General features: G+C 43.3%; 6 protein-coding genes, 1 long non-coding RNA gene and 1 other non-coding gene across 10 annotated transcripts; 3 read left to right on the top strand and 5 right to left on the bottom strand.

Annotated features, from left to right (window-relative positions):
- Positions 1–24,357: 24,357 nt before the first annotated feature.
- LOC115160542 (calponin homology domain-containing protein DDB_G0272472) lies at positions 24,358–47,603 on the bottom strand. Its single transcript, XM_029710708.1, has 14 exons — positions 47,509–47,603; positions 47,085–47,210; positions 46,684–46,776; positions 46,538–46,600; positions 46,282–46,440; positions 46,031–46,180; positions 45,759–45,917; positions 41,138–41,293; positions 40,895–41,019; positions 40,599–40,817; positions 38,630–39,131; positions 38,417–38,505; positions 29,546–29,611; positions 24,358–29,201 (listed from the first exon to the last, which is right to left on the bottom strand). Exons 1-14 carry the CDS (start codon positions 47,537–47,539, stop codon positions 25,065–25,067), a joined length of 6,075 nt encoding a protein of 2,024 aa, XP_029566568.1. The 5' UTR covers positions 47,540–47,603; the 3' UTR covers positions 24,358–25,064.
- Positions 47,604–50,342: 2,739 nt separating this feature from the next.
- On the top strand, positions 50,343–57,129 carry otc (ornithine transcarbamylase). Its single transcript, XM_029711984.1, has 11 exons — positions 50,343–50,400; positions 50,498–50,616; positions 50,842–50,980; positions 51,088–51,169; positions 51,731–51,818; positions 51,919–52,072; positions 53,859–53,981; positions 55,099–55,152; positions 55,285–55,434; positions 55,610–55,747; positions 56,757–57,129. Exons 2-11 carry the CDS (start codon positions 50,534–50,536, stop codon positions 56,814–56,816), a joined length of 1,071 nt encoding a protein of 356 aa, XP_029567844.1. The 5' UTR covers positions 50,343–50,400; positions 50,498–50,533; the 3' UTR covers positions 56,817–57,129.
- Positions 57,130–71,926: 14,797 nt separating this feature from the next.
- On the bottom strand, positions 71,927–72,088 carry LOC115161726 (U1 spliceosomal RNA). The gene has a single exon (XR_003869415.1). It is a non-coding gene; the product is annotated as a U1 spliceosomal RNA (small nuclear RNA).
- A 3,826-nt stretch (positions 72,089–75,914) lies between these two features.
- Positions 75,915–102,180, top strand: ankrd10b (ankyrin repeat domain 10b). 3 transcript variants are annotated; one of them, XM_029711981.1, is made up of 6 exons: positions 75,917–76,294; positions 78,890–79,042; positions 80,925–81,016; positions 96,971–97,239; positions 97,867–97,989; positions 101,342–102,180. In XM_029711981.1, the coding sequence occupies exons 1-6, from the start codon at positions 76,097–76,099 to the stop codon at positions 101,611–101,613; spliced, it is 1,107 nt and encodes a 368-aa protein (XP_029567841.1). In that variant the 5' UTR covers positions 75,917–76,096; the 3' UTR covers positions 101,614–102,180. The 3 variants fall into 3 exon arrangements, with proteins under 3 accessions (XP_029567843.1, XP_029567841.1, XP_029567842.1); XM_029711983.1 differs by lacking the exon at positions 97,867–97,989 and having other exon boundaries at positions 75,915–76,294; XM_029711982.1 differs by lacking the exon at positions 101,342–102,180 and having other exon boundaries at positions 75,920–76,294; positions 97,867–99,726.
- Positions 102,181–105,307: 3,127 nt separating this feature from the next.
- On the top strand, positions 105,308–112,398 carry LOC115161200 (ubiquitin-conjugating enzyme E2 A). The gene is made up of 6 exons (XM_029711980.1): positions 105,308–105,654; positions 106,310–106,390; positions 110,825–110,850; positions 111,093–111,182; positions 111,277–111,365; positions 111,590–112,398. Exons 1-6 carry the CDS (start codon positions 105,611–105,613, stop codon positions 111,716–111,718), a joined length of 459 nt encoding a protein of 152 aa, XP_029567840.1. The 5' UTR covers positions 105,308–105,610; the 3' UTR covers positions 111,719–112,398.
- Positions 112,399–113,038: 640 nt separating this feature from the next.
- On the bottom strand, positions 113,039–119,256 carry LOC115161199 (inhibitor of growth protein 1-like). Its single transcript, XM_029711979.1, has 4 exons — positions 118,954–119,256; positions 118,497–118,641; positions 117,805–117,953; positions 113,039–113,940 (listed from the first exon to the last, which is right to left on the bottom strand). The coding sequence occupies exons 2-4, from the start codon at positions 118,633–118,635 to the stop codon at positions 113,311–113,313; spliced, it is 918 nt and encodes a 305-aa protein (XP_029567839.1). The 5' UTR covers positions 118,636–118,641; positions 118,954–119,256; the 3' UTR covers positions 113,039–113,310.
- Positions 119,257–120,514: 1,258 nt separating this feature from the next.
- LOC115161197 (ATP-dependent (S)-NAD(P)H-hydrate dehydratase) lies at positions 120,515–127,883 on the bottom strand. The gene is made up of 11 exons (XM_029711977.1): positions 126,974–127,883; positions 122,646–123,098; positions 122,298–122,445; positions 122,084–122,129; positions 121,901–121,989; positions 121,699–121,807; positions 121,558–121,608; positions 121,361–121,465; positions 121,170–121,290; positions 120,950–121,070; positions 120,515–120,785 (listed from the first exon to the last, which is right to left on the bottom strand). Exons 1-11 carry the CDS (start codon positions 127,455–127,457, stop codon positions 120,635–120,637), a joined length of 1,878 nt encoding a protein of 625 aa, XP_029567837.1. The 5' UTR covers positions 127,458–127,883; the 3' UTR covers positions 120,515–120,634.
- On the bottom strand, positions 123,593–124,868 carry LOC115161198 (uncharacterized). Its single transcript, XR_003869208.1, has 2 exons — positions 124,481–124,868; positions 123,593–124,304 (listed from the first exon to the last, which is right to left on the bottom strand). It is a non-coding gene; the product is annotated as an uncharacterized LOC115161198 (long non-coding RNA).
- Positions 127,884–144,179: the final 16,296 nt, after the last annotated feature.

Raw genomic sequence — 144,179 nt, 5'->3', positions numbered from 1 at the left:
TGGCCCTAAATCGACAGTACACTATGGCTAAATATTTGACCATGGTTACTGATCAAAACCTTAGAAAAACCTTGACAAAGTACAGGCTCAGTGAGCACAGCCTTGCCATTGAGAAGGGTAGACACAGGAAAACCTGGCTCCCTGTAGAGGAAAGGCTGTGCAACCACTGCACAACAGCAGAACCTGAGACGGAGCTGCATTTCCTGACAAAATGTCAAAAATATAAAACAATTAGAGAGTGTCATTTCCCCAAATTTGAAACCCTTATTCAAGGTTTTAAAGACCTCTCTGATGAGGATAGGCTACCCATCCTGTTGGGGGAGGACGCAGAGAGCTGTGGGTTGGCAGCGCACTACATTGCTGCCTGCCATAAGTTGAGGGACAGTGTCTGACAGACCAATAAACCTGCACATGTCCTCAACTGTATGATTATTGTTATTGTTGAATGTATGGTTATATTGACTGTTGGTTATTGTTGTTACTGTTGTCCCGTTGACAATTTTTGATTCTCATTTTTATTTATTTTTATATTTATATTGTAAATATCCAAAGTAAGCTTTGGCAATATGTACATTGTTACGTCATGCCAATAAAGCGAATTGAATTGAATTGAGAGAGACAGAGAGAGAGAGAGAGAGAGAGAGAGAGAGAGAGAGAGAGAGAGAGAGAGCGAGAGAGAGACAGAGAGAGAGAGAGAGAGAGGGAGAGAGAGAGAGAGAGACAGAGAGAGAGAGAGAGAGAGAGAGAGAGAGAGAGAGAGAGAGAGAGAGAGAGAGAGAGAGAGAGAGAACAACAGGACCATAAGGAACACAAACGGAGGTTCCAATCAGATCAATAATGTAGAAACATGCCAGGAGGGGAACTGAATAGATAAAACAACAGAGGCTGTCTGTACTATCTGGGAACAAGGCAACAGTAAACACGGGCCAATTAGTAACAATTATTCAAACGTATGTTGGGTGGATTAATGAGAGAAAAAACATATATACTGTATATGCTTGTTCAATGTTTGGTGGGAGACAAACAGTCCCTGACTTTAGCTCAAACGGGACAGGAGACACCAAAAGTATGTGGACACGTGCTCGTCGAACATCTCATTGGGCATTAATATGGAGTTGGTCCCCCCTTTGCTGCTATAACAGCCTCCACTCTTCTGAGAAGGCTTTCCACTAGATGTTGGAACATTGCTGAGGGGACTTGCTTTCATTCAGCCACAAGAGCATTAGTGATGTCAGGCACTGATGTTGGGTGACTAGGCCTGGCTCGCAGTCAGCTTTCCAATTCATCCCAAAGGTGTTTTGATGGGGTTGAGGTAAGGGCTCTGTGCAGGCCACTCAAGTTCTTCCACACCGATCTCAACAAACCATTTACGTACGGACCTCGCTTTGTGCACAGGGGCATTGTCATTCTGAAACAGGAAAGGGCCTTCCCCAAACTGTTGCCACAAAGTTGGAAGCACTGAATCAACTAGAAAGTAATTGTATGCTGTAGCGTTAAGATTTCCCCTCACTGAAACTAAAGAAAACGTCCCCAGACCATTATACCTCCTCCACCAAACTTTACAGTTGGCACTATGCATTCGGGCAGGTAGCGTTCTCCTGGCATCCGCCAAACCCAGATTCTGGGACTGCCAGATGGTGAAGCGTGATTCATCACTACAGAGAGCGAGTTTCCACTGCTCCAGAGTCAAATGGTGGTGAGCTTTACACCACTCCAGCAGACGCTTGGCATTGCGCATGGTGATCTTAGGCTTGTGTGCGGCTGCTCGGCCATGGAAACCCATTTCATGAAGCTCCCAACGAACAGTTATTGTGCTGACGTTGCTTACAGGGGCAGGTTGGAACTCGGTAGTGATGCAACTGAGGACAGATGATTTTTACGCGCTACGTGCTTCAGCACTCTGCGGTCCCGTTCTGTAAGCTTGTGTGGCCTACCACTTTTCAGCTGAGTCGTTGTTGCTCCTAGCTGTTTCCACTTCACAATAACAGCACTTACAGTTGATCAGGGCTGCTCTAGCAGGGCAGAAATTTGATGAACTGACTTGTTGGAAAGGTGCCATCCTATGACGGTGCCACATTGAAAGTCACTGAGCTCTTCAGTACAGGCCATTCCACTACCAATGTTTGTCGATAGAGAGTGCATGGCTGTGTGCTCGATATTATACACCTGTCAGCAACGGGTGTCCACTAATTTTAAGGGGTGGCCACATACTTAGAATTTCAGTTGATTACCCCTTGGGCCAATAAGTGTAAATGTCATATTTCTATGGCAAGACGCATCATTCTGTCACGTCCTGACCAGTATAGGGGTTATTTGATATTGTAGTTTGGTCAGGACGTGGCAGAGGGTGTTTGTTTTATGTGGTTCAGGGTGTATTTTGTGTATGTGTTTAGGTAGAGGGGTATTTGATTTATTAGTCCGGGTTTGTTAGTCATTGTTCTATGTTAGTATATTTCCATGTTCTATCTAGTCTTTTGTATTTCTATGTTTAGTTAATTGGGGTTGGACCTTCAATTGGAGGCAGCTGGTTATTGTTGCCTCTGATTGAGGGTCCTATAATTAGGAGTTTGTTTTTCATGGGATTTTGTGGTAGATTGTTCTTGTTTAGCTGTTTTGCCTGACAAGACTGTCAAGTTGGTTTTGTTTTGTATCGGTTGTATGTGTTTTCCTTCTTCACCATAATAAAAGAAGATGAGTGTACATTTTCCCGCTGCGTCTTGGTCTCTACCCTACGACACCCGTGACACATTCAATCAAGTTTTGTTAAAATCGGGCCAGTGGTGTGATTAACGTATGTACTATCGTACATGCAAACGGACGGAAACAGATCCATAACCGCCGCCCCCAATCAGAAACACATAGACTGAAGACAGGGGAATGGTTCTACCATCTCTTTCTCTCTGCCTATGTGCACATCTTCCTCAACCAGTGGCGTGTATTCATGGATGCCAAGAGAAACCAGGCCTCCCCAGTAAAATTTACACACAAAAAACATACAAAATATGTGTTTCAGAAATATCTTTCAATTCGCAAGAGACTGAATGTATCTCAACGGAGAAAGCATCCAAGTGAACAAAATTGCGTCCCTCTGTCTCAGTATGTGTAGCGTATCTGATGCTGTCTGGTCAAAATGAGTATGGCATTGTTGCCGCCTGTAGCATTGAATGCAAGGGAAGCCAGCGAGCATTTCGCCTCCCTTGATAAAAAAGTAAAAAATAATAGTCAATCAACTTTGAGCTAAACTGAGTGAGCTCAGCTTTGAAAAAAAGTGTCAAGGAAAGTGCTTCACACCAATCACATCATATCAAAAGCCAAACGTGGAATTGGAATTGAAAAATGTAATTGTTGCATCATCTCATTGTGTCATTGTCCTCGGGTGGCTAGCTAGTTAGCTAAAATTGTCCCTTTCCTAAATTAGTCCTGGATGGAGATAGGGATTTGGACTGTGGTTTTACTTAATTCTCCGTACTGGCCAATGATTATAACGGCGATTCTGATCCAACCATAAATTCATACATTGTGCCTCTGGCCTGACAGGAAGGAAGTTCAACATGTAGCTAGTAGGCTAATGTTAACTAGCTGGGTCATCGTTACACACGCACACACACACACACACACACACACACACACACACACACACACACACACACACACACACACACACACACACACACACACACACACACACACACACACACACACACACACACACAGAAAATGGAAAGGCACATCATATTTAGCTTATGTTGATTGGACTAAATTGTTTTTGGTATCTTTTAGATGTATCTTTTAAGGTGATGATGTTGAAATGTTGAAGTTGAAATGGTGCTGGAATAGTGGAGGCAGATCCTGTTTTCTTTGTGACTTGCTACAACTCTCTGTGGTTCCAAATCAATAGTTGTCTAGAAGTCCGAAAATGTTGGAAACATTAACTTGTTTGACCTGCTGTAGGTCATGTAATTGTTTGTTCCATGCAATATGTTTTGTGGACTGCTCTGGTTTTGTTATGAAACAAATGTGTGGTTGAATTTATCATGCCACTGTGTCTTCTTATTGTCTCAGCGTTAGGCCTACAGAGTGCCTTCGGAAAGTATTCAGACCCCTTGACTTTTTACACATTTTGTTAGGTTACAGCCTTATTCTAAAATGTATTTTTTTAATTCCTCATCAATCTACACACAATACCCCATAATGAGAAAGCAAAAACAGGATTTTAGAAATGTTGACTAATTTATATATATTAAAAAAACATGGGTATGACACTACAAGCTTGGCACACCTCTATTTAGGGAGTTTCTCCCATTCTTCTCTGCAGATTCTCTCAAGCTCGGTCAGGTTGGATGGGGAGTGTTGCGCACAGCTATATAATAAGGTAATAAGGTATTTCTGTTTTTATTTTTAATACATTTGCAAAAATGTCTAAAACCTGTTTTTGCTTAGTCATTATGCGGTATTGTGTGTAGATTTCTGAGTATTTTTATTAATTTAATCCATTTTAGAATAAGGCTGTAACGTAACAAAATGTGGAAAAAGTCAAGGGGTCTGAATACTTTCTCGAAGGCACTGTATATCATGGTCACAAGGCATATGAACTAACAGGTTAAAGAGCAAACAATGCAATTATCACAACACAAAATCGAGGTTGTAATATGGATTTTCCCCCCTGGCTTGACTTCCCTGGTGATTTTACAAACACCGCTACTGTCCTCAATCAACCCCTCTCTCTATCTCCTTCTCTTTCTCTCTCTAACATCACATGCTCACCGACACCTTTCTTATTGCATCAATCACTCACTCTCTCACTGTCCTTCACTCTCTTTCTCTCTCTCTTTCATCATGCACAATGTGAAGAACCAATACTTCTGCTATTTCAGTAGTATTAAAGGCGTGCATAGTCAATCTAAATTGGCTGTACAGCATTTATGGTGATACGGCCTCTGCAGAAGTCAGGGCATTCACACTTCTTGCGCTTCACAGAGCTGTTGTGAAGGATGTTGTCGAGGAAGTGAGTTTGTGTTTATATAGGACCTCCCGCCCCCACCTACCGTCAACCAATCATGTCAATGCTGAGCTATATGGAGTCCTCCACATCGTTACAACATTTGGGAGACACACGGTGATGCGATACAGATATGTATTTGGCCTCTGAATGCCCCCAGAGGCAACACAATTGCGTTACACCATCCATATGGATCAAGCATCAAGCATAAATTGGCTTTCAGTAAATTGTCCGGCTTAGAGATTTCCCTGGGTTACATCACACTGTGTTATAACTAGTTATTGGGGGAAAATCGATACAGTTGCATATCACAATATTATTCTGTATGATATTATTTGATACTTTGACTCCAAGTATCGATTAGTATATATTTATATTTTGCTAGTTAGTGTTAGGTAGTGCTATTTGTCTCTCTTTATATAATGTTTTCATAACCTACATTACTCATCTCATATGTATATACTGTACTCTATACCATCTACTGCATCTTGCCATCCTGATGTAATGTATCACTAGCCACCTTAAACAATGCCGCTTTATATGTTTTCATATCCTACAATACTCATCTCATATGTATATACTGTACTCTATACCATCTACTGCATCTTGCCTATGCTGTTCGGCCATCACTCATTTATATATTTTTATGTACATATTCGTATTCATTCCTTTACACTTGTGTGTATAAGGTAGTTGTTGTGAAATTGTTAGGTTAGATTACTTGTTAGATATTACTGCATGGTCGGAACTAGAAGCACAAGCATTTCGCTACACTTGCATTAACACCTGCTAACCATGTGTATGTGACAAATAAATTTGATTTGTTGTGGTGTGTGTTTTGTCCTATATATATATATATTTTAAGCCCCCGTCCCGCAGGAGGCCTTTTGCCTTTTGCTAGGCCATCATTGTAAATAATAATTTGTTCTTAACTGACTTGCCTAGTTAAATAAAGGTTAAATACAAATAAAATAAATGTTTAGAACATCAAATCGCAATAAATCACAGTATTGAATCGCAATACATCTACAATCTTAAGAATCGCGATACATATTGTATCGGCACCTAAGAGAACCAACCATCAAACACTTCCCTTGCCAGTTGCCACCCACCTTCATATAATGCCCAGGAAGTAACATCAACACTCAGCCTGTCTGTCAGTATAGACACCTCAATGTACAGTACACTACCATAGGAAAGAGAGGCTGCCAAATAAAGACTAGAAAAACCCAAACCATCCCTCCTCCCCTTCTCAACCCCCTTTAACACACACATACACACACAAACAAACACACACAGATGCTGCCACATAAACAAAGAGTCTAACAACCCCTAAACCAACACCCTTGTTAAATCAACGCCCCATTAACACCACACACACACACACACACACACACACACACACACACACACACACACACACACACACACACACACACACACACACACACACACACATACCAGTGACATCAGTTTCAGCTATCTGAGTCAGTTTGACAAGCTGTGTTTACCCTGTCAGTGTAAATCTACAGTAATACCAGTGGCGCGTGTATGTACTTGTTCCAGCCTGTGGATCAGACAGAAGTGGTGAGCTGTGCCACCACTGAACAAGACATTTAAATCCCCAACACAACACCCTCACACACTCTCAAGAACACACACACAATCTCTCTCTCTATTTGACAAACCGCTATCTTTGGTGTGGGCATCCATTGCATATATACACCGTGACACACATACACATATACACTAGAGATGGGGGCAGAAATAGATATAGTTACATGCTGGGATGTTATTTTTGACCATATATCGTATCGTTTTGACAATATCACAATACTATTGTTGCGGTCATTTGCTGTACCTGCACCAAAAGTTCAGTATATCTTCTTTTCAGCACTTTTATTTCCATGACTGATCAAAACTCATTTTCTCATGGCCCTCCCTTGTCCCTCTGCAGCAGACAGATGCTCTCTTGTCCCTCTGCAACAGAGAGATGCTCTCTTGTCCCTCTGCAACAGACAGATGCTCTCTTGTCCCTCTGCAACAGACAGATGCTCTCTTGTCCCTCTGCAGCAGACAGATGCTCTCTTGTCCCTCTGCAGCAGACAGATGCTCTCTTGTCCCTCTGCAGCAGACAGATGCTCTCTTGTCCCTCTGCAGCAGACAGATGCTCTCTTGTCCCTCTGCAGCAGACAGATGCTCTCTTGTCCCTCTGCAACAGAGAGATGCTCTCTTGTCCCTCTACAGCAGACAGATGCTCTCTTGTCCCTCTGCAGCAGACAGATGCTCTCTTGTCCCTCTGCAGCAGACAGATGCTCTCTTGTCCCTCTGCAGCAGACAGATGCTCTCTTGTCCCTCTGCAGCAGACCGATGCTCTCTTGTCCCTCTGCAGCAGACAGATGCTCTCTTGTCCCTCTGCAGCAGACAGATGCTCTCTTGTCCCTCTGCAACAGACAGATGCTCTCTTGTCCCTCTGTAACAGACAGATGGTGAACAATATGTAGTGCTGAACGATTAGTACCTTTTGAGGTCGGTTCGGTTTCAGTTCGATTATTAAAAAATAATCACAGTTTTCATTTCGATTATTATATATTTTTTTACATTAAATGCATTATGAATCAATGACATTAAAAGTATTTTAGAGCTTTTTAATGGAAAATCCAAATCCCAAAATAGTGAACATTCAATTGACCAAACATTGAACATATTCCAATGTCTCTGTCTGGTCCACATTGGGTAGACATCAACAGAAAAATAGGAAATTACAATGAAATATTTAAATATTTCAGTTGTGTATATTGCTTAGTTTTTATTTGATGACTTTATTATTTTTCATTCCTTAAAGTTATCATCTAATCTATGCTCAGGCATTAGCAGCCAGACAACATTCTCTGTGCTTCCCACACTGTACTGTCTTAGTCAGAGCTTTTTGACACGCTGCAGAGCTGTCTGACAAAATCATTTTACTACTTCTTTAAATAAGATAAGGCACACTTTCACAAACTGTCTCTATCCCTCTCTCTCATTGTTGTGTTGTGTACATTCCTCTGTCATGCGGTCTGTGCGTATCTAACCTAATGTAAAAGTGTATCCATCTCCATCCTAGATAGAAAAAAACAGGTGCAATGGATTATGGTCATTGTAGTTAATTACCACGTGTCTGCGCCAAACAAGGTTCAATATTTGCTTAATGATGAAAACTACAACTCCATTTAGCCCAGCGTCATTGGCGCTCGAACACCGCCAATGATAGGCTATGATTTCTCTCTAGAGAAACGGTGTGTTGGGCACACAGAAAAAACTAAAAACTAAATGGAATTCAAGTAGTGGAGGCTCCTCAGACGAGGAAGGGGAGGACCATCCTTCTCAGGGAATTTCATAAAAATAAAAATTGTAAAACATTTAAAAAGTTATCCCTTTTACATAAAACTACACTAAATATATTGACTAAATAATTAACTAAAACACACTGTTTTGCAATGAAGGTCTATAGTATCCTCAACAGTACTCTGTGGGGTTGCACCAAGATGTAGCCGGAGGACAGCTAGCTTCTGTCCTCCTCTGGGTACATTGACTTCAATACAAAACCTAAGAGGCTAATGGTTCTCACCCCCTTCCATAGACTTACACAGTAATTATGACAACTTCCGGAGGACATCCTCCAACATACCAGAGCTCTTGTAGCATGAACTGACATGTTGTCCATTCAATCAAAGGGTCACATAATTAATCTAGTACTGAAAGCATAAGCTATAGCTAGCACTGCACTGCAGAAAATGTGGTGAACAGCTGTTTCAAAGAGAGAGAAAGACAATAGTTGAACTATTCTAAACAAATTAATTTATTCCTAAATAAAAAAGAGATGAAGAGAGAGATAGAGATTTTGTATTTTTTTCACTTCAGTTTCAAATGCAGATAACTAGTTTAGCCTACTCAAAAACCCTGCTCAAACTGAAGAATGCTATGTTAGCTAGCTGGCTATGACTATCCAACACAACACTATAACTTTTCCAAGTCAAGGTAAGCTTTTGGTTTTAGAAATATATTGCCACCGGGGCCCGCTTACTGACTGTACACTGTAAAGTTACTGTATGACCGTAGCGGGTTTACTAATGTCATAGTTCTATTAGCTATGTTGAATATGATGTCACTTTAGTTAATATGGTGACAACGATGTAGCCTGTGTGTAGCGGTTATGATATGGTTTGGCTTGGAAAGTTTTTTTGCCTGGTCACATACAGCTGATGTGTTGTGCATTGAAGTCCACAAGCGAAGGGAAAAGATGAGAGGAGGAGAGCGCATAACTGCGAGAATACAACGGAATACAACATGGCTGCTATGAATGTGAATTGTGTTTATGCGTGATCAAGGGTGTATTCATTCCGCCAATTCTGTTGAAAAACCTTTCTTAAAACCTGTTGGGGATAGGGGGCAGTATTTGCACGGCCGGATAAAAAACGTACCCGATTTAATCTGGTTACTACTCCTGCCCAGTAACTAGAATATGCATATAATTAGCAGATTTGGATAGAAAACACTCTAAAGTTTCTAAAACTGTTTGAATGGTGCCTGTGAGTATAACAGAACTCATATGGCAGGCAGAAACCTGAGAAGATTCCATGCAGGAAGTGGAAATCTGATTTGTGGAATCACCTTCAACACTTTGCTTATGAAACACACCGTGAGTTAGGATTCATTTAGCACTTCCTAAGGCTTCCACTAGATGTCAACAGTCTTTACAAAGTGGTTTGAGTCTTCTCCGGTAAAAACTGACCGAACGAGAGGCCTGGAAAGTTGGTCATAGGGGGAGGGCCATTACTACTCTTTAGGGCGCCCGTGGGTACCCTTTCGTTCCGAAACGTTTAGTAAGACAATGCAATCGTCCGCCTTGAATATTATTGAAGCTCTGATTGAAAAAGGCCCTAAAGAGTTATGTTATACAACGTTTGACATGTTTCAACGAACGTAAATATATATTTTTTTGACGACAAGTCCCGCGCGCCTCGTATATTATGAGTAGCCTTTGGAATGCGCTAACAAGAAGGAGCTATTGGGACATAAATTATTAACTTTTTCGAACAAAACTACATTTGTTGTGGACCTGGAATTCCTGGAAGTGCCTTCTGATGAAGATAATCAAAGGTAAGGGAATACAATAGTATATTTGATTTTAGATGGTTCCAAGATGGCGCTAACCTGTATCGCCTAGCCTATTTTTCTGAGCATAGCACCTAGTTTATTGGAAAGTGTGATTTCCCAGTAAAGTTATTTTTAAATCTGGCAATGCGGTTGCATTCAAGAGATGTTAATCTATAATTCTTTGAATGACAATATTAAATTTTAACAATGTTTTCGAATAGTAATTTTGTAAATTGTAGCCCTGATTCACCGGAAGCATTTGAGGGAAAATATTTTCTGAACGTCATGTGCCGATGTAAAATGCTGTTTTTATATATAAATATGAACTTTATTGAAAAAAAATGCATGTATTGTGTAACATGATGTCCGAGGAGTGTCATCTGATGAAGATTGTCAAAGGTTAGTGCGGCATTTAGCTGTGTTTTGGGTATTTGTGATGCATGCTAGTTGCTTTGAAAATGGCAGTGTGATTATTTTTGGCAGGGTACTCTCCTAACATAATCTAATGTTTTGCTTTTGCTGTAAAGCCTTTTTGAAATCGGACAACGTGGTTCGATTCAGGAGAGGTGTATCTATAAAATGGTGTAAAATAGTCATATGTTAGAGAAATTGAAGTTATAGCATTTATGAGGTATTTGTATTTCACGCGACGCGATTCCACTGGCTGTTGACTAGGGTGGGACGCAAACGTCCCAGGTTCCCAGACAGGTTAAAAGGGAACAAACAGAACAAAATGGGGATAAACATACCTGAATTTGTCCAATAGAAACTCTCGTTTGCAACTGTTGGACTAATGATTACACCTTAGATCAGCTAGATACAGGCAAAAGTGTGCAAGGTTGAGGTTATTTTACAATATAACTATTGTAAAATAGACTGTGCCCGTAACATGTATAAGCTGGAAGTAGAAGCCTAAGCATTGTTTTTCACTAGTTTACTCCAATTAGGGGAGGGGTGGTAGGGTAAGAAAGTAATAAAATGAAATATACTTAAAAAAAATTGCATATATGTATTTATATGTATGTATCTACAGTACCAGTCAAAAGTTTGGACACACCTACTCATTCAGGGTTTTTCTTTATTTGTACTATTTTCTACATTGTAGAATAATAGTGAAGACATCAAACCTATGAAATAACATGGAATCATGTAGTAACCAAAAAAGTGTTAAACAAATCAAAATATATTTTATATTTGAGATTCTTCAAAGTAGCCACCATTTTCCTTGATGACAGCTTTGCACCCTCTTGGCATTCTCTCAACCAGCTTACATTTACATTTAAGTCATTTAGCAGACGCTCTTATCCAGAGTGACTTACAAATTGGTGCATTCACCTTATGATATCCAGTGGAACAACCACTTTACATTAGTGCATCTAAATCTTTTAGGGGGGGGTGTTAAATGATTACTTTATCCTATCCCAGGTATTCCTTAAAGAGGTGGGGTTTCAGGTGTCTCCGGAAGGTGGTGATTGACTCCGCTGTCCTGGCGTCGTGAGGGAGCTTGTTCCACCATTGGGGTGCAGGAGCAGCGAACAGTTTTGACTGGGCTGAGCGGGAACTGTGCTTCCTCAGAGGTAGGGAGGCGAGCAGGCCAGAGGTGGATGAACGCAGTGCCCTTGTTTGGGTGTAGGGCCTGATCAGAGCCTGAATCAGCTCCGTAGGCAAGCACCATGGACTTGTAGCGGATGCGAGCTTCAACTGGAAGCCAGTGGAGAGAGCGGAGGAGCGGGGTGACGTGAGAGAACTTGGGAAGCTTGAACACCAGACGGGCTGCGGCGTTCTGGATGAGTTGTAGGGGTTTAATGGCACAGGCAGGGAGCCCAGCCAACAGCGAGTTGCAGTAATCCAGACGGGAGATGACAAGTGCCTGGACTAGGACCTGCGCCGCTTCCTGTGTGAGGCAGGGTCGTACTCTGCGAATGTTGTAGAGCATGAACCTACAGGATTGGGTCACCGCCTTGATGTTAGTGGAGAACGACAGGGTGTTGTCCAGGGTCACGCCAAGGTTCTTAGCACTCTGGGAGGAGGACACAAGGGAGTTGTCAACCGTGATGGTGAGATCATGGAACGGGCAGTCCTTCCCCGGGAGGAAGAGCAGCTCCGTCTTGCCGAGGTTCAGCTTGAGGTGGTGATCCGTCATCCACACTGATATGTCTGCCAGACATGCAGAGATGCGATTCGCCACCTGGTTATCAGAAGGGGGAAAGGAGAAGATTAATTGTGTGTCGTCTGCGTAGCAATGATAGGAGAGACCATGTGAGGATATGACAGAGCCAAGTGACTTGGTGTATAGTGAGAATAGGAGAGGGCCTAGAACAGAGCCCTGGGGGACACCAGTGGTGAGAGCACGTGGTGCGGAGACAGATTCTCGCCACGCCACCTGGTAGGAGCGACCTGTCAGGTAGGACGCAATCCAAGCGTGGGCCGCGCCGGAGATGCCCAGCTCGGAGAGGGTGGAGAGGAGGATCTGATGGTTCACAGTATCAAAGGCAGCAGATAGGTCTAGAAGGATGAGAGCAGAGGAGAGAGAGTTAGCTTTAGCAGTGCGGAGAGCCTCCGTGACACAGAGAAGAGCAGTCTCAGTTGAATGCCCAGTCTTGAAACCTGACTGATTAGGATCAAGAAGGTCATTCTGAGAGAGATAGCAGGAGAGCTGGCCAAGGACGGCACGTTCAAGAGTTTTGGAGAGAAAAGAAAGAAGGGATACTGGTCTGTAGTTGTTGACATCGGAGGGATCGAGTGTAGGTTTTTTCAGAAGGGGTGCAACTGTCGCTCTCTTGAAGACGGAAGGGACGTAGCCAGCGGTCAAGGATGAGTTGATGAGCGAGGTGAGGTAGGGGAGAAGTTCTCCGGAAATGGTCTGGAGAAGAGAGGAGGGGATAGGGTCAAGTGGGCAGGTTGTTGGGCGGCCGGCCGTCACAAGACGCGAGATTTCATCTGGAGAGAGAGGGGAGAAAGAGGTCAAAGCACAGAGTAGGGCAGTGTGAGCAGGACCAGCGGTGTCGTTTGACTTAGCAAACGAGGATCGGATGTCATCAACCTTCTTTTCAAAATGGTTGACGAAGTCATCCGCAGAGAGGGAGGAGGGGGGGGGGGAGGGGGAGGAGGATTCAGGAGGGAGGAGAAGGTAGCAAAGAGCTTCCTAGGGTTAGAGGCAGATGCTTGGAATTTAGAGTGGTAGAAAGTGGCTTTAGCAGCAGAGACAGAAGAGGAAAATGTAGAGAGGAGGGAGTGAAAGGATGCCAGGTCCGCAGGGAGGCGAGTTTTCCTCCATTTCCGCTCGGCTGCCCGGAGCCCTGTTCTGTGAGCTCGCAGTGAGTCGTCGAGCCACGGAGCAGGAGGGGAGGACCGAGCCGGCCTGGAGGATAGGGGACAGAGAAAATCAAAGGATGCAGAGAGGGAGGAGAGGAGGGTTGAGGAGGCAGAATCAGGAGATAGGTTGGAGAAGGTTTGAGCAGAGGGAAGAGATGATAGGATGGAAGAGGAGAGAGTAGCGGGAGAGAGAGAGCGAAGGTTGGGACGGCGCAATACCATCCGAGTAGGGGCAGAGTGAGAAGTGTTGGATGAGAGCGAGAGGGAAAAGGATACAAGGTAGTGGTCGGAGACTTGGAGGGGAGTTGCAATGAGATTAGTGGAAGAACAGCATCTAGTAAAGATGAGGTCAAGCGTATTGCCTGCCTTGTGAGTAGGGGGGGAAGGTGAGAGGGTGAGGTCAAAAGAGGAGAGGAGTGGAAAGAAGGAGGCAGAGAGGAATGAGTCAAAGGTAGACGTGGGGAGGTTAAAGTCACCCAGAACTGTGAGACGTGAGCCATCCTCAGGAAAGGAACTTATCAAGGCGTCAAGCTCATTGATGAACTCTCCAAGGGAACCTGGAGGGCGATAAATGATAAGGATGTTAAGCTTGAAAGGGCTGGTAACTGTGACAGCATGGAATTCAAATGAGGAGATAGACAGATGGGTCAGGGGAGAAAGAGAGAATGTCCACTTGGGAGAGATGAGGATTCCAGTGCCACCACCCCGCTGGCTCGATGCTCTAGGGGTATGCGGGAACACGTGGGCAGACGAGGAGAGAGCAGTAGGAGTAGCAGTGTTATCTGTGGTAATCCATGTTTCCGTCAGCGCCAGGAAGTCTAGGGACTGGAGGGTAGCATAGGCTGAGATGAACTCAGCCTTGTTGGCCGCAGACCGGCAGTTCCAGAGGCTGCCGGAGACCTGGAACTCCACGTGGGTCGTGCGCGCTGGGACCACCAGGTTAGCGTGGCAGCGGCCACGCAGTGTGAGGCGTTTGTATGGCCTGTGCAGAGGGGAGAGAACAGGGATAGACAGACACATAGTTGACAAGCTACAGAAGAGGCTATGCTAATGCAAAGGAGATTGGAATGACAAGTGGACTACATGTCTCGAATGTTCAGAAAGTTAAGCTTACGTTGCGAAAATCTTATTGACTAAAATGACGAAAATGCTAGCTAACTAACACTAACACTACACTAATCAAGTCGTTCCGTTGTAATGTAATAGTTTCTACAGTGCTGCTAGTCGGTAGAGGTTGGCTATTATACAAAAGCAACTTTGTAGCTAGCTAACATAACACTAATCAAGACGTTCCTTTGTAATGTATTTAGTTTCTACAATGCTGCTCGTTGGTAATAGTTGGCTAGGTATGGAACAATGGCGTCGCGGGGGACGGAAATAGCTGGCTAGCTAACCTCGATAATTACTAAACTACACAATTATCAAGCTATGACAAAGACAACTATGTAGCTAGCTAGCTAACACTGCACTAGTCAAATCGTTCCGTTGTAATGTATTAGTATCTACAGCGCTGCTAGTCGGTAACGGTTGGCTAGCTAGCAAACCCACTAGCTAGCAGTGGGTTTGATGACTAGGTGTGTTGACTAAGTCTGGAGTCTGGACAAGGCGTCGCGTCGCGGCTGGCTAGCTAACCTCGATAATTACTCTAAACTACACAATTATCTTAGATACAAAGACAGCAAAGACAACTATGTAGCTAGCTAACTAACACTAACACTACACTAATCAAGTCGTTCAGTTGTAATGTAATAGTTTCTACAGTGCTGCTAGTCGGTAGAGGTTAGCTAGCTAGCAGTATTGACTAGCTAGCAGCTAGCAGTGTTGACTACGTTAGGAGGACGAAAAAATAGCTAACCTCGATAATTACTCTAAACTACACAATTATCTTTGATAGCTAAGAAAAATTGCTCAGATCAAACATACCAAACCGTTGTAATGTAAAGAAGTGTAATATTACCTGTGGAGCGAAGCAAAGTGCGACTGCTCGCTCCGGACCGGAAGTCATCAAATGGTAGTGAATGCATTTCAATTAACAGGTGTGCCTTCTTAAAAGTACATTTGTGGAATCTCATTCCTTCTTAACCTGTTGGGGCTAGGGGGCAGTATTTGCACGGCCGGATAAAAAACGTACCCGATTTAATCTGGTTACTACTCCTGCCCAGTAACTAGAATATGCATATAATTATTGGCTTTGGATAGAAAACACCCTAAAGTTTCTAAAACTGTTTGAATGGTGTCTGTGAGTATAACAGAACTCATTTGGCAGGCCAAAACCTGAGAAGATTCTGCACAGGAAGTGGCCTGTCTGACCATTTCTTGCCCTCCTTGATCATCTCTAACAAAAACAGGGGATCTCTGGCATGACGTGACACTTCCTACGGCTCCCATAGGCTCTCAGAACCCGGGAAAAAGCTGAATGACATAATTCAAGGCCCAGGCTGAAACACACTAGCGCGTTTGGCAAGTGCTCTATCAGAGGGCCATCAGACTGAGGCTCGTGCATGAGGGGATAGCATGCTTTTACTTTCACTCTCTTTGTAATAAAAAACGATTTCCCGGTCGGAATATTATCGCTTTTTTACGAGAAAAATTGCATAAAAATTGATTTTAAACAGCGGTTGTCATGCTTCGAAGTACGGTAATGGAATATTTAGAATTTTTTTGTCACGAAATGCGTCGTGCTCGTAACCCTTATTTACCCTTTCGGATAGTGTCTTGAACGCACGAACAAAACGCCGCTATTTGGATATAACAATGGATTATTTGGGACCAAACCAACATTTGTTATTGAAGTAGAAGTCCTGGGAGTGCATTCTGACGAAGACAGCAAAGGTAATAACATTTTTCTTATAGTAAATCTGACTTTGGTCAGGGCTAAACTTGGGTGTCTAAATAGCTAGCCCTGTGATGCCGGGCTATCTACTTAGAATATTGCAAAATGTGCTTTCACCGAAAAGCTATTTTAAAATCGGACATATCGAGTGCATAGAGGAGTTCTGTATCTATAATTCTTAAAATAATTGTTATGTTTTTTGTGAACATTTATCGTGAGTAATTTAGTAAATTCACCGGAAGTGTTCGGTGGGAATGCTAGTCACATGCTAGTCACCTGCTAATGTAAAAAGCTGGTTTTTGATATAAATATGAACTTGATTGAACAGACATGCATGTATTGTATAACATAATGTCCTAAGATTGTCATCTGATGAAGATCATCAAAGGTTAGTGCTGCATTTAGCTGTGGTTTGGGTTTATGTGACATTATATGCTAGCTTGAAAAATGGGTGTCTGATTATTTCTGGCTGGGTACTCTGCTGACATAATCGAATGTTTTGCTTTCGTTGTAAAGCCTTTTTGAAATCGGACAGTGTGGTTAGATTAACGAGAGTCTTATCTTTAAAATGCTGTAAAATAGTCATATGTTTGAGAAATTGAAGTAATAGCATTTCTAAGGTATTAGAATAACGCGCCACGGGATTCAACTGGCTGTTGAGTAGGTGGGCCCAGAGGTTAACGCGTTTGAACCAATCAGTTGTGTTGTGACGTGACAAGGTAGGGGTGGTATACAGAAGATAGCCCTATTTGGTAAAAGACTAAGTCCATATTACAGCAATTACGGCAAGAACAGCTCAAATAAGCAAAGAGAAATGACAGTCCATCATTTTAAGAAATTAAGTTCAGTCAATACGGAAAATGTCAAGAACTTTTAAAGTTTCTTCAAGTGCAGTTGCAAAAACCATCAAGCCCTATGATGAATCTGACTCTCATGAGGACCACCACAGGAAAGGAAGTTACCTCTGCTGCAGAGGATAAAGTCATTAGAGTTACCAGCCTCAGAAATTGCACATCTCAACATCAACTGTTCAGAGGAGACTGCGTGAATCAGGCCTTCATGGTCGAATTGCTGCAAAGAAACCACTACTAAAGGACACCAATAATAAGAAGAGACTTGCTTGGGTCAAGAAATATGGGCACTAACCATTAGACCGGTGGACATTTGTCCTTTGGTCTGGAGTCCAAATTGGAGATTTTTGGTTCCAACCGTCATGTCTTTATGAGACGAGGTGTGGGTGAATGGATGATCTCTGCATGTGTATTTCCCACCGTAAAGCATGGAGGAGGAGTTGTTATGGTGTGGGGGTGCTATGCTGGTGACACTGTCTGTGATTTATTTAGAATTCAAGGCACACTGAAACCAGCATGGCTACCACAGCATTCTGCAGCGATACGCCATCCCATCTGGTTTGGGCTTAGTGGGACTATCATTTGTTTTTCAACAGGACAATGACCAAACACACCTCCAGGCTATGTAAGGGCTATTTTACCAAGAAGGAGAGTGATTGAGTGCTGCCTCACATGACCTGGCCTCCACAACCCCCTGATCTCAACCAAATTGAGATGGTTTGGGATGAGTCGGACCGCAGAGTGAAGGAAAATCAGCAAACAAGGGCTCAGCATATGTGGGAACTGCTTCAGGACTGTTGGAAAAGCATTCCAAGTGAAGCTGGTTGAGAGAATGCCAAGAGTGTGCAAAGCTGTCATCAAGACAAAGGGTGCCTATTTGAAGAATCTGAAATATAAAATATATTTTGATTTGTTTAACACTTTTTTGGTTACTACATGATTCCATATGTGTTATTTCATAGTTTTGATGTCTTCACTATTATTTTCCAAAGTAGAAAATAGTAAAAATAAAGAAAAACCCTTGAATGAGTAGGTGTTCTAAAACTTTTGACTGGTAGTGTATATGTATTTCCCCCCAAAAAAATATGGGGGATTGGAAGTGATTCAGACAATTACATTGATGGGAGCTACAATCTATCTGCAATTTTAAAGCTGATCTACCCCCTAAAAAAAGTGTGCAAGGCAGTATTACATTTGTCACTGTCTGTCCATGTGTCACTGTCTCTCACCTACATTTTTTATCTCACCTGTGTGCACCTACATTGTAATCTTTCATTCATACGCTAGGTTGTACCAACCTCATGATGGGTATAGGGCAAATGTGAGTATCATGTAGTAGCCTAAACCTATGGCTGTTACATTGAACTGGGTGAATGGAATATGAATGACAGTAATCCAACAGGCTGTAATAGAAATAAGGCCATGCTCATGGGAAAAACAATCGTCCTCCCTCATCTTAAACAGCACCGACCACCACAGAATTCAAGTAATTGAACTGACGTTGGTAATTAGTTGTTTAATAACACCAAAAAATAAAATAAGTTGGTTAATCGCTCAGCACTAACAATATGTTTGGAACATCTAATTGCAATAAAATCCCAGTATCGAATCGCAATACATATAGAATTGTGAGAATAGCAATACATATGGTATTGGCATATGTATCGTGATAATATCGTATCGCGAGGTCCCTGGCAATTCCCAGCCATTGTATACACCCATGCACACAAACTCTTATCTGGTCCCATCCTGTCTTTGAACTTATCTCAGCTTCTCATTACTCCCCAGTAAATGTTTCACCGCAGGCTACTGTCCCTGCCCTGTTTGCACTTGTCTATCTGAAAGATGTGTGTGTGTGTGTGTGTGTGTGTGTCTGTGCGCCCTGCACGCATGGTGTAACCTTCCTAAGATGAAAGAAGACTACATGGCATCACATCCATCAATCAGCATATAACAACAATAATGGGCTCCATCCCATCATGACGTAGGGTCAGTATTTAATCAGTGGTATGCTATGGACTGTTGACGGTTTGATTCCATCTGATACATGGTCCTCCTGTCACCCTCGTCTAGATGGCAGCCCCCCCATACCTCTCTGATTCAGAGGGGATGGGTTAAATGCGGAAGACATTTCATTTGAATGCATTCAGTTGTACAACTGACTAGGTATCCCCCTTTCCTTTCCTTTACCCTCCGGAGACCCTGCAGTCGTACTCTTATCAAACAAAAACACCTAGCACGTTTCAGAGACTGACTGCACATATCTGAAGGGTTCTGTGTGCAGCGAGCTATGAAACCTGAGGAGGGAGTCCGAGTAAATGTGCGGTTAGTCCGAACACAGGAGCCCTTGTGTGGCTTGTGACTGCCCCAACGTCCAGGAGCTATGGGCTCTGATTGTAGGGCACTGAAGCTCCAAAGATTGTCACACTGGCCTGGAATGTATTTGGGAAATGTTGACTGGAGAGGTGGAATTATCTAGGCTACTGGATCTAGGAACTTCAACGTGATTCGCTTCTGTAGGGTGACAGAAATCACAGACCGTTATAGGCTGACCACACCACATTGCAAAATAAATTTAGAAATCTATGTTATTCAATTATTGCACCCACACTGCTCGCGAGCGTCAACAAGCGTCTGCATTGCCAAGGGCTAAAACAGAAGTCCTTTCTATTTCTGACACAGATCATGCTGCAAGTCCTGCCTCTCCCATCTCCTCATTGGTTTATATACATGCCATCTCCTCATTGGTTATACCCGCGTGTGTGATTGAAAGATGAACTGTGTTGCCAGTCGGTGTAGTAATACTATGAAAGTTTTGATGCCAAGCACCATATAAGTTCAAATATGAAAAAGCCTGGAAGGAGGAGAGATGACTAGAAACGATTCGGTTGACCGTTTTATGTGTGGATTAATTGTCGGAGTAGAGGACCTTGTGCATTTCAGGCAAAATCACAACTCAAAGTTTATATCTGTCACGTCTTGACCAGTAAAGGGGTTATTTGTTATTATAGTTTGGTCAGGACGTGGCAGGGGGTATTTGTTTTATATGGTTTTGAGTGTGTGTTTATGTAGAGGGGCGTTTGATTAATGTATTCCGGGGTTTTTGGTTTAGTTCTATGTTGTATAGTTCTATGTCTGTTCTAGGGTATTTAAATCTATGTTTAGGTAATTGGGATTGGAGCCTTCAATTGGAGGCAGCTGGTTATCGTTGCCTCTGATTGAAGGTCCTATATTTAGGAGTATGTTTGTTATGGGTATTGTGGGAGGTTGTTCTTAGCACTGCTGTATTTAGCCTGCAAGACTGTTAGTTCGTTTGTTTCTTGTTTTGTTTATTTAAGTGTTCACTAATAAAGTTAAGATGAGCACTCGACCCGCTGCGCCTTGGTCCATTCACTATGACGATCGTGACAACATCCCAGGACAAATTTCCTAGCAACAGCAAGCTAGCTAAATAGGACAAATTAGCTAGCAAGTGCAAGCTAACTAGCTAAATTGCCATAAATGTTTAATGCTTTTCGACCTGTTCCCAAATTAATGTAATTGATTCAGAGTTTGTTTTGATATTTTAACCTGCGTGTCGTTTGGTGTAAGGGGACAAAATAAATGTATGCATGATGGCGCGCGGCACAGCCGGTTTGGGTTCCGTGTTACACCTCGATCATACCGATAGTGACACACAAAATATGACACATCATCTGGATATGTATGCAACAAAAGTTCAACATTCAACTTCTGCTAACATTTCTGTCAAGCCATCTACGCATACAATTTGAGCAAACGTTTGATAAATCGAACATAATCACCACACAAAGCGCAATGCAACTGCCTCTGCAAAGCAATGCTGCAAGGCAAACAGCGTTCCATTGAAAATGAATGTACTTCTGGTGTACCAAAATGCAACTGAAAAAGAAAAGGAGAACTGCATACTCTAGGAGCTCAGATGCAATAATTGAATAAGCTAATAACCAACATTTCGACAGACAAGCTGTCTTCATCAGGGTACCAAGACTCCTAGGCACGTTTTATTCACAGATCTCCTCGGTAAAATAATGGACATCGACTGTTCAACTCATTATGGGTATTGTAAAATGGTTACTTTGCATAGCAGAAAGACTTGAAGGATTTCGAATAATAAATGTTTATCTAACCTGAGGCACGAAGGTAAACTAAGTCACCGAGTAGAATGCTGCCTTTAGTGTTAATCTTAACCCCTCGCTTTCACCCCAGCCTCAGCTCCCTCCACGTAAACAGAAATGTGGCTCACCAAACAATAGCATTTGGATATAGCAGATAATTAATGCGCAATAAACTAACCAATTGCAACAACCGCTACCCAAGTCATTCAAATTCCAACGCATTCATGTATGTCTAAAAACTTTTCGTTTGTTTGAGAAATTAACGGACCTTGTCCGTTTGGACACTCGTGGGTTAACTAAATCCCTCTGGTCCACGGGATTGAACATATATGCCATTCCTTACCTTCATAGTCTAAACTGAAGCAGAACTGGACATACACGAACAGAGACACTACCAGCCAGGTGTCCATATTCACGCACGGGACACCCTTCAACATCTTTGGAAAGTATAAGAACACTTCCAACACTTCCAACGCATTCAAACTTTCCAAAGACCCGCCTACTGCTCCAGAAACGAGAGGATTTTCCTCCGTCCGAATGGATCCTAAAAGAATCTGGCCTGAGCCTCGGCATGCGGCCCGGGCGTCACAGCTGAGTGAAGCAACACTGAACAATAGCCCCTGCAACCCATTCAAACAAATAATTAGAAAATAAAACAAAGTGACTCAGAATAGCTTACGCATTTAGGTCTAGTTGCCAGTGTTGCTGGGGCAGTAGCCTACATTCCCCAAGTTGAAAGAAAACTAAAAGCCCAACCAAATAAAAGCATCTCAAACACCTAAGTGATACATCAATGCTGGACATACAGTACACACAAACACACATACACCCCACTACTGGGCACAGACATAATTTCAACATCCATTTGGTTAAGTTGTCAACTAACGTGAATTCAACGTACATTTTGCAAATCCAATCAGTTTCCCACGTTGATTCAACATCACATTGTTCTGTTGACATGACGTGGAAACAATGTTGATTCAGACAGTTTTTGCCCAGTGGGGTACGGCCTTGGCCCCCTGCCAGTTCTCTCTAGTGTTGGTAGGGGTGTCTCCACATAAAGGTGTTAAAGTGCTCCTTGTCTTCACAGGAAACAGAAGAGCGGAGTGTGAGCCAAATAGAGCTTCTGTGCCTCTATAATAACATTAACACCCAACCAGGCTGAACTAGGCTGTGAAGCGCCCAATCAGCTCACAGAAGGCCACACCAGGCCAAAGCACCCATGTTACTCATGAGTGTGTGTGTGTGTGCGTGCGTGAGCACGTGTTTGTTTCTTCTACATGCACTGCAGAAATTGATGTTTTAGATTCCAGCAGTGGATCACATCTTCTGCTGGCTCCAAGTGTCTTTCCAGACAATCATAGTACATTCATCCATAATTAGGGTATAATGACAGTATACTAACTCTACAGGTTAATCATACCCTATCACCCAGGAATAGAGACAGAACAATCCAATTTTACTGTCTATATGCAGTGCCTTCGGAAAGTATTCAGATCCTTTGACTTTTTCCACGTTGTTACATTACAGCCTTATTCTAAAATGGATTAAATAAAAACATTTCCTCAGCAATCTACACACAACACCCCATAACGACAAAGTGAAAATAGATTTGTAGAAATTTTTACAAATGTATTCAAAATAAAAAACAGATACCTTATTTACATAAGTATTCAGACCCTTTGCTATGAGACTCGAAATTGAGCTCAGGTGCATCCTGTTTCCATTGATCATCCTTGAGATGTTTCTACAATTGATTGGAGACTACCTGTGGTAAATTCAATTGATTGGACATGATTTGGAAAGGCACACACCTGTCTATATAAGTTCCCACAGTTGACAGTGCATGTCAGAGCAAAAACCAAACCATGAGGTCAAAGGAATTGTCCGTAGAGCTCCGAGACAGGATTGTGTTGAGGCACAGATCTGGGGAAGAATACCAAAAAAATTCTGCAGCATTGAAGGTCATCAAGAACACAGTGGCCTCCATCATTATAAAATGGTAGAAGTTTTTCCAGAAGGACAACCATCTCTGCAGCACTCCACCAATCAGGCCTTTACGGAAGAGTGGCCAGACAGAAGCCACTCCTCAGTAAAAGGCACATGACAGCCCGCTTGGAGATTGCCAAAAAGCACCTAAATACTCTCAGGCCATGAGAAACGAAATTCTCTGTTCTGATGAAACCAAGATTGAACTCTTTGGCCTGAATGCCAAGCGTCACATCTGGAGGAAACCTGGCACCATCCCTACGGTGAAGCATATTGGTGGCAGCATCATGCAGTGAGGATGTTTTTCAGTGGCAGGGACTGGGAGACTAGTCAGGATCGAGGCAAAGATGAACGGAGCAAAGTACAGAGAGATCCTTGATGAAAACCTGCTCCAGAGAGCTCAGGACCTCAGACTGGGGCAAAGGGTCCCCTTCAAACAGGACAATGACCCTAAGCCCACAGCCAAGACAACGCAAGAGGTGCTTCAACAAAGTACTGAGTAAAGGGTCTGAATACTTATGTAAATATGATATTTACATTTATTGATTTTTAATAAATTAGCAAACATTTCTAAAAACCTGTTTTTGCTTTGTCATTATGGGGTATTGTGTGCAGATTGATGAGGAAAACAACTTTTTCATCAATTTTAGAATAAGGCTGTAACCTAACAAAATAGGGAAAAGGTCAAGGGGTCTGAATACCTTCCGAAGTCACTGTATATTTATAAACTAGGTTTGAGCACTGAATGCTGATTGGCTGACAGCCGCGTTACAACAGACTGTATAGCACGGGTATGACAAAACATAACTATTTACTGCTCTAATTACATTGGTAACCAGTTTATAATAGCAATAAGGCACCTCTGGGGTTTGTGATATATGGCCAATATACCATGGCTGTTGTATCCAGGCATTCCGCGTTGCGTCGTCCCTAAGAACACCCCTTAGCCGTGATATATTGGCCATATATTTAAATATCTTACTATATATATTTTACTGTATTTTATTTATTTTAATACAGTATATATTTTCCTAGAATACATCACACAGTGGATTCTTTAAAGAATACATTTTTAATCCTAACTCATGAGTCCTGTGAAGTTATCTCAATTGCTCTTTATTTTATAAAAATATTTACATATTACAATTCAGTTCAGTATAGTGTATGAGTACACTCAGTGAATTACCTTACAGCACACATACTGTGTAAATGATATGCATAGGTATTGATGAAATAGAAATGATTTTTCACAGGGACAGGCCGTATGAGTGCCTGTATTTAAAATATGGAGGAATGTTGTGTGTAAAGATGTTTTGGCAATGGACTACACATGAGATGATATTTATTTAAGAAATAAATATATCTAAGAAATACTATTGACATCTGCTCAGCCCTGTTTGCGTCAGGCAGGCTAAATGACAAGATGTTACCTCTAATACCTCATGATCTATGCCAAAGGTCATATACTGTATCCCATTTTTCCAACAGTCAGGTCAAGGCATTCAATATTAGGTGCACAAGAACAAACTATGCATTCATGAGAATAAAAAGATACAGTTTGTGCAAAGAAAACTCTCAATAAATAAATGCATATAATTATTCTTTTTTGGGGGGGGTCACAACTGTGTATAAGTGACACAATAGAAAGTACAAGCACACATCCACACACAGAGGTTCTCAAACACCTGTACTGTGTTAGTCATGACTCAGGTTTCTCAGGTCCAGAATCCTTCCAGCCACTTAACAGGCAGGTTTGGGTTCTGACCCATAAAGGATTTGGAACCATTGAGGTCCAGAATGTTTCACTTCAGCTCCAGGTACTGGGGTAAGACATTATTCCAGAACTGTTGGGATTCTTGGGTACTTTTGGCCTGTTTTCCCCCTGTGGTCATCTGTTTGGTACGGGCTGCTGGTTTGGGTTTCTCCCTCGGGGGATCTTCCATCCCTTTCCTGCTGGGGGGAGCTGCTTTAGGTGGTACGCTTTCTGAGCCTTTCTTTTTCCCTTTTGCATATTTTATCTCTTCCTCCTCGTCTTCCTCCTCCTCTTCCTGTTCTTCCTCCTCATCTTCTTCCTCCTCTTCCTCTCCCTCCTCTTCTTCTTCACTTTCTTTCCCTTCCTCTCCCTCCTCCTCTTCTCCTTCTTTACTATCTTTATCTTCCTCTTCCTCCTCATCTTCTTCCTCCTCCTCTTCTCCTTCTTTACTATCTTTATCTTCCTCTTCCTCCTCATCTTCTTCCTCCTCTTCCTCCTCATCTTCTTCCTCCTCTTCCTCCTCCTCTTCTCCTTCTTTACTATCTTTCTCATCCTCTTCTTCCTCAACTTGTTCTTCTTTAATATATTTTTCTTCCTCCACTTCTTCTTCTCCTTCCTCTTCACCTTCTTCCTCTCCAGTTTCCTCCACCTCCATCTCCCCTTTCTGTTCCCCTGCAGCAGCTTCTTCTAATTCACCATCAATTTCTTTATTTTCATCTCCCTTCTCCTCCCCCTTTTCTCCAGCCTCCTCTCCCTCTGTGTCTTTTCCATCTACTTCCTGTCTATCTTTTTCTTCTTCCTTCTCTTGCTTCTCCCTTTCCTCTTCTTGTTTGTTCGCTTCCTCCACTCTCTCTTCATCCACTTCTATTTCCTCTTTCTCATCTTCCTGTTTTTCACCATCTTCCGCTCCTTCCTTCTCACCCTCATCTCCTTTCTCCTCTTCATTATTCTCTTCTCCTTCTTCCTGATCTTTACTTTCTTCCTCCTCTTCCCCTTCACCCTCTTCCTCCCCTTCTCCCTCCTCCCCTTCTCCTTTATCATCATCTTCTTCTTCCCCCTCATCTTCTTCTTCTCCCTCCTCTTCCTCATTTTTTTCATCTTCAAGTTCCTCCTCTCCACTAGCATCTTCCTCCTCTGCCTCATCATCCTCTCCTCCCTCCTCTTCCTCCTCACCCTCTTCGACTTCACCGTTCTCCTCTTCACCTTCATTTTCATCCTCTTCTTCCTCACCATCAACTGCTTCCTTTTCTTCTTCTCCTACATTGCCCTCACCTTCTCCACTTTCTGCACCATTTTCCTCATCGGCATCCTCTTCTTCTTCCTCCTCCTCATTTACACTTGCCTCCTCTTCTTCACTTCCACATCCTTCCTTACCCTCTCCCTCTCCTTCCTCATCTGTTCCACTCTCTCCCTCTCCTTCCTCCTCTCCTGACTCAGTAGCTTTACTTTCTTCACTCTCTGATTCTTCTGCTTGTTCATCTTCCTCCTCTTCTGCTGATCCCTCACTCTTGCTCTCAGCCTCACTTCCTGATTCATCACCACCCTCCTCCTTGTCCTCTTTGTTTTCATCCCCACTCTCTTCATCACTGGACTCTTCTTCACTCTTATCCTCCTCTTCCCCCTCTCCACTTGTCCCAGAACCACTCTCTCCCTCTTCTCCTTCCCCATCACTCTCTTCACTTTTCTCCTCTCCCTCCTCCTCTAGGCTTGCCTCAGAATCACTCTCTTTGCTCTCCTCCCCCTCTCCTGTCCCCTCAGAATCACTCTCTTTGCTCTCCTCCCCCTCTCCTGTCCCCTCAGAATCACTCTCTTTGCTCTCCTCCCCCTCTCCTGTCCCCTCAGAATCACTCTCTTTGCTCTCCTCCCCCTCTCCTGTCCCCTCAGAATCACTCTCTTTGCTCTCCTCCCCCTCTCCTGTCCCCTCAGAATCACTCTCTTTGCTCTCCTCCCCCTCTCCTGTCCCCTCAGAATCACTCTCTTTGCTCTCCTCCTCTCCTTCTCTGCTGGCCACAGAATCACTGTCTTCTGCTTCTCCCCCTTCGTTCTGTTCACTGCTCTCTTCCAGACCCTTACTACTCCTGTCATCCTCCCCCTCCTCTTCTTCCAGACCCTTACTACTCCTGTCATCATCCTCCTCTTCTTCCAGACCCTTACTACTCCTGTCATCCTCCTCCTCCTCTTCTTCCAGACCCTTACTACTCCTGTCATCCTCCTCCTCCTCTTCTTCCAGACCCTTACTACTTCTATCATCATCCTCCTCCTCTTCTTCCAGACCCTTACTACTCCTGTCATCCTCCTCCTCCTCTTCTTCCAGACCCTTACTACTTCTATCATCATCCTCCTCCTCTTCGTCCAGACCCTTACTACTCCTGTCATCCTCCTCCTCCTCTTCTTCCAGACCCTTACTACTTCTGTCATCCTCCTCTCCCTGTCTCTTTGTGAAATCTTCATGTTCATCATTCTCAGCCTCTGACTTTTGACCTCTACTAGTGTTTTCATCGTCATCAACCTCGGCCTGACCTCCTGACCTGTCACTAGCAGCCTCTGTGGTGTCTGGGTTCTTCTCAGAACTCCTGCTCCCTGCTTCCTGATCAGAATTCTCAAGAACACTGATGCGTATGGCGGTCCTGTTTCTTTGCGCTACTGCACTGGGATCTGATGTTGAAGAGGAGGAGGAGGAAGGCTGGGTGATGGCGCTCTGTTTGGTGAACCTCTCTACCCGGCTGGACCGCCGAGGAGGGATAGAGGTGGCTATGTCACTCTCTGACTGAAACCCCCCCACACTTGTCACCGCCTCACTCAAGACCCCCATGGCTACGCCTGCCACCCCCACGGCTGGAAGGAGAGAGGCTGCATCGCTGAGAAATCCTCCCCAGCCAGGCTCCCCCTCCTGGGATTCACCAATGGTATCTTCCCCTGGGACCGCCACTCTATCTTTGACCTGTGAGACAGCCAGTGGCTCTCTAAGCTCAGACTTCGCTGACTTCTTATCCCAAGTATTTTGAGGTAGTGCATCTGATAATGACAGTGATGCGGATGGTGATTTGGCCTTTGAGGTAGGTTCTACTAAGATTGGTTGGCTGGAAACCTCTGTTGGCCTGCTTTTCACTTTCACCGGGGTTCCATTCAACTCAGTCAATTTAGCTTTAACCTCTTCAGGTTTTGGCACATTTTTTGTTTTGGCGGGTGCACTTTTTGTTTCTGTGACTTTGCCTTTATTTTTAACTGCCATTTTGTTCCCCTCTGTTGTCCCTGACTCTTTGAGAGTAATAGACTCCCCAGTCTTTTGTTCATTCACCTCTTTTGCCTTCCTTTGTCCCTTTATTGGAGTGCTTTTACCTTCAGATGGTTTGTTCTTATCTACTACCTCCTTAGGAATCCTCTTTACATTCAAAGGAGTGCTTTCAGCCACAGTTTTAATTGGAATTGGCTCCTTTTCCACAGGTTTACCTTTAACTTTGACTGTAGAGGATTTGGCCTCTTGAATGTTACTTTTCACAGGGGTGGATTTGACCTCTAATTGTTTACCTTTAACTTTGACTGGAGCGGACTTGACCCCTTGAATGTTACTTTTCACAGGGGTGGATTTGACCTCTAATTGTTTACCTTTAACTGGAGCGGACTTGACCTCTTGAAGTGGTTTATTTTGAACTTCAATAGTTTTAGTATCTTCCTTTGCCTCCTTACTTCTGATCTTTACAGGGCCTTTACCTTTCATCTCTGTACCTTTATTCACCTCAGACAACTTGCTTTGATCATGCTTTGGAGTGCTGGGTTTAGACACAGATATCTGGACCTGACTGTGTTTAGGAGTGCTAGGTTTTGATTCAGATAACTTGCTTTGTTTCCTTGCAGGTGTACTTAGCTTAGACCCTGCTTTACCTGTGCTTTGAAGATTGCTCTCTAGTTTACTGGTTTTCACTTTAAGGCCAGCCTTTTCTGTTGTCAAAGTGATGTTCTCCTTGCCCCTGGCTGGGGTTTGGGGGGTCTGAGGGGTCTTTAGTGGTTTGTGACTCTTTGTGGGAATGGCCTCTGCCTTCAACGAACTCAAACTGGAACTTCTCTGGAGCTCAGTGGGAAGGGCTTTATGGGAAGGTAGCTCCTCATTCCTGTTGGTCAAGGTTTGTTCAAACTTCCTCTCTGCCTCCTTCACAGATCTCCAAAGAGCCCTACCCTTTTTATGTCCCTGGAGAGATGAGAAAGAGACAAGGAGACAGAGAGAAAAAGAGAGGAAGTGGCAGAGAGAGAGAGAAAGACAAATAAAAGAAAGAGAGAGGAGGGTAACGTTTTGCAAAGAGAGAATATTCAGAGAGTAGAGGAAGAAAGAGAGAGGAGGGTAACATTTTCCAAAGAGAGAATATTCAGAGGGTAAGGAAGAAAGAGAGAAGGATTTGAAACATGAAGAGAATACAGTAAAGTGTAAAGCAGAATAAAGGAGCCAAATGTACAGTGAAATAAAGGAGAAAGAAAGACAGACATGTAGATGCCAGTCCTTCTTTCCTGTCCCTCATAGTAAATACGCTAACATACCTTATCCTTCTGCTCTGCAGATGTAGTCCCAGTCTCATCGCCAGAATCTCCTCTCGATAGTGATGCCTGCCTCAAAAAGAGCGGGACACAAGTCTCACAACCAAACTCAACATCTAATTTAACTATGTTGAGATACGATAATAACCTACATACAAGCTCTTACATGAAACAACTATAAAGGGTTACAACACAAAAGCCAGAACCTTCCTTCCATCAGGAATGTAAACAAGTATGGGTAGTCAGCTTTCCTGCAGGCAAACATGAGCCTGTATAATAACTGCATAACAGAATAAAAAGCAGAAACTGGTAGGAAGAACTACGACGCGTGACGATGAAATCCATCTATTTTCCTCCCATCCCTGCTGGAAATAAATCATAATCCAAGTTAATGAGAGGGTATTGAGGTGTTATGCAAAAGCAGACCGATTCGCTCATTGCCACGGCAACCTTTATTAGAAGCCTTTCCATTCAGGCCATTAACACATCCACCTTCATCATCGGGTGCCAAACTCCTCACATATTATACTTCAGAGACTCTCTATGGAATGGATGAAACACGTATCCACGTACAGTATACACACAGGCTCATAGCACACAACACACTCTAGAGGTTCTGTGTATAGAATGACCTAAAGTGCATGGGAGACGCAGCACAACAAAAATAAATGCCTGGTCTTCCCAGCATCATGTGTTTTTCTAGCTGCTCTCTCTCCTCCATGTCGGTTGTTCACACTGCTGGGTTTCACTGTGTGCTGCAACAAGAGTGGGCCGATGAAGACCATGATGAAGATGTTGAAAACGTTGTGCATGTATCAGTAAAAGCAGTGTTAGGATGTGTGTAGCTAAATACTCTTCTCCTCCGAACACAGGAAACTCCCTCCCTCAGCAGGAGTCATGGAAAGATGAGCGTGAAGTGTGTCGACATCCTAGTCACGTCAACACTACGGATTAGCTATGAGCCAGGAGGAGCTGTGTGTGTGTGTTGATGAGGGACAGCGATTAACACTACGGATTAGCTATGAGCCAGGAGGAGCTGTGTGTGTGTGTGTGTGTGTGTGTGTGTGTGTGTGTGTGTGTGTGTATGTGTGTGTGTGTGTGTGTGTTGATGAGGGACAGCGATTAACACTACGGATTAGCTATGAGCCAGGAGGAGCTGTGTGTGTGTGTGTGTGTGTGTGTGTGTGTGTGTGTGTGTGTGTGTGTGTGTGTGTGTGTGTGTGTGTGTTGATGAGGGACAGCGATTAAGCTCAAACCCATTTGTTTACTGGCATCTCTAACACTGAAGCTGCAACAGGAGATTTATGACATGTTTTCTTGGAAAAGCAAATGAGCAGGAGACAGACGGAGAGACAGACGCAGAGACAGACGCAGAGACAGACGCAGAGACAGATGCAGAGACAGACGGAGAGACAGACAGAGAGACAGACGCAGAGACAGACAGAGAGACAGACGCAGAGACAGACGGAGAGAGACAGACGGAGAGAGACAGATGCAGACGCAGAGACAGACGCAGAGACAGACGGAGAGACAGACGGAGAGACAGACGGAGAGAGACAGATGCAGAGACAGACGCAGAGACAGACGCAGAGACAGACACAGAGACAGACAGACGGAGAGACAGATGGAGAGACAGATGGAGAGACAGATGGAGAGACAGATGGAGAGACAGACGCAGAGACTGACGGAGAGAGACAGATGGAGAGACAGATGGAGAGAGACGGAGAGACAGCCGGAGAGAGACAGACGGAGAGACAGACAGAGAGAGACAGACGGAGAGACAAACGGAGAAACAGACGGAGAGACAGACGGAGAGACAGACGGAGAGACAGACGGAGAGAGACAGACGGAGAGAGACAGACGGAGAGACAGATGGAGAGACAGATGGAGAGACAGACGCAGAGACAGACGCAGAGACAGACGGAGAGACAGAGACACAGACGGAGAGACAGACGGAGAGACAGACGACTGCGTGGTTGAGCCCGACTCCAACACCATCATTAAGTTTGCTGACGACACAACGGTGGTAGACCTGATCACTGACAACGATGAGACAGCCTATAGGGAGGAGGTCAGAGACCTGGCAGTGTGGTTACAGGACAACAACCTCTCCCTCAACGAGGCAAGACTGTATCACAACCGGCCGTGATTGGGAGTCCCATAGGGCGGCGCACAATTGGCCCAGCGTCGTCCGGGTTTGGCCTAGAGTAGGCTGTAATTGTAAATAAGAATTTGTTCTTAACTGACTTGCCTAGTTAAATAAAGGTTACACACACACACACACACACACACACACACACACACACACACACCACACTGACCAAAAAGGTATTTTGTTGGCATTTATCAAAACATAATCAAAACCTATTTCTTTCACTTACTTGCTGTGCTGTTTCATTGTTCATTTGTTCAGTCTTTTCATTCATCCAGGATTTCATCATACTGTCACGTTCGCTATCTTCAAACTCCCGATCATAAATAAACCAAGGTGCAGCGTGCATGGAATTCCACATCTTTTAATGAAGATGAAACTCACCAAACAACAAAACAGGAGAAAAATGAAACGTGACGTTCTGGGCTGGGCTGCTCACAGGCAGCTACACAAAAACAAGATCCCACAATCACAGGTGGGAAAAGGGCTGCCTGAGTATGGTTCCCAATCAGAGACAACGATAGACAGCTGCCTCTGATTAGGAACCATACTCGGCCAAAAACAAAGAAATAAACAACATAGAATGCCCACCCCACATCACACCCTGACCTAACCAAATAGAGAAATAAAACGTCTCTCTAAGTCAGGGCGTGACACATACATGTCAAGCAGTGAAGTTTCAGCTCTGTTTGGCTGTTGTCTTTTGTTTATTTTGTAAAGTGTTCTCTTTTTGCATTAAATTACAAAGATGTGCACTAACCACACTGCGCCTTGGTCTACTCCATTCAACAGCCGTTACAGTCAGAAGTTTACATGCACTAAGTTGACTGTGCCTTTAAACAGCTTGGAGAATTCCAGAAAATGATGTCATGGCTTTAGAAGCTTCTGATAGGCTAATTGACATCATTTGAGTCAAATGGAGGTGTACCTGTGGATGTATTTCAAGACCCACCTTCAAACTTAGTTCCTCTTTGCTTGACATCATGGGAAAATCTAAAGAAATCAGCCAAGACCTCAGAAAAAAAATTGTAGACCTCCACGAGTCTGGTTCATCCTTGGGAGCAATTTCCAAATGCCTGAAGGTACCACGTTCATCTGTACAAACAATAGTACGCAAGTATAAACACCATGGGACCACGCAGCCGTCATACCGCTCAGGAAGGAGACGCGTTCTGTCTCATAGAGATGAACGTACTTTGGTGCAAAAAGTGCAAATCAATCCCAGAACAACAGCAAAGAAACATGTGAATATGCTGGAGGAAACAGGTACAAAAGTATCTATATCCATAGTAAAACGAGTCCTATATTGACATAACCTGAAAGGCCACTCAGCAAGGAAGAAGCCACTGCTCCAAAACCACCATTAGAAAAGCCAGACTATGGTCTGCAACTGCACAAGGGGACAAAGATTGTACTTTTGTACAAAAATAGAACTGTTTGGCTTTAATGACCATCGTTATGTTTGGAGGAAAAAGGGGGAGGCTTGCAAGCTGAAGAACACCATCCCAACCGTGAAGCACGGGGGTGACAGCATCATGTTGTGGGGGTGCTTTGCTACAGGAGGGACTCGTGCACTTCACAAAATAGATGGCATCATGAGGGAGGGAAATTATGTGGATATATTGAAGCAACATCTCAAGACATCAGTCAGAAAGTTAAAGCTTGGTCGCAAATGGGTCTTCCAAATGGACAATGACCCCAAGCATACTTCCAACGTTGTGGCAAAATGGCATAAGGACAACAGGGTCAAGGTATTGGAGTGAACATCAAAAAGCCCTGACCTCAATCCCATAGAAAATGTGTGGACAGAACTGAAAAAGTGTGTGCGAGCAAGGAGGCCTACAAACCTGACTCCGTTACAAGAGCTCTGTCAGGAGGAATGGGCCAAAATTGTGGGAAGCTTGTGGAAAGCTACCCAAAACGTGTGACCCAAGTTAAACAATTTAAAAGCAATGCTACCAAATACTAATTGAGTGTATGTAAACTTCTGACCCACTGGGAAGGTGATGAAAGAAATAAAAGCTGAAATAAATCCTTCTCTCTACTATTAGTCTGACATTTCACATTCTTAAAATAAAGTGGTGATCCTAACTGACCTCAGACAGGGAATTTTTACTTGGATTAAATGTCAGGAATTGTGAAAAACTGAGTTTATATGTATTTGGCTAAGGTGTATGTAAACTTCCGACTTCAACTGTACCTACGTTATGTAGGTATGCACGTCAGCTTTGACATTGGTTTCGCACATTGGCGTTAAACTAGACATCGGGCAGATGTTGCCAAATACCGATGTTGCCATTTTTAGCTAATATCGGCCGATATGGATATATTCACCGATATATCGTGCATCCCTAATGGCAACTGCTCTACATCCAACCGTAAGGCGCAACAGAGGGTAGTGTGTACAGCCCAGTACATCACTGGGGCCAAGCTTCCTGCCATCCAGGACCTATATACTACGCGGCGTCAGAGGAAGGCCCAAAAAATTGTCAAAGACTCCAGTAACCCTAGTCATAGACTGTTCTCTCTGCCACCGCACGGCAAGTGGTACCGGAGAGCCAAGTCTAGGTCCAAAAGGCTCCTTAACAGCTTCTACCCCCAAGCCATAAGACTGCTGAACAATTAATCAAATGGCCACCTGGACTATTTACATTGACACACCCCACCCTTTGTTTAAACACTGCTGCTACTCGCTGTTTATTGTCTATGCAAAGTCACTTTACCCCTACCTACATGTACACATTACCTGGACTAACCTGTACCCCTGCACATTGACTCGGTACCGGTACCCCCTGTATATAGCCTCGTTATTTTTTTTTCAATATTTTTTTTTATATATGTATATATATATACTGCTCAAAAAAATAAAGGGAACACTTAAACAACACAATGTAACTCCAAGTCAATCACACTTCTGTGAAATCAAACTGTCCACTTAGGAAGCAACACTGATTGACAATACATTTCACATGCTGTTGTGCAAATGGAATAGACAACAGGTGGAAATTATAGGCAATTAGCAAGACACCCCCAATAAAGGAGTGGTTCTGCAGGTGGTGACCACAGACCACTTCTCAGTTCCTATGCTTCCTGGCTGATGTTTTGGTCACTTTTGAATGCTGGCGGTACTTTCACTCTAGTGGTAGCATGAGACGGAGTCCACAACCCATACAAGTGCCTCAGGTAGTGCAGCTCATCCAGGATGGCACATCAATGCGAGCTGTGGCAAGAAGGTTTGCTGTGTCTGTCAGCGTAGTGTCCAGAGCATGGAGGCGCTACCAGGAGACAGGCCAGTACATCAGGAGACATGAAGGAGGCCGTAGGAGGGCAACAACCCAGCAGCAGGACCGCTACCTCCGCCTTTGTGCAAGGAGGAGCAGGAGAAGCACTGCCAGAGCCCTGCAAAATGACCTCCAGCAGGCCACAAATGTGCATGTGTCTGCTCAAACGGTCAGAAACAGACTCCATGAGGGTGGTATGAGGGCCCGACGTCCACAGGTGGGGGTTGTGCTTACAGCCCAACACCGTGCAGGACGTTTGGCATTTGCCAGAGAACACCAAGATTGGCAAATTCGCCACTGGCGCCCTGTGCTCTTCACAGATGAAAGCAGGTTCACACTGAGCACGTGACAGACGTGACAGAGTCTGGAGACGCCGTGGAGAACGTTCTGCTGCCTGCAACATCCTCCAGCATGACCGGTTTGGCGGTGGGTCAGTCATGGTGTGGGGTGGCATTTCTTTGGGGGGCCGCACAGCCCTCCATGTGCTCGCCAGAGGTAGCCTGACTGCCATTAGGTACCGAGATGAGATCCTCAGACCCCTTGTGAGACCATATGCTGGTGCGGTTGGCCCTGGGTTCCTCCTAATGCAAGACAATGCTAGACCTCATGTGGCTGGAGTGTGTCAGCAGTTCCTGCAAGAGGAAGGCATTGATGCTATGGACTGGCCCGCCCGTTACCCAGACCTGAATCCAATTGAGCACATCTGGGACATCATGTCTCGCTCCATCCACCAACGCCACGTTGCACCACAGACTGTCCAGGAGTTGGCGGATGCTTTAGTCCAGGTCTGGGAGGAGATCCCTCAGGAGACCATCCGCCACCTCATCAGGAGCATGCCCAGGCGTTGTAGGGAGGTCATACAGGCACGTGGAGGCCACACACACTACTGAGCCTCATTTTGACTTGTTTTAAGGACATTACATCAAAGTTGGATCAGCCTGTAGTGTGGTTTTCCACTTTAATTTTGAGTGTGACTCCAAATCCAGACCTCCATGGGTTGATAAATTGGATTTCCATTGATTATTTTTGTGTGATTTTGTTGTCAGCACATTCAACTATGTAAAGAAAAAAGTATTTAATAAGATTATTTTATTCATTCAGATCTAGGATGTGTTATTTTAGTGTTCCTTTTATTTTTTGAGCAGTGTATATATATATATATAATTGTTTTTTCTTAACTATTTTTTTAACTGCATTATTGTTTAAGGTCTTGTAAGTAAGCATTTCACGGTAAGGTCATTTCACGGTAAGGCGCATGTGACAAGTAAAATGTGATTTGATTTGAATAAGCAGGAATCCGGAATACTCCAACCAAGATTTCTAGAAAACCTGATATTTTTGGGGAAGTTACTGTAACTTTACAACCTAGACCAAAGTAATGAGCCATTCTGATCCCAGGCCAAAGACATGGAGCCCACATACCTGACAATAGCAAGACAGCAAACCTAATACACAAACAGATCTATAACACATACAGTGCCTTCAGAAAGTACTCACACCCCTTGACTTTTTCCACATTTTGTTGCGTTACAGCTTGAATTTAAATAGATTAAGCTGAGATTTTGTGTCACTGGCCTACAGACAATATCATAGTGTCAGAATGGAATTATGTTTTTAGAAATGTTGACAAATTAATAAAAAGTCAATAACTATTCAACCCCTTTGAGGCAAGCCTAAATAAGTTCAGGATCAGAAATGTGCTTAACAAGTCACATAATATGTTGCATGGACTCTGTGTGCCATAACAGTATTTAACATGATCTTTGAATGACTACCTCATCTCTGTACCCCACACATACGATTATCTTTCACATCTACTCCCTCTCCACCGCTCGACATCGCCGGTTTACTAACCACCGGTCCTGGCAACCCATCATTACGCACACCTGCGCCTCATCATTAGGCACACCTGGACTTCATTACGTCCCCTTTATTTAGCCCTCTGTGTTCACCAGTCCTTAGGTGTTATTGATTGGCTCCTACGTTCAGTATGCTTCCCGTGTTTGTGCTTTTGTATCTGTTCTGTATTAAACTCACCTTCTGCACCTGCTCTCTGACTAACATATCTGTTAGGTCCCTCAGTCGAACACTGAATTTCAAACACAGCAAAGACCTGGGAGGTTTTTCCAATGTCTCGCTAAGAAGGGATCTGATTGGTAGATGATTATATATATATATATATATTTTTAAAGCAGACACTGAATATTCCTTTGAGCATGGTGACGTTATTAATTACACTTTGGATGGTGTATCAATACACCCAGTCACTACAAAGATACAGGCATCCTTCCTAACTCAGTTGCCGGAGAGGTAGGAAACCACTCATGGATTTCACCATGAGGCCAATGGTGACTTCAAAACAGTTACAGAGTTTAAAGGCTGTTTATTTTATTTAACTAGGCAAGTCAGTTAAGAACAAATTCTAATTTTCAATGACGGCCTAGGAACAGTGGGTTAACTGCCTTGTTCAGGGACAGAACGACAGATTTTTACCTTGTCAGGTCGGGGATTCAATCTTGCAACCTTCCGGTTACTAGTCCAACACTTTAACCACTAGGCTACCTTGTGATAGGACAAAACTGAGGATAAATCAAAAACATTGTAGTTAGTCTAAAATACTAACCTAAATGACAGTGTACAGAATAAAAAAATATTCCAAAACATGTATCTTGTTTGCAATAAGGCACTAAAGTAAAACCGCAAAAGTGGCAAAAACTTTATGTTCTGAATACAAAGCATTCTGTTTGGGGCAAATCCAACACAACACATCACTGAGTACCACTCTTCATATTTCCAAGCATGGTGGTGGCTGCATCATGTTATGGATATGCTTGTCATCGGCAAGGACTATGGAGTTTTTTTTTTATAAAAAGAAACGGAATAGAGCTAAGCACAGGCAGTGTCCTAGAGGAAAACCTGGTTCAGTCTGCTTTCCAACAGATACTGGGAGACATATTCACCTTTCAGCAGGACAATAACCTACGACACAAAGCCAAATCTACACTGCTTACCAAGACGACATTGAATGTTCCTGAGTGGCCTCGTTACAGTTTTGACTTAAATCGGCTTAAATCTATGGCAAGACTTAAAAATGGCTGTCTAGCAATAATCAACAACCAACTTGACAGAGCTTGAAGAATTTAAAAAATAATATTGTGCAAATATTGTACAATCCAGGTGAGTAAAGCTCTTTGAGACTTACCCAGAAAGATACAGCTGTAATCGCTGTCAAAGGTGATTCTAACATGTATTGACTCAGAGGTATAAATACTTATGTTTTCCCTTTGTCATTATGGGGTATTGTGTGTAGATGGGTGATAAAATATATATTTAATCCATTTTGAATTCAGGCTGAAACACAACAAACTGGAATAAGTCAAGGGGCATGAATGCGTTCTAAAGGCACATTATAATATTTTAGAATAAAGCCGCTGTACTCACCAAGTTTGACAACGTGTCCTTTTCATCCTCCATATTCTCAATGAGCATCAGGCTGTCAGGGGCTTCTGTCACTGTGTCCTCGTTCCTCTCTGTAAAAACACACAGAGAACACTGGGATAGGTCATAGAATATGGGTCGCAGTTATGCCTTCAGCTTGTGGCCATATAGTTTTGCGAAAAGGTAAGACAGCATTGTAGGATTCAACTACTGTACCTGTCTGTGGTGAGGTGGGACTCCGAGAAGGGCTTGGGTGCCCCTTAGACAGCGTTTTGGGGTATTGGTTGTAATCTGTGGGCTTTTTAAATGGGCTTTTAGGGGTCAGTGTGGGGTCTGGGATGAGTTTAGGCATGGATTTGAAGGACTGTGAGGGGCTAATGGGTTCTTTACATGTGGATTTTGGTGATTTTGACGGGGTGGGCTTCTTCTTCTTAGGGCTGGACTTTGAGGAGAGTGAAGGGCTGGGAGGGTCTGGGAATGTGAATTGGGGTGACCGTGATGGTGCTAAAGGGGGTTTACCTCTGGGTTTGAGTGACAGAGAGGGACTGGGGGCGTTGTTTGGGGAGGGATTGGAGGACAGTGAGGAGGTGGAGGGGTCTTTACATGGTGTTCTGGAGATGCAGATGTTCCTGGATACAGGAAGGGAGGTGTTGAAGAAACCAGACATCAGAGGAGGAAGGTTACGGAACATCTGGCCAAACTGATCTGGAGAACACTCCTGAAACAGACCATACAGATAAGTCAACTGAACAAAAATATAAACGCAACATGCAACAATTTCAACAATTTTACTGAGTTATAGTTCATATAAGGAAATCAGTCAATTTAAATAAATTCATTAGGCCCTAATCTATGGATCTGTGGGCATAGGCCCACCCACTTAGTAACCAGACCCACCCACTGGGGAGCCAGGCCCAGCCAATCAGAATTAGTTTTTCCCCACAAAAGTGCTTATTACAGACCAAAATAATCCTCCGTTTCATCAGCTGTCCGGGTGGCTGGTCTCAGACAATCCAGCAGGTGAAGAAGCTTGATGTGGAGGTCCTGGGCTGGCGTGGTTACATGTGGTCTGTGGTTGTGAGGCCGGTTGGACATACTGCCAAATTCTCTATAACGAGTTGGAGGCGGCTTATGGTAGAGAAATGAATGTTCAATTCTCTGGCAACAGCTCTGGTGGACATTCCTTTCTTCAGCATGCCAATTGCACGCTCCCTCAAAACTTGAGACATCTGCGGCATTGTGTCGTGTGACAAAACTGCACATTTTAGAGTGGCGTTTTATTGTCCCCAGCACAAGGTGCACCTGTGTAATGATCATGCTGTTTAATCAGCTTCTTGATATGCCACACCTGTCAGATGGATGGATTATCTTGGCAAAAGAGAATTGCTCACTAACAGGGATGTAAACACATTTGTGAACAAAATTGGAGAGAAACAAGCTTTATGTGAGTATGGAACATTTCTGGGATCTCTTATTTCAGCTCATGAAATATGGGACCAACACTTTACATGTTGCATTATTATTTTTGTTCAGTACTGAATAATGGCTGCATAAGGGCTCAGTTGCTCCCTCAGGCCATATTAGTACTAAAGTGAAGTGATTGAGACTGGTACACATAAAGTAGGCTACTGCACATGACCATTACCAGAGAGGAAGAGGTGAAGCGAGAGGCTCCACTCCAGTCAAAATCTGTCCATGTGAGAATACAGCTATAAGCAGACCAAGTGGGGATTTTTGGTATCAAAGGCTAAGAGAAAGTGTCAGATTTGGTCAACAAAAAATATGATTGTTAATTTGCCACGTGAGACTTATTTGATCGAATAGAAGTTTAGTAATGTTTAGATTGTTACTTAAATAAGTGGCCAAACGTGGCATCTCGGCAGCTTTGAGAAAAAATATTTTATATTGGAGTTGTGTCTGTTTGTTCACACACATATCTGCCCTTTGATTGGCGAGAATGTCCCTCCTGATCTCGCATCCACCCACCTGCCTTTACGCCTTCACGATAACGACTTCTATTGCTGGGCGCAGACCATCTCATCATTATATACAGTATCTCTGCAGAAATGTGACGCAACACTGCTCCCTAGTGAAGGCAACCAAACACCACAACTCTGTCACTCCTTGTAATCAACACTCCGGTTCTCCTTTCTGAAACGTTCTGATGCTGTGGCCCAGTGCTCACCCTCTCCCTGCGGCGGGCCCTAGCAGACAGGGTCCAGAGAGGAGGTGCGGTCGGTGGGTTGGACATCAGGAGGGAGGGGTCCATCAACAGCAGCTCAGTGTAGGTCTCCAGAGTCTCCAGAATGGTCTCTGTGACATCATCTTCCTCTATCACCACTTCCTCAACCTCTGGGCGTCTGGGAATAGCCAGCACCAGCATGTGAGAGCTGCCACCTGCCACCTGAACACACATGCACAGTATTAGCACATGAACAAACACAAACACACTCACACACAAACCCACACAGCTTGACTCACTGACTGGACACTGTATTTGAGGAAGCGTGGGCACAGTGTTGGTCTGAACTGGTTGGTGAAGTTCTCTTCCCCCAGTCCTAGTTTACCATGACGACCATCCCCAAAGGTGTACAGAATCCCACTGTCTGGAGGGTGAGACATGGGGTCTCAATGGAACATGCTCAGGTTTCAAATGTCTGAATGACAACTTCTATTCAACAGTGTATACTTAGTAGAATAGATTACTGTAGAATAGAAGCTTGCCTGTGATCACAGCGGTGTGGTTCTCTCCACAGGTGACGTGACTGACTCTGCCGTTCCGGAAGTGGACCAGTGCTTTGGGCAGAGGTGCTTCGAATAGGAAGGTCCCATGGCCCAGCTGACCATGCTGACCCCGCCCAAACGTGTACACATCCTCCTCTGGAACACGGAGAGGAAGCAAGAGAGAAAGAGAGAGAGAGATATACGCCTTCAATAGGGGGAAACACTGAAGCAATACAAACACACCCTAAGAACAAAAAATGAACAGCACATTAGAAATCAGCTGGATGGAATTGAGGAATCCATAGAATCAAACCACTTCTGGGAGAATTGGAATAAATGAAACAAATCTCATCAGAAGGAATTGGCTATGCAAAATGGGGATATGTGGAGAAATCGCTTTGCAAACCTCTACAGCAATATAGAAAAGAGCCCAGAACAAAAAGATATTCAAGAAAAATTACAAATCCTTGAATCAGCAGTCAAAGACTATCAGAATCCTGTGGATACCCCAATTACAGAAGAAGAATATTGGAAAAACTACGCACTCTCCAACCCAAAAAGGCCTGTGGTGCTGATGGTATTTTAAATGAAATGATCAAATATACAGACCACAAATTCAAATTGGCTATACTCAAACTCTTCAACATTATCCTCACTGCAGGTATTTTCCCCGATATTTGGAACCAGGGATTGATCACACCAATCCATAAAAATGGAGCCAAATTTGACCCAAATAATTACAGAGGAATTTGCGTTAACAGCAACTTCGGGAAAATTCTCTGCAGTATTATAAATAGCAGACTACACCATTTCCTTGATGAACACAACATCCTGAGCCGAAGCCAGATTGGATTTCTAAAAAATGATCGTACAACAGACCACATTTACACCAAACACACTCTAATTGACAAACAAGTAAACCAAAACAAAGGCAAAATCTACTCGTGTTTTGTAGATTTCAAGAAAGCATTTGATTCAATTTGGCACAAAGGTCTTTTTATAAACTAATAGAAAGTGGTATTGGAGGGAAAACATATGATGTTATTAAATCAATGTACACTAAAAACAAATGTGTGGTTAAAATTGGCAACAAGCAAACAGACTTCTTCTCTCAGGGACGTGGAGTGAAACAGGGCTGCCCAGTAAGTCCAACACCATTTAACATCTACATTAATGAACTGGCAAAAACATTAGAAGAATCAGAAGCACCTGGTATCACCATACACAACACTGAAATCAAGTGTCTGCTGTACACAGATGACCTGGTGCTGCTGTCTCCCACTAAAGAGGGTCTGCTGTAGACAGATGACCTGGTGCTGCTGTCTCCCACTAAAGAGGGTCTGCTGTACACAGATGACCTGGTGCTGCTGTCTCCCACTAAAGAGGGTCTGCTGTAGACAGATGACCTGGTGCTGCTGTCTCCCACTAAAGAGGGTCTGCTGTAGACAGATGACCTGGTGCTGCTGTCTCCCACTAAAGAGGGTCTGCTGTACACAGATGACCTGGTGCTGCTGTCTCCCACTAAAGAGGGTCTGCTGTAGACAGATGACCTGGTGCTGCTGTCTCCCACTAAAGAGGGTCTGCTGTAGACAGATGACCTGGTGCTGCTGTCTCCCACTAAAGAGGGTCTGCTGTAGACAGATGACCTGGTGCTGCTGTCTCCCACTAAAGAGGGTCTGCTGTAGACAGATGACCTGGTGCTGCTGTCTCCCACTAAAGAGGGTCTGCTGTAGACAGATGACCTGGTGCTGCTGTCTCCCACTAAAGAGGAGTTACAGCAGCACCTAGATCGTCTTCATAGGTTCTGTCAGACCTGGTCTCTGACCGTTAACCTAAAAAAACTTTTTTTTAATGATATTCCAAAAAAGGTCTGGAAATCAGGATGACAAAAATAAATTCTATTTGAACACAGTTCTATTAGAACACACCAAAAACTACACATATCTAGGACTAAATATCAGCAACACAGGTAGCTTTCACATGGCTGTGAATGAGCTGAGAGACAGAGCAAGAAGAGCATTCTATGCCATTAAAAGGAACATCAAAATCGAAATTCCAATTAGAATCTGGCTCAAAATATTCCAATCGGTTATAGAACCAATTGCTCTATATGGCAGTGAAGTATGGGGTCCACTCTCTAATAATGCATTCACCAAATGGGACAAACATCCAATTGAAATACTGCATGCAGAGTTTTGCACGACTGTATTGCAAGTGCAAAGAAAAACTCAAAATAATGCATGTAGAGCAGAATTGGGCCAATACCCCCTCCTCATTCAAATAGAAAAAAGAGCCATCAAATTTTACAACCATCTAAAAACAAGTGACCCAAAAACATTCCATCACACATCTCTACAATGTCAAGAGATAAAACCAGAGAAGAGTCCCCTCAGCCAGCTGGTTCTGAGGCTCAGTTTACAAACCCAAACCAACCCCATAGAGCCTCAGGACAGCACTCAGAAAATCTGGCCCAAACAAATCATCACAAAAGAAAATGAAAAATATATCACCTATTGGAAAGACACCCCAAAAAATCAAAGTAAACATCAATGCTATTTAGCTCTAAACAGACAGTACCTGGTGGCAGACTATCTGACCACTGTGACTGATAGAAAACTGAGGAAAACATTGACTAGGTACAGACTCAGTGAGCACAGTCTGGCTATAGAGACCGTTCATCACAGACAAACCTGGCTGCCCAGAGAGGACAGTCTGGCTATAGAGACTGGTCATCACAGACAAACCTGGCTGTCCAGAGAGGACAGTCTGGCTATAGAGACCGTTCATCACAGACAAACCTGGCTGCCCAGAGAGGACAGTCTGGCTATAGAGACTGGTCATCACAGACAAACCTGGCTGCCCAGAGAGGACAGTCTGGCTATAGAGACTGGTCATCACAGACAAACCTGGCTGCCCAGAGAGGACAGTCTGGCTATAGAGACCGTTCATCACAGACAAACCTGGCTGCCCAGAGAGGACAGTCTGGCTATAGAGACTGGTCATCACAGACAAACCTGGCTGTCCAGAGAGGACAGTCTGGCTATAGAGACCGTTCATCACAGACAAACCTGGCTGCCCAGAGAGGACAGGCTGTGCTCACTCTGCTCCAGGGGAGAGGTAGAGACAGAGCTGCATTTCCTATTACACTGTGACAAATACTCAGACCTAAGAGAATATTTCTTTCCCAAAATTATAATTCAATACAAAGAATTTGAAACTATAAAAGATTAAGAAAAAATCAAATATTTATTGGGTGAAAAGCCAAAATGTGCAGTTTTGGCAGCCAAATATGTGTCCCCCTGCAACAACCTGAGGAACGGCTAGTGAAAAGTGCAATGTAATGTTGATAATATTTCCCACCTTGTTTTGTTTTGTCTTTCATACCATGTGTCTTCTCAGTCATGTTGACACTGGTCTACTACCATCGCTTTAATGTATTGTTGTTCTGATTAATATTGTTGTTCTAGTTGTTGTTAATGGTAACCCCATGTCCACTACTACTATTATTATTGCTGGTGGTCCAACCATTTATTTATATATAAATATATATTTCTTTTTCTTCTATATGTATACTTTGACAATGTCAATGACCCAAATACTTATTTCCCTCATTAAAATGCAAATCAATTTATAACATTTTTGACATGCGTTTTTCTGGATTTTTTTGTTGTTATTCTGTCGCTCACTGTTCAAATAAACCTACCATTAAAATTAGAGACTGATCATTTCTTTGTCAGTGGGCAAACGTACAAAATCAGCAGGGGATCAAATACTTTTTTCCATCACTGTATAGAGGAAGCAAGAGAGAGAGAGATAGAGAGGTATAGATATAGATAGAGAGGTATGGAGAGATAGAGAGGTATAGAGGAAGAGAGAAAGAGAGATAGAGAGGTATAGAGGAAGAGAGAGAAAGAGAGATAGAGATGTATAGAGGAAGAGCGAGAAAGAGGGAGAGAGAGAGGTATAGAGGTATAGAGGAAGAGAGAGAAAGAGAGAGATAGAGAGGAAGAGAGGAAGAGAGAGAAAGAGAGAGATATAGAGGAATAGAGGAAGAGAGAGAAAGAGAGAGAGAGAGGTATAGAGGAAGAGAGAGAAAGAGAGCGATAGAGAGGAAGAGAGGAAGAGAGAGAAAGAGAGAGATAGAGAGGAAGAGAGAGAAAGAGAGAGAGAGAGGTATAGAGGAAGAGAGAGAGAGAGGTATAGAGGAAGAGAGAGATAGAGAGAGATAGAGAGGAAGAGAGAGAAAGAGAGAAATAGAGAGGTATAGAGGAAGAGAGAGAAAGAGAGAGATAGAGAGGAAGAGAGGAAGAGAGAGAAAGAGAGCGATAGAGAGGAAGAGAGGAAGAGAGAGAAAGAGAGAGATAGAGAGGAAGAGAGAGAAAGAGAGCGATAGAGAGGTATAGAGGAAGAGAGAGAAAGAGAGAGATAGAGAGGAAGAGAGAGAAAGAGGGAGATAGAGGGAGATAGATATGTATAGAGGAAGAGAGAGAAAGAGAGAGATAGAGAGGTATAGAGGAAGGGGAGACAGTCACAAACTGGAAACAGTAGACAGACTGTTTAATTGTATTAACAGTACTGTATCTATGAGTTAGTATTAATAGTATTTCCCAGAAGTATTTACTTGTGAGTGCCACTGTGTGCTCCCCTCCACAGGACACTTGGATGACCGGGTCCTGGATGCCTTCCACCTGCTGAGGGACTCTGTGATTGGCCAGCTGGTCAGGGAATAGACCCAGCCTTCCGTTCCGACTCTCCCCAAACGTGTAGAGGTCCCCGTCCACTGGAACAAGCCCAAACCAGCCACAATAACCCAGCCAAATTATTATATGACAACAGGTTAATGGTATGCATAAGGTTCAGCTCCTCAATGTAAATGAACCCTGTGTGTGTTACCTGTGACGAACGCTGAGTGGTGGTATCCACAGGACACCCAGGCCACTGACTGCCCCACCATCACCTCTCTAGGCTCTGAGGCGTAGCTCTCTGCCCCCAGACCGATCTGGCCAACCGAGTTATCACCCCACATGAACAGCCTGCCATCCTCTGCCAACACATATACAACACAGCACAGATACTGACAGAGAAGACTGACCAACAGACAGACACACACAGTAGACAGACAGTCTGTCTGTTATCATCGTTACCTGTCAGAGCAGCTGAGGTGTTGCAGCCAGCAGCGAGCATTTTGATTGGTGCGTGGTCAGAGAAGGGACGAATCAGGTGGAAGGTGTTTGTGTCATCACAGTGTCCCAGACCAAGCTGCCCCTCCTGGTTACTGCCAGCACCATAAACACGCCCACTCCCTGAGAAACATGGGTGAAAGCCTCATCAGTCATTGTAATGGCACATATTCATAACATGTTCTATAGTAATTTAGAGTAAATAACTTGGTTCTTTTACATGTGCACACAATTGTGTGGTCTCGTCCACATGCTGCAAACTTCACTTTTTCAGTCTTCAACACTAAAGAAAAAAAACGTGTTTTAACGTTACAAAACTTTGACAAAATGTGAGTGGAAGATAATCCTTGTACATGATGGACTGACCTTTCACAGCAGTGGGCTTGTTGACGTTGATGTTTAACCCCAGTCCTAGCTGACCGCAGGTATTACTTCCAAACATGAACAGCCTGCTATGGCCTACACATAGGAGAAGACTCAGTAGGCTCCACTTATTTTTCATAAACTGCTATTAAACATAATTATACTGTTTTTATGTATTTCTTTGTGTCTTTGAACAAGTAAATAATATACATGTCTTGAAGTAAAAGGCATTTTGTTCATAACACTGTTTGATTACAGGTCCATTAATAAACTGATAATGAACCATTGATAATGATTTACCAGCATTTTATTAACAACAAACGAGCTATGTATTGATCGTTTTATACACAGTGTCCCCAAGTCAGCCAATCATATGGGAGAGTGTACGTTACATTATTGATCACCTGTTACGACAGCAGTGTGATCCCCCCCACACGAGATTTCTTCTGGATGGTCATTCTTCAGCCAGAATTTACTGGGCACATTATCAGCAAACTTGCTCTTCCCAAAAGTGAAGATTGCTCCTGTTTCTGTTAGGGTAAAAAAAGACTTTAAGACAGAAGAGAAACTATGACATTTCATAGGAGTTTGGGGAAATATCAGGTGCTATAAGTTTGCACTACATGATTTCACTACTAGGCTTTACAGCAGTAGGTAAATCCTAATGCCAACCGGTTGTCACGTATTTAGGTCGCTGCAAGCCAGAAATAGCAACAGGTTAACTAATGGTCCCTACCATGAATTACTGTCTAGTGCTAGTATAGCAACTATTGAGCTATATAACAGCCATATGCTTCAAAAAAGCGATTCGGACACAGGTTTCCTAACCAGGTATATCATGTTCCGTCTGCCCGGTCATCTCTCCCCTGGTGTCGGCTCACCTCGCATGTGCCTGTCACATTCCTCTGCAGAAACAATCAGCGGATTTCAGAAGCTGAGCGCGGGTCTACGGCACGGGACGTGACCAGTGTGAGCAATAATAGCGGAATCGGCGGTTTGCCTTCAAAATAATGGTCTCTCATTGAAACTGATGGAAACTGATAAAAAATTGTGGAATCACGCAACAATTGTATTAAAGGAAAACTATATTTTGATATTTGTTTAATTAATCCATTGTTGTTATAGTCCCAAATGTTTTGCATGTCAGTAATCAAGTTTAGAAGATATGTAACTTTCAAAATACATATGATGAAAAATGCACCATACAGGCCAGATTTCTGTATTTTGTGAATGTTCTGGCCGTGGCTCCTCCTTTTCTTTTGCAGAGTACCCTCAGGTGGTTCAGGTGCTTCCTTCCCTCCTTCTCCAGGCACTCTATGTGGGCACTCCAGGACATGTTTTCTTAGAATGTGACCCCAAGGAACTCAGCTGGAGTGCCTTTCCATACAGTTTAAGGTGCACTTGCTTGGTTATTTTGGGGTGCCTGGAGAAGAGGACGCACTGTGTCTTCAGGGGATTGAGCTTGACCGTCCACAGATTTAACCCAGTTCTCCATCTCTGTTATGCTCTTCTGTAGCTTCTTTCCAGCATGGACAATGTTTTTGGAGGAGGCCCAATAACAGAGATCGACTGCGATCTGGGCCACTTGTCCGTCTCTTGGGTGGGGGAAATAAATATCACAGATGTATATTAAAAACAGTAGAGGACAGACGGCGGAGCCTTGGGGTTCTCCCGCCTCTGGAGAGAACCTGCATGATGTGGCTTCTCCCACCCTCACAGCTGTCTCCCGCTGATTTATAAAGCTGTTTAAAACAGTGACCATCTGAGTGGGGAGTTTCAGGTTCATATCCTATAGCTTATAGATGAGCCCATTGTGCCACTTCTTATCGAACGCCTTTTCACTGTCCAAGAAGACAGCCACCATCACCTCTTTTTTTGTCAGCCTCAGGATGTTGTCAGTAGTTGATCTCTTCTTGACAACGACAATCTTTGGGACTGGTAGGGACATCTCAGGGCTTCATCCCCTCTTCTATCCCTCTTCTCCATGTATCGGTCTGGTGAAGGTCAGGTTTGGCAAAGTACAAGGGGAAGGGGGTGGTGGAGTTCTCCTTGATTTATTTATCTCAACTTCATGTAAACAAACTTTAATGGATTTAAAGTGCAGTCAAACCAGATTTGATGTTGCTAAAATGTAAGCTTCTATCACAGTGCCTATCCTCTTCCTGTAACCCATAGGTGTGGTAGGAAATATAGTTGGCATGTAGGTTTCTCACTTATGTATGGCACAAATTGCAGTATGGGGGAGGGGAATGGGCAGGGTATATGGAAATGAAAACTGTATTATTTAGTATAGTTAAAAAAGTGTACTGTTTTTGCGGACATTACTGTAGTATTTACTTCAGTCTTTTTGGGGGGGCTAATAGTGTAGTATTTACTATAGTATTCTATAGTATACTACAACATTCTCTGGTACGTACTACACATGATCGAGTGATACTACAGTGTGTAGTATAGTATTTTACAGTATACTACAGTTTACTATAGAATTCCATAGTAAGTACAGTAGAATTCTATAGTAAACAGTAGTATGTTTTCATGTGAGCAGACACTCACAGAACACAACTGTGACGAGTTTTCACAAATATTAGCGTCGTACCGCTTATTGTGGGACAGTTGTGTTCTGTTGGTGTCACTGAGTAGGCTGATACCACATTTCATGGACCCAAGATCTATAAGTAATTCTGTACATTGCAATATCAAATCAAATCAAAGTTTATTTGTCACGTGCGCTGAATACAACAAGTGTAGACCTTACAGTGAAATGCTTACTTACAGACTCCAACCAATAGTGCAAAAAAGGTATTAGGTGAACAATAGGTAGGTAAAGAAATAAAACAACAGTAAAAAGACAGGCTATATACAGTAGTGAGGCTATAAAAGTAGCGAGGCTATAAAAGTAGTGAGGCTAAATACAGACACCGGTTAGTCAGGCTGATTGAGGTAGTATGTACATGTAGATATGGTTAAAGTGACTATGTATATATGATGAACAGAGAGTAGCAGTAGCATAAAAGAGGGTTTTGGGGTGTTGGGCGGGACACAATGCAGATAGCCCGGCTAGCCAATGTGCGGGAGCACTGGTTGGTCGGCCCAATTGAGGTAGTATGTACATGAATGTATAGTTAAAGTGACTGTGCATATATGATAAACAGAGAGTAGCAGCAGCGTAAAAAGAGGCGTTGGGGGGGGCACAATGCAAATAGTCTGGGTAGCCATTTGATTACCTGTTCAGGAGTCTTATGGCTTGGGGGTAAAAACTGTTGAGAAGCCTTTTTGTCCTAGACTTGGCACTCCGGTACCACTTACCATGCGGTAGTAGAGAGAACAGGCTATGACTGGGGTGGCTGGGGTCTTTGACAATATAAGTATGCTCCAAATGCAATTCTGAAGTCTATACATTCACAGTGCGACTTAACTCATTAATTTCTTTTGTTTAATTTATATAACGACATTCCAACCTTGTTTAGCATTACCTAGTCTAGTCCAATTGTGGCATGATTCCACTATTTTCATCAGTTTGCATCAATTTCAAGTCGGACTTTTATTTTGAAGGCAAACCGCAGATTCCATTATTGTTGCTCACGTTGTTGTTCACAACAAACACGTAGTGACGTGAGTGTGCATAAAGCCGTGAAGGAGGAGCGCCCTCACACCCGACAGTAATCAGCACCAATCCGGAGAAGAAGAAAAGTCAACCTACCAATCTACGTGCGATATTTGGTGAGACGAAACCCCACCCTCTCTACTCAGAGTGGATGCAGGCAACAACACATACACGCTGTTTTCACTTTTTTCATTCAACTTTATTTTCTTTCAGATATCAATTTATACAATTATAGTATTTTAATCAGTCATGACAACAAAAATACTTGCCATGAAGAATTCAGTGTTCTATGGACTGAAGACTCTCCAAAGCATCCATGCTAGGGATTTTAGGTAAGAGAAGTCACGTTAGTCAGGAACGTTGGCTAACTAGCACGCGGATTAATTGGTAGTGTCAAAGTGAGCTCAGCTGTCAAGCAAAGTAGTTTACAGTACAATCTATTTCCATCGTTTAACATTCAGAATGCCACACTGTATTTGTTGTTGTGTTTTTGAGACTTGTAAATGCACATTTTTGAATGGGGAGTCTGTCTATTTTTATCTTCTTGTCATTTGCAGCATTGGAGCACTAGCTCTGGGTCCGGTCAACCTCAAGGGTCGCAGTTTCCTGACTTTAAAAGACTTCAACTCAGATGAGATAAAACATCTTCTATGGGTGGCAGGTGACCTAAAGCACAGGATCAAACATGAAAAACAGGTACAGTGAGGATCCATGTCACTAACACAAGTTTTAGTTTCAAATGGAAGATTTATAATGCACTGCTGATCGAGTTCAAGTGAGATAACGGTCACTTCTATTTGCAGTACCTTCCTCTTCTTCAAGGGAAGTCGATTGCCATGATATTTGAGAAGAGGAGCACCAGAACCAGAATGTCCACAGAAACAGGTGTGAGTTACATTTGTGTCAGGGTCAGGGTATGGTCTATCTACGCTTTTGGAGTAGAGAAATACCAAAATAGCTACGCCACTCATGTTGGATCATGCATAGGGAGTGGTTCAATTAAAAGTAATTTCAAAAGCCTCTTACATCATTGTGGATATTTAAGATACAGCAAATACAATTTCCCACATAGCTTTTGTGCTGTGATTTTAAATGTGTGGGTGCATTGGACAGTTCAGTTGCATTCTTTCATGGGGTCACAATGGGTCAGGAATCAGGACTAATGCAGAACACAATGAAACTGCTGAAAAGACACTCCCTCCATTTGTGGCAAAAATGTAACTCCGTTAGACTCACTTCTCCCTACTATTTCACCTTGCTATCCTCACATTTTATCTATCTCAACCACATAGTTTCCCCCTGTTTTGTAAAGAGGAGCATTGCAGATAGAAATGCATGATGAATGGACACAACTGTCTTCCATGTGGAATATGCAATTCCTTTCTATCAGCAATAGTAACATTTTGTGCGTTTGAATAAGCCCGTTATAACGTGTACTTCCTGCAGGTTTTTCTCTGCTGGGAGGACACCCCTGTTTCCTCACGTCTCAGGACATCCACCTGGGAGTGAACGAGAGCAGCACAGACACAGCCAGGTCAGTCAGCCAAGGCCACAGAAATAGCCAACTTTTTGCTCCTTGACGACACCAGGTTATCATCACCATTGGAATAAAACTTTATAATGTGTGTGTGCAGGGTTCTCTCTGGGCTGTCAGACATAGTCCTGGCACGGGTGTACAGCCATACTACTCTGGAGGAGCTGGTGAAGGATGCCTCCATCCCCATCATCAACGGCCTGTCTGACCTCTACCACCCCATCCAGATCCTCGCAGACTTCCTCACCCTGCAGGTACTGAAGCCTAACAAACTGGGATGCAAAAGAGTGATCCATGTTTGGAGCAATAGTGGCTGGATCCAAGGCTCAGCCAATCGTTCACATAACAGCAGAATGCAGCACGCGACTGGAGAGAGAAGAGACAACCAATTTACTAGTTACAGCATCAGCGCGCGCTCTGGAAAGAGCTGAGAGAGGAATAGCAGTTTGCCAGTTAATTTACAGCAGCGCGTCCCCTGAACGATAACGAACAGGTAAAGTAGGTGAGAAGCCTGACCACGGAGACAGGATGAAAAGGTGAAGCGTACTTCATGAGCTGTAACCGAAAAACAACTGGCATTTGAAAAATTTGAGGTGAGGAAGAAAGTGGGGTGGAACAAGTATTGTTATCGTTGTTAAGTATCTTGCTAGCTGATCGAATTCTCCGTTAGCTAGCGAGAGAAATGTTGCGCAACATTAGCCAACTTAACTGATCAAATAATTGAGTTTATGGTGTGAAAATTAGCTGGCTCATAAAGTCAGACAGCTAACGTTACAACATCAGATGAGCTAACGTTAGTAACCTAACCAATTCGACTCCTTGCCGTTCCTCAAGTTATAACACATTAGTTGCTTACTGGACTCTGGCAATCTGTGAAATGTTAACTAGCTAACAAACTAACTACTATATGTGAACTAAAGTTCTCTACAGTATGTGGTTCATTATCAGAGTAAGAAAATTAGGTGAAAATGAGGCGTTGCTTGTTAAACAAGTGGATTCAGGGATGAAGTGTAGCTGGGCCTGGCTTAAACTGGATGCTACTATAGAGGTGAAAGGAACACCACACACTTTCCCTGTTTCTCACTTCTTCAATACAGTGGATAAAAGGGTTATGCCAGGTGTCCTCTCTGCCTGAAAGAGATCAATTATGCCAACAAAGGGTATCCTGCTCTGCTGGCACATTGTAGAACAGATGTCCACAGGCAGAAAGTGTACAATGTAATAATGTACAGTGTAGCCCAAATATATTGTTTTTGTTATGTTGAATTTGACAGTAACACGTGTGTGTGAGTGATGGGGGATTATTATTTATTTATTTATTTATTTTTTACCCCTTTTTTTTCTCCCCAATTTCGCGGTATCCAATTGGTAGTAGTTACAGTCTTGTCTCATCGCTGCAACTCCCGTACGGACTCGGGAGAAGTGAAGGTCGAGAGCCATGCGTCCTCCGAAACACAACCCAACCTAGCCGCACTGCTTCTTGACACAATGCCCATCCAACCTGGAAGCCAGCCGCACCAATGTGTCAGAGGAAACACTTACACCTGGCGACCTGGTCAGCGTGCACTGCGCCCGGCCCGCCACAGGAGTCGCTAGTGCACGATGAGACAAGGACATCCCTGCCAGCCAAACCCTCCCCTAACCTGGATGACGCTGGGCCAATTGTGCGCCGCCCCATGGGCCTCCCGGTCGCGACCGGCTGCAACAGAGCCTGGACTCAAACTCAGAATCTCTGGTGGCACAGCTATCACTGCGATGCAGTGTTTTAGACCACTGCGCCCCCCACCTGGGAGGCCCCTGATGGGGGATTAAGCTATTATAGTTTATTTTTTACCATTTTAATTGATAAAAAAATCACAGTAAGGTACTTAATTGTTACCCAGAAATGATTTGATATTGAGATAAAAACAACTGCATTGGCCCTTTAACCCCAACCTAATTCTAACCAATTCTGTAAATACCGTTTTGCAGGTCAGGAGTGTCTGTATAGCCTTTTCCGACTGTGCCAGATTCAAAATGGCGCCACTCTGTGTTTTACAGGAGCATTATGGTTCGTTGAGTGGGCTGACTGTAAGCTGGATCGGAGACGGAAACAACGTGCTGCACTCCTTCATGATGACCGCAGCCAAACTGGGTGTCCATCTTAGAGTCGCCACGCCCAAGGTACACATTCTCCCCTACCCATCGTTCCCTTTTCCTCCTTTATATATCAGTTTATTGTTAGTGGCCAAGCCACTGTGTTTTGTGGCCTGTGACGTGTACTGGAGCTCTCTGTATCTTCACTCTCAGGGTTATGACCTGTATAGTACTGGTAGTTGAGCTCTAACTAACCCCATCACTCTGTATAGTACTGGTAGTTGAGCTCTAACTAACCCCATCACACTGTATAGTACTGGTAGTTGAGCTCTAACTAACCCCATCACTCTGTATAGTACTGGTAGTTGAGCTCTAACTAACCCCATCACTGTATAGTACTGGTAGTTGAGCTCTAACTAACCCATCACTCTGTATAGTACTGGTAGTGGAGCTCTAACTAACCCCATCACTCTGTATAGTACTGGTAGTGGAGCTCTAACTAACCCCATCACTCTGTATAGTACTGGTAGTGGAGCTCTAACTAACCCCATCACTCTGTATAGTACTGGTAGTGGAGCTCTAACTAACCCCATCACTCTGTATAGTACTGGTAGTTGAGCTCTAACTAACCCCATCACTCTGTATAGTACTGGTAGTTGAGCTCTAACTAACCCCATCACTGTATAGTACTGGTAGTTGAGCTCTAACTAACCCATCACTCTGTATAGTACTGGTAGTTGAGCTCTAACTAACCCCATCACTCTGTATAGTACTGGTAGTGGAGCTCTAACTAACCCCATCACTCTGTATAGTACTGGTAGTTGAGCTCTAACTAACCCATCACTCTGTATAGTACTGGTAGTTGAGCTCTAACTAACCCATCACTCTGTATAGTACTGGTAGTTGAGCTCTAACTAACTAACCCCATCACTCTGTATAGTACTGGTAGTTGAGCTTTAACTAACCCCATCACTCTGTATAGTACTGGTAGTTGAGCTCTAACTAACCCCATCACTCTGTATAGTACTGGTAATTGAGCTCTAACTAACCCCATCACTCTGTATAGTACTGGTAGTGGAGCTCTAACTAACCCCATCACTCTGTATAGTACTGGTAGTGGAGCTCTAACTAACCCCATCACTCTGTATAGTACTGGTAGTGGAGCTCTAACTAACCCCATCACTCTGCCCTGCCTCCCTCTCAGGGTTATGACCCAGACAGCAGCATCATTCAGGAGGCACAGAGACTCTCCAAACAGGTGAGAATTTCTAGACTTATGGCGTCAGACTCTTTATTAGGATTATATTACCTGGTTATTATTATTCTGATCGATACTAATGGTGTCAATACCAATAGCACAATGTCCTTCATTTTGTCTGCTGTGTGTCAGCATGGGACCCAGTTTCTCCTGACCTCTGACCCAGTGGAGGCAGCTCGAGGCAGTAACGTCCTGGTGACAGACACCTGGGTCAGCATGGGCCAGGAGGAGGAGAAGAAACAGAGGATCAAGGACTTCCTTGGCTACCAGATCACCATGCAGGTACATACAACAATAGACTCAAATAGTGAATAAATGGATGAGTATTCTCTTGCTGAATACTAACCCTCCCCCAGGCAGCCCCCCCTACCTCTAACCCCTTTATGTATGTGCCTAGGGGTTAGGGGTAGATTTGGAATGAATCAATCATCATTTCTCCTGTTTATGTCCTCCCCAGACAGGAAGTGTGGCGAAGCCAGACTGGACCTTCCTTCACTGTCTCCCACGGAAACAAGAAGAGGTGGACGACCAGGTGTTCTACTCCCCTCGCTCACTTGTCTTCCCTGAGGCTGAGAACAGGAAGTGGACCATCATGGTAAACTAAGCTGTATGCAGTAACAATATATAGTTAAATGTGGACTAATAGTAGTATTTGAATGAAGTTAAAGTTGCCTTTTTAGGAACTCAGTCGGTGTCTCAACTTACTATTAACAGTAGTAGAATACACAAGATGCAGTTTAGAAATGTGGTTGTGCATCAGCAGTTTATCTCTTATGTCAGTCACTCAATAAGCCCATGTCAGCTAAACATTTTTTGATTGGTAAGTTAGTCTAGCCAGCTATCTAAACTTGTAGTAATCATGGTCGAATTACTGACCGAGGGCCCCCATTGATTTTGTTAGTCACTCTCACTCAGATATCCTATTAAAAGCAAAATGTGTAGAATTGCAGGAAATTGGCTTTAAAACTGCACATTTTTCTATCCGCCCCATGGCAAAATGTGTAGAATTACAACTTGCTTTAAGACTGCAATATTTTCTCTACGTCCCATGTGTAGGAAATTAACTTAACAGTTTTTTAAATCTCTGCTGTCAAGAGCGGGGCTGTCAAATTGTTTTGCTCACAAGATGGGGGGGGGGGGGGGGTCCCCCAACAAAAAATTACTTGGGGCCCCCAAAAGGCTAGGGTCGGCTCTGACTGCATGTGTGGATATAGGGGCGGCAGGTATTCTAGTGGTTAGAGCGTTGGGCCAGTAACCGAAAGGTTGCTGAATCGAATCCCCAAGCTGACGAGGTAAAAATCTGTCGTTCTGCCCCTGAATAAGGCAGTTGTTCAGGGGCACTACTGTTCCCCGGTAGGCCGTCATTGTAAATAAGAATTTGTTCTTAACTGACTTGCCTAGTTAAATAAAGGTTAAAAAATAAATGTAATATGGATGTGGATACACAGACCCACCAGCCACTGCGGCCCCGTGATGAGTTCAGATTTTTTTTGTGGCCCTCACCCCATTCAAATTTGACCTCTATTCTCAAGGAGAGATTCTTTCTCTTCTTTTATTTGTGCCTCATGCTCTCTTTAATTCTTTATTTCTCTCCATCTCTGCAGGGTCTGATGGTCTCTCTGCTGACTGACTACTCCCCCCAGATCCCCATGCCCAGATTCTAACTCTATCCCTACTTGCCAAAGGTATCCTAAGTTTACAGTTTTGTAATACTACAAAACAGCGCTCGGTCAAGTACTTGATTGACTTTGTAGTCTGCCAGGTACATTGGAGCCAGTTTTAAAAGTGCAAACTTAAAATGTGCACTTAATGCATGAAAGTATTTTACAAATGTATTTGAACCAGGTCTGAATCTGAGAGAATAAAAGCTTGTTTCTTTGTATTGGACATGTGATTTGTATACACAATTCTAGTTTAAGATGTTATGGAATTGATTTTGTGGTTACATACAAATAAATAAAAGTGCCTCAATATGAACAGGCGTTTTCTGTCCTTATAACACTACTTTCTTAGTTTACCAACAACTGCAAATTTGACCAAGTCTTTGGGGGAAATGCTGCATTCCATGTGGTGCACCACAGAGATAGCTAGCATGTGCAGCTAATGTTACCCTGCTCAGATTTGGCTGGGAATATTACATTTATCCTTCCACATACAGGTTGCATCCAAATAAACAGAATTACAATGTCATGCACAAATAAAGTTTGTAGAATGTAGGAAATTTAGCACAACATTTGCAACAAAAGTCATGTCTACACGACTTCTGCTATCAGAATACGAAGCTCGATTTGAAAAGACGGGTCTAGACGCACAAGTCAGTCGCTTTGTGTTTAGATCTGTCTGACCACTTTAGGAAGTGGTCAAGGGATGCATTGTGTGTGGATTTCTCCTCAGTCTGGACGCAATCAGGCTACCGAAGGCGCATACAGTGGGCGACATCATCAGCACTATTCCCACAAGTCTCCAGAAACATGTTTTGATTTTTGTATTTGTATTTTGAAACATGTTCCTAGCGTGTGTTTGCTTGCCTCATAAATGCTAGCCAGCCAGCTAATATTTAGGAAACCTGTTTTTTGTGCTAACTAAAACTATTTTATGCTAACTCGTTTGCAGTCCCTTTAGCAATGCTTGCTATGTTAGCTTGCTGGCTAGCTAGAGGTTCGCTGGTTACTTAGCAACAGAAGTTAGCTTCTGTCATCGACTACTGTTGTGTTGTATTTTGCCTGTTCCATCGTTTGTAGAATGCATACTTTCATTTGAATATAGTCCGGGAACAGACACAATGTGGACACATTTAAAAGTAGACACAAGGCGTGTTCGGAATGTCATGATCAGAACTCCATTATCAGAGTACAAAATCTGCATGAACTGTCAAGTCTAGACACGGCCTAATAACATATGTATATTACATTGCATATAGAACAAGCTAATATCAAAAGCACAATAATAATAATGCAACCCCAATAATGTATTTGACCCATTCCCCTTTGTGGCTATCTGCTGAATGAACCCAGAGAGGAAGAGGTGAAGTCAGCATATACAATGAGTATACAAAACATTAAGAACGCCTGCTCTTTCCATGACAAGACTGATCAGGTGAAAGCTATGGTCCCTTATTGATGTCACTTGTTAAATCCGGGGGTGCCATTTAATGTTAGGAATATGTTCTTAATGTTTGGTATACTCAGTGTACCCCACCGTCTTTGATTAAAATGCGTATATTCTCCAGTTTACTGTGTTCCATAAAGAGCAATGGAAACATTTGGTTCAGAGAGCACTACACCCCCTAACTTCTACAGGAGTGAGATAAAAAAACAAAGAAGATAGATTTGGAGTTAGATAAACGTGGATTTTTTTGTCAGGAACATATACATGATGCTACCCTCCACAACATAACCTTACCTCCAAATCAAAACTCAAAACCTACAACCTGATTTTGGACGGAATTACGGAATCACCTGGAAGGCTTACAACTACCAAAGATGATTATTCCAACACTTTACAGCAAATGCTCTGTAAAACAACAGAAACCTGAGAACACCATCCAACCTGGTACTGAGTGAGTAATGTTTAGTCTGAAGCTCTATTTTATTTCCAAAAGCCAAGAATAAAAACACATTACATTACTTTATAAGGACTGAATGCTAAATTAAGGCTGCCAAGCTTGATACAACTTCAATTAGCACTGATGTGTCAGGTGAGAGGTGTCAAAGTCCTTCAGCCCAACAATGGCAGGAGAGTCGCACAGTCTACTCAAACCAAATGGAGAGGCCTTAGAAGCGGCCTCCCGCTGTTCAGAGGTAATTAAAATACAGTACCCTGTGTATGTAAAGAATGATAAGGCAAGAAAAGATCACAAAATGAAGCTCCTTATGGAAAATCAAGAGACACTTTTTGCTGACTATTATAAAAATGGGAACATCAGCAACCTCATCTTCCACACAAACCACCCCCTGGCATGGCACAGTGCTATATTAACCAGACCATCCCCTGGCATGGCACAGTGCTATATTAACCAGACCATCCCCTGGCATGGCTCAGTGCTACATTAGCACACTACCCCTCTGTTAAGAGAGGGGGTGTTAACAAGGGTTGAAAACTCAGGATAGTAGACAACGAGGACTCTGAGTCAGCTAATATAAATCTCTATAGGTCTGGAACAGTAATGGTACAGGGCAACCCCAAACAGTTTCAGCTGGACTTTCACCTAATCAAAGAATTAGCCCAGCAGGAGAAGCTCTCCCTTGAGAAAGATACCCCCACCACGAGCGGGTCAGACCAGACCTCTTCATTATATAACCCCACAGACGAGCACCCCCAAGCGGAAAGTCAACCTCCCAGCACAGAGTACTACTCCCTCATTGAAATGAAGGATACATTTACCCAGCTGGAGGTAAGACAGGTGGAGCTGGAATAGCAGGTGATTACACTCCAGTCAGCACAGACCCAGACAACAGTCCAGCACAACAACACCCCCTCAACCAGACCCGGAGAGCTGGAGGTGGAGAGAGACATATCTGCACTCTGGACTGTGGTGAGAAAACTTCAATATAAAAAGCAAGAGCAGGAGAAGAACAGAGCACTAGAGGAGAGGATCAGACTGCTGGAGGAGAGGGTGAGGGGGATGGAGGAGAGGATCAGACTGCTGGAGGAGAGGGTGAGGGGGATGGAGGAGAGGATCAGACTGCTGGAGGAGAGGGTGAGGGGGATGGAGGAGAGGATCAGACTGCTGGAGGAGAGGTTGAGGGGGATGGAGGAGAGGATCAGACTGCTGGAGGAGAGGATCAGACTGCTGGAGGAGAGGGTGAGGGGGATGGCGTGTGACAGAACAACCCACTAGAGAGGTGGTCACCTCTGCAGAGAAGCCAGCAGAACAGCCCACCTCAGCTCCCAACAAAAGTCTCGACACCACAGCAGAACAGTCCACACCAGACCCTGACCATAGCATCGACATCACAGCAGACAAATGAAGAACCCCAAGCCCCCCACACCCACTGAGGACATACACAAGACACAGATTGTACTCCTTATGGACTCAAATGGGAAATATATACAAGAAAAAAAACTTTTTCTCAAACACAGTGTGTCTAAACTCTGGTGTCCAGTAGGAGTGGAGCTAGGCACTGCAGGTCCTGGATTAACCTCTACATCACCAGAGGAACAGAGGAGAATTAGGATAAGGGTATGGCTAAAGGCTATAAGAACTGGCCGTCTAGCACGTTCGGGAACAGAGAGTGAAAGGAGCAGGTTTCTGGGCACGATAGCATAGATTCAAGGCATAATGTACAGACAAAGGTAAGGTAGGATGTGAGTACATTGGAGGTAAACCTAGGCATTGAGTAATGATGAGAGAGATATAGTCTCTGGAGACGTTTAAACCAGGTGATGTCATCGCATATGTGGGAGGTGGAACAACATGGTTGGTTAAGGCATATTGAGCAGGGCTAGAGGCTCTACAGTGAAATGAGACAGTAATCACTGACCAGGACAGTAATGGACAAGGCATATTGATATTAGGGAGAGGCATGCGTAGCCAAGTGATCGTATGTGTCCAGTGAGTAGTTGGGCTGTCTGGGGACACTGCGATTCAGACAGTTAGCAGGCCGGGGCTAGCAAGCTAGCAGTTAGCAGGCCGGAGCTAGCAAGCTTGCATAAGGGCCCTAGAGGGACGTCGCGATGGGGGAAAGTCTGTTTTTGCCTCCTCGTGCGGTGACGTCGATAGATCTGGAGCGGGATCAATTTGGAGGTGGAGGGTCCGTCATGGTCTAGGGCGGTGTGTCACAGCATCATTGGCCTGAGCTTGTTGTCATTGCAGGCAATCTCAACTCTGTGCGTTACAGGGAAGACATCCTCCTCCCTCATCTGGTACCCTTCCTGCAGGCTCATCCTGACATGACCCTCCAGCATGACAATGCCACCAGCCATACTGCTCGTTCTGTGTGTGATTTCCTGCAAGACAGGAATGTCAGTGTTCTGCCATGTCCAGCAAAGAGCCTGGATCTCAATCCCATTGAGCACGTCTGGGACCTGTTGGATTGGAGGGTGAGGTCAAGGGCCATTCCCCCCAGAAATGTCCGGGAACTTGCAGGTGCCTTGGTGGAAGAGTGGGGTAACATCTCATAGCAAGAACTGGTAAATCTGGTGCAGCCCATGAGGAGGAGATGCACTGCAGTACTTAATGCAGCTGGTGGCCACACCAGATACTGACTGTTACTTTTGTTCAGGGGCACATTATTCCATTGCTGTTAGTCACATGTCTGTGGAACTTGTTCAGTTTATGTCTCAGTTGTTGAATCTTATGTTCATACAAATATTTACACATGTTAAGTTTGCTGAAAATAAATGCAGTTGAAAGAGAGAGGACGTTTATTTTTTTTGCTGAGTTTATATCCCCCGACTAGAATCCCCATACTTTAATGAAGACAGCTTCTCCATCCTGGAGGGGGAAATCAATCATTTCCAGGCCCAGGGACATGTACTGGTCTGTGGCGACCTAAATGCCAGAACTGGACAAGAATCTGACACCCTCAGCACACAGGGGGACAAACACCTGCCTGGAGGTGACAGCATTCCCTCCCCCTAGGCACAACTATGACATCATAACCAACGAAAACAAGTCACAACTCCTGCAGCTCTGTCGCACGCTGGGTATGTACATAGTTAATGGTACACCTATAGCTCATCACTTGGCAGTAGTACTGTAGACTACTTTATCACTGACCTCAACCCAGAGTCTCTCAGAGCATTCACAGTCAGCCCACTTACACCCCTATCAGACCACAGCAAAATCACAGTCTACTTGAACAGAGCAATACTCAATCATGAGGCATCAAAGACAAAGAAACTGAGTAATATTAAGACATATTGTCGTTTGGAAACCTACCAAAAAACAATTAGGCAACAACAAATTCAATCCCTTTTAGACAACTTCCTGGACAAAATGTTCCACTGTAATAGTGAAGGTGTAAACTTGGCAGTAGAAAATCTTAACAGTATATTTGACCTCTCAGCTTCCCTATCAAATCTAAAAATCTCAAATAGAAAACTGAAGAAAATGAGCAACAATGACAAATGGTTTGATGAAGAATGCAAAAATCAAACAAAGAAATTGAGAAACCTGTCCAACCAAAAACATAGAGACCCGGAAAACCTGAATCTACGCCTTCACTATGGTGAATCACTAAACAATACAGAAATACACTACGGAAAAAGAAGGAACGGCACGTCATCGATCACCTCAATGTAATTGAAGAATCCATAGGCTCTAACCACTTCTGGGAAAATTGGAAAACACTAAACAAACAACAACACAAAGAATTATCTATCCAAAATGGAGATGTATGGGTAAACCACTTCTCCAATCTTTGTGGCTCTATAACAAAGAACAAACAGCAAAAAGATATACATGATCAAATGCAAATCTTAGAATCAACTATTAAAGACTACCAGAACCCACTGGATTCTCCAATTACCTTGAATGAACTACAGGACAAAATAAAAACCCTCCAACCCAAAAAGGCCTGTGGTGTTGATGGTATCCTCAATGAAATGATGAAATATATAGACAACAAATTCCAATTGGATATACTAAAACTCTTTAACATCATCCTTAGCTCTGGCATCTTCCCCAATATTTGGAACCAAGGACTGATCACCCCAATCCACAAAAGTGGAGACAAATTTGACCCCAAATTTGACTGTGGGTTAAGCGTCAACAGCAGCCTTGGGAAAATCCTCTGCACTTTCATTAACAGCAGACTTGTACATTTCCTCAGTGAAAACAATGTACTGAGCAAATGTCAAATTGGCTTTTTACCAAATTATTGGACGACAGACCACGTATTCACCCTGCACACCCTAATTGACAAACAAACAAACCAAAACAAAGGCAAAGTCTTCTCATGCTTTGTTGATTTAAAAAAAGCCTTCAACTCAATTTGGCACGAGGGTCTGCTATACAAATTGATGGAAAGTGGTGTTGGGGGAAAAACATACACAATTATAAAATCTATGTACACAAACAAGTGTGCGGTTAAAATAGGCAAAAAACACACGTCTTCCCACAGGGCCATGAGGTGAAACAGGGATGCAGCTTAAGCCCTACCCTCTTCAACATATATATCAACGAATTGGCAAGGGCACTAGAAAAGTGTGCAGCACCTGGCCTCACTCTACTAGAATCTGAAGTCAAATGTCTACTGTTTGCTGATGATCTGGTGCTTCTGTCACTTACCAAGGCCTACAGCAGCACCTAGATCTTCTGCACAGATTCTGCCAGACCTGGGCCCTGACAGTAAATCTCAGTAAGACCAAAATAATGGTGTTCCAAAAAAGGTCCAGTCGCCAGGACCACAAATACATATTCCATCTAGACACCGTTGCCCTAGAGCACACTAAAAACAATACATACCTTGGCCTAAACATCAGTGCCACAGGTAACGTCCACAAAGCTGTGAATGACCTGAGACACAAGGCAAGAAGGGCATTCTATGCCATCAAAGGAACATAAAATTTGACATACAAATTAGTATTTGGCTAGAAATACTTCAATCAGTTATAGAACCCATTGCTCTTCGTGGTTGTGAGGTCTGGGGTCCGATCACAAAACAAGAATTCACAAAATGGGATAAACACCAAATTGATATTCTGCATGCAGAATTCAGCAAGAATATCCTCTGTGTACAACGTAGAACACCAAATAATGCATGCAGAGCAGAATTAGGCCGATACCTGCTAATTATCAAAATCCAGAAAAGAGCCTTTAAATTCTACAACCACCTAAAAGGAAGCGATTCCCAAACCTTCCATAACAAAGCCATCACCTACAGAGAAATTAACCTGGAGAAGAGTCCCATAGGCAAGCTGGCCCTGGGGCTCTGTTCATAAACACAAACAGACCCCACAGAGCCCCAGGACAGCAACACAATTAGACCCAACCGAATCATGAGAAAACTAAAAGATACATTGGAAAGAATTAACAAAAAAAGAGAGCAACCTAGAAGGCTATTTGGCCCTAAACAGAGAGTACACAGTGACAGAATACCTGACCACTGTGACTGACCCAAACTTAAAGAAAGGTTTGACTATGTACAGACTCAGTGAGCATAGCCTTGCTATTGAGAAAGGCCGCCGTAGGCAGACCTGGCTCTCAAGAGAAGACAGACTATGTGCACACTGCCCACAAAATGAGGTAGAAACTGAGCTGCACTTCCTAACCTGTAGCACAAACTCCAAAAAGTTCTGGGACACTGTAAAGTCCATGGAGAATAAGAGCATCTCCTCCCAGCTGCCCACTGCACTGAGGCTAGGAAACACTGTCACCACCGATAAATCCACGATAATTGAAAAAATCAATAAGCATTTTTCTACGGCTGGCCATGCTTTTCACCTGGCAACTCCTACCCCGGTCAACAGCCCTGCACCCCCCACAGCATCTTGCCCAAGCATCCCCCATTTCTCCTTCACCCAAATCCAGTTAGCTGATTTTCTGAAAGAGCTGCAAAATCTGGACCCCTACAAATCAGCTGGGCTAGACAATCTGGACCCTCTCTTTCTAAAATGATCTGCCGCAATTGTTGCAACCCCTATTACTAGCCTGCTCAACCTCTCTTTCGTATCGTCTGAGATCCCCAAAGATTGGAAAGCTGCCGCGGTCATCCCCCTCTTCAAAGGGGGAGACACTCTAGACCCAAACTGTTACAGACCTATATCTATTCTACCCTGCCTTTCTAAGGTCTTCGAAAGCCAAGTTAACAAACATATCACCGACCATTTGGAATCCCACCGTACCTTCTCCGCTATGCAATCTGGTTTCAGAGCTGGTCATGGGTGCACCTCAGCCATGCTCAATGTCCTAAACGAAATCATAACCGCCATCGATATAAGACAATACTGTGCAGCCGTATTCATCAACCTGGCCAAGGCTTTCAACTCTGTCAATCACCACATTCTTATTGGCAGACTCAACAGCCTTGGTTTCTCAAATGGCTGCCTCGTCTGGTTCACCAACTACTTCTCAGACAGAGTTCAGTGTGTCAAATCAGAGGGCCTGTTGTCCGGACCTCTAGCAGTCTCTATGGTGGTGCCACAGGGTTCAATTCTCGGGCCAACTCTTTTCTCTGTATACATCAATGATGTCGCTCTTGATGCTGGTGATTCTCTGATCCACTTCTACGCAGACGACCCCATTCTGTATACTTCTGGCCCTTCATTGGACACTGTGTTAACTAACCTCCAGATGAGTTTCAATGCCATACAACTCTCCTTCCGTGGCCTCCAACTGCTCTTAAATGCAAGCAAAACTAAATGCATGCTCTTTAACCGATCGCTGCCCGCACCTGCCCGCCCGTCCAGCATCACTACTCTGGACGGTTCTGACTTAGAATATTTGGACAACTACAAATACCTAGGTGTCTGGTTAGACTGTAAACTCTCCTTCCAGACTCGCATTAAGCAATCCAAAATGAAATCTATAATCTGCTTCCTATTTCGCAACAAAGACTATCCTACCAATCCTTGACTTCGGCGATGTCATTTACAAAATAGCCTTCAACACTCTACTCAGCAAATTGGATGCAGTCTATCACGGTGTCATGTCTTTGGGGCACCATTAAACTGAAGACATGTTTATCAAATAACTCCCTACAATTATTATTACGCGATTAAACTGATTCATCGTTTAACTGTAATTAACTAGTAGATCGGGGCACCAAGGAAAATATTCAGATTACAAAGTTATAATTTTTCTAATATAACTATCCTTTATTACAACATTATATATTATATTATATTATCTGACCGATTATCTTCTGGTTTAAATGGTGTATTCTTTACCTCGTCCAGTCTCATTCCAAACGTCGTAAATTGTTGTTATCTGCACGAACCCAGTCTTCACTAAGTCATCCATACATCAATTGTCTTAAAATGATTTATTTACTAAACTAAGTAATTCACAGAAAGCATACAAACAGTAGTTATCGTTACAAAGAATTGGTAGAGTAATGTGCCCTAGTGGGCTAAACCGGCATGGCGGCTTGTTAAACAAAAGAGTAGTGGGGGAATCAGCGGAGAAGGCACAACAGAGTTGATAAATATTAACAATTGATATGCGAATCCTTTGCACGTGAACGCTCACTCATTCGGGAACAATTGCAATCAATATATATTTATGCTCAGTGTGTCGTCGGGATCCTTGTTGGAGAGTTTTTGTCCTGTTGGAGAGTTTTGTCCACGTTCTCTCTCTCCCTCTCGGTTAGGATGGATCTTTCAAAGCGACATTCATTAATGTCGTTATAGAATGGATGTTTCGTCGGTCTTCGCGTTCAATGATACCGAATTTCTAGCTGCAGACTAGTAATTAATATCAAAGACTTGTTATTATTCTGTCGGTATCGATAGTCTAAAAGTTTAACCACGTGGTATGGTTAAACTTCAGTAGAGGGATGCATGGTCAAACCTTGGCTCTCTCTTCTGAGGTAAGCTGGTCTAGTGAAAGAAATTCTGGGTGGGGGTTTTATACTGAACATAGAAAAGCCTGTCACATGACGCCTTGTCCTGTCTGTGTCCCTGGGGGCGTGCCGATGACTTAGTTAAGCTTTTGAACAGAAATACAATTCTCTCACATTAACATCAGTACATAGCATCTCAACATATTCCAAATAGCTTTATCCTTATTAATACATTTGATACAACCATTTAGATGTAAGTCCCATAGCTGAGGCTATTATATAAACATTATTATGGTAATATGGCAATATTGTCTCTCATGGGTTTCATAAAATTGTACTAAGCAGACCAGTTCGTAGCTGGATTCTTCACCGATCTTTTATATCTTCTCCAGAACATAAATGTCGTTCGGTTCTCCAATTCTGTGAGGTGGAAGAATCCTTTGTTCTCTCCATGAAAACACTCTGTCTCTTTACTGTGGCCTGTTAGGCAGGACATTCCCTTTAGAATTTACGACCGCCTTCACACAGCCTTGTGCCAGAAGTATAGAGGTCGGGGGATGGTGCATAGAAAACCCAGAGGGCAACGTCATGACAACAGTGTCATCCGTTTTGTCACCAAAGCCCCATATACTACCTCTGCGACCTGTATGCTCTCGTTGGCTGGCTCTCGCTTCATATTTGTCGCCAAACCCACTGACTCCAGGTCATCTATAAGTCTTTGCTAGGTAAAGCCCCACCTTATCTCAGCTCACTAGTCACCATAGCAGCACCCACCCGTAGCACGTGCTCCAGCAGGTATATTTCACTGGTCACCCCCAAAGACAATTCCTCCTTTGGTCGCCTTTCCTTACAGTTCTCTGCTGCCAATGACTGGAACAAATTGGAAAAATCACTGAAGCTGGAGACTCATATCTCCCTCACTAACTTTAAGCACCAGCTGTCAGAGTAGCTCACAGATCACTGCGCCTGTACATAGCCCATCTGTAAATAGCCCATCCAACTGCCTCATCCCCATATTGTTATTTATTTATTTTGCTCCTTTGCACCCCAGTATCTCTACTTCCACATTCATCTTCTGCACATCTATCACTCCACTGTTTAATTGCTAAATCACCACTATGGCCTATTTGTTGCCTTACCTCCCTAATCTTACCTCATTTGCACACATTATATATAGATTTTTTATATTGTGTTATTTTTGCGTATGTTTGTTTATTCCATGTGTAACTCTGTGTTGTTATTTGTGTCGCACTGCTTTCTTTATCTTGGCCAGGTCGCAGTTGTAAATGAGAACTTGTTCTCAACTGGCCTACCTGGTTAAATAAAGATGAAATAAAATTAAAATTAAAAAAACCTCCTGCCCAATGTATGACTATATTAGAGACACATATTTTCCCCAGATTCACAGATCCACAAAGAATTTGAAAACAAACCGATTTTGATAAACTCCCATATCTTTCTGGGTGAAATACCACAGTGTTCCATCACAGCAGCAAGATTTGTGACCTGTTGCCACAAGAAAAGGTCAACCAGTGAAGAACAAACACCATTGTAAATACAACCCATATTTATGCTTATTTATTTTCCCTTTTGTACTTTAACCATGTGTACGTCGTTTGCCTTTACTGCTGGATACTGGCGCTGCGGTGTCATTGCTCAACCTTGCAACTTACTACAAGTTTTTCAGTCACCTACCACTCCAACAGCCCTCCACTGCCCTGTGTGGGTACGGTAGATCCAAGATAGACATTGTAGGCACCCTCCAGGTCCCAGTACACTACGGCACCAAGCATCTGCCATCATTCACATTTCATGTTGCAAAGCGGGGTGCCAACCTCTTGGGCCTCGACCTCTTCACAGGCTTGGGATTCACGCTGAGAGATGACAGTGGGTCAGCTATCCACCAGGTTACCTGCACATGGCAACAGAACTGGCCAACTCTGTTTGATGGACTGGGCTGCCTCACAGCCTTTACTCACAGGCCCCTAGTGAATCCGGAAGTGACCCCAGTCATGCAGCCCCTGCGGCGCATTCCCTTTGCACTGCGTGATGACGTCACAAAAGATCTCCAGGCACAGTTGGATGCAGGCATCATTGAGCCAGTCAACGCTGCCCCCTGGATTTCAAACTTAGTCATTGCAACCAAAAAGTCAGGTGGAATCCGGACCTGCGTGGATCTTCGTGCTGTGAACAAGGCCGTTGTCCCGGATAAGTACCCCTTGCCTACAGCTGAGGAGCTGACCGCACAATTCCATGGTTCCACGATCTTCACGAAGCTTGACCTTCGTCAGGGTTATCTTCAGGTACCCCTCCACGCAGCTAGCAGAGATCTCACTACCTTTGTCACACATGCTGGCGTGTTCAGATATACACGCATGCCTTTTGGGCTTAACTCCGCCCCCAGCTGCTTCCAGAAGGTGATGAGCACCATCCTCGCTGGAATACCTGGGGTGGCGGTCTATCTGGATGACATCGTGGTCCACGGTCCTGACCTCCACATCCATGATTGTCGACTCCACAGAGTATTCAGCGCTCTACTGCAGAACAACCTGACCCTTAACGGTGGAAAGTGCACCTTTGCAGCTCCAGCCGTCGAGTTTGTGGGGTTCCGCCTGTCGGCCAAAGGCATTGCCCCACTCATGTCGAACATTGAAAACGTCCACAGGATCCCGGAACCGACCTCAGCCTCACAGGTGGCATCATTCTTGGGCATGACAGCCTACTACCTCCGGTTTCTGCCTCACTACTCTCAGACCACAGCGCCCCTTCGCCAGCTCCTCAAGAAGGATGAGCCATGGGCCTGGACGGCAGCCTGCTCAGACGCGGTCCGCTCACTGAAGAGCCAGCTCACCACGGCCCCAGTCTTGGCTCACTTTGACCCCGTCTGCCCCACCATTGTCACATGTGACGCCTCAGCTGGAGCACTAGGAGCTGTCCTCTCACAGCTGCAGAATGGCATTGAGAGGCCCGTCGCCTTCGCCTCAAGGGCCCTGAGCCCCACAGAACAACGGTACTCTGTGGGCGAACGAGAAGCACTGGCCTGTGTCTGGGCGTGCGAAAGGTGGTACCTCTACCACTATGGCCGTCTGTTCACGCTCCGAACCGACCACCAGTCCCTCACAACGCTACTGTCGGCATCAGGAACTGGCCACAAGCCACTTCGGCTGCACAGATGGGCCGACCGCCTCAGACAGTACGACTATCAGCTGAAGTTCACTCCAGGGAGGGATAACGTGGTGGCAGACCTCCTCTCACGCTCCTTTGACGCTCCTACTCCGACCGTCTTGCCAGACGACAACGAAACAGACCTCGTACAAATGCTTTACGCTCCTCTTCAGTCAGTCGTCTCACTGGAAGAGCTGAAGCAAGCATCGGAACAGGATCCCACACTGTCTACCCTACGCACCTACATACGCACTGGATGGCCAGCACACGTGCCGGAAGAGCTTGCGACTTTCGCCAGGGTGAAGCACGAACTGTCTTGCTGGGAAGAAGTCTGTGTCTCTCGAGGGTTTTGCACTGTGGTCCCAAGTGGTCTGCGTGTGCGTGTTCTATCCATGGCGCACGAGGGGCACTTGGGCTTGGTGAAGGTCAAACAGAGATGTCGAGACCTTGTGTGGTGGCCAGGCATCGACCACGACATTGAAGCCCTGGTCAGGGATTGTGCTGCATGCCTCCTCAGTGGGAAAACAGGACAGTCCGCCCCACCCCCCCTGCAGCCTCTCGCATGGCCGTCCCGCCCCTGGGAGCACATCCAACTGGACATCTGTGGCGAGATCCATGGTCACGCAGTCCCTCACCATCAGCGCTTCCTGGTGGTGGTGTATGACCTCCACTCTAAGTGGCCAGAAGTGGTTCCTGTCAGAACTGTCACAGCACAGGCCATCGTGGACATCCTAGACAGCCTGTTCACAAGGTGGGGCCTGCCCCTCACCCTTACCACGGACAATGGGCCCCAGCTAATCTCTGCCGAGTTCTCCTCATATCTCAGCAACAAGGGAATCAAACACATCCGCACGGCCTACTACAACCCACAAGCTAACGGAGGGGTGGAACGCTTCAACCAAACGCTGAAGAACGGCATCAGAGCGCACCTGGTCCAGGGGTGCACGTTCCAAACTTCTTTGAATCAAACGCTAATGCACTACAGAGCAAGCAAACACACAACAACACAGGCTTCCCCGGCATCTCTCATGCTAGGTCGTGAGATGGAACTGCCACTGGACAGACTCAGAACACAGAGAGTTGCAGAACCGGCGACTAGGTGCACCCAAGAAAAACAGGCAGTGACCAGGCACCAAAGAGAAATGAAACAGCGTTTCGACAAGGCACACAGGGTGAAGAAGTCGATCATCCAAGTGTCTGACTGGGTCCGAGCCCGACGGCCTCAGCGGTGCAACAAAATGGCCTCATTCTGGTCGGGACCCCTGCAGGTCGGTCGACAACTGGGGCCCGCCACATTCATGTTGAGCAATGGATCACGCTGGCACGCCAGCCGCCTCAGGAAAGTCCCTGCTCCTCAAGGAATACGAATGCACACAGAACAGACATGCAGGCCAGAGATGCCACCGGATGGACCTCCCCCACCACTACCACCCGAGCCCCAGCCTCTGTGGGCTCCCCAAGGGCCAGAGCCACAAGCGGTGGCGGTTGAAGAAAGGCCTATGCGGGCACGAACTCGCCCTGCTTATCTGGGGGACTACTTAACCTCTTTTCATTCTTAGGCTCCGATAGGGGTTTTAGTCAACCTCCAGGTTAATGGACTGAACTGGTTAGTTTGGAGGGTCCTTCCGTTTAAAGGTTAATGTTTTATTTCTTACAGTTATCACTCTAGGTTCTTGCCCTATGGACATTTTATATATGGTACCAGTCCCTGGTTTTGGAAAGGGGGGGGAAATGTTATGTATGGTACGACGTGCTGTGCGTCATACTATACGTTGTTATGGTTTACGACAGTGTGCTGCTTTACGGATGAATGGGTTGTCAGGATGAGTGGCACATGTCATTAAACGACAGAGTGATGTACAATGTGAAACCGTGCAGACGTGCGTTCTTCTACAGCTAGGCTAGATATAACAACAACGCTGTATATATACATAATATGACATTTGTAATGTCTTCATTCTTTTGGAACTTCTGTGAGTGTAATGTTTATTGTTCATTTTTGTTTATTTCACTTTCGTGTATTATCTACTTCACTTGCTTTGGCAATGTTAACATGTGTTTCCCATGCCAATAAAGCCCCTTGAATTGACACACTCAGGATTTAAGTAGCGTCACATAAGGTACTCACTCACCGACAATACAATTTTATTTGACAAACTCATCAGGTGAGAGTGCGAACGCAGTCCCCCATTACCAGAAATTATGCAATCGAGAATTCCACATTGGGAAAATCTCAGGGGTCAGTACAGCCTGAGTGCAATGGCTGATCCTCGCCCTGAGTAAACCGTCTGTTTTGATCACGGTATTTCCCTAGCCGTGGGTTTATGAGTTGGTGAAGAGCTACTGATTTCAGTACAAATGTTATCGGCTGACGGTTACCACTTTGGATCCTGATAATAACGCATCATATCGACCAGGGGGTTCGTGACATTTATGAATGAAGTTGTGGAATGAGCAGTGAAAATGAGATTCATTTTGATTATGAGATTATATTAGTATCGCGTATTTTCCCATGATGTAGCACGGTATACATTATTGATACATTTACCTTTTAATATCTAAACGGCTGTCTAATATCACAATATCACAAGGTGATGTACCAAATTCTGAAATCACGTTTGTGCACATAGCCAAACGAATGACACCAAATATATATGTTTCGTAGCAATTCAGGCATTGTAAGCATAGTAGTTTCCTTGCGCTTGTGTTCTGCGCTCAGTAAAACATGTAGCAATTAGACCATCGACCACAGGGTGGCGATGTGCATACAGCCCCTAGATACGGTTTCCACTAGATTCCACAGCCACAATCAAAATGGTCTATATCAGGGGTGTCAAACTCATTTTAGCTCAGGGGCCACATGGAGGAAAATCTATTCCCAAGTGGGCCGGACCAGTAAAATCATGGTATATATAACTTAAAAACAACAACTTCAGATTGTTTTCTTTGTTTTAATACGATCAACATAAAGCTGGAGCCTGAGGACAGTGTGTCCACAATAGTACAAGCACAACATCACTATTAATCATAAAACACCTCAAGTTTATTTGAAAATTCTAAAGAAAAAGAACACACAAACACACAATGCCTCAGTGATTCACAGAAGTATATCACAGATCACAGAACTATATCAGGGTGTCTCATGCAGCACTTTAAGTGGGGTTGCATAGTTTAGTTGACTCCTGATACCTGGCATCTTTTAGCTTTCACCAGCGCATCAATATCAGGCGTCACATCCTGAGTGGCAGCCAACTTCAGGATGTGATTCAAGTGCTTGTGCGTGAGCCTTGAGCACAGCTTTGTTTTATTTATGCTCATTACAGAGAAAACTTGCTCACAAAGATATGTGGTTCCAAACATGCACAACAGTTTTGCAGCGAGGGCTGTCAAGTTGGGGTAACCTGGCAAGAGATTCTGATAAAATGTGTCCAAGCCAGCTGCGGCAAATTTGCCCTTCATATCCGAGTCACACTGCAAGTCTATTATTTCAAGCTGACGGGCAGATCAGAGGGATTCACGGTGAATGGCGAGCAAAAAATGTTGAAGTCTTTCTCCAGTTCACCAAAAATCTGAAAGCGTTGCTCAAACTCCCGTAACAGTCCCGTTATTTTATCTTTGAACCGCTTCATGTCTGCCACATGTTGGGTCGCGCACACATTTTTCAGACAGGAGAAGTGAGCTGCATCACCACCGGCGAGTTGCGTCTCCCACAATGACAGCTTCAACTTGAAAGAACGTATGCTGTCATAATACTGCGTGACGACTTTGTTGCGCCCTTGCAGCTGTTTATTCAAGTTATTCAGGTGCTCTGTAACATCCACCATAAATGCAAGGTCCTGCATCCATTCTGCGGAATTAAATTCTAACACTGGTTTGCCCTTTTCTTCCATGAACTGTTCAATTTCTTCTCGTAAATCAAAGAAACGCCTAAGCACAGCACCTTGGCTTAACCATCTTACCTCAGTGTGGTATGGCAGGCCATAGATGTGGTCTTTCTCTCTGAGAAGGCTGTCAAACTGACGGTGATTCAGGCTTCTGGATCGGATGAAATTAACAGTTTGGATGACCACCTTCATGACGTTATCCATCTTTAATGACTTGCAACACAAAGCCTCCTGGTGCAAAATACAGTGAAAAGTCCAAAAATCACGTCCTCCATTTGCAGATTGCACTTTCTCTCTGAACTTTGTCACAACGCCTGCTTTTTTCCCGATCATTGCGGGCGCACCATCTGTAGCCAGGCTGACAGCGCGGGACCAGTCCACTCCGACCCTGTCCAGCGCGCCGACGAGTGCGGTGAAAATATCAGCTGCTGTCGTTGTATCTGTCATCGGCACCAACTCCATGAACTCCTCGGTGACGGTCAATGTGTCATCAACTCCGCGGATGAAAATGGCCAGTTGTGCAACATCTGTAATGTCCGTGCTTTCATCAATTGCAACTGAAAACCCAATAAATGACTTTACTTTTTGCTTCAACTGGCTGTCCAAATCCACTGAAAGATCGGAAATCCTGTCTGCAACTGTGTTTCTTGTCAGGCTGATATTTGCAAAAGCCTGGCGCTTTTCAGGGCACACAATCTCCGCTGCCTTCATCATGCATGTTTTTACAAATTCACCCTCACTAAATGGTTTTGAAGCCACTGCGATTTCATTAGCAATGAGATAGCTAGCTTTCACTGCAGCGTCACTGATGTCTCGGCTGTGAGTAAACACAGACTGCTGTTTCTTCAGACCCGCCAGACCCGCGTCCACTTTTCTCTTTTTTGACAGAGACATATTGGGGCAATGAGGGTGCCAAAGCAAATAATGTTAAAAGTAGAAGTCGTAATAAATATCGCGGGCAAAACAAAGTAGCTCATCCGGACTGGCTGCACTTGCTTGACCTACTTGCTCTGCTCCGGTATAAACAGTTTGCTTGCTTAACACAATTGCTATTGCGCCATCCAGTGGATGCAATTGGAACAGCAGTTTATTTTGAGAAATTGCAGCTCATTTTTATACTTTACAAAATCATCTCGCGGGCCGGATTAAACCCCTTTGCGGGCCTGATCCGGCCCGCGGGCCGGACGTTTGACACCCCTGGTCTATATCGTAAAAATGTTGGTCTTCATTGAAGGTTAGACATACGGTTAGCAATGTGGTTGTGGTTAAGATTTGAAATCAAATTTAAAGAAGGTATTTTTAGAAAAAGGTGGGGTTTAGCCATCATTTTGACTTTGTGAATGTGGAAGCTAGTAGCGACCCCCAGGTATGGGGAAGAGGACCCATACCCCAGTGGAGACACAGTAGTCTACTACTTCCTCCACAACAAGACAGAGTAGTAGGCTGGGCTAAATTACAGTAATAGTACGCGGGATACACGTTTTTCTTAGCAGTAAGTGTTACATGTATTTATGCATAAACCATGCACATCACTCACTTTAAGTTTTTGCAGGTAGGTCGATATAGCCAGGCCACAAGTAGGGTACACCTAAATTGTCCACCACATCCACAAATGCATTAGACTACATACAACCATTTGGCTAATTGTTATCATGCAGATTAAAGCTCTTTATCCAAACTAAATAGAAGAACACTTAAATTCTCAACTATCCCCCTTCATCAGGTGGGTGCACTCATTGGCCTAAGTAGTCTTTTTACTCACGCGAGATGTTATAATTACTAATTGTACAAAATAATAATATATATAAATAACTAAACTCAAAAGGGTTGCCTATTTTTGTAAAAATATATATAAACGGTTTACAATGTGGCAGTACATCATACCAATGTCTAATACGTTTTTGTATCAGTTGAATTTTGTATTATTTCAATTCTATGAATTTATGTATGACAAATCCACTCTGCACTACTGTCCTTGATTTTCATCATAAATTAAATTCAGATGTGGTTGGAAAACAATTAATAGTAGGACAACTTTTCAACAGAAGTTAAAAATGATCAATGAAAGTAGGCCAATAAGCAACGTTGGAGACAGTTCCACATGAAAGCCCCTACTTATAATTGTGTCCAGTCACTCTTGCTGTTGCTAACTGTAAACTTGTGAAAATGCATCGCAGTCGTGAATTTAGTGGCGGGTCGTGCGAACAAAGATCCATTCCTGAATTTGCAACTCGCCTCTAGAAGATTCATTTCTGAGTGCGTTGGTTGGAACGTCATCGCTCTCCATTTGTGTGTTCATTGTTAGCAGCAGCAAGCAGGCAGGTTGGCGTGTGCCTTCACGAAAAGGCACCCAAAGAAACATTTACCACAATCACTACATTTGGAAACAGACGACGGCGTTTCTTGTTATTTTTCTCGCAAAAATAGTGTTTTATATTTCGTTTGATAATGTCGGTGGGCATCGAGTCGGGATTCTCAAGCGAGGAGATTCTGAACGTTCGCTTCCCACTCCACCGGGCGTGCAGGGATGGAGATATCGGTGCGCTGTGCTCGCTTCTTCAGTGCACCTCAAACCCGGCGGACCTAGCAGTGGAGGACTCTTTCTACGGCTGGACACCCATACATTGGGCTGCTCATTTCGGAAAGGTAAAATGATTTATTTTGTTTACAATGAAATTATAGCGAAAAGAGGCAAGGCCTCCAGCCACTTTCAGTAGACAGGCTGACACTGAATGATACACATTCACGAAGCTAGCTAACGTACCATAATTTGATTAATTGTTGCCAGGAAATGGTTTGAAACATGTACTTTGTAGGCTGCTCTTTCTCTATATAGGCTAATGTAATGTGAAATTTGACATTGGGACTGTTGAAAATGAACAGACGTGTGCCTCCAGCTCAGAAGAAAGTGTAATGGCCTGACTGACTCCATCAAGCAATCAACGAATATCGTTCAGCCGTCGAGGGCAAATATTTGTTATTTATATCTGTGGCGGGCTCGATTGTTTATTGGTTGCGGTGGGAACCAATAACCTGCAACGCGCCAAAAAGGCAGTTTATAAACACGCGGGGGATCCTTCCCATGCGGAAGTGTTTACATAAACATAGTAAACAAGTCGACTGAAGGACGATGTGTGCATGGTTTTAAATCAGCCTCATCACTGACTAAATACCAATGCATTTTGAGAGAGCAGAGTAAAGTACAACAACAATAGCGACACTGTATCAATTGTAACGTCTATGTCAAACAAACAGAGAACAGCACCCCCTGTCCATGTCCCTGCCTGGTTAGTGATGCGTGCCTATCTCAGCCCCAGGCATAGGTTCTAAAATCCAATCAGCCATTGACTCTGTCTCCTCTGTGCTGCTGGGTGAACATGATTCACCCTGAGTTACTGTATCCTGATGGGAATGAGGGATGTTTAGATGAAACAGCTGGGTTTTAAAAATAGCACAGGCATGGTCTGCCTCACTTAATGACTGACCACAAGGCATTTTGTGTTTGTGAGAAGCAGTTGTCTTACTTGTGTTGATCATAAAAGAGGAACTCGCACCGACACTATATACACACTATATTGAGCATGGCCAACGTCCACGTTACACCGCTGTGTTAAATGTCCTGCTACATCAGACACTGCTACAGCACTGCTGGAGGAAAACATGTTTGTTTAAGCCAATCTGAGGGTCAGCCTTGAGATTGTATTTGCATGGGGCAGGGATGCGTAATCGTCGGCCTGTGGGCCCCCTTTTGGAATGCCCTCGGATCCAATAAAGTGTGTGTGTAGATCTATCTATCAAAAGTTTGGACACCCACTCAAGGTTTTTTTAAAAACATTTTTTTACTGTTTTCTACATTGTGGAATAATAGTGAAGACATCAAAACTATGAAATAATGCATATAGAATCTTGTAGTAACCAACAGTATTAAACAATTCTAAATATATTTGAGATTCTTCAAAGTAGCCTTGATGACAGCTTTGCACATTCTTGGCATTCTCTCAACCAGCTTCACCTGGAATGCTTTTCCAACAGTCTTGAAGGAGTTCAAATCCCACACATGCTGAGCACTTGGTTGGCTGCTTTTCCTTCACTCCAACTCATCCCAAACCATCTCAATTGGGTTGAGTTCGGGTGATTGTGGAGGCCAGGTCATCTGATGCAGCACTCATCACTCTCCCTCTTGGTCAAATAGCCTTTACACAGCCTGGAGGTGTGTTGGGTCATTGTCCTGTTGAAAAACAAATGATAGTCCCACTAAGCGCAAACCAGATGGGATGGCGTATCGCTGCAGAATGCTGTGGTAGCCATGCTGGTATAGCAGACCAAAGGACAGATTTTCACCAGTCTAATGTCCATTGCTCATGTTTCTTGGCCCAAGCAAGTCTCTTCTTCTTATTGGTGTCCTTTAGTAGTGGTTTCTTTTCAGCAATTAGACCACGAAGGTCCGATTTCACGCAGTCACCTCCGAGCAGTTGTTGTTGAAGAATCTAACATGTAAAATATATTTTGATTTTAACACTTTTTTGGTTACTACATGATTCCATATGTGTTATTTCATAGTTTTGATGTCTTCACTATTATTCTACAATGTAGAAAATAGAAACCCTTGAATGAGTACTTGTGTCCAAACTTTTGACTGGTACTGAATATGTGTGTGTGTGTGTGTTTAGAAACTCAGTGGGGTCTAAACTTACTGTTGATAGTTAGAATAGTAGAATAAACAAGGTGCAATTTCAAAATGTGGTTGTGCATCAGCACTTTCTCTTATGTCAGTCACTGACAGTACCTAAATAAGCCAATGTCAGCTCAAATATTTTAGATAGCTGGTAAGTTAACTGGCTAGACTAACTTCCCAATCTAAACTTTGCCTTTGCTCGGTGGTTGATTTTTATCCGCTGTGTAGTGCTAGGGGAAAAAACAAAACGTGCACCCAGGGGGGTCCCAGGACTGAATTTGGGAAACCTCATCTAGGCTAGTTAGAATTGATGCATTATTATATTACTCTGGTGCTGGTTAACTGGGTGTGATTGTACCGGCTGTAAAAATAACTCTAGGGCGGGATTTGATTACAGGAAGTAGTCATACTGTAGGCCTTTGTCTTTTGATTTATTGTTACACTATAATGTTTTGCTTGAAGGACTGTGGATTACCTCATCAAGGCAGGACAGACACAGCAGAGTGTTTTCTATTACTGTATTGGTATTTAGTAATACAATTAATTTCTCTCTCTCACACACACAGTTGGAGTGTGTGATGCGTCTGGTGCAGGTGGGCTGTGGGGTCAACTCGGTGACCACGAGGTTTGCTCAGACGCCCACTCACATCGCTGCATTTGGGGGCCACCCAGAGTGCCTGCTGTGGCTGCTGCAAGCTGGTGCTGACATCAACAGACAGGTACAGTGCACATGGATGGACACACACACACACACTTACCAAAACACACATGTCTATGTGCACACACACAGCAGGGTTTCCGTTAACAGGTAATAGCCGGCTTTTGTCCAATCTTTATTTAATAGAAAAGCCATTAAATAAAATGCTTGTGGCCATTTGTCCGGGAGAAGAAATCCCATTGTAAAATGTTTTTTAGCCTATTCATTGATTTTAGTTGATTTCAGTTGATGGAAATGCATTTGACTGGTCATGCTAATTGGTATATATGTCAATTAGCATACTTTAGTGGAATTAAATTGGCGTGTGTACACAGTATATTTGTTATATATCTTATTTATCACACATGTACAGTATACAGATACAGAGCCTTTAACTGGAAAATCTGTCAGACAGCGCAAGAAAAAAACCAATGCATATCGGTCCGTAAAATGAAAATGTTGCTGGTCAAATGTCCGGCACCACATTTTCCTAACGGAAACCCTGACGCATGTCCGTATGTAGAGGAAAGGGGGGCAGACCTAGTGAAAATGACGTGTGTGTGTGTGAGAGAGAGAGTGTGAGGCTGAGCTCAGACTGATCCTATCAGAGGGATCATCCTGGCTTTGGGCCACTCGACCTGACCCTTGACCCCTCTGGACTAGTGCCTGTTAAACAAAAATAAATTCAATGTGGCAGTTGAGAGGAAAAATACCAAGGCACTTGCAAGAGATTCTGTTTTGAGGTTATCGTCGTTATTGAATCCTTAATACACGTTCAACGCTGTGTTTGAAGAGCCCCAGACAGGCTGCTTCTGCCCTCCTGTTGTTGGATTAAAGACTGAAAAGCCTGTCTGAGCCCCAGGCCACTAGTTGGTGTGCATGTATGCACGTACGCTTATCTACATGTGAAAAGCCAATAGGGTTTGCATTTAGACTTGACGTCATCGTGTGAGAATGTGTGTTCTTCTGTCATGCTCTTTTGTTTCTGCTCCTGTCTTGTGTACACACATTTCACTGACCATCTCTGATGCTTCACTGCACCGCTCAGAGAAATCAGATTAGTAGGTCACGATTACACAACACTTAGCTGCATCTCCTCTTGGCTTGCTGCAACACATCACTGTTTTTTCTAATACAGCCTACATTTAAAATGTCCCTGATCCAACAGGTTTAAAAATTAGCCATCCAGTTTCCCCTGCATTAAACACATCACCCTCTTTTAAAGGCCCAATGCAGTCAAAAAGGTGATATTCCTGTGTTTTTTTTATTTCCACACTCCTCCCCGGACAGTCCTAGCAAAATTTCTTGCTTGAAAATTGCTCTTTGCTAAGAAGCTATTTTTGTTTCTGTGACCATTATACATTTTTAAAAAATGTATTATTATGTTTAAATAAATCACAGTACGCTCCTTTTACATTTTTCCCCAGAAATGATTTGATATTGAGATAAAAACAGCTGCATTGGCCCTTTAACCCCTCCCTCCCTTGTGTGGTTTTAATAGAGCCACCCTACATTCTGGGTGTGGACAAATATGGCTATGGATGGAGGAGGGATTTTGTTTTGAAAAAATCTGTCTCCTCCTTCAGCACCTCCCTCACTTTCTCTCTTCTGAAGGAGGGATCTATTTTGAAAAATGCTCTTACTACCTTGCCACCGCCCTCCCTCTCTACCACCTTCCTCCCTCCCCCTCTCTTTCTCTCAGCCTGTGGCCCGCTGTGTAGCTGGGGTGAAGAGTTCAGGGTCTGCCCCTGGAGCACTCTATCCTGGTGTGGGAGAGGGGGAGTGAGGCTAACCGGCTGCGTATTATTGCCGCACTAGAAACCAATGTGAGCAACTCATTCAGTTTGTGTAAATACGGTGTAACATGTTTCTGTCTGTCTGTGTATCTCCTGTCTCTCTCTCAGGACTATGTTGGTGAGACTCCTATTCATAAGGCTGCCCGTGCAGGCAGTCTGGACTGTGTCAACGCTCTCCTGATTCAGGGGGCGAAAGCTGAGTAAGTCGAGCTACTGCACCCCCTGTGTGCTCGGTCTTCCACTCACTGTAACATCCAACATCTCCCATATCTACAACGTTTACAGGAGGACTCCATCAACTCAAACGACCTGTACTTTCTGGTACGCTTGACACTGTGCTCCATGTTCAAACTGTGGAAATTGGTCTATTTTTTGTTGTTGTATGGGTCTTGGGTTCTCTAGACTGATAAGGAAGTAGAATTACTATACAGGCACAACCAGTGGAATAACCCGTGTAGTTACCCTGTAACAAGCTAGTAACTGCATGCATAGATATACATGTTTATAACTTTTTATGTTCAAAACTTTAACAATGGTAAGCGCTATAGCTGCCTGTACTTACACTTTGTTACAAGGTCATTTCATGAGTTATGTCCTTAGTCAGTAGTTACTCAGGAATTGCGGCTATAAAAAGTTGTTGCTGAGATGTCCACCTCAGTGTACGTCCTGTTACTGTAGCAACCAGACAGGACAGCAGAACCATTCATTTCATTGGAGGGATACACATTTCCAGATAAATGAAGAAACAATAAAAGATTCCTGTTAACTTCAATCTGAATCCCATCATGTTGCTCCACTCTCCTTGGCTGTGCCTCTGTTTGGGCCATCTGAAGTCACAACACTACCTACACCAAGGGATTCTAACTATTCCTGGAGAGTTACTTGTGGTGCAAGCTTTTGCTCCAGATCTGTAGTCATACCTGACTCAACTAATCATGGTATTCTGTTTGGAGCATGATTAGGTGCACTGAGTGTGTGCACTCAGGACTGAAACAAAAGCATGCATACCCAGTCCCTTTCCAGGACCTAGTCAGGTGTTTGAGACCCTACTCTTTAAACTGGTCTGAGAGAACCTCGCTCTTCAGCACTAGTCACTATCTGAACATGGAGCTGTGCCTTTACAGGAAAAAAAGTTTTGATGGAGTTCTCCTGCAAATGTGACCCGTGAGCTTTACCATATTGAAAATGTTATTTGGATGTTATGTTTAAACTGTAGATTATGATTTGTATAATTGAGAGCCTTTGTCTTCTTTGTTCACATGTTGATTTGGTAAGTGTATTTCTATAGTTGTAGCGGCTGACCAAATGCACATTTCCTCGTTGAATGAACGCAGAGAGGGGAAAGGGCTGATTCCTGGTAAATCTGAACAAAACATCCTTTTTACTTGCTTGGAGATGACACTGAAAACCCATCATCCCTTAATGAGTTTCTGCCCTCACTCCTCATCTTATTTTCTTTGACCCAAACGATGTGAAAGGATTGGAACGGTTAAAAATTAGGCAATGTGGCAGAAACACCGCATAACGAACTTGTCACCTATCCAGTCCTTTCTCACCATTGGAAATAAATGAAGACATAGTTGAGAGGAAGTTAATATTATTTGTAGGTAGCCAGCCATAGTCTCCCATCACTACAAAAGGGCTTGTCACGATGCATACAGATAGAGAGATGGACAGGGAGCAAAGAGAGACCTACTGGATTAGTATGAATTATCTTAAATGCCCTCCTCTGTTCTTGCCCTTTTCAAAATGTCAGTAGATAAGTTCAAATTTTAAATAAATAGGAGAAATTCCCAGCCTTGTAATGGAGAAGAAAATGATATGCCGTGCAATGGCTGCCATGATCTGAACCAAGGATGGAAGCTGTTGCCATTTTCTAAAAGCTTGTTTGGTGATTTGGCAAACACGCAGATTTGTAGTGAAACTACACCAGCCAGTCAGCTCCGGTGCCCAAGGTTCCAGGTAGCTGGTGAGTGGTTTACCTGATGTGAACTACACACCTCACCCTAGACACCTGTTTTTGTGGTTCAGCAGTATTTTAGGTTTGTAACTCTAGAAGGAACCACAAAATAAAGTTATTGTTGACGCCAACAGTTGTTAATCCCTCACGCCCTCAGTATGTTTTCCAGAGACTCTGACTTCTAAATGGACACATTCAGAAACATACAACCAGCCAGTCCTGTTTGTTGTCTTTTGATTGAGTGCTATTTGATATACCTGAGGAATTGCAGTATGAAGTGAAGATTACATACTCACTTGCAAGACTTAAAAGGTGTGTTTGAAGTGATTAGAATGGATACAGGAGAGGCTTTGCTCCCCATACTGTGGATGTGCTCCTAAACGTTCTCAGTGCCAGCTACTTTATCTCCTTACAAGTAAATGGGTTGATTGTTGTCTGAAACAGAAAGTGCCTCACCAAACGTCAACAGAGATTAATCTCATAGGGAGGGTAGACTATACCTGCGGTGTCCCACAGATGACGGATGTAAAATGGACAGTCTCATAGGGAGATCCTTTTTTTTGTCCTTTTAAAACTGATGGATTTTTAATATAGGCCTGCATTTGTTCTGCTGTCAATTATTCTGTAGGTTAGACGCTGCCTGAGGCAAACTGCATTGATTGATATTATTTATACTAGTCACACACAGATAGTGAAAAGTTAGTACATGTATTTAGTAAAGGCCACTACCATTCCCTGCAAATATGGCTCTTCCAACAGTTTTAGGATGTTCCTCATTGTATGACCAAGTGCCATCGTGTTTAGGTAGACGGCGATACTAGAATCCTACTACAAGAGTAGTTTTAAACCCTTGACAAGAACACATCTGTTTGCATGGACAAGACGCATTGTGGACAGCAGCCAGCAGAGATGGTCTGTTTGACAGGGATCTAATTATTTCACAGCAGATTTTGAATGAGTTGCTATATATAATTTTATTTTTGTTTTATGTTTTTCTGGATCGAGGACAAATTGCACACAAACATTCAGTTTAATTCTGTCAAGGGAATTTGAGGCAGAAATAGTTGTTTTTAAATCCTCTTCGTCTCATCTGTGGGACAACCGGTATACATTTTCAGCTGTCCGTCATTCATAACCCGAACACACACCAGAAACTACCAATGAGTTTATATGCCATGTGTTTATTTTAACACTGCCTGGGTTTACGACATAACTGTTACTAGAACCTTTCTGATTAGGAAGAAACTAAACGACATGTATTGCCAGGGAGAAACAGAAACCAGCAGGACACTGCAGCGCTTTAGGGTTTGAGTTGGAGGCCTACATCCCTGAACTAGTGAAACATCTCTTATTGCAGGTGGTCATAAGCTACTCTGCTCCTTATTTAAGCTGACATGCAGTGAGTTATGCCATACTACATTGAGGTGAAGTGTATTTTAGTTTCTGGCAGGCATTATGACAATTCTTATAATTCTCATCAAGTAGAGAGTTGCGACCTAACCAAACGTATTACTTAAATGAGCCTATAGTTTTGCTTGTCTTTAAACGACACATAAACCCGAATGCCAACAAATGTAGACAATATTGTTATAGTAATAGTTAACCCAGGTAGAAAACTAAAATAAAACTTGGTATGTCAATTTCATTTCAAATCACTGGTGTTGGGGGGGGGGGGGGGGTGTAACATCTACATTATGTTCATTCTTCTGATGAAATGTGCATTTGGTTACCAGCCACTGAACTATTTTGAAAGTTGTTTATGACTGTTTTTCCCTAAAGGTCCTAGAAATGCTATTGTACAGCTGTTTGAGTTACTGTTTGATGTCACCATGTTTTCTTTGACAGCTGTAGCTCATGTTCTGTTTCTGATGGCCCAGCATTCTATAGTAACAGAGAAAGCAAACTAGACAGGAGGCTCATGGCATTAGATTCTTTTTTGTTTACAATACATTCTCAAATTCAAAAATATTGCCCGTCTAGAAAGTGACTTAAGAAATGATAGGTGAAAATAAAATGAATCACAACCTTAAATATATATTAATGTTAGCCTCGTGTCTCGTTAGTACCAAGCAGTAGTTTTGTCCCCTGCATGCTTCCATTGACCTATGGTGCTTCAAAGGGCCCAAGGGTTTAACCAATAGCAAACTGATTGTAAAATGTAGGCTAATCAACATGAAACTAGCTTTTATTTTGGCTTCTGAAAGACAAACTAATAAAGGGTGTAAAAATACTAATCTCCACAGGTTTTGGATGGAGCCATTTTCTCCTGTGGTCCGTGGTTACTTCCACATCTGCTCAGTTCCCAGAGATGGAGCTGATAAAACTGAAATGGAAACCCATTTGACCATTGATTTACATGTATGGCTCAGGTTATAGCCTTTAGTTTTCGTCCTGTGTTAAAGGTAGCTATAGTTTAAGTAAATCTAGCATATCGATACTATTAAGATAAAAAAATACACGGCCAAAAGTATATGTGGACCCCCCCTTCAAATGATTGGTTTCGGCTATTTCAGCCACACCCGTTGCTGACAGGTGTATAAAATCGAGTACACAGTCATGCAATCTCCATAGACATACATTGGCAGTAGAATGGCTTGTATGGAGGAGCTCAGTAACTTTCAACATGGCACCATCATAGGATGCCACCTTTTCAACAAGTCAATTTCTGCCCTGCTAGAGCTGCCCCGGTCAACTGTAAGTGCTGTTATTGTGAAGTGGAAACATCTAGGAGCAACAGCGGCTCAGCCGCGAAGTGGTAGGCCACACAAGCTCACAGAACAGGACTGCCGAGTGCTGAAGCGCATGTAAAAATCATCTGTGCTCGGGTGCAGCAACACTACAAGTTCCAAACTGCCTCTATAAGCAATGTCGGCACAATAACGGTTTCCACGGCCGCACACAAGCCTAAGATCACCATGCGCAATGTCAAGCGTCTGCTGGAGTGGTGTAAAGCTCGCCACCATTACTCTGGAGCAGTGGAAACGTGTTCTCTGGAGTGATGAATCACGCTTCACCATCTGACAGTCTGACGGATGAATCTGGGTTTGGCGGCTGCCAGGAGAACGCTACCTGCCTGAATGCATAGTGCCAACTGTAAAGTTTGGAGGAGGAATAATGATCTGGGGCTGTTCTTCATGGTTTGGGCAAGGCCCCTTAGTTGTGTTGAAGGGAAGTATTTTTTCTTTCTTTTTTGTTGTACTTTTACCCCTGTTTCTCCCCAATTTTGTGATAGCCAATTGGTAGTTAGTCTTGTCCCATTGCTGCAACTCCCTACGGACTCTGGGGAGGCGAAGGTCGAGGGCCATGCGTCCTCCGAAACATGACCCTGCCAAGCCGCGCTGCTTCTTGACACACTGCTAGTTTAACCCGGAAGCCAGCCACACCAATGTGCAGGAGGAAACACCGTCCAGCTGGCAACCGAGTCAGCTTGCAGGTGCCTGGCCCGCCACAAGGAGTCACTAGATCGTGATGGGACAAGGAAATCCCAGCTGGCCAAACCCTTCCCTGACCCGGACGATGCTGGGCCAATTGTGCGCGAGCTCATGGGTCTCCAAGTCACATCCGGCTTTGACAAAGCCTGGGATCGAACCCGGGGCTGTAGTGATGCGTCAAGCACTGCAATGCAGTGCCTTAGACCGTTGCGCCACTCGGGAGGCCTGTGAAGGGAAAACTTAACGCTACAGCATGCAATGACATTGTAGACGATTCTGTGCTTCCAACTTTGTGGCAACAGTTTTGGGAAGGCCATTTCTTGTTTCAGCATGACAATGCCTCCGTGCACGAAGCGAGGGCCATACAGAAATGGTTTGTTGATCGGTGTGGAAGAACTTGACTGGCCTGCACAGAGCCCTGACCTCAACCCCATCGAACACCTTTGGAATGAATTGGAACGCCGATTGGAAGCCAGGCCTAATCGCCCAACATCTGTGCATGACCTCACTAATGCTATTGTGGCTGAATGGAAGCAAGACCTGCAGCAATGTTCCAACATCTAGTGGAAAGCCTTCCCAGAGGAGTGGATGCTGTTAAAGCAGCAAAGGGGGACCAACTCCATATTCGATGAGCACTTGTCCACATACTTTTGGCCATGTATGCAAGCTCTCTCACTTATGTTGTGAATCATCAGAGAATACTGAACACTTCATTTGAACTTGATCAGATGGGTGGCAATGTCCACGTAGAGGAGACGGCGTCGATGCGCTAGTCTAATAGTAATGTTTACCCTTTTTAGTGCTATTGACCCATTGAAGCATGCAGGCTAAATAAAATGTGCGTATTAGTTTGAAATAGAACATTACTAAAGCCCTTTTAAAAAATTACATTTATTATAAATGGCAATGCTACATAAATGCATTCAGCTTTAAATAACCTCTACAAACAACATTAGGCTGTTATTGGGCCTACCGTTCACCCACCAGCTCTAATTCTACTGTAAACGTAGCTCTCAGTTGCACGCAGATGTTCCCACACAGACTGGTGCCAGGTTTACACGACTGCTTCCTGGAAGTTATGTCTACACCAGCCAGATGAATGTTTGTTTGAGGGGAGCTTTTTTAAATTTAAATTAACTGCTGACGAAGGAAATTTGTTTATTTTTGTAAGATTAAGCCGCATGTAAACAGACTTATTTTGACCGGCGGCAAATACAATTGAACAGCCTACAGTATGAATCATATGCATAAATATTGCATTTTCTTACTGTTGTCAACTGTACGTTTATCATGATATTGAATAGTACATTACATTTTGAACTTTCAAATGCACCCAACCATTTTAAAGTTGTTACTCTCAAAATACTTTGTCTAAGCTGTTATCTGGTGTAACTATCAGATGATTGCACACTCCCTTGTTTTGATGCTGTATTGATGGATGGCGTCCATGCCAAGCGCCACCATTAGCAACGCACTCTGTCATTAATGTGTTGCATGGCACAGTTCCACCAGGAGGATTCAATTCTGAGATTTTTTTTTAAATGTTCCTGTCTACCTAAACGGTCCATCCCTTTTCCCTTCACTGTGATGCATTCAGTCGTTGAGCCAAAAACATCTCAATCTTTAAAAGTATTTCAAAAGAATTAGAACTAATATGGGTGAACTAATACTATAACTTCCTTTTTGTTCTTAATCAAGTAGGGATTTGATCTGATATTCCTTGGTCAAACTTGTCCCCCATTTGGGGATATAGCTACATTGTTGCTGCTGCTACACAAATTCTTAATAGATATTTATTGTACCATACTTCTCTCTGCGTCTTATGAACAGAGCTCTCACTTCTGAAGAGGACATTTGAACCTTGACCAATCACAGAAGTCGCTGTCATGGCTGCTGTTGCGCTGTGCTTTTTCTGCTTTGCCACTTTACTCCAGTACTCTTTCCCCTTCCTGCTTCTCGCCCCTCAAGAGGAACCCCTCCTGATCGTTGCTGTGACTTTCACCTGACCTTAGATTGACCTTCTCCTTGGACATTTTGAGCGAAGATAGTGAATAAATTAAATGTCCAACTCAGGCAGTTTACCATAGAATTTTTTTCTCTCTCTCACATTTCTGGTCTACTTAACGGGTGGTTCTCCCATAGACACCAATGTGATAGCAGCTAGGTCTGGTCTACGAACCAGAAAAAATGAGGGAGATTTCTCGATTCCATCTGATTTGAGCTCTTGTCTGCTCCCCCTCTGTTTCCAGTCTGACTTACCATTTAACTGACCAATACCGCTGCATTGTGCTACACTATTTACTTCAGAGGCCAAGCCTATTGAGCTTCTCAAACCACAACATGAAGAGCAGCTAGAATGACTTCTCTTTAAGATGGACCCAAATATGCAGACCATGGAATGTGTCCTTGTTTGTCCCTGAACCATCTCAACGAGCCTGAAACATGATTATCATAATGAAGAGTCGCTCAACCATCTAGCATAGTGTTTTCTGCATCTCAAGACTCAAGTTCAACATAGCAAGACTATGACCTATTTTTTGGGGGGGGGGTTCGATAGTGGCAGTACATTAAAACCGTAGCTTGTTATTCTGGACACATGCTTTTCTTGTCCCCTGATCATCTTGAATAATCCGGCGCAAACATCTCAGCCTGCAGACTTGGTTGTATTCTATCGTTTTTGATTCAGGTCTTTTATTTCCCCGTTAACACACTACTGCCCTTTTTCCAGATGACATTTGGCAATTGACCTAATCTCTTGGTATCATCGATCTGAGATCTTCGTCAATACATGCAGAAGAGCAGCAAGTGGCGGCAGCATTCTGTTCAGGGAATTTCAGGTCAAACATTCTAGTTCATTAAAATGTATAAATATATGCTTAAAATATAAATTTATATTAGTTAGTTTCACTCAAATAGTCATCCATTTCAATTTTGACAAACATTCAGTCAACCTCGAATACCTAAAAACATGCATAGATCGTTTTGATGTTTAACACAATATTTAATTTCACTTTTGCGTTCTCCTTTTGGATTTCTTGTCATGAGCCTCAAGCACATTCAGGATTTTACAATGAGCTCCTCTAGGGGGAAAGCTCAGCATAGGTAGTTGATAAATCCCTCCGGGTAGGGTAGTGAATAGTTCAGAGTAGCACAGTCTCTAGGGTCAAACAGTGCCTGAACTATTTAACTGTATAATGCTAACAATTCTGTCATAATGGTTCTTAACTGTCATATTATACCTTTTATAGGGCCTATACTATTTCTGCTGCGTAGAAGAGAAACTGTTCTGTTTTTGAATGTCACCTTCAGTATTAACCCTATGATACCATAAGATCTGTTTTAATTATCTGATCTTCTGTCACCTTTTCCCTTATGAAAGTGGCATTAAGAAAGAAATACTCCAGAAAAATCTTATGATCTCTTCTTCTTTTGTACTGTTAACAAATAAGACTCAGAAACCTCCACGTCTCAATGTTTTGCAGCCATTGAATTCGAAATGACTTGATTTTTTCAAGTAATCCTAGAAAAGGGGGAGAATAGACACTGCAGAGTCTGCCCCGTTCCCTGGGATAGCCGTACTGTTGTGGCATTGAGTGTTCTCACTATCGCTTCCTATCTACACACTGGCAAACTGTTGAGGTATTTCTTGCGGTGATTGGTTTTAATGCTAGGACATTTATGAATATTTTTAAAAAGTAAATTTCTTTAGACATGTTTAGACCTGCATGCTTTGCTTAATATTACCTGTTCCTGTATTTATTTGTTTGTTTCTGTTTGTAAACTAACCGTAGGACCCATTTATGAGTAGTGAGCTTTAATCAGTCACAGGTCAGCATGATTTTAGGATCTCTCTTGAAGGTGATAGGCTAGCAACAGAAGACAGTGGCTGTGTGCTCAGAACTCAAAAGCAAAGCATACCAGGCATTTAAAAAGAGAAATTAACGCGTCCTTACTTACTGTTCAGATTCGGACATGGTCATGATCATTTCAAATCCAACAGGCTGATTCTTCAAGGTACTGTATCATTCTTCAGCATTTCACACACAGATGACGGGTCTCACTGACAGGACATTAGGATTTTGTTTATTATTGTAGATATCATTATGGGGTGTGTTGAGGTTAAAATAAGGATGGCCTTAATTTCCCCCTCTCTACCTGACCTGAACCATAGATTCATCAAACTTTTCAGCAAAGCAAAACATCTAAGTGGATTGATTACTTTGTCACTAGAGCACTGGTTTCCAACCTGCGGTCTGCAGCAGTGTACAGCAGGTTTTGTGCAATAAAATAAATATTTTCCATATTTATAACAGTTGGGGGTATTAGTGGTATTATAAGCAATTTTACATTACTTTTCACAATGCAAATTAATAATAGCCCTTTTAATTGGTTACATTGATTGCTAAAATTCACTAAATGTTATGTTGAAAAAATGATTAAACTCAAGCTTTTGATGGTGATTTGGTCATCCCTGTAACAGAAAAGGTTGGGAACCGCTGCACTAGAGGAACCAAATGGGAGCAGAGGTGCTGGGATGTGGTGAGAGGTTTGGAGATGGAAGAGGGGAAATGCAAGGCCTCCCTTATCTAAAGGATTTTCCCTGAGCAAGACAGCAATTAGCCTGTCGTTGTCCATGCCGACTCTGACGTGTCATTCGATAGGCTCCCCTGCCGAGGTATGTGATGCGTTACACCAGGGACAGGAAAAAAGCAACAAAAAGAAAACTGCAGGATTAAAACCCACTTAACTAAGTGTTTTTATTGGACATTCCGTCTTAACGCTAGGCACCTTTACAATATTCAGATCTGATTCAAATGCACAAAATACATTGTCCTCTTGACTTACTAGCCATAGTTTATTAATGGATTACTGTAGATGTTTGAGTCAAAATTTCAAAAACAATCTTGCCATGTTGTATTTAATCAGTACATGAAAGGGAACATAGGCTAACTGCATACAAATCAAAACATGCCTTTTTATTGTGCTGGGACAATGTTTTTGGGACCTGTCTCCAAATATAATTCACAGGAGACTGGGGTATTTCCTATTGCTTATTGACCTATTTAAAGACAAGACAACACACGCAGAAAGAGTAACAGAAAATAGAGACTACAGTGGGGCTCGGATCCTGTGAAGGGAAATACACCATTATTATCAAGCTTTAACAGCATTCTGAGCACAGTGTTGCCAAAATAGAGGGGTTACTATGGAGACGCTTGGAGATTTTGATAAGAGTTGGAGAGGGACAAGAAGAAGAAGAAAAACCTACTCTATCTCCATAATTAAGAATGAAACAACAGAACTCCAGCTGAGGATCCAAAGTTGAGGGTTTAGATTAGATGTCAACGCTTTGTCTGGATAGATCAACTGTCCATTACTGGGTTTGAGTCAAAGGCCATTACTGACATGCCAATTGATGAATACATCTAATAATGCTGAGATTCTAATGTCGTCTATGAACTCATTCAAGTGCAATAATTAATTGAAACATTAAAGTCAAATTGGCAGTGAAATATATTTTCCCTGTCTCAGCAGTTGTATTTCAGTAGCTGGAGGTCATGTATGTAGCTGATATTCAGTTTGAGGGTTCGTTAATTAAGTTGTAGTGACAATTTACTTAAGGTGTGGTCACAATGCCTCCATTGCCTTTGGTGAATGGACATTTATCATCAACACTTCAATTAAAGTCTCACTGAGGGTTTTTCAGACTGGATGCCAGTCTGTTTCTGCTGTAGCCAACTCCTTTGTCGTTGTCATGGCATCATAATGATAATCAATCAAATGTATTTATAAAGCCCTTTTTACATCAACCGATGTTAGTGCTATACAATAACCCAGCCTAAAACCCCGAACAGCAAGCGATGTTAGTGCTATACAATAACCCAGCCTAAAACCCCGAACAGCAAGCGATGTTAGTGCTATACAATAACCCAGCCTAAAACCCCGAACAGCAAGCGATGTAGACGCACGGTGGCTAGGAAAAACTCCCTAGAATGGCAGGAATCTAGGAATAAACCTAGAGAGGAACCAGGCTATGAGGGGTGGCCAGTCCTCTTCTGGCTGTGCTGGGTGGAGATAAGAGTACATGGCCAAGATGTTCATAGATGACCAGCAGGGTCAAATAATAACAATGACAGTGTTGTAGAGGGTGCAACAGGTCAGCACCTCAGGAGTAAATGTCAGTTGGCTGAGTAGTTAAAGGATAAACGGTGACATCCTTGCAATGGGGACCACTTTGTGTACAAAGGAGCATCACAGAAAGTTTCCCAGAAATGTTGGTAGTTGGCTTCTTTTTCTGACTACTTTCATGTGTTTCAGTCACACATTTATTCTACATATTATGCAGAATGTAATGTAATCAAATTTGAGGGGAAAAAACTATGTAAACGTGTGGTTTATCTGAAAATGTTTTAATATACTTCATATACAGGTAAAAATAAAGGAAACCCCAACATAAAGTGTGTTAATAGGGCGTTGGGGCACCACGAGCCAGAACAGCTTCAATGCACCTTGGAATAGATTATACATGTGTCTGGAACTCTATTGAAGGGATGTCACAACATTCTTCCACGAGAAATTCCATCATTTGGTGTTTTGTTAATGGTGGAAAACGCTGTCTCAGGCGTCGCTCCAGAATCTGTTCAATTGGGTTGACTGAGACAGCCATGACATATGGTTTTCATGCTCATCAAACCATTGTGACCACTCGTGCCCTGTGGATGGGGACATTGTCATCCTATGGGGGCCTACCCAGCCTTTTTATACATGACCCTAAACATGATGGGACGTTAATTACTTATTTAACTCAGGAACCACACATGCTTAGTGTACAATATACTTTGTACCGGCATTTACTCTAGTGTTTCCTTTATTTTCAGACCTTTCCATTTTATATTCAATGAAGATTGGTCTGTTCATAACATCATGTTGAGTGCTCCATTATTTTCTTCACCCAATAACTGACAAAGGATCTGTGTGGGGTGATGAAAGCTTGGCCATTATGATAGTACAGGTAAAAGTATGGGTAAAGCGTTACGCATCACATGTCACTCATTAATGTAACGTCATAAGCCAGTCTGAGGAGCAACCTGTCACTTTGGATATGTTTCCACAGGCAGCCCTATTGTAATCTCTCTTTTTACTAACTGGTCTTTTGACCAACAGATCTGAAAAAGATCTAATGTGAAAAGATCTGAACTGACTGGTCAAAATACCAATTAGTGGGGAAAAATATCAGTATTGGGCTACCTGTCTAACCCCAGCCATTGGTACTTTTGGGTGTATGCTATCCTATCGGTTACTCCAGGATCTGATTATACATTATGGTCAAATTATGGCTCCCGAGTGGCGCAGCAGTCTAAGGCACTGCATCTCAGTGCTAGAAGCGTCACTACAGACACCCTGGTTCGAATTCAGGCTGTATCACATCCGGCCGTGATTGGGAGTCCCATAGGGCGACACACTTGGTCCAGCGTTGTCCGGGTTTGGCCAGCGTTGTCCGGGTTTGGTCATTGTAAATAAGAATTTGTTCTTAACTGACTTGCCTAGTTAAATAAAGGTTACAAATGATTGTATTGAAATGTTATTTCCATGATTTCTTAAAGCCCATGTGCTCTAAAAAAAATACTATTGATGTTAACAAGAACACTTTTTCGCAGTTTAACTCTTCGCCATTTGACTCTTCGCTATTTTTCTTTATAAAACAAACTTAAAAGGATCTTTAGTCGGTGTAATTTATCCATAATAAATCAGTCAAATTCAAGGAGGTGGAGTTTCTACCTTTTATTTTAATCCCTATATTTTAATGACATCTGGTCTTTGTTAGTTACAGCAGGGGGTGGGTCCAGGCCTGGGATTGGATCAGAAGGTTAGGGGTTAGGCTGTAGACTGTTCCTCCTTAACAAAGTGGGACAGAATGGGAGATTATTGGTGGGATTATTTCTAAACTCTGACCTTTCCCTTCCTAATAAGAGACAATTCTTTCATCAGTGCCTCATTATTTGGGTCATAGTTCAGATATAAATAGACTGAAAGATGGGTCTCTGTGTGTGTACACACTGCATATAACCTACATAGTATCATTTAGTTTGGTTGATCATAAACTATATCCTGTTTCTCCCTTCAACATATTCACTTGCAGAGTTGGGTTGAAATGTTACCTGATTACCTATACAAAAATAGGTTATTTCTCAGAGAAGCCAGAACAGAATACTTTGGCGTCTTGTTCTTTGTGCACATCGTGTTCCCCACACTGGTTGTCTGAGATTCTCTGGCATCCTGAATGATTGTTACTCCTCTTAGTGAGACCCGTCAGTCTACATGCTCACAACAACATTCTATATAAACAAAGTTGTTGCTTGAAGGTAGAATCTCTTGGAAGCGTTAATTTTTGTTTTTTCAAACTTGGTCAGAAGGGGGGGAATATGTATGCAAGTTAATCATGTGATTTTATTTTTATTCAACAGAGAAATGTGATCTCAAGCACGTTATTTACAGTGCGTTGTGTTTGTATTTTTGTTTGACTGCACATTAAGATAGTAATAGGGAGTGTAAGAGAGACAAAGCAGTGAGTTTATGAATGAGTGAACCGTATCTAAACTGAAGTGTGTGTATATAACTTCCTGGATGTCACTGGGTTGCTGCACCTTTCACTTTATGTATATTTACAATTGATATTTCTACAGTACATCCATAAGATGATCCTACGACCACGTACAGCAACACAAAACAATGGGGTAGTTTCTCAGATTTCATTTGTTCTTAGTGCATCATTGGAATCTAAGAGAGGCACACACTGCCCACAGAAGGTCAAGTGTTCCCGTTTTCTCATTTCCAAATAGAAGTTCATTCCTTGACACACAGGCCTGCCTCAACCCTCTTCCCCTCACAAAGACCTGGTTGTTCGTCTTGCACAATCAGTTTGCCGCAGAATCCAATGGTGTTTAGCCTCAGAGACAACAAGTGTGGAACTGTTCTCCCGCCACCCAGCAGACATTTTGGGCAATTGGCTTCCAGACAGTCAAGCTTATGGCCTCCGTTTGCTTAGAGTATTTTTCTAGACACTTCCAGGAAATGAATTGAACCGGTTCCATGGCAGCGCAGACCTCTATCCTTACAAGGGAATGTTTTTGGTCTGCTACAACGCGTGCCAGGACAGGAACAGTGACCTGGAAATTCTTTACTTGTTTATGACCTACTTAGAAGCAGGTCTTTTTGGTCTGGCCCGATTTGCTAGCTTTATATTTGGCTTCGTACCCAGGTTAGAGTAGTACTATATTTTAGACTCATTTGCTTTGACACTCACTTATCCCTTTCACATTTTTTTACCCAATGATTTAAAAATCCAAGCCCGAGAGCCGCCCAAACACTGATGCAAGAGTGACGCTAATAAGCTGAAGTGTTACCCACCCAGTGACATCCTTGCCTTATTGATAGCATATCTAGAAGCATTATGGAAATCATGCTCACTGCATTGTTGTTTGCTCATTCATAAAGTCCTACTGCAGGTTTATTACAGGTTTATAGCGGCAACAGAAAATGACTAAACAGACTGTTATGCACACGCCTGAATCTGAGACCAAATCACCCATTGGTATTGATGTTGTCTGTTGCGATACCAACGTGGATGGTATGGTGTTTTGTTAACCTTATTGGGCCCTTCTGATTGGATGCCAGCCGCTTTGACACCATGACATGTCTGTTTTCATTTAAAAAATGTTATCTTCTTAAACAGTGAGTGGCACTGAGCTCCAACTCAGTCTTTTTCACTTTCCTATCCTGGAAGAACGAAGACATCTTTGGTCATCCTTGTTCCTTGAAGATTACTCTGCCATTCTGTTCGCTTCTTCTTTCGCTTTTCCTTTCCCTGTCTTTTCCCTTTTTCTCTCTTTTCTCTTTGTCTCATCAAAACATGGACATCATGGATGTAGTGAAAAAGGCCGCTTCCCCTGATATGTGCCTAACCGATGAGGAGTTGGAGGACCTCTGAATGCCTGTCCTGTGGCCTGCAGTTGGACCATATTTAGAAAGAGAACATTGATCCTGTGTTGCCAGTCTCTTCTACTCACTTTGTCAAGATTGTCATTATTCAGCTTTTTTAGACCTAAAGTTTCAAAGGCACTTTTCTTAAATTCTCTCATACATTTTCCACAGAAAATAGACTTGACCATGATTTTAAACCTGCTCAACATCGCTGTACCTGAACGTCAAGAATTGACACCACCTTGCATAACTTTTAATGTGAAGGAAATGTCTTCCTTTGGAAATTTGTGCCAATTTGAGATGTCACCAATCCAAAACCGAAAAATTCCTCTTTGTGATGGCTTTGAACTGAACTAGTCCATGATCTCCAAGGACGTACATTTCTTCTGCTCAATCTTTCAGACATTTGATACCAGGAATCAACCTAAGGAATATTTTGAACAAAACTATTTCTGGGATGTGGAAATGATTTTGGTTTTGAGATTCACGCATTATTCAAATGTATGTATAACAGTTGTTTATCATGTTCTCTTGCAGTGGACATATTTACGTGTCATTTAAAAATTATTTTTATTTCCAAAACCTTAAATTATAATAAATAAAGGGGAAAAAATGATCTAATGGGATCAGTCGTCATCTCTCCCTCAAAGAGATGATGATGATGTTAGGCTAGCAGAGGCAGTCAGGGACCTGTGTGTGTGTGTATGTGAGATTGTGTGTGTGTGATCCCTGGCTATGGCAGGGTGTGGGTTTCTCTAACACTCTCTTCTCTTATTGCACAGTATGAGGAACGCTAGTGGGCTGTCCGCTGCTGACCTGGCCCATGCCCAGGGGTTTCGCGAGTGTGCCGAGATACTATCCAATGCCCAGAACCTGCAGCGGTACCAGAACCTGACCCAGCTTAATGGCTTTGGTCTGAACGGTGCCATCCAGAACGGAGGCCACTCCCACCCTCTCATTCAAGGGCGGAGCCTCCTTAACGGGGCGCCAAATAGAAAGAGGTCGTTTGATAACATGGAAGACAATCAAATCAAGAAGGCCAGAACTGAAGGTTAGGTTTTTGCAGTTGTTAGCATTTTTTTATACTTTATAAAAAATTACCTAATCAAACCTGGGAGGAGGTTATAAATGTTTTTCATGACTTTCCATAATTATACGTGATAAAGCATCAAGTGTCAAAACCTCATAAAATCCTGTTGTAAAACCAGGATTAACCTTTGAGTGCTGGCCTATTGTGAATCTGGTTGAATACATTATTGTTCCCTTAGTTGTGCAGCGTTACAATGAGCAGTATGAAGAAGGGAGGGGACTTACCAGTGGCTGCTTGCCAGGGCTCTGATGTTGGCATGTGTAAATGCATGGCTTGTTTTATTGGACTTCTGCAAACTCTGGAGTAGAATTGTGAGCGGTTGCCAGGAAGTTGATTGACGCTGCAGGGTATCAGGTAATGGGGCAGTGGATGATTATTGCTGAATGAAGCCTACAATTGGACTTTGGACTCACTTAGTAAGGTTGATTATTCTAGCATGCTAAATAGCAGTCTCCCCTTATGCCCAGGCAGCTGTGCATGATGGAATGGCCTCTCTGGGACTGTAGGGTATTCTGCCCTGTATGTTGTGTTCTCATCTAGTCCTGTTCTTTATGGTAGTTCAACACGCTCATCCACTGCTCTCACCAGGTCTGTGCCTGCCGCTGGGGATGCTGAACGGAAATGGGTTGGTCTGCGGTGTCGGAGAGGTACTGATGGAGAGCATGCACCAGGAGAGTATGGAGTCAGCAGCGCCGCCGGCAGTGAGCTCAGGTGGGCCAGGACCCTTTGCGTTTGGGATGAATGGGTCTGCGCCGGTGCCAGGCCTGGTGGGCCAGGGGGGAGTGGAGGTGTCTACCCCAGCCGCTAAGGAGCAAGAGATCTTCACTGTGGCCTCCATGCAGATCCCCTGTCGCTGCACTAACTCCTACGCCTACCTGTAGAGGCCTTAGTGTGTTGAGTAAGAGTGTTGACCCTCCTAGTGGTTATATCTTGGTAGAATGTCCACCAGGCCCCCTGGCCATGTTTTCCAACAGATGGCATTACTTTATTTGGCATGGTGTTGTTGGGTATTTGGCATGGTATTGTTGGGTTTTTGGCATGGTATTGATGGGTTTTTGGCATGGTAATGTTAAACTCTTGCGGTTCTAAAAAATATGGGTGTAAATAACTTGTATTGTACACATTGTACATACATGTTATGAAAAACATTGCCTTGCTACCATAATCGCTAGAGAAACATGAGTTTGTTTTGTTTTACCGGTAGCTTTGAATGATTCACAAAATTCTTGTTAAAAAATCTATTGTGTTTTTGGCAAAGCCCCTTTAGGATGAGTGAATTCTGTTTTGCACAATTATCCTTCCACCTCCCCTACATTGCACAATGTTAACTGTAATAACGTTGTCAAATGATAATTACAGTTCTTTAATGTAGAAACGCCCACACCTTGGGAACAATGTACTGAAACAAGCCTCAGTTTATGGAGAAGGTTAGACTTCAAGTCACTGAGGCTGCACTGACGTTTCCCTCTGCATCATGAATATGCAATGACAGAATTCTGCCCTTTTTATGATGATGAGTTAGACAGCGATGTGTTTACTGAGTACTGTATTTAGTGGTGCCATTGTGACGCCGCTCCGCCCATTAAGGGGCAAAAGACAGAATTTGTCCATCTCATGTCAGAATGAAGAGCCCACTAGAGAATGTTCCTGCCCTCAGTGTAATAAGATGAAGCATATTTTGTTTTATTAGTTACATTTTCCCTCTGAGAATTTTTTGTATTAACTCTTGTCTTGTAGCTATAAAGCTATTTTGTTTTTTTTATACAAGAACTCTTATGCCAAAGCATATCTTGACATAAATATATAAAGTACATAAACCTTCGCTATGCAGCTTTTCTATATTATGTGAGCTTTTAGGTATTTCCAAGGTGCTATTTGAACTGACACTGTCCTGTTAGCTAGCAGACTGTAGACTTTGGTTCTGTTAGACACTTCTAGTGCCCCTTCTTTCTGCTTTTCTAGGAGAGGACTTTGTACGCTTTTCTGTATAGTCTAGTACCTATTGTGTGTGGTGTTGAAAATGGTGTAAGTTTATATTGACTGTTTTTCTAAGTGTTGGCTTGTTTTGTTGTATTATAATGTACTATTGCTTTGCTGACTTCACTAATGACAAAAGTTAAATGTTGATATGATGAGTGATTAGTAGTGCTACCATTTTCACGAAACAAGGGGAAGCTACTCTTTCCTAATCGCTGGAAATCATTTTTGAGAAAAAAGAAAAGGAACCTTCGTAAATATATTGTTCAGACTTAAAATCCCTCCTCCCATCCATCTGCTTCATACATGAAGGACAATTGTTCTGTCAAGGAATCTGCCCTGCACTACTATTCAGTCTGTACAGAATCACAAATGTTAACGAGTAGATTGCATTTATTAGAGCTTCTGATGCTCAGTGCTGAGTAGTTTTGTATACTTTTAAACTCATTAAATGTTCATTCCTTTGAATAACATGGTGGCTTTGTTTTTTTTTGTGTACATGAGAAAGAATCTCAACATTGGTCTGAACACAGAGAAATCTATTTAATCTTTCAATTGAAGTGCCCTGAATGATTGGGAGGTTTGGCACCCTCTAGTGATATTGACATGGCTGGGCAGCCCCTCAGTTGTGCTGTTTGTTTCTAACAGGCTGACTACACAGTGCGTTGCAAAATAAATTTAGAAATCTATATTATTCAATTATTGCACCCACACTGCTCGCGCGCGCCAACAAGCGTCTGCGTTGCCAAGGGCTAAAATAGAAGTCAGTTCTATTTGTGATGCAGATTGCGCTGCAAGTCCTGCCTCTCCCATCTCATTGGTTTATAGAAGCAGGTACCCACGTGCCATCTCTTCATTGGTTATACACACGTGGGTGACTGAAAGACGAACGAGGTCAGTAGCGGTAATTCACCTAATTTATGAAAGTTGCCAATCGCAATATAAAGTCAAGAGAAGAAAAAGCCTAGGAGGAGAGATGACTAGAAACGATTCGGTTGACTGTTTTATGTGTGGATTAATTGTCGGAGTAGAGGACCTTGAGTTATTTTACTTGAAATGCACAATGTTTATATTCCAGGACAAATTAGCTAGCTAAATAGGACACATTAGCTAGCAAGTGCTAGCTAAATTGCCATAAATGTTTAATGCTTTTAGAACTGTCCCCAAATTAATGTAATTGGTTCAGTTTATTTTGATATTTTAACCTGTGTCGTGATCGCGTTTGGTGTGGGGGGACAAAATACATTTATGCACGATGGCGCACGCGCACAGTTGGGTTACCGGTTTTACCTCGGTAACCCATTACCGCCACCGACCTCGTTCGTCTTTCAGTCACCCACGTGGGTATAACCAATGAGGAGATGGCGCGTGGGTACCTGCTTCTATAAACCAATGAGAAGATGGGAGAGGCAGGACTTGCAGTGCGATCTGTGTCAGAAATAGAACTGACTTCTATTTTAGCCCTTGGCAATGCAGACGCTCGTTGGCGCAATAATTGAATAATATAGATTTCTACATTTATTTTGCAATGCTCGCGCACGCAACGCGAGCGGTGTAGTCAGCCTGTTAGGATTATGCGCCATTACAGCAAGTTAAAATCTTGTTTCTAGGACTATATGATTATGTCTCATAGAAACCATCTTAAGTGTGGTGTTTTATGACGTTGTTGTCTGTTGACGTTTATAAGGGACTTTGATCGTCTCATCTTGCCTGAACCAATGGGAGTGGGGAAGGGGGAGAAACTAGGGTAGTGTGCCAAGGAGGAGCAGTGATTGGTGTGTCAATATAACCAGGAAGAGTACAGTGAATCAGGATGTGACCCAGTGCAATCAAGTACAAGTGTGAAAGATAACGAGATTATGTAAAATTTTCTAGAACCCATTTGGCAACATCGATTTGAATTCCTGCATAGATTGAGTCACAGGTTTACAGTTTCTGAAATGTTCATCTCTATGGGGAATAGTTGTGCAAAACAAAATCAATTTGTATATATTTGCTTATCTATTTGAGTACGAAGTTGTGGCCCCGTACTGGCAAACACAGTATTTGAAATTATTTTGACCAGGTGTCTCATTTCCAATGGCAGGTGACCCTCTAGAAGCAGGGTTAGGGTGTGAGGGGACCCCCTTAAACAGGCACTGCCCCCCAACACACCTGAATGGGTGTGACTCTACCATCGCACCTGCCGACATCGTCCCCCACCACGTCTACAGGGATGCAGCAGAGCACATGGTTGCCACTGGTAACGCGGGCAGCCAGGTGGAACACCAGACATCGGTGAAGGCAGAGCAGCAGTACAACCATCAGCAGTATAACCATGCCCTGTTCAGCACCATGCTCCTCTACCACGGCTCCTAAGGTGGAAGGATCCCGTTGTCAGGCCATCCCTCGGGTTTGCCTGTCATTTATGCTTGATATAAGCAAGCATTCATATGCCTTAAAACCATGAAGTGAGTTGAGTGGCTGCTTCTTTATATGGTCATTGTGTTGTTTATTTATGTAAAGGGAAGGGCCATCTCTCCTAAAAGGGAGTGTTTACTTTTCAATTTATGGATATGAAATGTTCTGTAAAACAGTCACTTGTTTCGTGATACATTTTTGTGATGTGAAAAGTCGATTTTGAGTGGCTAAAGAAAAAGCTATAGTAAAGGCATATAATGCATTCGCTTTATTTTCAACTTAATGTTTATACATCTGTTTTTTAAACTCTTGACCCAAGGATAACTGAACAAAAACTAGCCTGAATGTAAATTAAAGTGTTATGTCAGATGTCTCAAATGAGATGTGTTTTTCTGAGTAATGAAATGATGCCTCAACCTTTGAAACCCTTGTTTGTTTAAAGAATGTCTTAACTATGATGCAGGTTTTGTTTTGTCATCCTCGTTCATCTGTATCCTGATGAAAATTAAATGACCTAAAAGCACATTGAGATGTGATTATTCTTTAATTGTCAGAAGATGTAACTATGCACTAATGGATGGGGAACAATACAGTATGCTATGATATTGAAATACAGATAGGATATTCAACAACAAAAATGATTGAACTACTATCCTGTATGCCTCGTATAAAGATTGAATATGTGAAGATCTATTTCCTCCCATAATTTATTCAACAAGTAAACTGAAATTTAACTTCCAAATTGTACACATGGGATTGGAATTTCAATGTACTTTTTGTACAGAGTGAAGTGACCCTGGGTGCTCTGGACCCTCTGTTGGATTGCATATGACATGACCAGTGAAATTTACATTTACATTTTAGTCATTTAGCAGACGCTCTTATCCAGAGCGACTTACAGTAGTGAGTGCATACATTTTTCATACTGGTCCCCCATGGGAATCGAACCCACAACCCTGGCATTGCAAGTGGCATGCTCTACCAAGCGAGCCACACGGGATCTGCTGGAGCGTGTGCTACGGGTGGGTGTTGCTATGGTGACCAGTGAGCTGAGATAAGGCAGATTTTTACCTAGCAAGGACTTATAGATGACCTGGAGCCAGTGGGTTTGGCGACGAATATGTAGCGAGGACCAGCCAACGAGAGCATACAGGTCGCAGTGGTGGGTAGTATATAGGGCTATGGTGACAAAATGGATGGCACTGTGATAGACTGCATCCAATTTGCTGAGTAGAGTGTTGGAGGCTATTTTGTAAATGACATCACCAAAGTCAAGGATTGGTAGGATAGTCCATTTTACGAGGGTATGTTTGGCAGCATGAGTGAAGGATGCTTTATTGCGAAATAGGAAGCCGATTCTAGATTTAACTTTGGATTGGAGATGCTTAATGTGAGTCTGGAAGGAGAGTTTACAGTCTAATCTGACACCTAGGTATTTGTAGATGTCCACATATTCTAAGTCAGAACTGTCCAGAGTAGTGATGCTAGTCGGGCCGGTGGGTGTGGGCAGCAATCGGTTGAAGAGCATGCATTTAGTTTTACTAGCATTTAAGAGCAGTTGGAGGCCACGGAAGGACTGTTGTATGGCGTTGAAGCTCATTTGGAGATTTGTTAACACAGTGTCCAAAGAAGGGCCAAATGTATACAGAATGGTGTTGTCTGCGTAGAGGTGGATCAACGAATCACCTGCAGCAAGAGCGACATCATTGATATATATGGAGAAAAGAGTCGGCCCGAGAATTGAACCCTGTGGCACCCCCGTAGAGACTGCCAGAGGTCCGGACAACAGGCCCTCTGATTTGACACACTGAACTCTGAGAAGTAGTTAGTGAACCAGGCGAGGCAGTCATTAGAGAAACCAAGGCTGTTGAGTCTGCCGATAAGAATGCGGTAATTGACAGAGTCGAAAGCCTTGGCCAGGTCGCTGATGATGGCTGCACAATACTGTCTTTTATCGATGGCAATTATGATATTGTTTAGGACCTTGAACGTGGCTGAGGTGTACCCATGACAAGCTCGGAAACCAGATTGCATAGCGGAGAAGGTACGGTGGGATTCGAAATGGTCGATGATCTGTTTGTTCACTTGGCTTTCGAAGACTTTAGAAAGGCAGGGCAGGATGGATATAGGTCTGTAACAGTTTGGGTCTAGAGTGTCTCCCCCTTAGAAGAGACGGGGGGGGGGCTTTCCAATCTTTAGGAAGCATGATCATTACACAGGTGCACCTTGTGCTGGGGACAATAAAAGGCCACTAAAATGTGCAGTATTGTCACAACACAATGCCACAGATGTCTCAAGTTTTGAGGGTGTGCGCAAATGGCATGCTGACTGCAGGAATGTCCACCAGAGCATTGAATTTTAATTTCTTTACCATAAGTCACCAACTTCGTTGTAGAGAATTTGGCAGTACGTCCAACCGGGACACAACCGCAGACCATGTGTATGGCGTTGTGCGGGCGAGCGGTTTTCTGATGTCAATGTTGTGAACAGAGTGCCCCATGGTGGCGTGGGGTTATGGTATGGGTAGGCATAAGCTACTGACAATAAATAGCATTTTATTGATGGTATTTTAAATGCAGAGATCCTGTGACGAGACCCTGAGTCCTATTGTCGTGCCATTCATCCACCACCATCATCTCATGTTTTAGCATGATAATGCACGCCCCATGTCGCAAGAATCTGTACACAATTCCTGGAAGCTGAAAATGTCCCAGTTCTTCCATGGCCTGCATACTCACCAGGCATGTCACCCATTGAGCACGTTCATGATTTTTTTTGGGGGGGGGGTGCTCTGGATCAACATGTACCACAACTTCGCACAGCCATTGAAGATGAGTGTGACAACATTCCACAGGCCACAATCAACAGCCTGACCAACTCGATGCAAAGGAGATGTTTTGCAGTACATGAGGCAAATGGTGGTCACATCTGAAACTGACTGATTTTCTGAAAATCAGTCAGTATCAGTGACAAAAGATGGATATTGTTGCATGTTGCGTTTATTTTTGTTCAGTATAATTCCCTTGGTGGGGCACTGGTATGATTCTCCTGACATGTTCAGAACTTATTATCACACACCGCAGGATAGAAAGAATACAGGTGAGATTGCATAACAGAATGCAACAATATGCAGGCAGCTATAATATGATGTTGTACTGAACTGCTACCGAATAGCTGGGTGTATAAAGTGATTTACTCCTTTGCCAAGCACTAACTTGTTTTTAAATTTAACTAGGCAAGTCAGTTAAGAACAAATTCGTATTTACAATGACGGCCTGCACCGGCCAAACCCGGACGATGCTGGGCCAATTGTGCACCGCCCTATGGGACTCCCAATCACGGCCGGTTGTGATACAGCCTGGAACAAAACAGTACATTTATTTGTATTACCTTTATATATTTAGTTTACGACGACTGATCTCTCCATTTACTGTTCACGTGTCAGAACGCCCGTTTGTCACCTGTCGCCCAGGCCTGGTCGACCTTGATCGCTGGACATTTATTGACCTCGCTATACAAATTCCACGTCATTGTAACCACGCCCCCCGTCAAACACGATCTCAAAGCTAAAGGAAAAAAAAGAAAAATAGGGTGAGACTATGTAATTGGACACGTATTAATCATTGTTTGTTGATACATCATACGCCATTCAATTCACATACTTAAGGAAGAAGTAACACATTCAAGGAAAAATACATTAAAAGCTAAATTATCTCATGTATCGTTTTACTTAAGAAGAATACACAAAATACGTCGCCTATTTGCTGAAGTGGTATCGCCTAATAAACCACGCACTAGCGGCTAGGGTAGGAGGATTGGATTTCAGAGGCGACAGCGAAAAAGGAACTGAATGTTGTTGTAAACACAACATTAACCAGTTAGCTATATTATAAATACATTTTGTGTAAACAAAACAGTACATTTATTTGTATTACCTTTATATATTTAGTTTACGATGTCTACTCCTGCAAGAAGACGACTGATGAGAGATTTTAAGCGGTGAGTTGAACATTTTTCACGGGTGGTGTTAATGATATGCCTGAAGCTAGCTTGTCAGCTAAGGGTACTTGGCTAGCTAGCTAACGCGTCCAAGTCATCCAGCCGTCTATTTGATGATATTTGGCGTTTTATCTAGTTGAACAAATTTGCAATGTTGCATTGAAAATAGCGGATGCTTTACACAACAGTCTGCCGCTAAAGTCGACCCTGAAACAGTAGCGACTTATTTCGTCAGCAAGCTAGCTTGCTTACAAGACTTGACTAGCCAGCTAACGTTACTTGGCTAGCTAAGAAAACAACTCGCTCTCCAAGGCGAGTCACCATAGTTAACTCGCAAACGAAACTGAGTTAAATTAACTAGACGTCATAAAATTACTCAGGTTGGGTTTAATATTTCGAGGGATATTTTTGCGACATGCTTGAACTTTAATTTCAAACCATAACGTTTATGAATACGAATGACTTTTAGCTAAACACTAATCTAGGGCTGATGCATTGGTTGATAATATTGCAAGTAAATTAAGAGTTCAGTAATTTGTCGACTTGTAATATACTACAGCTATCAGTTTGAAAATAGGGCTAACAAGTCCTTAAGTTAGATAGCAAGTCATTTGAAACGTGGAAGTTGTTTTTTTCTTCCTTCGGACCCCCATAGGCTACAAGAAGACCCTCCGGCTGGCGTCAGTGGTGCCCCTTCCGAAAACAACATCATGGTGTGGAATGCAGTCATATTCGGGTAAGACGGTGAAGCGCAACCTGTCCGATGTGCACATTGACTGTGTTGTTCTGTAACACAGATGTTCAGTAGAAATATTACATTAACACCTAGCCAAAGATCTACTCATAAGGAGGAGCCTAGCTTTACCTTTACTCCTTAACTTCTATGGGCTAGGTGGGACGCTAGACCTGCGGGACACAGCCAGTGAAATATCAGGGCGACAAAAACAAAAACAACAAAATGTCATATTTCAACTTTCTCAAACATACAACTATTTTACACCATTTTAAATATACATTTCTCCTTGATGTAACCACATGTCCGATTTCAAAAAGGCTTTACAGCGAAAGCAAAACATTAGATTGTTAGGAGAGTACATAGACAAAAATATTCACACAGCCATTTTCCAAGCAAGGACATGTGTCAATAAAACCCAAAACATAGCTAAATGAAGCACTAACCTCTGACGATCTTCATCAGATGACACTCCTAGGACATTATGTTACACAATACATGTATGTTTTGTTCGATAAAGTTCATATTTATATCCAATAACAGCATTTTACATTGGTGCGTGATGTTCAGAAAATGTATTCCCACCAAAACGTCCGGTGAATGTGCACATCAATTTACAAAAATAGTCATCATAAACGTTGACAAAATATATAACGATTATTTAAAGAATTATAGATAGACTACCCCTGGATGCAACCGCTGTGTCAGATTTTAAAATAGCTTTACGGAGAAAGCAATTTTTTTTCAATATTCTGAGTACATAGCTCAGCCATCACTGTGAGCTATTCAGACACCCGCCAAGTTCGGGGCAACCTAAACTCACAATTAGTATTAGAAATATTCTCTTACCTTTGCTGATCTTCGTCAGATTGCACTCCCAGGACTGCTACTTCCACAAGAAATGTTGTTTTTGTTCGAAATAATCCATATTTATGACCAAATACCTCCGTTTTGTTCGTACAGATCACTTATCCAAAGGCATAACGCGCGAGCGCAGAACGAGAGACAGTCAAAATGTTCCATTACCTTACTTAGAAGCATGTCAAACGCTGTTTAAAATCAATCTTTATGGTATTTTTAACGTAAAATTGCGATAATATTCCAACCGGACAATAGCATATTCATTCAGGAAGAAAAAGAAGGAACGGCGTGCTCGCGTGACCGCGCATATCCAATCCCTTTGTTGCCAGGCAGACCACTCAGTAACTGAGCTCCTATTATCTGCCCAGTGAAAATGCTCAAACCACTTTCTGAAGGCTTTAGACAGTCAATGGAAGCCTTAGGAAGTGCAACGTCCCCCACAGACACTGTAGCTTCGATAGAAAATCAAAAGAAGAACTACAATTCTCAGACTTTCCACTTCCTGCTTGGAATTTTCTCAGGTTTTTGCCTGCCATATGAGTTCAGTTATACTCACAGACACCATTCAAACAGTTTTAGAAACTTCAGTGTTTTCTATCCAAATCTCCTAATAATATGCATATTCTAGTTTCTGGGCCAGAGAAGTAACCTGTTTAAATTGGGTACGTTTTTCATCCGGCCGTGAAAATACTGCCCCCTAGCCCAGACAGGTTAACTTAGTGACCCCTTAACAGGCGGATCCCGTTAGCGGGATCGATTTGACAACAGCCAGTGAACTAGCAGAGCGCCAAATTCAAAACAGCAAAAATCTCATAATTAAAATTTCTCACACATACAAGTATTATACACCATTTTAAAATAAGATTCTCCTTAATCTAACCACATTGTCCGATTTCAAAAAGGCTTTACGGCAAAAGCAAAACATTAGATTATGTTAGGATACCACCTAAACAAGAAAAGCCACACAGCCATTTTCCTAGCAAGGAGAGATGTCACAAAAACCAGAAATACAGCTAAAATTAAGCACTAACCTTTGATGATCTTCATCAGATGGCACTCATAGGACTTCATGTTACACAATACATGTATGTTTTGCTCGATAAAGTTCATATTTATATCCAAAAACCCCATCTTACATTGGCGTGTAATGTTCAGAAATGTTTTCCATCCAAACCTCCCGGTGAATGAGCACACATATTACAGAAATACTCATCATAAACTTTGATCAATATACAAGTGTTATGCACAGAATTATAGATACACTTCTCCTAAATGCAGCTGCTTTGTCAGATTTCAAAAAATGTTCATGGCGAAAGCACAATTTGCAATAATCTGAGTACAGCCCAGAAGACACCAACAACAAGCAAACAGAAACCCGCCATCTTGGAGTCAATAAAACTAAGAAATGACATTATAAATATTCACTTACCTTTGATTATCTTCATCAGAATGCACTCCCAGGAATTCCAGCTCCACAATAAATGTTCGATAAAGTTTATCTTTATGTCCAAATACATCCATTTTGTTCGCGTTAGGTTCACTATCCAAATCCACAACGCACGTGCTTACTGAGTCCAGACGAAAAGTCAAAAAAGTTATACTACAGTTTGTGGAAACATGTCAAACGATGTATAGAATCAATCTTTAGGTTGTTTTTAACATAACGTAAATTCTGGACTACAAGCCGCAACTTTTTTCCCAGGCTTTGAACCCCGCGGCTTAAACAATGACGCGGCTAATACATGGATTTTTCCCGCTTTAAATGTTTTTTTTTTCAAAAAAAACACATTGTGACGTGCTCAGTTTTTTGGCAGCATGAAGCTTTCATTAGACCAATGAAATTGCCGAATGGGTTAAGGTCAAACAACTTTTTTGTTTACTGTTTAGATTAAATCGAGCGCTCTCAAACTTCATCATTCTGATTACGGTAGTCATTTTGTCACCATCATCATGGCAAAGACACGGAGAAATGCATATGATGCAGCTTTCAAGTTGAAGGCGATTGATCTGGCTGTTGGAAAAGGAAATAGAGCTGCTGCACGGGAGCTTGGTCTTAATGAGTCGATAATAAGACGTTGGAAACAGCAGCGTGAGGAATTGACTCAGTGAAAAAAGACAACTAAAGTTGTTACAAGCCGTGTTTCGTTAAAGCCTGTAAAGTTAATTTGTTTCAATGTACCGGTAGGGACCTGCGGCTTAGACATGTGCGGCTTATTTATGTTCAAAATAATATATATTTTTTAATTCAGTGGGTGCGGCTTATATTCAGGTGCGCTTAATAGTCCGGAAATTACGGTATATCTTCAATAAAATTCCAACCGGACCTATCCGTTCTCTTTAGGAATGAATATGAACTCAGCTCGCTCCCAAGTCTCTGCGCGTGACTGAACCCATGCCTTATAATGGGACACCTACTTCCTTGGGCTGTTATTCCCTTCAAATTCACCATAGAATCCTCAAACAAGGTTCTAAAGACTTGACATCTAGTGGAAGCTTTAGGAAGTGCAAAATGAACCCTAAGTCACTGTATACTGTAAAGGCAATCACTTGAAAAAACTACAACCTCAGATTTCCCACTTCCTGGTTGGATTTTTCTCAGGTTTTTGCCTGCCATATGAGTTCTGTTATACTCAGACATCATTCAAACAGTTTTAGAAACTTCAGAGTGTTTTCTATCCAAATCTACTAATAATATGCATATCCTACCTCCTGGGCCCTGGGTATGTTTTTCATCCGGCCGTGAAAATACTGCCCCCTATCCCTAAGAATCCAAGGACCTTGTGTTCATTTCAGATGTAACAGTAGACTGGCAAAGAACTACATTTTTAAACGTGAATCGATTCACAACTGCAATACGGTTCAATAAATATAAAGCCCTTTACTTTCATATCACAAGTATTAACACAAATGCAAAAAAACAAACACGCATACTGTTTTAACCAACTTTATCACAATTGCAGCAGACCGTATTTTTCAGTGACAACACGTTTCTGGTGGCCTTTCGTTATACACAGGTGTTCAGCGCATGCTAAATAGCTAAGTACCACAAGTTGTCGCTCTGTCTTAAGTAAACACAGGCTCTAACATGGAGAGATGTCGGTGTGGGAACTCTAACCCTATAAAGGTGTGTATCTATTTGTGTTTTTCTCGCCGATATGAAAGATAGTCCTAATGCTCCCAAAACGGTACCGCAAGTGATGCATGTTAATGTTCAGACTTAGCGCCAGGGCTCTTTTAACAAAACTCCCCTGTACAGAAGACGCCTTCTTCCAATGACTCTTATGTGTAATATCATGGAACTGGGTGAGAGACATGGTAAAGGGCTATGTAACACCATGCTCCATCAGCAAATATTGCAGAGCTGAGTTTGGGTTCTGAAACAGCCGTTGCTAGTTATTGGTCATTCTGTGAGAGCCAGATCGTGTCAAGACCTTTTTAGGCCAATGATGCCAACAATTAAGTGAATTATCTGCTCATTGTAATGTACCTTCTTCATCCGTATAACTTATTAATGGGGAACTGACACATTAATATTTCATGCACACAAACTTTCAATGCATTTATTTCCCTTTACAGCCCAGAAGGGACACCTTTTGAGGATGGTGAGTACAGCACTGTACACCCCATTCTTTGTGTTTGCATACTCTGCAGTTAAGGTTTGTGTGACATTATTGTTGAATTGATAAATTCCACATTACTTATCAACTCCCTGTTTTATCTAACGGCGGTATTGCAGACAATCCAACAGCTGTAATTGCAAAAACACGTTTTCTAACATTCTTGGTTGCGTGATATTAGCCGTGGTTCTAATTCATATTCTCCCTCCATGTTTTATATGTTCCAGGCACATTTAAGCTCACTGTTGAGTTCACAGAAGAATACCCCAACAAACCCCCCACAGTGCGATTTGTGTCAAAGATGTTTCATCCAAATGGTATGTTGTCACAACGACAGTAGCAAAACATTCTGATAATGATTAGTATTGCCTACAAAGGTTAACACTATTTTTACCCTTCCATTTGATTTAGTGTATGCAGATGGGAGTATATGTCTGGACATTCTACAGAATCGATGGAGTCCAACCTATGACGTATCATCCATTCTTACCTCTATCCAGGTAGACAAATTTCATGTTTTCCATGCATCCTCCTGTCATCATTTAGTCCTACTGCGACAGCAGAGATAAGCCACAACAGACCTTAACTTCCCATACTTAACATCCTGAAGTGCCATAAGTCATGGTGCATATTCCCACTGTTATGCCACACTCCTTGTGCTGTAGAATGCCTGTCTCATCTACTCTGTTGGCCTATCACCCCTCTCTCCCTTCCCTCCTTCCAGTCCCTGCTAGACGAACCAAACCCCAACAGTCCGGCCAACAGTCAGGCGGCCCAGCTTTACCAGGAAAACAAGAGGGAGTACGAGAAGCGTGTGTCTGCCATTGTAGAACAAAGCTGGAGGGACAGTTGACCACACCCTCTCCCTTCTGTCCCCAGCACTGAGCTGTGTGTGACTCGAGTTCTAGTGGAGTACATCTTCATTTAGTTTTTCTTTTTAAGCTTTTATGCACTTTACCTCTCCCTTCCCTTGTAGAACCTTTTTTTCTGACACGCTTGGAGTGATTGTTTTACTTTTTTTTTTGTATTTTCCCCTCTCATTTTGGTCTATTGGGACGTATGTGCTGAATCTTGCCTTTGCCACCACGCTCTTCAATTGAGGACCATTTTTGGATGTCAATTACCTTGCCTCATCCCTTCACTGAAACAAATGAGTTGGACTGATTTTGTTTAATGTTTGGAAGAAATATCAATTATGATAACCTAGCTTGTAGGTTTCTTCTTTGGTGTGCTCCCCTTTATATCAAGCTCATTTTACAAAGCAGCATCTGAGCTATCAAGCTCTACCTTTCTTTGGACAATTGCTGCCCGTGTTCATCCTAAACACCCTGATTGAGAATCAGACCCACAAGCTTAACCCATGTCTTTGCTGTGTTGTGAGCTCTGTTACATGCATGACAGTGTGTGCATTCATGTTGTTCAGTACCCTCAATGTATATAGGAAAACATACATCTGGATTTATGTACAGATTTTGCACTGGTTGTCCATGTCATTTTTTCCAGCACTTGTAAATAAAGGCATAACTACCTTTACTGTAGTACTGTTTCTCTTGGACACCGACAGTAAACCATGTGCTCCCTACAGTATTCATCAATCCACTCTATATTTAGCTTTCTGTGGCAAATAATGTGATATCAGTGATCTTGTGAAACTAGCTTCAAAGTACATGCATCTGTTAACCTCATTAAACACACAATATTGAAGCAAACCTTAATGAGAACTCTACACATCTAAAACCAATCACAATTGCAGAACCGCATGGAGTGATTGTGTACACACACAACACCAAATGACACGAGTTGTTGCTTTGCTATTGACTGACAGTACGCAAAGAGCAGAGGGGGAGATGTCATTTGCAGAACCCCTTGGTAAGACTGTTTGGGGTTTTAATCTAGGTTTCTGTAAAGCATTTTGACATTGATGTAAAATGGGCTTTCATAAATACATTTGATTTAATACTACCGTTGCACTAGATACATTTAATTCACCTTACCGGTGTCAAGTGAAAGTCCTCACGAACACAGGCCCGTTGCCAAGAGGATTTGGCATCAAACATTTCCAACTGGATCATCTCCAATGCATTTTGCTAGGGCAGTCCTATCAGCAATGGCACTTCAAGCAAAGGGCAGTCACATACGTGATGAAGACAATTCAACAGAGGAAGTTCATAGATGTATTGCACAATCTTGGATGAAATGTTTTATTTGTTCGGAGGAGCATTATGGTTGCATGCATGATACAGCAGCGTCAATCATTGGTGTGGCTATTTGATAAAATAATCTATTACATTATGCTGTATCTGCTCTAAACCAGTGGTCGTGAACCAGGATGTCCATCTTCCAGTACAGCATTTAGTAAATAAGTCCCTCTTTCCAAATAGCATTGGGAGTAGAAAAAAAACTAACCTAACATGACCACAATGTCTACTGGGCTAGGTAGAGAAGCTACCTGTTGTAGGCCCTTTCCTTCTTCGCCCTCTCTAGGGCCTTGTCCATGGTCTTCTCATTCTCGCCCCTGCATTTGGGGCAGAACCACTTCCCCTTAGGCTTGTGATCCAGCGCCACACAGGAGAAGTGGAACCACTCGATGAGACACTCGTCGTTATCACAGCCAATCATCTCGCCGTAGGATACCTGTTCACACAGGCAGTAGGTGGGCTCGTCTGGGTCGATGGGCAGGTCTAGGGGTGACACCTCCCTCTCTGACTTCCCCTTTGACCTCTTCTTCTTCTTGGACGACAACGTTTTGGCCCTCTTCTCTCTGGGTACCCCCATGCCCACCTCATCAACATGACCCATGCTTCCATAGCTCTCCCAATTCTCTCCGCTTTTCTGCCGCCGTGACCGTTTCCCGCCAGACTTGTCCCCCCCACCGACTGAGCACAGCGTCACCTTGTCACGCCTCTTGTCATGGTGACCTGCTTTGCCCGGAGTTGTTTCTGCCGACGGCACTATGGAGGCTGCGGTCGTCATGGCAGTTGATGTGGGTACATGGGTATCAGGGTTCTCCTTGGAGGCGTGGAGGAGCTCAGAATGCCAGTCCACCTGTCTGCTACAGTTCTCCACCAACTCCACCTGGAACAGTACAGAGTATATATATATATCACTTACACACACTGTGGGTTTTGATCAAAAGGGTGACATACAGTACCAGTCAAAAGTTTGGATACACCCACTCATTCCAGGGCTTTTCTTTATTTTTACATTGTAGAATAATAGTAAAGACAAACTATGAAATAACACATACGGAATCATGTAACCAAAAAAGTTTTTAATCAAAATATGAGATTCTTCAAAGTAGCCACCTTTTGCTTTGGACAATATTGGCAATCTCTCAACGAGGTTAATGAGGTAGTTAACTGGAATGAATTGTTGTGACAAGATAGGGTTGTTACGCAGAAGATTTCCAAATATAGCTAAAAAGACCAAGTCCATATTATGGCAAGAACAGCTCAAATAAGCAAAGAGAAACGACAGTCCATCATTACTTTAAGATGTGAAGGTTAGTCAATGCAGAAAATGTCAAGAACTTTTAAAGTTTCTTCAAGTGCAGTTGCAAAAACCGTCAAGTGCCATGATGAAACTGGCTCTCATGAGGACCGCCACAGGAAAGGAAGACCCAGAGTTACCTCTGCTGCAGAGGATAAGTTCATTAGAGTTACCAGCCTCAGAAATTGCAGCCGAAATAAATCCTTCAGAGTTCAACAGACACATCTCAACAGCAACTGTTCAGAGACTGTCAATTGCTGCAAAGAAATTACTAAAATGACACCAATAAGAGACTTGCTTGGGCCAAGATGGAAATATGTCCTTTGGTGTGATGAGTCCAAATTTGAGATTTCTTGTTTCCAACCCTTGTGTGTTTATGAGATGCAGAGTAGGTGAACGGATGATTTCAGCATGTGTGGTTCCCACAGTGAAGCATGGAGGAGGAGGTGTGATGGTGTTTTGCTAGTAACACTGTCTGATTTATTTAGAATTCAAGGCACACTTAACCATCATGGCTACACAGCATTCTGCAGCGATAAGCCATCCCATCTGGTTTGCACTTATTGGGACTAGGGCGTATACCGCATTTTATGATATACCAGTATTGATGCAGGGACCAGTTTGGGTTTTTACTTTACCTTCTATACCAGTATTTGAATGTTTGGTTTGTTAAAATGTGATACGCCATGTGTAATGTCAATTTTTTATAGTTTACGTCGCTACTTAAGTCATCTCTTTCCGCCCTTTTCTCCATGCCACTTTCCACGCCCCGTCACTGAAGGAGCGCATATGACGTTCAACCACGAGACACTTGCGTTCAGTCTGCATGGTCAACGCTGCTTTCACTTTGCTTATAAATCAACTAGCGTTCTATAATGACACTATTAGTTTGTGTTTCTTACGTCAGCAAACAGCTAGTTTGTCTTTCCTTAGCAAGTTGCCCCACATCTTGTTAGCCGCTAATGCTAATAGCTACTGAGTAAGAGCAAACGTAGCTAGCTAATACAGGTGGTAGTGTAGACCTATATCAGCATGTTGTTTGTGCAACAGCATCTTCTAAATCAATGAGGAATATGCAAAGCAAGAATGTTAGCTACATGAAGTAGCTAAGAGAAAACATGTAATGTAGCCAAAGCTTACAGGGTCCCCTAGGAAACACTTATCAAACCTTTAGTTCCTACCCTGTCATTTTAATTCATTGTCATCTCAAAACACTATTCAAAGTGCCCACTATTATATTCTAACTATAGAATTAGAATAGTCATTCTATTTCCAAGATTCCAGCAGTTTTGCTCTAATTCGCAAGTCAAATCACAATTGCAACGTTTGGTTAAAAATAAGTCTTAGATTATTTGCCCATATCATGCAACCCTATGTGGCAATTCTCAATTGAGCAGAGGTTGTAAAGTACTTAAGTAGTACTTGAAAGTGTTTTTACTTAAGTCTTTTTTTTGGTATATGTACTTTATTTTTACTTCACTACTTTCCCAAAGACAATATTGTACTTTTACTCCATACATTTTCCCTGACACCTAAAAGTACTCGTTACGTTTTGAATGCTTAGCAGGACAGGTCCAATTCACACTATTGTCAAGAGAACATCCCTAGTCATCTAATGCCTCTGATCTGGAGGTTTCACTAAACAAAAATGATTTGTTTGTAAATGATGTCTGAGTGTTGGAGTGTGCCCCTGGCTATCTGTAAATAAAAAAAATGTAAAATGGTGCCATCTGGTTTGCTTAATATAAGGAATTTGAATTATTTATACTTTTACTTTGATACTTAAGTATATTTTATCAATTACATTTACTTTTGATACTTAAGTATATTTAAAACCAAATACTTTTAGACTTTTACTCAAGTAGTATTTTACTGGGAGACTCACGTTTACTTGAGTAATTTTCTATTATTAAGGTATCTTTACTTTTACTCAAGTATGATAATTGGGTACTTTTTCCACCACTGCAACTGAGTGCAGGAAATGCAGAAGTGATAAGTGCTGAAATTTGTTTTGGTTGAAGTTGAATTGAACAGTATAAACCAATCAGAATGGAGAAAGACTCATTGAAATCACTTAGAATGTATGTGTTGCCACCCTAGAATCACTCACTACCCATAGAACTTTTATTATTCAAAACTAAAAATATATATTTTTTTTTTTACAAATACTGTGATATAATATTTTGGCCATATCGCTCAGCCCTAAGTGGGACTATCATTTATTTTTCAACAAAACACACCTCCAGGCTATGTAAGGGCTATTTCACCAAGGAGAGTGCTGCATCAGATGACCTGGCCTCTACAATCACCGGACCTCAACCCAATTGATATGGTTTGGGATGAGTTGGACCGCAGAGTTAAGGAAAAGCAGCCAACAAGTGCACATCTTATGTGGGAATTCCTTCAAGACTGTTGGAAAAGCATTCCAGGTGAAGCTGGTTGAGAGAATGCCAAGCATGTGCAAAGCTGTCATCAAGGTAAAGGGTGGCTACTTTGAATAATCTCAAATATATTTAGATTTGTTTAATACTTTGTTGGTTACTACATGATTCCAGATGTGTTATTTCATAGTTTTGATGTCTTCACTATTATTCTACAATGCAGAAAATAGTAAAAATAAAGAAAACCCCTTGAATGAGTAGGTGTCCAAACTTTTGACTGGTATTGCAAGTTGGTCAAGGAGACTGACCAATATGGGCTTTGTTACAGCCTCATCCATCAATATTATTGCATTTCAAGTTGGAAAATCAAACTACTTCAGGATTGGTGTCCTGTCCGCGGGACGGTTGAGCTAACGTAGGCTGACGTGATTAGCATGAGGTTGTAAGAAACAAAAAAAGATTCCCAGGACATGTACATATCTGATATGGGCAGAAAGTTTAAATTCTTGTTAATCTAACTGCACTGTCCAATTTACAGTAGCTAATAGAGTGAAAGATTACCATGCTATTGTTTGAGGAGAGTGCACAATTATGAACTTAAAAATGTATGAATAAACCAATAAGGCACATTTGGGCAGTCTTGATACATTTTGAATAGATATGCAAGATTTCATTGCATCACTCAAACTTTGCACATATAGTGCTGCCATCTAGTGGCCAAAGTCTAAATTGTGCCTGGGCTAGAATAATTCACTATGCCCTTTCTATTGCATTTCAAAGACGGTACAGAAAAAATACCAAAAAAGGTTGTTTTTTTCTTTTGTATTATCTTTTACCAGATCTATTGTGTTATATTCTCCTACATTCCTTTCACATTTCCACAAACTTCAAAGTATTTCCTTTCAAATGGTATCAATAATATGCATATCTTTGCTACAGGCAGTTAGTTAGATTTAGGTATGTCATTTTAGGCGAAAATTGAAAAAGAGGTTTAAGCAAAGTTCATATAAAAAGGGAAGACACCTTTGTCCATAAACAATAATACAGGCAGCCAGCCACGTTCACGCACCATATCCCCAGCAATCTGGATCTTCTCATCTCCCAGCTCCTGGCTGCGGATAAGAGCTCTCTGGATGGCCAGCTGAAGTCTATGCCGCTGGAGAGGGTCGGACTCCCGACTGTAGCGCTCATAAGCATCATCCAGCTCTTGCAGGCCATCTGAGACAGGGGGGAAAAAACAAAAAGATGCAAGAGATGTAACAAACATGGCCCATAGATTGCGTAAAGTGGATGGAGTGGCAGTTTATTATGGATCTAAACAAGCGTGTATTAAATATAGTAAGCTAAATACATTTACATAACTTGACGCGGATATTGTTTTAATTTTACATAGAATAGTAGACATCTTTTATTCAAATTGTAACTTAATCAAAAGATGCACAGACTAGCTAGCTTGTATCTGGATGCCAGTAACCAGCTACTGCTAGAAACTAGCAGCGTAACTTCAGCTAGCTATATTAACAGACTAGTAACAGTTATGTAAACTAGCTATATTAACAGACTAGTAACAGTTATGTAAACTAGCTATATTAACAGACTAGTAACAGTTATGTAAACTAGCTATGTTAACAGACTAGTAACAGTTATGTAAACTAGCTATGTTAACAGACTAGTAACAGTTATGTAAACTAGCTATGTTGATTAACGTACCTAGCAGGTAGCTAGCAAAGTTGGTCAGTGGATGAAACGTGAACGATTTACCTTGATATTTAGCATCAATTTCCTTCATAAGCGACACACTCCTCTGTAGGTCGAAAGGCAGTGATTCGACCAAGTCCAAATATTCTTCCACATAATTTGTAACGACATGGACCGGGTCGCCGTTAGCCGGATTTAGCATTCTCGTCTGTCAATGTCCACAAAAAAAGAAATACAATTGTTACACAGAACATCCTTCTTCTACAATATTATGGCACACAGAACATCCGAAACTCATAATCCTACAGTACACGTTGGACGAATAAAAAAACATATTTGCAATCTCTTTAACGTTTGAGCTGACCTTTTCCCTTACTGTATCCATGAAAACTAACTCCGCTAACGTTTAACAGGAGGAAGCTAGGCTAACAGCTACCATTAGCTAGCTAGTAGCAGTAACGTCGTTACAGCCTTCACACTGATTACGGTCTGAACACGCAAACGACCCATTTTTACTCACCAGAAACGTTGTATTTTCCGTTTACTGAAGCTTATACAATGTATTCAACCCAACTGGAGAATATTCTAACGGTGCATTGATTGCAGCGTGAAGAACGGTAAACTTGAGTTGAACAAATAAACCGGTTTATTTTGAGCATGCGCATCCTGTGAAACAAACTTGACATGTGTCGATTTTTTTGTTGTTGTGAAGATACTTTTTGGCAACGACGTTTTTTATCTGTTGTGTCTATTGTTTGTTTGTTTTAATGCATTTAGTTTACAATTATGCAGATCTTGTGAAAATGGTTGATGCCTGATATGCTTGATGTTACATCTTAGCTTGATACAGTTCCAGTTTTGCTCTGATGTTATGAAGGCGATAACCCGCCATATCGGAAATACAATGTATGCGCCCTCTGGTGGCAGTATGACAGAATGGCAATTATTTAAAATGTAAACAAAGTTTCTCTCCATCGCAGACATTTCACACTGTTTGAGCTGACAGTTATCATTGATATATTGGATAATCTAACTCTGTGCAACACTGTGAGGAAGGTAGAAGACAGAACAAAGAAGTGAACTCTCAATCAACATTTTAATATTTACAATGTAAAAGATGTTTATGACAAAAACAGGAGACCACACCAGTGCCACACTGTCACTGTAAGATTCTATTCTGGATGACAGTAAAGATAGGAATGTCATGATGGAATAGGATGAACTGTCTGGAAGGAAATCACAGAGAATTCTATGCTGTAAATCATCAAGTATTATTAAACATGTTACATAGTATGTGTACTGTTTGAAGTCTGTTAGGTAGTCTGATAATATTGATGTATAATCAGCTCAGCCTTGTGTGCCCCTTTAATACTGAAGTGCTGGCTGTCAACATTTTTAAAAGCCAACGAGGCACTTTGAGGAAAATAAAACAGACTCCCAGCGCAGAGGGAATATTTCATAGACACCTTTTCTTTATCCATTTAAAAATCATTAAAGTCTAGTTTATTAAGCACCAATAGACGTGGTTTCATATGTTGGAGCCCTACTTCTTGTATTATTTCTTGTTGATTAAACAAAGTCTTAGGTCGAGATTCAATAACGATCACAGGTTCTCGAACAATGCAGCTTTTTAAGGCAATGTTACTGCGTTCATGGAAATTGCAATCGTGGTAAAAATAAACTGCAACGTCAGCTCAATTGGAAATTACGGATTGAATCCCGGCCTTAGCTTTCCTGTCTGGAGGTACAGACTAGCTACAGCTAAAAGATCTGAAAAGTTTTGATAGTTGGGCTCTTTGGCCCAATGTCAATGATTATAGAGAATGGATTTTCAGGATTCCCATGGAAGAGCGTGTCGTTATGTCTATGTACTGTATGCATGTATGTAAGTGTATGTAAGTGTATGTACAGTATGTATGCAAGTGTATGTGCAGTATGTATGCATGTATGTAAGTGTATGTACAGTATGTATGTATGTATGCAAGTGTATGTACAGTATGTTTGCATGTATGTAAGTGTATGTACAGTATGTATGCATGTATGTAAGTGTATGTACAGTATGTATGCATGTATGTAAGTGTATGTACAGTATGTATGTAAGTAAGTGTATGTACAGTATGTATGCATGTATGTACAGTATGTATGTAAGTGTATGTACAGTACGTATGTGAGTATCTTGGACCCCTCCCTGTAGACCGTTCTCAGCTCTCAAATAGTTTTTTGAAGGCGGAGCTGATCTCCTGGATCATGTCTGTGGTGGTGGTGGCTCGGCCATGTTTGTGAAAGGCCTGTCTGTTACACTGTCTGGTCAGAGAACAGGCCCCGAACGCTGCCACCACTGATGGGTTCACACTGAGGCAGAGATTGGAGAACACATTACAGTTACAGCAATGACAAATAAACTGTAAAATTAGGCCAACTAAGTAACAATGGCAGCCCCTTCTAATGTTCTCATAGAACTATATTCATTTTGGCCATGTCAGTGTATAAGCACATAATGTTAATGAATATGGTACCTTTTAGTCATGTCTGCTGAGGAGGTATATGCCCAGTGTGCCAGCACTCCCAGAGAGCCAGATAGGAGGTCTCCTTGCCCCCCACACCTACGCCCGCTGCCCTCCTGTCTGCACAAGATCACTGGACACCACAGGACACAGTCAGAGCTTTACAGGAATATGTGTGAATGTAGCATTTAGTCTAAGTGTAGCTGTGAGTGTGTGCATGACAGACACTAACCCTTGTTGCCGTCAGTGATAAGGTCTTCCTCCCCCTTGAGCACCACAGTCAGGTTGCCCATGGCAACACTGAGCTCCATGGCACTCCTCTGATGGTCACTGCTATCCAGAGGCTCATGGTGCTGAAAAAGACAGACAGACAGTAGGATAATGATAAACACACAACACACACAGCTGAACTGGCAGACTCACCATAGCCTCATACAACCGGGTGAACTCCATGTAGTTGGGAGTGAGGATGCCCTTCTGGTACCCTTGGATGACTGATGGTTGCTGAGCAACCAGCCACAGCCCGTCCTATTGGTGGAACACACAATCACTGCACATCTTTGTGAAGAAATCTAAAATCTATTAACAAAGTGAAAATATGTTTTGTGTACAGTACTTACTGCATCAATAACTATAGGGATATCTCTTGCTTTGGACTTCTCAATTACTTCCTGAAAAGAAAAAAAAAAGAGTCATGAAAACATTGGTAATATGTCAACTGTCAACTAAAATTGACTGTGTGTGTTCAGTGTCCCATGTGCCTTGGCGTTTTTCAGCAGCTTGTCGTCTCTGCCCAGCCCTGGGCCCACCACCAGGCAGTGGAGTCTGGGGAGCCATTTCTCCATCTCCTCCACTGCATTGGGGCTGTCCCTATAGATAATATTAACACAGTTATCATCAACAAAGACATCCATTATATGCACACTGCTTACAAATAGGCTTCCATTCCGAGACAGAACTTACAGCACAGGATGAACTATGAGCTCCGGACTGTAGGATTTGATCACTGTCGCTGCAGCTTTAGTGCAGAATACGTGTGACAGGTCGGCCCCCTGGGAAGTGATACAGCAGAGGTTTTGTCGTCATATCAATGTCTCCACCAGAGTAAAAAATGACACAGGACCAAGAAAGCTACTTTGTGCTTACCACTTTCAATGCAGAGATAGCAGCAAAGTACGGAGCTCCTGTATACCTTACCATGACAAGAAAAATAATCAGAAAGAAGGATGGAACGAAAGAAGGATACAAAGAAGAACATTTTAGAATATCTTTGGTACCTCACACAATATGGGTATACTCCAGAAAACCTTCATTTAGAAATCCAAGTTAAAGGTGGGGCTGGGTCACTTGGATAACTTACTCCTGACATCCCCCAATAATCCCAATCCGCCCATCTTGGCCTTTGTGCTTTTTAGACGTCAGCGGAGGGACTATATTCTTCACCAGCGGAAGGATATCATCCATTCCTCGGCGTGCTGCTGTCCCAAGGGAGAAGGAGCGCTCGAGGACTGAAAAAGGAGAGAGAAGTATTCAGAGTTTACTTAAAACTTGTCGCTTACCTGCTTGTGTGTGCATTTAGTTCAGCCTAGATGTCTTTGTGGGTCTGTTTCAGCCTTATTCAGTTCTGTTTGACCTGCTTGTCGACAAGCAGTCTCACCAGAGCTGGCCATGGTTAAACACAGGCCAACTGAGTAAGAGAAGCAAATACCTAAACCTGCGTTGGACTGTGGTTGACTGTGGTAGCTGGGCCACTCAGCCTGGGACTGGGGCGAGCGGACTCGGCGGTGACACGACCGACCATGCCTCATTCGGCCGGAGGTGGACATGGGCACACCGGGCTGCATGGTGGACTCCGTGGTATTCAGAGCAGGCGGCATTGCTGTGTTTGCGGTAGCTGTGGCGACAGGGTTCCTGGTGGCGATGCTGGAGAACATCTGTCCCAACACCTGGAGCATGTGGAGCTCGCGGGCATGTTCGGCTTCTCGCCGGTGGTCCTCGGCCTGCAGACGCTGCTCCTCCATCTGGTAGAAGCTCTGCTCAGCCTCGGCACTCTGCTCCAGGAGCCGCTTCGTCACACTGTCCAGGTCGACGTGCCGCTTCTTGGGCCGCTTGGAGGACGGCCCACCAGCTGACTGGCTGCTGATCTGTCTGACTGTAGTGCCTGTTGAGGAGTGGATGGAGTTTGAGAGCTGCCACTGTGGTAGTATCGGTATACTAGATATGGTTGATTTTACAAATACGGGCACTTTTTGGATGTTTTTGAAAATGAAACCTCTTGAAACTGTTTTTTTAATCTATCTAGAAACAAGATCAAATAGTAGCTGAGACCATATTATTTAAGAATATATATATTTTTTATTGGTTTCCCCAAATACCTGAGATAAAATGTCATTACCACCACATAAAATTGTCCATATATGCCTTGATGATACTCAGAAACATGCATTTACCACATCAAAATCTTAATATGACATTTTAGGAATTATCTTAAGAACAAGCATATAAGGTTCACATATGGGAATCATCATCTATAGTAATTTAATACACATTTTCCTAAAAAACATGTACCGTGATGGTAATGACTTAGCGTTGTAGTAATGACAGTGTGGTGGAAATTACATTTCATATAAAACTGATGAAAAATACCATTAAACATTTTGAACATCACAGGTGTACATGTTTCATTTTATTGAAGATATAGAACACAACATTAAAAACCTCAAAAAACAAAAAGGTTACATGCCTCAAGAACTTAAAGCATATTTCAGAACAATTGTTGGATTCAATGCATTAGGCAGAAATACATCTATAAGGTTGTAAACACTAGGTGACATTAAACAAATTGTTGTTCACTGGCTGCAGTCTATTGATTCAGACTCACTCAAGATTATGCTCTCTATTGCTTAACGAGAGAGCAAATGTCCTCCCAGACTGCGCCATCAGGCATCATATGCCGTTTGGTCACTGGATGAGGCTCAGGGACAAGCCCAAGCACATTCTCTGGTTGGTACCATACAATTTCCTCTCTCGTTGGCCAAAAGAATGTGTTTGCTCTCACACGACTCATGGTCTTGACTAGAGCACTGCTCTCTCTGCATCAACACCTTGTATAATACCAAGGTAAGGGTCTTCATCATATTTCACAACACACCACTTTCCAATCAGTCTCTCATGTATGTCTGCAATGGGCAGTTTTGCACTAGGAAATAGTTGTGGTGCTGTGCAGGTTGAGGTGAAGATTGTGCTTTGTCTGCCTCTGTTCGTTGAATTATCTCGGTCTGTTGGGCCAAAACAATCACAGATGTGGAGTTGAGCACCAACAACTTGGAACTCTCCATGTGATTTGTCCTGGAATGGCAGTGACGATCTGTAAACAACATAGAAGATTTCTTAAACTGATGAATATACAGGAGATCTAACACATTCTGTTAACACCTTCAGTAAACACACAAATGTTAGAATGAAAAGATAGTGATTTGAAAATCTACAATTTGATCTACATTTTGTAATTACAAATCTATAGTTTTACATTATACATATTACCTGGTGTATTTTCATTGTTCCACGGATCGTCTCAATACGATCTGGAAGCAGGAGATCAATTTTCTCAATCTCTTGCTCTGTGACGTAAAATAGCTTCACATTTGACTGCTCTTGGGAAAGTTCCTCGTAGAACCCTTCCATTCTGAAGGTCCATTCCTCTTGCCACCATGGAATCAACTTCTCTTCACAGCTGCACCGATTTCATCCGCAGGAACGTTCCAACGTCCAGCCTCCAATTGTGCTCAGGTAGAATAAATTATTCTTGGATCTGTACTGTGTGGTCGGTCCATCACTTACAACATGGAAGACAGTGGCAGATGGATTCAACTCATGAAGGTGGGAGAGAACTTTGGAGAGATGACTAATACATTTAGTCATTACCAACACATTGTCCTTACCATCACAGTTCATTATGTGGTGGTAATGACATGTGGTGGGAATTACATTTTTACAGTATTTGATCATAAATAGCAGGGATTCTAGCATGAAGTTGAACAGCAAGCATACAATGTATCCTAAATCATTATTTGATGAAATTATAGCCAATTTGGTAATGACGTACAATATCTCAAAACATATTTACCTTTATTTTCTGTCATTTCCTGGCATCAAACTCTAAATCTCCCTCCATGAGCTCCACTGTCTCTATTCATAATAACCAAGTACACAAACTAAAAAAAAAAATCATGTAATTTTCTTGTCATGGTGGTAATGACACAATACTTAGAGACTACTGTGGTGTTTTTTTTTAAAGTAACAAATGGCTTATGCCCATCTAATATGTAAACTCAGCCAAAAAGAAGACCCTGTCTATCAAAGATAATTCATTAAAAAAAATCAAAATATCTTCACAGATCTTCATTGTAAAGGGTTTAAACACTGTGTACCATGCTTGTTCAATGAACCATAAACAATTAATGAACACGCACCTGTGGAACGGTCGTTAAGACACTAACAGCTTACAGATGGTAGGCAATTAAGGTCACAGTTAGGAAAACTTAGGACACTAAAGAGGGCTTTCAACTGACTCTGAAAAACACCAAATGAAAGATGCCCAGGGTCCCTGCTCATCTGCGTAAATGTGCCTTAGGCATGCTGCAAGGAGGCATGAGGACTGCAGATGTGGCCAGGGCAATAAATTGCAATGACCGTGCTGTGAGATGCCTAAGACAGCGCTACAGGGAGACCGGACGGACAGCTGATCATCCTCGCAGTGGCAGACCACGTGTAACAACACCTGCACAGGATCGGTACATCTGAACATCCCACCTGCGGGACTGAGGGCTTGTAGGCCTGTTGTAAGGCAGGTCCTCACCAGACATCAAGGGCAACAACGTCGCCTATGGGCACAAACCCACCATCGCTGGACCAGACAGGACTGGAAAAAAGTGCTCTTCACTGACGAGTCGCAGTTTTGTCTCACCAGGGGTGATGGTCGGATTCACGTTTATCGTCTAAGGAACGAGCGTTACACCGAGGCCTGTACTCTGGAGCGGGATCGATTTGGAGGTGGAGGGTCCGTCATGGTCTGGGGCGGTGTGTCACAGCATCATCGGCCTGAGCTTGTTGTCATTGCAGGCAATCTCAACGCTGTGCGTTACTGGAAAGACATCCTCCTCCCTCATGTGGTACCCTTCCTGCAGGCTCATCCTGACATGACCCTCCAGCATGACAATGCCACCAGCCATACTGCTCGTTCTGTGCGTGATTTCCTGCAAGACAGGAATGTCAGTGTTCTGCCATGGCCAGCGAAGAGCCTGGATCTCAATCCCATTGAGCATATCTGGGACCAGGGCCATTCCCCCCAGAAATGTCCGGGAACTTGCAGGTGCCTTGGTGGAAGAGTGGGGTAACATCTCACAGCAAGAACTGGCAAATCTGGTGCAGTCCACGAGAAGGAGATGCACTGCAGTACTTAATGCAGCTGGTGGCCACACCAGATACTGACTGTTACTTTTGATTTTGATCCCCCCTTTGTTCAGGGACACATTATTCAATTTCTGTTAGTCACATGTCTGTGGAACTTGTTCAGTTTATGTCTCAGGTGTTGAATCTTATGTTCATACAAATATTTACACATGTTAAGTTTGCTGAAAATAAACGCAGTTGACAGTGAGAGGACGTTTCTTTTTTTACTGAGTTTATATAGTTTCTATTTTACTCTTTTTTTAATCAGGTGCATTAAATATGTTCTAATTATCAAGACTTCTGTAAGTGTAATACATAGCAGAATGCCAAAAGTCGGTGTGAGACAGGGCAAAAAAAACATGCAAAAACTGAAATCCAGACATGAAAAGCTTTAGGAAATAAAATGAAACACTGAAAGCTGAAAAATAGGTTAAGGTAATTTTAGTCTCTACTTAATGGATGTGAAATAATAAATCTAAACTAACATTGTAACTTAAAAATCTAACCCTGTGACACAAAAAGGCCTGTATTTGCAAAATAAAGCATAATAACAAAGTAATGTAATGTCATACTAATGGTACTTACTATTTCCCACTGTCACAGGGATGGGAGGGTATTCGAGCTTCACTTGGGTCTCTGGGTAGGAGCATTCCCCTGTGCTCTCCAAGTATGGGTCCTGTGGAGGGTCTGTGTCCACTTCCTCCTCGGTCTCATCCCCCACGGCCCCACTGTCTAACAACTCCTGGGGGTCAATCTGGGGACGGCTGCTTAGTATCCTCTCCATGGCATCGTAGAACTTGCAGATTTTGTGGTATTGTCCATTGTTCCTCAGGTTGCCCTCCTTGGCCAGGATAAACTGCCTTTTCAGGCTTTTGATTCGCACCCTACACTGCTCTGGGGTTCTTTCGAACCCCATAATCCCCAACCTTCGGGCGACGTCGCGGTAGACATGACTGTTTCGGAAGTTTCCGCCCAACGCCGTCTGGATGTCCCGCTCCCCCCAGATATTCAGCAAGGTTCTGGTTTCGACATCCGACCAGAGAAAGCCCCGTGTTGAATTGGCGAGCATAATTATCAGGAGCGAGAACAACTGATGCGTAACTTATCTTTTAAAGCAAGCAGTACAGTCAGAACACCAAGAAAGGTTGGCAAGTCAGCTGGTGAACAAGACTAGCTAGCTAGCAGCAGGAACCGGTATCAAACCTCGACATTCAGAGCCTGATTAAGAAAGGCTATAACGACCAGGTAACATTTTACCTGGACGTGGATGGCGCACATTCAGCAGCCAGATGTTGTTTTTCAGACAATGCACTTTCATACAATGGAGATTAGTGTCTGCAAAACTGATTATGGGCCCCTACCATACACTCGAGTACCGCAACACAAACGGTCCTTGATATCCGGAATCCTTGGGACGTCACTACCCCCATTGAAGTTGAAACGTAAAATGGTTAAGTTAGGGTTTAAGGTAGGGACGTCCCAACGATTCCGAATAGCACTGACCTAAGACCACCGCCAGGGACAGCATGTGTACTACATCACAGGGATTAGCTCGCAGAGCTCCACTGGGTCCTAAAGGAAATAGTTCACTTCAGGGATTGTGGTGTATAAAAAGTGACAGCAACGTAAAAATAGAAATAAAAAAGCAGTACAGTATTTGTTGTTTCCACTTTACCGTCATCGTTCATATAGGTTATAGCAACCAACAGTACAACAGTAGAGGCAAAAGACAACCAAATATCCAAGTTCCATGTTTGCATGATTCGGTCATGCTCTTGCGAGCCTATTAGAGGCCGTAGGTAAACCTTGTAATGAGAGGTGGCCCGCACACACTGGCAGTTCTTACTTAGACACGAATTGTGAGTTACTGCTGAAAATAGGATAAATAGACGCTTCACTGGGACGAGAGGCGCTAAAAGATCCAAACAAAAACAGGAAGTGTGTTGAGAGGATCATAGAGCTAGATAACGGATTTATCTTTATATCTGTGCCATTATAGGTCTGGCAGCGATCTCCATTTTGAAGTAGTTAATTTTCTTCTTCACGATTGGCTGATCTCTCCTGATGAGCCGTTGGACATGACTCCAACAGGGTTATCAGGAGGGATCAGCCAATAAAGTCGGACATTCCACCCAGTTGACTACATTAAAATGGTGGAAGCCCTCGATGGCACTTTTCATGCTAAAATGGCCTGAAAGCCACTAGAGGCCTCCAGAGCTATATAATATACAGTATAATATCAAATCGTATTAGTCACATTTAAAAAAAATACAGATAGGAATAAGATATAAAATGTAACAAGCAGTAAATCAAATAATATATGCAGGGGGGTGCCGGTACAGAGTCAATGTGTGGGGGCACCAGTTAGTTGAGGTAGTATGTACATGTAGGTAGAGATAATTGAAATTACTATGCATAGATGACAACAGAGTGGCAGTGGTGTGGAGAGGGGGGGGCAATGTGAATAGTCTGGGTAGCCATTTGACTAGATGTTCAGGAGTCTTATGGCTTGGGGGTAGAAGTTGTTTAGAAGCCTCTTGGACCTAGACTTGGCGCTCCAGTCCCGCTTGCCGTGCGGTAGCAGAGAGAACAGTCTATGACTAGGGTGGCTGGAGTCTTTGACAATTTTTAGGGCCTTCCTCTGACACCGACTGGTATAGAGGTCCTGGATGGCAGGAAGCTTGGCCCAGTGATGTACTGGGCCGTACGCACTACCCTCAGTAGTGCCTTGCGGTCGGAGGCCGAGCAGTTGCCATACCAGGCAGTGATGCAACCAGTCAGGATGCTCTCGATGGTGCAGCTGTAGAACCTTTTGAGGATCTGGGGACCCATGCCAAATATTTTCAGTCTCCTGAGGGGGAATATACAAGTACCAGTCGAAAGTTTGGACACACCTACTGATTCCAGGGTTTTTCTTTATTTTTACATTGCAGAATAATAGTGAAGACATCAAAATTATGAAATAACACATATGGAATCATGTAATAACCCCCCCTCCCCCCAAAAAGTGTTAAACAAATCAAAATATATTTGAGATTTGAGATTCTTCAAAGTAGCCACCCTTTGCCTTGATGACAGCTTTGCTCACTCTTGGCATTCTCTCAACCAGCTTCATGAGGTAGTCACCTGTAATGCATTTCAATTAACAGGTGTGCCTTGTTAAAAGTTAATTTGTGTAATTTATTTCCTTCTTAATGAGTTTGAGGGAATAAGTTCTGTTGTGACAAGGTATTTTTTGTATTTATTATGGATCCCTATTAGCTGCTGCCAAGGCAGTAGCTACTCTTCCTGGGGTCCAGCAAAATTAAGGCAGTTATACAATTTAAAAAACATTACAATACATTCATTACATAATTCACAACACACTAAATGTGTGCCCTCAGGCCCATACTCCACTACCAGATATCTACAACGCAAAGTCCATGTGTATGTGTGTGTATAGTGCGTATGTTATCGTGTGTGTGTATGCATGTGTCTGTTTGTGTTACTTCACAGTCCCGCTGTTCCATAATGTGTATTTTTACCTGCTTTTTAAGTCTAATTCTATTGCTTGCATCAGTTACCTGATGTGGAATAGAGTTTCATGTAGTCATAGCTCTATGTAGTACTGTGCGCCTCCCATAGTCTGTTCTGGACTTGGTGACTGTGAAGAGACCTCTGGTGGCATGTCTAGTGGGGTATGCATGTGTGTCCGAGCTGTTTGCTAGTAGTTTAAAAACAGACAGCTCTGTACCTTCAGCTTGTCAACACCTCTTACAAAAACAAGAAATTAGGAAGTCAATCTCTCTTCCACTTTGAGCCATGAGAGATTGACATGCATGTCATTAATGTTAGCTCTCCATGTACTTTTAAGGGCCAGCCATGCTGCCCTGTTCTGAGCTAACTGCAAGTTCCCAAGTCCCTCTTTGTGGCACCTGACCACACGACTGAACAGTAGTCAAGGTGCAACAAAACTAGGGCCTGTAGGACATGCCTTGTTGATAGTGTCGTTAAGGCAGAGTAGCACTTTATTATGGACAGACTTCTCCCCATCTTAGCTACTGTTGTATGTTTTGACCATGACAGTTTACATTCCAGGGTTACTCCAGGCAGTTTAGTCACCTCAACTTGCTCAATTTCCACATTATTCATTACGAGATGTAGTTGAGGTTTAGGGTTCAGTGAATGATTTGTCCCAAATACAATGCTTTTAGTTTTGGAAATATTTAGGACTAACTTATTCCTTGCAACCCATTCTGAAACTAACTGCAGCTCTTTGTTAAGTGTTGCAGTCCTTTCAGTCACTGTAGTAGCTGACATTTATAGTGTTGAGTCACCCGCATACATAGGAACACTTGCCTTACTCAAAGCCAGTGGCATGTCGTTAGTAAAGATTGAAAAAAGCAAAGAACCCTCTGTGTTCTGTTAGACAAGTAACTCTTTATCCACATTATGGCTTTACACCCCCTGCTATAATACATACATTTTTCCAGCAGCAGACTATGATCGATAATGTCAAAAGCTGCACTGAAGTCTAACAAGACAGCCCCCCACCCCAATAATTTTATAAATTTCTCTCAGCCAATCAGCCTGTGAGGATGGAAGTTCAATATGTAGCTAGATATAGTAGGCTAATGTTAACCAGGTAGCCTAAGACAACAAAAGTAAAAGTGTGTACTGTATGAGAGTCATGGACCATTCAGGCTGTATCCCAACTGGCCGTGATTGGGAGTCCCATAGGGCAGCGCTCAATTGACCCAGCGTCGTCCGGGTTTGGCAGGTCTAGGCCGTCATTGTAAATAATAATTTGTTCCTAACTGGACTTGCTTAGTTAAATAAAAGGTTAAAGAAACATTTTTTTGGGGGAAAAAATATACATTTAGGCAACATGAAAGAGGAGGATGGCAATGGCAAAGTCAGGTGAGTCAACATGTTTTCTCTACTTATGCACACATACACAGTCAGTAACATGGACAGCCACATGATATCTAGCTTACGTTGATTGGAATAAATTGTTTTTGGTATCTTTTAGTTGTCACTGTATTAGAATAAGCATAGGTGATTTGATGATGTTGAAGTTGAAATGGTGCTGGATTAGTGGAGCCAGCTCCTGTTTTCTTTGCGATAACTCTAACATTAACTTGACTGACCATGCTGTAGGTCATGTAACGGTTTGTTACATGCAATATGCTTTGTGGACTTCACCAGACAGATGTTGCTCTCCGATTTTGGGATCAAACAAAAAGGTGTGGTTGAATTTATTCTGCCACTGTGTCTTCTTGTTGTCTCGGCCTTAGGCCTATACACACACACACACACACACACACACACACACACACACACACACACACACACACACACACACACACACACACACACACACACACACACACACACACACACACACATGTATGTGAACACCCCTTCAAAATGAGTGAATTCGGCCATTTCAGCCATACCCATTGCTGACAGGTGTATAAAATCGAGCACAAAGCCATGCAATCTCCAAAGACAAACATTGGCAGTAGAATGGCCTTACTGAAAAGCTCAGTGACTTTCAACATGGCACCATTATAGGATGCCACATTTCCAATAAGTCAGTTCATCAAATTGCTGCCCTGCAAGAGCTGCCCCGGTTATTGTGAAGTAGAAATGTTTAGGAGCAACAACGGCTCAGCTGCAAAGTGGTAGGCCACACAAGGTCACAGAACAGGATTGACGAGTGCTGAAGCAAGTAGCGCATAAAAATAGTTTGTCCTCGGTTGCAACACTCGCTACGGAGTTCCAAACTCCCTCTGAAAGCAACGTCAGCACATGAACTGTTCATATGGAGCTTCATGAAATGGGTTTCCATGGCCGAGTAGGCTCACACATGCCTAAGATCCCCATGCGCAATGCTAAGTGTCGGCTGGAGTGGTCTAAAGCTCGCTGCCATTGGACTCTGGAGCAGTGGAAACACGCTTCACCATCTGGCAGTCCGACGGGCAAATCTGGGTTTGTCGGATGCCAGGAGAACGCTACCTGCCCCAATGCATAGTGCCAACTGTAAAGTTTGGTGGAAGAGGAATAATGGTCTGGGGTTGTTTTTCATGGTTCGGGCTAGGCCCCTTAGTTCCAGTGTAGGGAAATCCTAACGCTACAGCATACAATGACATTTTAAGGCCATTCTGTGCTTCCAACTTTGTGGCAACAGTTTGGGGAAGCCACTTTCCTGTTTCAGCATGACAATGCCCCCGTGCACAAAGCGAGGTCCATACAGAAATGGTTTGATGAGATCGGTGTGGAAGAACTTGACTGGCCTGCACAGAGTCCTGACCTCAACCCCATCGAACACCTTTGGGATGAATTGGAACACCGACTGCGAGCCAGGCTTAAATCGCCCAACCTCACTAACACTCTTGCAGCTGAATGGAAGCATGTCCCCGTAGCCATGTTCCAACATCTAGTGGAAAGCCTTTCCAGAAGAGTGGAAGCTGTTATAGCAGCAAAGGCGGGGCCAACTCCATATTAATGCACATGATTTTGGAATGAGATGTTCGACGAGCAGGTCCACATACCTTTGCTCATGTAGTGCATAGCAAGGTGGCAAGGCATATGAACTAATAGGTTATAGAGCAAACAACTCAATTATCACAATATGGCCAGGGGCCATATGGCCAGGGGCCAGGGGCCATATTCACAAAGAATCTCAGAGTAGGAGTACTAATTTTAGGATCAGTTTTGCCTTCACACTGAGTACAATTACATTGTCAAGGGGGAGGTTATCCTAGATAACTATCCCTACTCAGACACTTTGTGAATATGGGCCTTGGAAGAAAGCTGTTGCCAAATACCTTGCACAGCAGTCGTTTCACCACAGGACCCTAGAGCAGGGGGTAGGCAACCCTGTTCTTGGAGTGCCACAGGTACTGCAGGATTTTAGTTCGCTTGAATGTTTGCTATGTTGCGGAACGGTTTGTACTGAATGCCACGTTTTCCCAAAACGTTCTTGAACAGACTTTGAGATACGTTTGCTCCGTTGGGTGGGTGTGCCAGGGTCTGGCTTGAAGCAATGAGTGAGGTATTTTAAAAGGGCAGCGGTGCATTTTGAACCCACAACCCAACCCCTCCCTGTTTTTCAACTGGTCGTTCAGTACAGCAACATTTCCGTTCAACTGAATGTTCTATTAAGTTTTTATGTGCTGAACGCAGCCCTGACCAACTCAGCTAATTGATCAGCGACTGGATAAATTCAACACACCTGGTCTTCCAGGTTGGTTAAATCAATCATTGACTAATACCGGCCCAAGAGGTATTAGTCAATGCTTATGAACTGAATATTGTATGTGAATTTCAATCTATCAAATCAAATTTTATTGGTCACATACGCATATTTAGCTGATGTTATTGCGGGTGTAGCGAAATGCTTGTGTTCCTAGCTCCAACAGTGCAGTAATATCTAACTATACACAACAATACAACCAAATCTAAAGTAAAAGAATGGAATTAAGAAATACATAAATATTAGGATGAGCATTGTCAGAGTGGTATTGACTAAAATACAGTACATACATATGAAATGAGTAAAACAGTATGTAAACATTATTAAAGTGACCAGCGTTCCATTTAAAGTGACCAGTGATTCCATGTCCATGTACATAGGGCCTATAAGGTTCGGGGTTGAGTAACCAGGTGGTAACCGGCTAGTGATGGCTATTTAACAGTCTTATGGCCAGATTCTCTCGGTCCCAGCTTTGATGCACCTGTACTGACCTCGCCTTCTGAATGATAGTGAGGTGAGCAGGCTGTGGTTTGGGTGGTTGATGTCCTTGGTGATCTTTTGGCCTTCCTGTGATATTGGGTGCTGTAGGTGTCCTGAAGGGCAGGCAGTGTGCCCCCGGTGATGCTTTGGGCAGACCGCACCACCCACTGGAGAGCCTTGCGGTTGCGGGCAGTGCAGTTGCCGTACCAGGTGGTGATACAGCCCGACAGGATGCTCTCAATTGTACATCTGTAGGCCGTCATTGTAAATAAGAATTTGCTCCTTAAATTTTTTGATTGAGAGGTTATTTTCCTGGCACCACTACGCCAGGGTTCTCACCTCCTCCCTGTAGGCTGTCTCGTCATTGTTGGTAATCCGGCCTACTACTGTTGTGTCATCTGCAAACTTGATGATTGAGTTGGTGCGTGGCCACGCAGACATGGGTGAATAGGGAGCACAGGAGGGGGCTGAGTACGCACCCTTGTGGGGCTCCTGTGTTGAGGATCAGCATAGTGGAGGTGTTGTTTGCTACCTTCACCGCCTGGGGACGGCCCGTCAGGAAGTCCAGGACCCAGTTGCACAGGGCGGGGTTTAGACCCAGGGCCCCGAGCTTAATGATGAGCTTGGAGAGTACTATGGCGTTGAATGCTGAGCTATAGTCAATGAACAGCATTCTTACATAGGTATTCCTCTTGTCCAGTTTGGATAGGGCAGTGTGCAGTGCAATAGTGATTACATCATCTGTGGATGTATTGGGGCGGTATGCAAATTGAAGTGGGTCTAGGGTGTCATGTAAGGTGGAGGTGAAATGATCCTTAACTAGCCTCTCAAAGCACTTCATGAAGATGACAAAAGTGTGTGCTACGGAGCGATAATCATTTAGTTCAGTTACCTTTGCTTTCTTGGGTACAGGAACAATGGTGAACATCTTGAAGCAAGTGGGGACAGCAGACTGGGATAGGGAGAGATTGAATATGTCTGTAAACACTCCAGCCAGCTAGTCTGCGCATGCTCTGAGGACACGGCTAGGGATGCTGTCTGGGCCGGCAGCCTTGTGAGGGTTAACACGCATAAATGTCTTACTCACGTCGGCCACGGAGAAGGAGAGCCCACAGTCCTTGGTAGCTGGCCATGTCAGTGGCACTGTGTTATTCTCAAAGCAGGCAAAGGTGTTTAGCTTGTCCCGGAGCAAGACGCCACATCGCGGACACCGACTGGTTTTCCCTTTGTCGTACATGATTGTCTGTAGACCCTGCCACATACGTCTCGTGTCTGAGCTGTTTAATTCCTCTTTGTCTCTGTACTGACATTTTGCCTGTTTGAGTGCCTTACGGAGGGAATAATTGCACTGTTTGTATTCGACCATATTCCCAGTCACCTTGCCGTGGTTAAATGCGGTGGTTCGCGCTTTCAGTTTTGCCTGAATGCTGCCATCTATCCACGGTTCTTGGTTTGGGTAGGTTTTAATAGTCACAGTAGGAACGGCATTCCCTATACACTTCCTGAAGAACTCTAACAAAAGGGTTGAATTGTTCAGCAACATGTGCAGGAAATTCTAACATTTATTTTATTTATTGAACCAAGTAGTCTAGTTGAGAACAAGTTCTCATTTGCAACTGCGACCTGGCCAAGATAAAGCAAAGCAGTTCGACACATACAACAACACAGAGTTACACATGGAATAAACAAACATACAATCAATAATACAGTAGAAAAATCTATATACAGCATGTGCAAATGAGGTAGGATAAGAGAGGTAAGGCAATAAATAGGCCATGGTGGCGAGTAATTACAATATAGCAATTAAACACTGGAGTGATAGGGTGTGCAGAAGATTAATGTGCAAGTTGAGATACTGGGGTGCAAAGGAACAAGATAAATAAATACAGTATGGGGATGAGGTAGATTGGATGGGCTATTTACAGATGAGCTATATACAGGTACAGTGATCTGTGAGCTGCTCTGACAGCTGGTGCTTAAAGCTAGTGAGGGAGGGAGGTAAGAGTCTCCAGCTTTAGAGACGTTTGCAGTTCGTTCCAGTCATTGGCAGTAGAGAACTGGAAGGAGAGGCGGCCAAAGGAAGAATTGGCTTTGGGGGTGACCAGTTAGGTATACCTGCTGGAGCGCATGCTACGGGTGGGTGCTGATATGGTGACCAGTGAGCTGAGATAAGGCGGGGCTTTACCTAGCGGAGACTTGTAGATGACCTGGAGCCAGTGGGTTTGGCGAGGGCCAGCCAACGAGAGCATACAGGTCGCAGTGGTGGGTAGTATATGGGGCTTTGGTGACAAAATGGATGGCACTGTGATAGACTACTCAACAAATTGGATGCAGAGTGTTGGAGGCTATTTTGTAAATTACATCACCGAAGTCGAGGATCGGTAGGATGGTCAGTTTTACGAGGGTATGTTTGGCAGCATCAGAGAAGGATGCTTTGTTGCGAAATAGGAAGCTGATTCTAGATTTAATTTGTGATTGGATATGTTTAATGTGAGTCTGGAAGGAGAGTTTACAGTCTAACCAGACACCTAGGTATTTGTAGTTGTCCACATATTCAAAGTCAGAACCGTCCAGAGTAGTGATGCTGGACGGGCGGGCAGGTGCAGGCAGCGAACGGTTGAAGTGCATGCATTTAGTTTTACTTGCATTTAAGAGCAGTTGGAGGCCACAGAAGGAGAGTTGTATGGCATTGAAGCTCATCAGGAGGTTAGTTAACACAGTGTCCATAGAAGGGCCAGAGGTATACAGAATGGTGTCGTCTGCATAGAGGTGGATCAGAGAATCACCAGCAGCGAGAGCGACATCATTGATGTAGACAGAGAAGAGAGTCGGCCCGAGAATTGAACCCTGTGGCACCCCCAATGATACTGCCAGAGGTCTGGACAACAGGCCCTCCGATTTGACATACTGAACTCTATCGGAGAAGTAGTTGGTGAACCAAGCGAGGCAATCATTTGAGAAACCAAGGCTGTTGAGTCTGCCAATAAGAATGTTGTGATTGACAGAGTCGAAAGCCTTAGCCAGGTCGATGAAGACGGCTGCACAGTAATGTCTCTTATCGATGGTTATGATATCGTTTAGGACCTTGAGCGTGGCTGAGGTGCACCCATGACCAGCTCTGAAACCAGATTGCATAGCAGAGAGGGTACGGTGAGATTCTAAATGGTCGGTAATCTGTTTGTTAACTTGGCCTTCAAAGACCTTAGAAAGGCAGGGTAGAATAGGTATAGGTCTGTAGCAGTTTGGGTATAGAGTGTCTCCCCCTTTGAAGAAGGGGATGACCGTGGCAGCTTTCCAATCTATGGGAATCTCAGACGATACAAAGAGGTTGAACAGGCTAGTAATAGGGGTTGCAACAATTTCGGCAGATAATTTTAGAAAGAAAGGGTCCAGATTGTCTAGCCCGGCTGATTTGTAGGGGTCCAGATTTTGCAGCTCTTTCAGAACATCAGCTGTCTGGATTTGGGTGAAGGAGAAGTGGGGGAGGTTTGGGCGAGTTGCTGTGGGGAGCACAGGGCTGTTGACCGGGGTAGGGGTAGCCAGGTGGAAAGCATGGCCAGCCGTAGAAAAATGCTTATTGAAATTCTCAATTATTGTGGATTTATCGGTAGTGACAGTGTTTCCTAGCCTCAGTGCAGTGGGCAGCTGGGAGGAGGTGCTCTTATTCTCCATGGACTTTACAGTGTCCCAGAACTTTGAGTTTGTACTACAGGATGCACATTTCTGTTTGAAAAAGCTAGCCTTAGCTTTCCTAACTGCCTGTGTATATTGGTTCCTAACTTCCCTGAAAAGTTGCATATCACGGGGGCTATTCGATGCTAATGCAGAACGCCACAGGATGTTTTTGTGCTGGTCAAGGGCAGACAGGTCTGGAGTGAACCAAGGGCTATATCTATTCCTAGTTCTACATTTTTTGAATGGAGCATGCTTATTTAAGATGGTGAGGAAGGCATTTAAAAAAAAAACAGGCATCCTCTACTGAAGGGATGAGGTCAATGTCATTCCAGGATACCACGGCCAGGTCGATTAGAAAGGCCTGTTCGCTGAAGTGTTTTAGGGAGTGTTTGACAGTGATGAGGGATGGTCGTTTGACCGCGGACCCATAGCGGATGCCGGCAATGAGGCAGTGATCGCTAAGATTTTGGTTGAAAACAGCAGAGGTGTATTTGGAGTTAGTTAGATATCATCCTATGAGGGTTCCCGTTTTTACGGATTTGGGGTTGTCCCTTCCATCTTCAAGAGAGCGAGAGTTGCACCCCTTCTGAAAAAACCTACACTCGATCCCTCCGATGTCAACAACTACAGACCAGTATCCCTTCTTTCTTTTCTCTCCAAAACTCTTGAACGTGCCGTCCTTGGCCAGCTCTCTTGCTATCTCTCTCAGAATGACCTTCTTGATCCAAATCAGTCAGGTTTCAAGACTGGTCACTCAACTGAGACTGCTCTTCTCTGTGTCACAGAGGCTCTCCGCACTGCTAAATCTAACTCTCTCTCCTCTGCTCTCATCCTTCTAGACCTATCTGCTGCCTTTGATACTGTGAACCACCAGATCCTCCTCTCCACCATCTCCGAGTTGGGCATCTCCGGCGCGGCCCACGCTTGGATTGCGTCCTACCTGACAGGTCGCTCCTACCAGGTGGCGTGGCGAGAATCTGTCTCCGCACCACGTGCTCTTACCACTGGTGTCCCCCAGGGCTCTGTTCTAGGCCCTCTCCCATTCTCGCTATACACCAAGTCACTTGGCTCTGTCATATCCTCACATGGTCTCTCCTATCATTGCTATGCAGACAACACACAATTAATCTTCTCCTTTCCCCCTTCTGATAACCAGGTGGTGAATCGCATCTCTGCATGTCTGGCAGACATATCAGTGTGGATGACGGATCACCACCTCAAGCTGAACCTCGGCAAGACGGAGCTGCTTTTCCTCCCGGGGAAGGACTGCCCGTTCCATGATCTCGCCATCACGGTTGACAACTCCATTGTGTCCTCCTCCCAGAGTGCTAAGAACCTTGGCGTGACCCTGGGCAACACCCTGTCGTTCTCCACTAACATCAAGGCGGTGACCCGATCCTGTAGGTTCATGCTCTACAACATTCGCAGAGTACGACCCTGCCTCACACAGGAAGCGGCGCAGGTCCTAATCCAGGCACTTGTCATCTCCCGTCTGGATTACTGCAACTCGCTGTTGGCTGGGCTCCCTGCCTGTGCCATTAAACCCCTACAACTCATCCAGAACGCCGCAGCCCATCTGGTGTTCAACCTTCCCAAGTTCTCTCACGTCACCCCGCTCCTCCGCTCTCTCCACTGGCTTCCAGTTGAAGCTCGCATCCGCTACAAAACCATGGTGCTTGCCTACGGAGCCGTGAGGGGAACGGCACCTCCGTACCTTCAGGCTCTGATCAGTCCCTACACCCAAACGAGGGCACTGCGCTCATCCACCGCTGGCCTGCTGGCCCCCCTACCTCTGAGGAAGCACAATTCCCGCTCAGCCCAGTCAAAACTGTTCGCTGCTCTGGCACCCCTATGGTGGAACAAGCTCCCTCACGACGCCAGGACAGCGGAGTCAATCACCACCTTCCGGAGACACCTGAAACCCCACCTCTTTAGGGAATACCTAGGATAGGATAAAGTAATCCTTCCAACCCCCCCCCCTAAAAGATTTAAATGCACTATTGTAAAGTGGTTGTTCCACTGGATATCATAAGGTGAATGCACCAATTTGTATGTCGCTCTGGATAAGAGTGTCTGCTAAATGACTTAAATGTAAATGTAATAATTTGTGTGAGATTGAGGGCATCAAGCTTAGATTGTAGGATGGCCGGCGTGTTGAGCATGTCCCAGTTTGGGTCACCTAGCAGCATGAGCTCAGAAGATAGATGGGGGGCAATCAATTCACATATGGTGTCCAGGGCACAGCTGGGGGCAGAGGGTGGTCTATAGCAAGCGGCAACGGTGAGAAACTTGTTTCTGGAACGGTGAATTTTTAGAAGTAGAAGCTCGAATTGTTTTGGTACAGACCTGGATAGTACGACAGAACTCTGCAGGCTATCTCTGCAGTAGATTGCAACACCGCCCCTTTGGCAGTTCTATCTTGGCGGAAAATGTTATAGTTAGGGATGGAAATTTCAGAGTTTTTGGTGGTTTTCCGGATTGGCAGAATGTGCTAAAGCAGTGAATAAAGCAAACTTAGGGAGTAGGCTTCTAATGTTAACATGCATGAAACCAAGGCTTTTACGGTTACAGAAGTCAACAAATGAGAGCACTTGGGGAGTTGGAGTGGAGCTAGGCACTGCAGGACCGGGATTAACCTTAGAGGGACGTCGAGGGACGTCGCGATGGGGGAAAAGTCTGTTTTTGCCTCCTTGTGTGGTGACGTCGATAGACCAGTCGTGGAATTAGTAGGGTTCCAAGCAGCAGAGGGGTCCAAGTCCAATTGGCAAAATGGGTATATTGGTCCGGGAAACTGTCCGATGGATCAGCTAACAGTCCAATATGCTCTAGATAGCTAGCAGGCCGCGGTTAGCAGAATGGGCCTTCAGGGGATGTCGCGCCCGAGGGACCTGTTGGAATCTTCAGGCAGATTATGTCAGGTTTCCAGTCGTGAAGGATTTGAGGGGTTCTGTGCCCCGTACCGGCAGTAGAAGGGGTCTGGATATTGTAGCCGAGGAGTGGGCTTCAGGAGTAGCCCAGGAGCCCTCGCCGGGAGATTGGCCTAACATGGGCTAGCTCCAGGCTATTATTGGTGCATGCGCCGGGACGGAAACGTTAGCCAGGAGTAGTCAACCCGGGTTGCGGTTAGCTAGCTGCAATGGTCCAGATGAAAAGGTTCAGAGTTTGAGGTAGGAATCCGGGGATATGGAGAGAAAAATAGGTCCTATATGCTCTGGTTTGAAACGCGTTGTACGAACTGGCGAGAGCTTTCCGAGCTAAAGGTTAGCTGATGCCCGCTAGCAGTGGTTGGCTGACTGATAGCTGGTAGCTAGTTAGCTTCAGTTGAGTTCCGATGTAAGTAGAAATACTTTAGAAAAAACCCAGATCCACACCACATTGGGTGAGGCGGGTTGCAGGAAAGGATTTTGAAGTTGAGGTTTAGGATATAAAAAGATATACATTGGACAAGACAAAGATGTCTGACTGCTACGCCATCTTGGATTGAAACATGGCTTTGGTGATGAAAGGTACATCATGCATTTATTGTCATCTTCCTAACAGGCCAGTGCATGAAACTGTGGCCTTCAGTGGTACCGGAAGCAGGGGCCTTACCTGGAAGCACAGCAAAAGTCTCCCTCTGTCAACATGTATTGTATGTAACCACTCAAATTCATACCAACAGCTACAGACGCAAGCACTGACTTATATTCACTTTGTCTACTTGTCCTATTCTTCAATCTTGCCTGGGATTTATATATATTTTAGTTGACACACCTGTGTGATGTCTGATATACGTGAATAAAAATGTATTCACCCTGGACATGAGACTTACATTTCCTTTAGACCTTTTGAATCATAAGCTCCAAGTGTTGTCTTTGTGTTTAAGTTACCACAGAAGTTAGTGAAAGTTAGTGTGACAAACATGCTATGAAAAAGTTATTATATTGTAATCTAACAAAAACGTTTAAATTCGTTTCTTTAAAACTATTGCATTTGGTCATCCACAAAATGTGGCCTTGAAAGCCTTGATAGTTGTATCCTTCCTCTGGGAACTGTCTGCCTATAGCTGACAACAGAGCGGCAGGTTTTTTTATGTGCTGTTCTACAGTTCCATAGCCCAGCAGACTCACTTCGGGATAGGCATGTTAGTTTTGATAAGTCTGCTGGGCTATGGAAAAGTTTTACAGAGAGCATGAGTTTTGGCATAAATACAGTAAATCCAATCCAACCAGTGGCTCTGGATAATATGCTATGTCATCACACAGGCAGACTGCCACAGTGAAGGAGGTTTACGTGGTGCATCATGTTTACTATTATGAGTGGAGCTTACTTCTCTGTGCTCTGGAGAGGTCGCAGGTCAAGGCTCTGGAGGTCCTAGGACCATTCTGTCTCTGTAGCACATGGAGAGAGAGGTAGAGGTAGTGAGAGCCTGCACACGAGACATCCCACTGGCCCAGGGCCTCCTGCCTAGTATCATGCAATGTAAAGGAAAACAATATCATGACTTACTGACAGAGTGCTCCATGTTCCTGCTGGTAGCATGCCTCAACCTGGATGCAGAGAAATGTCCTGCCTTGTAGTATAGTTGCATCTATCTCCAACAGGCTCCAAGAAATCAGATGACAAACCTACAGAGATTAACAAAAGAAAATCTAAACTGTATTTAGGATTCATGTATCAGTTTGCCTATTTTACATTAATGTCTGTAAATGACAACAATAGATCCTATATAAAGTATGCATGCCGTTTTGTAATAACGGCTATGACAAATTACGTGGCATACATAGTGTAACGACCCTGGGTTTATAAACGCGGGTATCGACTCTGCCGCTTGAGCATGCTTTTGCGGTACAGTCGATAGCGCGCTGGACTTCGGGCTAGAAGGTCGAGGGTTCGAGACCTGCTCCCTGCTGTTTCATTACATAATGACTTTATAACTAGCAAAGATACTTATTTTATTACACCACTTCTCATCTTAATAACAATTGCTAAGACAAACAGCAAATTCCATTATTGTGGCTTATCTGTATTGTGGCTAGCTTCACATGGGTGACTTACTCCATCATGACAACATGTTCCTCCTTATTTGATTGTAGTCAGCTAACTGCTAGCTTATTAATTAAGTACCAAGCATTGCTTCTGACATGCCACGATCCTGCTTGCTTTACATCTGACAGATATTTAGCTACTGTAGCTAGATAGATAATAATGGTTTATAATAATTGCAGTTTAGTTCATTATCTAGCTAGCTAAGTGTAAAACTGATAGTATGGCTGTAAAACGCTGCTAGAAAGCCAACTCGACTTTATCCGTTGTAGCCAAGCTAGCTGGCTTGACACTCAGTAACGTTAGTTTACCATGCTTTCCGGGCTAACTGGACATTCCTCTCGCCCATCCCGGCCGACTCCTTCTTGCCTACTCCTTGGTCTTCTTCTTGGTTCAAAACTAGATGGCTGTAGTCAGGTGACTTATTGTCAAAAGCAAACCACTTGTAACACAGCCCACCTGGTGAAGGCAGTCAAGGGCTTAGTGTTACAAAACTGTTCACCTGTTTCTAAACTCAGCAAAAAAAGAAACGTCCCTTTTTCAGGACCCTGTCTTTCAATTGTCAAGGGTAACGGTCTTAAGACAGGAACAGCTTACAGACGGTTGGCAATTAAGGTCACAGTTATGAAAACTTAGGACACTAAAGAGGCCTTTCTACTGACTAGAAAACACCAAAAGAAAGATGCCCAGGTCCCTGCTCATCTGCGTGAACGTGCCTTAGGCATGCTGCAAGGAGGCATGAGGACTGCAGATGTGGCCAGGGCAATAAATTGCAATGTCCGTGCTGTGAGACGCCTAAGACAGCGCTACAGGGAGACCGGACGGACAGCTGATCGTCCTCGCAGTGGCAGACCACGTGTAACAACACCTGCACAGGATCGGTACATCCGAACATCACACCCGCGGGACAGGTATCACCAGACATCATCGCTGGACCAGATAGGACTGGAAAAAAGTGCTCTTCACTGACGAGTCTCGATTTTGTCTCACCAGGAGTGATGGTCGGATTCGCATTTATTGTCAAATGAATGAGTGTTACACCGAGGCCTGCACTCTGGAGCGGGATCGATTTGGAGGTGGAGGGTCCATCATGGTCTAGGGCAGTGTGTCACAGCATCATCGGCCTGAGCTTGTTGTCATTGCAGGCAATCTCAACGCTGTGCGTTACAGGGAAGACATCCTCCTCCCTCATGTAGTACCCTTCCTGCAGGCTCATCCTGACCTGACCCTCCAGCATGACAATGCCACCAGCCATACTGCTCGTTCTGTGCGTGATTTCCTGCAAGACAGGAATGTCAGTGTTCTGCCATGGCCAGCGAAGAGCCCGGATCTCAATCCCATTGAGCATGTCTGGGACCTGTTGGATTGGAG

The sequence above is a fragment of the Salmo trutta genome, chromosome 24 (genome assembly GCF_901001165.1).
Source record: "Salmo trutta chromosome 24, fSalTru1.1, whole genome shotgun sequence".
Lineage (NCBI taxonomy): Eukaryota > Metazoa > Chordata > Actinopteri > Salmoniformes > Salmonidae > Salmo > Salmo trutta.
Note: the sequence above shows the minus strand (reverse complement) of the source record. Positions and strands in the feature narration are given on the sequence as shown.

Excerpts from the sequence above, each read along its gene's own strand:
- LOC115160542 (XM_029710708.1), bottom strand. The coding sequence starts at position 47,539 with ATGACCGGGCAGACGGAACATGATATACCTG. Across the intron at positions 41,020-41,137 it reads CCACACCGCTGTGATCACAG|ACAGTGGGATTCTGTACACC; the intron begins GCAAGCTTCTAT and ends CTCACCCTCCAG. Across the intron at positions 38,506-38,629 it reads TCCCACCTCACCACAGACAG|AGAGGAACGAGGACACAGTG; the intron begins GTACAGTAGTTG and ends GTGTTTTTACAG.
- otc (XM_029711984.1), top strand. The coding sequence starts at position 50,534 with ATGACAACAAAAATACTTGCCATGAAGAATTCAGTGTTCTATGGACTG. Across the intron at positions 51,170-51,730 it reads CAGAATGTCCACAGAAACAG|GTTTTTCTCTGCTGGGAGGA; the intron begins GTGTGAGTTACA and ends TACTTCCTGCAG. Across the intron at positions 55,748-56,756 it reads ACAGGAAGTGGACCATCATG|GGTCTGATGGTCTCTCTGCT; the intron begins GTAAACTAAGCT and ends CCATCTCTGCAG.
- ankrd10b (XM_029711981.1), top strand. The coding sequence starts at position 76,097 with ATGTCGGTGGGCATCGAGTCGGGATTCTCAAGCGAGGAGATTCTGAAC. Across the intron at positions 81,017-96,970 it reads ATTCAGGGGGCGAAAGCTGA|TATGAGGAACGCTAGTGGGC; the intron begins GTAAGTCGAGCT and ends CTTATTGCACAG. Across the intron at positions 97,240-97,866 it reads CAAGAAGGCCAGAACTGAAG|GTCTGTGCCTGCCGCTGGGG; the intron begins GTTAGGTTTTTG and ends TGCTCTCACCAG.
- LOC115161200 (XM_029711980.1), top strand. The coding sequence starts at position 105,611 with ATGTCTACTCCTGCAAGAAGACGACTGATGAGAGATTTTAAGCG. Across the intron at positions 111,183-111,276 it reads AAAGATGTTTCATCCAAATG|TGTATGCAGATGGGAGTATA; the intron begins GTATGTTGTCAC and ends CATTTGATTTAG. Across the intron at positions 111,366-111,589 it reads CCATTCTTACCTCTATCCAG|TCCCTGCTAGACGAACCAAA; the intron begins GTAGACAAATTT and ends CCCTCCTTCCAG.
- LOC115161199 (XM_029711979.1), bottom strand. The coding sequence starts at position 118,635 with ATGCTAAATCCGGCTAACGGCGACCCGGTCCATGTCGTTACAAATTAT. Across the intron at positions 117,954-118,496 it reads AATTGATGCTAAATATCAAG|ATGGCCTGCAAGAGCTGGAT; the intron begins GTAAATCGTTCA and ends CCCCTGTCTCAG. Across the intron at positions 113,941-117,804 it reads TCCAGATTGCTGGGGATATG|GTGGAGTTGGTGGAGAACTG; the intron begins GTGCGTGAACGT and ends GTACTGTTCCAG.
- LOC115161197 (XM_029711977.1), bottom strand. The coding sequence starts at position 127,457 with ATGCTCGCCAATTCAACACGGGGCTTTCTCTGGTCGGATGTCGAAACC. Across the intron at positions 123,099-126,973 it reads CCCTGTGACAGTGGGAAATA|GCACTACAGTCAGACAGATC; the intron begins GTAAGTACCATT and ends ACTCCTCAACAG. Across the intron at positions 120,786-120,949 it reads TCAGCAGACATGACTAAAAG|TGTGAACCCATCAGTGGTGG; the intron begins GTACCATATTCA and ends TCTCTGCCTCAG.